This window comes from Peromyscus maniculatus, chromosome 8 (assembly GCF_049852395.1).
Source record: "Peromyscus maniculatus bairdii isolate BWxNUB_F1_BW_parent chromosome 8, HU_Pman_BW_mat_3.1, whole genome shotgun sequence".
Classification (NCBI taxonomy): domain Eukaryota; kingdom Metazoa; phylum Chordata; class Mammalia; order Rodentia; family Cricetidae; genus Peromyscus; species Peromyscus maniculatus.
Genome location: NC_134859.1, coordinates 53,907,628 through 54,029,523, shown reverse-complemented (window position 1 = coordinate 54,029,523; position 121,896 = coordinate 53,907,628). Strand labels below are relative to the sequence as shown.

Genomic DNA, 121,896 nt, shown 5'->3' with positions numbered 1-121,896 from the left:
GAGGCAGGCAGAGGCGAGGTGAGAAGACGGATCCAGAGGTCACTAGGAAGCAAGAAGAGCAGGAGCGAGGCCACAGGCAGAGGAGACGGGGTGGTAACCCAGACAGGAGCTGGGCCAGCGGTGGAGAGCCGAGGCCGCAGGCCTGCACGGGGAGGCCCATCGGCCCCTTCAGACACCCACACCTGCTGCACAGGACACATATGTCAGGCAGGCAGAGGGCCTAGCACAGGAGACTGCTGCCACGTGCTGTGTAGACACCTTCTCAGTCTCTGGATGAGGCACACACACGTACTTGTCAGGCATACAGGAGGACCCACATGCGTTCACAGCCTGGAAGAGAGAGGTCAACAGGAGCCAGAGATGGGGGGTCACTTAGAAAGGATGACACCCTTCGAGTCAAAGGTACGAGAGAGTCTCAGTGACGAATAGAGCACACTTAGAGAGGAGCCCACACACAGAAAGAAGGGATACCAACCCAGACTAGTAACGAGATTGAGAGAGGATGGGCCGGGACAATATGGGCCCATAGCAAGAGAATTCCACTTAAAAAAAAAAGAAAAAAGACAGAAACCAATGTTCAATAAAGTGCTAGTGTGTGTGTGTGTGTGTGTGTGTGTGTGTGTGTGTGTGTGTGTGTGTGTGTCGGGGGTGGGGCAGGGAGTAGACCATCAATCAACACTTTAGCATTGCAAACAAATATTTGTGGACGATTTCTTTGTCACCGATACTTTCTGGGTTGTCGCCTACCTTCTTCTTGGGGTCCTTGTGCACACTGCAAAGCTGAGGGGCAGTAGAGAAATGACCCAGGAGATGTTTTCTCCAGAGGCCAGGTCAAGAGAACGGGAGGAAAGCGGGCAGAGAGAAGAGAGAGAAGGCCCCGGGCTACCTGCCCTGCTTCTTGGCAAGTTCCATTCTCGGCTCTGTCAAATCTCTATAGGCCAAACTTACTTCTGGACTCCTTGTCCGCTGGCCATCTGACCCCTGGTCCAACCTGAAGATAAACACTGGGAGCCGGTTGGAAGTCCCGGGTCAGCCAGCTCGGTGAGAAGGCCTGAGAGCACTCCTACCTCTCTGCTTTTCCGTCCGCTACTTTGCCCAGTGCCTCGGTTTCTTCTACTTTATCGGAAGATCATGGAGGAAGAGATGGACACTGAAACAGGAGAAAAAAGGATTTCACAATCTCCAGACTTGACTCTTTATTCCAAAAATCTGTCCTATTTACCCCCAAATTAATTTCCCAAGTCAGACGATTTTACAAGCAGGCGACTGGAGGGGGAGGGGGAGGGGGAGAAGAGCAGAGATAAAATTGACAACAATTACAAGACCCCGAAAAGGCTGGGCGAAGAGAGAATCAAACATGGACTCCTTTGAAAAAACTCAATCATCGTATCTATTCATGTCTCTCCCCAAAAGTCACTAGGATCTCTGTCACTTTTTTTAAGAAAGAAGAAAAAAAACCCCAGTACTGCTTCTCATTTAAACGACACGTACACAATTAAATGCATTTTGACTTCAATGAGGTATGCAGAGAGTTATATATAAACATATATTTCATCTTTTTCCTTTTCAATGCCTGAAGGGAAAAAAAAAAAACCTTCACATCAAACCACTCCCTTCTGAAGTATTCAGAAAAAAAAAAAAAAGCTTTTCTTTAGAGAAGGGAGGTGGGGGAGGAACAAGACTAGTAAAGAAAAGAAAAATTCAATCTAGTTGGACTAGTATCTAACTAGTTAACCTTTAACAATTTATGCTGATGTCAGACTGAGCATGAGTACTGATTAATGCCCCCCCAAATATTTTTATAAGGGGGGGAGTTAAGTCACAGCAGCCATTTTTGTTTTATGCAGAAATCCTTCTTGCCCCCCAACACACACACACACACACACACACACACACACACACACACACACTCTCTCTCTCTCTCTCTCTCTCTCTCTCTCAATACACAAGGAAAATGTATTAATCTGTGCACTAATCAGTTATGAAAAAAGGGAGAAATTAGTGGGTTTCTGAGTAGAAGCTTGGAGATGGGATGTAGCAGGGAGAAGGGGGGTGTATGAAAAATGAAATATTAAGCCAGCCATTTTGTTTTAAAAGGGGATTTTACCCCCCTCTCTCTTTCTTTATAGAGGGGGTGGCGGTGCTGGAGGGGGGGTTGTTTTAAAAATAATTTCAAGGCGGCCATCTTAGTGCCTGAGCTCTGAGAAAATATTTCTGAGCGCCCCCCTCAGAATTTAAATATATTTAAAGCAACCGAGGGGGGTAGAGAGAAGTCGAAAACTTTTATATACATATATATATAATTTTTTTAAAAAACGATCTCCCTTTCTTGTTCTCTTGGGAGGAAAGAGAGAAGGGGGAAAAAGTCCTTAAATTTTTTCCAAGAACATTTTTGGGGGTGGTGCGGCCCCCCTCCTCAGGCGCCGGCCCCGGGGGTGGGTGTTCTGGAGGGGGGTGGCCCGGGGGCTTGGGGGGCTGGGGGAGGCGGTGAGGAGGAGGAGGAGGAGGAGGACGCCGCCGCCGAGGAGGAGGAGGAGGAGGAGGAGGAGGAGGAGGTGGTGGTGGTAGCGGTGGGGGAGGCGGGCGGGCGGTGGGTGGGGGGGTGGTGGGGGGGCCAGAGCCACAGGATGGCTTCCCCTCTGAGGGACGAGGAGGAGGAGGAGGAGGAGATGGTGGTGTCGGAGGAGGAAGAAGAGGAGGAAGAAGAGGGCGACGAGGAGGAGGAGGAGGTGGAGGCGGCCGACGAGGACGAGGAGGAGGAGGACGAAGAGGGAGTCCTCGGGCGCGGGCCGGGCCACGACCGGGGCCGCGACCGCCACAGCCCCCCCAGCTGCCACCTCTTCCCGCCGCCGCCGCCGCCGCCGCCGCTGCCGCCGCCGCCGCCGCCGCCCCCGCCGCCAGGTAAGCGTCCGCCCCGACTGCGTCCCCGGGCCCGAGCCGAGCCAAGCCGCGGGGCCCGGCGCCTCCGGGGAGGCCGAGCCGAGCCGAGTCCCTCGGCGGGCGCCCGGCCGGTCCCGACGGGGCCCCGCGGGTCCGGGCGGCGGCGGCGGCGGCGGCGGCCTTGGGGCCAGGCCTCCTCCCCTCCCCCGCCGCACCCCTCCCCCGCCGCTACCGCGGTCGCCGCCGCCGCCGCCGCCGCCGCCGCCGCCCGGGCTGGAGAGCGCTGGGCGCGAGCTGCGCGCGCGGACCGGGCCACTTGGTCGCGGCTTTCGGGGGAGGAGATCTTTTTTTTTTTTTTTTTTTTTTCACCCTCGGCGGGGAGGGGGTAGGCAGGAAACGGCCGCGGCGAAGCCAGGGTCGTCGTCGTGTCCCCCCCCCTCTGCCCACCCCCACCCACCCACGCATCCACCCCCCCCCAGGCCGAGCGAGGGACCCGCCGAGCCCCCGGCGACCGGACGGCGGCGTGGGGGGGAGGGGCGCGTGGGGGAGGGGCGGCCGCGTGAGCGCCCCGGGGGCCCGGTCCCCGGTGGGGTCCGCGCGGAGGCGCCGTGGGTGGGTGGGTGGGTGGGGGTTCCGTGTGTGGGGCCGTCGCCGGCCGCCCCGACGCCCTCCAGCGCGGTCGGGACTCGGTGGACCCCCCCCCGACTCCCTCCCACCCCTCCACCCGGCCCCTCCACCTGCCAGGGGGGACTTCGGTGCCCGCCAACTCCGGGGCGCGCGGTGGCACGCGGGGGAGGGGGGCGTGTGCGTGTGGGCAGCGCGGCCGGAGGGCTCGGGGCCGGTGGGGGACCACGCTCCGCGCAGACAGACCACTTCCTGGAGTTCAGGCTGCCTGGGACCTGCCCTCCACTCCCCCCCCCTCCCCAGCTGGCCGGCGAGATCGGAGGTCACTGCAGATTAGGGGGGGGGGACACACGAGACGGGAGAGTGTCTGGGGAGCCCGGTGCCCCCGGCCCCACCCTCGTCCTCTCTGCCCCGGGGCTCTTTTGTGTCAAGTGCAGGGCCTCCACCCCCCCTCCACCCCCGCCCCGGTGACCCCGTCCGTCTGGGGTGGCCGAACTGCCCAGCTGGGACTCCCTCACGTGGCTGCCATTCACTGTCACTCTCCGCATGACACCACCCACACACCCTGACCACGCCGGGGGGCGTGAGCGGCCCACCCCGCTGCTCTGGGCTGGACCGTCGCTCTGCACCCTTCTCCCGGGATGACAGGTCATCTGGCCACTCCTGAGCAGCTGGTCCAGCTGTGCCGGGCGGGGACAGACCCTGAGCCGGCCGCAGGCGTCCACCCCCCACCCCCAGGGGAGCGGTGTCCGTCCTCTTTCGGATAGGTGTCCGTCCGCACCCCCGACTGGGGGGGACGTCCACACCCCCAGGTCTCTGGCTGCAGAGCAGCAGCACACAGGCACCAAAACTTCACAACCTTGCCTGTAAAACTATCCCACTGGCCAGGGAGGGGGGCTCCATGTCGCACATGTCGAGACGGCCTTGGGAGGGGTGGGTGGGTGGGTGAAGTGCTCAGTGCTCTGCTGCCCATTCCCCCCTGCTAGGCTTACCCCGAAAAGGGGGAAAAGTTTAGAAAGTTAGTCCGCCGGGCCCGCGGGGTTCGCTGGGCCGGGCTGGGGGTGATCAAAGATCCCGGGGGTGGGGAGGGAGGGAGGGCTGCAGCCTGCGGCTGGCTGGGGAAAGGAGGCTGGGCAGGTGAGCCGGGGGCCGCCAGCTCTGTCCCCACCTCTGTCCCCACCTCGGGCTCTGGTGTTGATCCCGGGACCTGGGTGCCTGCAGGGGAGGAGAAGGAACCAGCCTGAGGTCGACATGGGTCTTTGTGTGGCGCCCTCCCTCCCCGTCTCTGCTTCCTTGAATCCTTGAGAGGCGTCCAATGCTTTTTAAATTTTTATATTTGAAATCAAATCTCACCTCCTCGGTCTCGCTGGGCAGTCTCACCCCCCCACACACACACACCCCATCCCAGCCCTCCAAGTCAAGTAAGTGACCCAGATACACCCCCTCAGATGACTTGGAGGTAAAACTTTGGAAAAAATATTTTTAGCGTACTCATTATCCGTCTACCTAAGTGTGGGGAAAATGAGTCTCCTCTAAGGAGCTCCGTTCGGGCTGCCCGCCCTCGTCTCTTTCTGGAATATGAATTTGTACGCGTGAGAGGCCTCCCATTGTTTTTCAGTGCGACTGCTTTGAATCTCACCATTTTGTTTTACATTCTTACCCAAGACCAATTTTTATCCCTCCCCCCCGCGCTCCAGTCTCCTTACATTGTTAAACGTTTAAAATAATAGCATTCGCGTTGGTGGTGGGGGAAGGGAGCAGGAAGCTGAAGAAAAACCTCATTTCTTCTCCCTCCCCCTTCTGGCAAGTCTAGAGAAATAATATAACATAATATATAGATGTGATTCCTTGGGGGGTGGGGATGGGGGTGGGGAAACGATTGTGGGTGGTGCGGAAGATTCTGGTAGTTTCTTTGCAAAAGGTCTGAAAATACAAACCCACCTCCTGCATTCAGTACGCATGTGCGGCAGGCCTATTATGGAGGTTCGTTGTTGGGGGAGGGAGGGGAATTTGAGAAAAAAATAAATATAAGTGTGAGAGATTGATGGCGAGATTAGGAGAGGGGCGGGAGGAAGCGCGCTCGCGCCCAGGCCCCGCCCACAGGCCCTCCTGCCAGACTCCGCCCTCGCCCTCCCCACCTTCCCGAGGTCTGAGCCGGGATGTGGGAGAGTCTGGGCTCTCAGCCAGCATTGAGAGGCTGCGGAGACAGAGGTTGGGGCTTAGATTTGCTTTATTACCCTCCCTTGCCGCTCCTCGCCATTCTTCCCCTCTGCTGGCCACCGAAGTCGGCCTAAAACCGAGAACCTCCTGCCGGGCTGGGTGGGAAGTGGAGTTCACAGGCTTCCTCGCCCCACACACCCAGGGTGACCCCCCGCGGGCCACTTCCCCTGATCCTTAGCCAGTTGGCGTAGCCTGGCCTGCCCTTGCCACTTGCCCCGCGGTCTTCGTTTCCATGTTCGCGTTAACCCAAGTCCCTAGAGTTAAGGGGAGCCAGCTGCTGGGCATGACGTCTGACTTCCTATTACAGCCCTGGATCATTTTTCACACACTGCCTCTGGGCAGGCAGTCTCTTTGCATGCCCACACCCCATCTTAGAGTGTTTTTGCTCACAGGGACTTGAGATTGTGGAGGCGGAAGGAAAGGTAGCATCAGATCGGAAACCCAGGCCTGGGGTGTTAATTGTGGCTAATTTTTCCTTGGCTCTTGAGGGAAGGAGGATTGTGTGTCCTAGAGCAAGAGGCTGGGCCAAGTCCTGGCGTTCCCCTCTGGCGGCAGCTGCCTCTGCTTGGACAAGACAGGTCTGGCTGGTTAGTCTAGTGATTGGTGGGGGTGGGGGTAGGTGAACCAGGGCCCCATTTCTGTGTGGCATTCGTGTGTGTGTGTGTGTGTGTGTGTGTGTGTGTGTGTGTGAGAGAGAGAGAGAGAGAGAGAGAGAGAGAGAGAGAGAGAGATAAGGGCTTACTCTGCAAGAAACAACTCTGGTCCCCAACTTCAGCAGACTGGCAGGGGTCAGAGAGAATGGGGTGGTGTCATATCAGGGAAGAACCTGTCCTGAGCCCTCTGACAGAGCCTTCCGGGGAGAGAGCCAGGGACATAGCTGTGCTGAAGCAGGTACAGGCGTGTGCGTGTGTGTGTGCGCGCGTGTGAATTAGAGATTGCACATGTCACCTATGTCTGTGATTATATCTTTATTTGTGTCCCTGTAATGCATATATGCGTGGTGTGTGTGTGTGTGTGTGTGTGTATGAGTCAGCATGTCTGGGAAAAATACAGAGGTGGGTAAGGCCGTGAGATCAAGGGTACAGCCCCTGGGAAAAGATCTGGAGGCAGACCCAGTGCTCTGGGAGAAGTAGGGAATTGTTCAGACTTCCTTTTGCTGAGTTAGGATGTGAAGAGGCGGATAGATAGACACTGATCCTGTGGGCAAGAGGGTAGCATGACCAGCTGAGAATTTCTTTTGCCCCAGTGCTGTATTGGGGTGATTATCCAAGAAAATGTACATAGAGGCCTCCCTCTTGGCAAAAAGGATGTCAGAGCCCCAGGGTGTCAGTGTGAGAACCAGGGTGTCCACCTTTGGCTCTCCCTTCTCAGCATCTGGCCTAGGGAGCTGCCAGCTTGTGTCTCCCTACTCCAAGTGCTGGGGTCAGGCCAGGCCAGCAGCTGGGCATGGCTTCCCCGGTTCCTGGGCAAGCTGCCAGCTGGCAGAGTGAGGGGAAAGCAGGAGGAGCCCTGGCGAGGACTGAAAGGACCTGCCACAGTCTGAGCCGGTGGCCCAGAGTCTGGTCCCTTGGTAGTAGGAGGGGGGAAAGGGAGGGGCTTGGCGGCTCTTCCTCTCTGACCCTTGACCTCCCATTCAGAATCAGAGGATCCCAGAGTACTACAAGCCGTCTGTTTGCATCCGGTGATGGGCCGGGAAATTTAGAGGAATGGATGCTCGCGTTCCTAGAGAGTGCGACTGAGTTGGGAAGAAAGGGGACCGTGAAGAACCTCAGGGAGCGGGGTGCTCCAAGCTTAGGTTTTCTGGTTCTCTTCTCTCCAAAGATAAAGATGATATCCGGCCGCTGCCTTCAGCACTGGGTGTGAAGAAGAGAAAGCGAGGACCCAAAAAGCAGAAGGAAAACAAGCCAGGCAAACCCCGGAAACGCAAGAAGCTCGTGAGTACCAAGGGTCCCTGCTGCCTGAGCAAGGCTCCAGGGCCCTCCTCCCAGAGACTGTCCATCTGCTCTGGCCCTGGTTACCTGAGTCGAGGTGTCCCTGATGCCTGAGCAAGGCTCCAGGGCCCTCCTCCCAGAGACTGTCCATCTGCTCTGGCCCTGGTTACCTGAGTCGAGGTGTCCCTGATGTCAAGAGGCTCCACTCCTGTATCTCATCTGCGTCTCTTGCACCTGGAACCCTAACCCACTTTCTCCGGCTGTCACTCACTGTAACTTGCCCTACAGTCTGAGGGAAGCACTTGGGAGCACACTGGCTTGCTGAGGCTGTAGCTCAGTGGTGGAGAGCTTGCCCCACATGTTTGAGCCCTGGGTTTAATTCCCAATACAGAGGGGAAGAGAAAACCACAGTCTTGGAAGAAGATTGCGTGAATTCAAAGCCTAGAAGTCCTCTGTCTTCCTGGCTGGGTAGTTAGCTCCCTGTGCCTCAATTTCCTCTGTAAAAAAGTGAATAAATATAGATCAACTACTGTTCCATAGGATAGTTGTAAAGATGGAAAGAGATAAAATATGTTTCATGCTAAGAACAGTTCTTGGCACATGGTAAGAATGAATAAGTGTTATTTTTATTTCTCTTCCTCAGGACAGCGAAGAGGAGTTTGGCTCAGAGCGAGATGAGTACCGGGAGAAGTCAGAGAGCGGCGGCAGTGAGTATGGAACTGGACCAGGCCGGAAGCGAAGAAGGAAGCACCGAGAAAAGAAAGAGAAAAAGACGAAGAGGAGGAAAAGGGGAGAAGGAGATGGGGGGCAAAAGGTGAGTAGAGTTAGGAAGTAAGGACGAGGAATCGGGGCGTCAGGTCAGCATGGGGATGGGGGGATGCTGCCAGAGCTGGGGTCTGTAACGCACGGGAACTGGACTGCAGAGGGGAGCAGGGAACCGGTGGAGACTACGTGAGACATTGAAGGGTGTCTGGCAGAGGAGTCGGGGAGCCCCACCTTACCACGCTGTCCCCCACTCAGCAGGTGGAACAGAAGTCCTCGGCTGCCCTGCTTCTGACCTGGGGCTTGGAGGATGTGGAGCACGTGTTCTCCGAGGAGGACTATCATACTCTTACCAACTATAAAGCCTTCAGTCAGTTCATGAGGTACAGGGGCACTGGGAACCCTCTCAGACAAATAGTTAATATTGGGGTGTGGCCTGGGCCTCTCTGGAATCTGTTAAAAATATATGAAAATGCTTCCCAGGGAAATTCATGGCATGTGCACACAAAATTTTGCACATAATTTCAATCTACTCTTGGTTTGGGAATCTGTCAATCCCAGCTAAGACTCCATCTTTCCCTAAAGTTGTGGGGGCAGAGGTCATGAGTCGAGTACTACATTAGAGAACTTTCCAGAACTAGAAGATAGTGAGGACAGGAAGGATTGAGTCCGACAGTTCCATTTTCCTCTCTCTGACTTCTGTAGACCTGGGTGACATCATTGTCCTAGAGTTTTCGTTTCAAGTCTTCACAACTCTAACAACACACCATGCATTTAATAGCATGGGACTTGAGCTGTAGAGGCACAAGCTGAGGTTTGACACAGCAGTTTAGTGCCCTGGCTTCGTCTTGGGCAAGCTACTTAATTTCTTTGGTGCTCAGTTTCCTTATCTGTAAACTGGAAATAATACATACTTTGTAGGGGGCTGTGTGGATTTGGTGGGAAGTTGAATGCATAGCCCAGTACCTTTGGTACCTAGACTCAGGGGATGCTAACTGGCAGCTGTCCTTAGCGATATCTTCTTACACCTCTGCCAAAGACAGTGTGGTCGTCGGCACTGAGGACCACAGGTGTCCTTGTAGGAGCATTGGACCCACACCCTGGAGGAAAATGCAATGTCTGTCTCTTTCAAACCGTCCGAAGGGAACCTTCCTTCAGGTTCCACAGAATTCAGTAAAATGCAGAAAAATCAAAGCAAGAGCACCATTATGAGGATGGTGTGCAACAGGGAATATTTCCCTTTTCACTTCTTTTTGCTTCATTTATTACTTAAATTAATATTTTTCTTAATAGGACACATTTCCCCCACCCGGGGTAGTTAGCATAGACTTAATTGATATGGGGAGATGGCAGTATTCCCAGACCATCTGTGAAAGGTCTGGATTTTCTGCTTCTCTGTTTGCAGGCCCCTGATTGCTAAGAAGAACCCTAAGATCCCAATGTCGAAGATGATGACCATCCTGGGGGCCAAGTGGAGAGAGTTCAGCGCCAATAACCCCTTCAAAGGGTCAGCAGCTGCTGTGGCGGCGGCGGCGGCAGCGGCGGCTGCGGCTGTAGCTGAGCAGGTGTCAGCTGCTGTCTCCCCAGCCACCCCCATAGCGCCATCTGGACCCCCCCCTGCCCTTCCACCACCCCCTGCTCCTGAAATCCAGCCCCCACCCATCAGAAGAGCCAAAACCAAAGAAGGCAAAGGTAGGAACCCTCTTCTTCCAACCCGTTTTCCTGCTTTCCGAACCGCATGGCTTCACGGCTGCAACGCATGCCGCCCCAGCCCTGATCGCTGGGGAGGAAATGCTTCCCATGACGGGGAAGGAGTAAAACCGTAGCCCATGGCGCAGTCCAGAGTTCCCCGTGACCCCTGTTCTTCCAGGATGTGTCATGGCCGATGGATTTTCTCCCCTCCTCCCTCTTCTCTCCTTCAGGTCCAGGCCACAAGAGGCGGAATAAGAGCCCCCGAGTGCCTGACGGACGCAAGAAGCTTCGAGGGAAGAAGATGGCACCACTCAAAATCAAGCTGGGGCTGCTGGGTGCCAAGCGGAAGAAGGCGGGCTCGGTGGGTGGCTCCTCCCTGTCTGCCAAACCCCGGGAGTCGAGGGCTGAGACCTCTAGAGAGTCCGTGGGGAAGTGGGGTGGGGACCCCACAGTCTAGGGATGCAGGGTCGTGGTGGGTAGAATCAAGCACGCCTCACTGATGGCCACGGGCCATGCCATGGGCAGTACGTTTTTCAGAGTGATGAGGGCCCTGAACCGGAAGCTGAGGAGTCAGACCTGGACAGTGGCAGTGTCCATAGTGCCTCGGGCCGGCCTGATGGCCCTGTCCGTGCCAAGAAACTGAAGCGAGGCCGGCCAGGAAGGAAAAAGAAGAAGGGTAAGGCCGTCGCTGTGCGAGCCTCTCTGCCCGCCCTCCTCCTTGCTGTCTCTCTCACTTCAGATTTTGACTTCTCGATTCCACCCTTCTCTGTCTTCCCTGAACCCCTTCCTGTCTCTCTTTTTCTGTCCCCTTTGCCTTGACTGGGGTATATGACAGTCCTGGGCTGTCCTGCAGTGGCCGGGGAGGAGGAGGTTGATGGCTACGAGACGGATCACCAGGATTACTGTGAGGTGTGCCAGCAGGGTGGGGAAATTATTCTGTGCGACACCTGCCCTCGTGCCTACCACCTCGTCTGCCTTGACCCTGAGCTTGACCGGGCTCCCGAGGGCAAATGGAGCTGCCCCCACTGTGTGAGTACCCGGTGCCCTCGGGGTCCACCCATCTCCCTTCCTCTTGCTTTCTGTTATGGTCTTCTGGGCTTCTCAGCAGTAGGTACGCAGGATTCTGGAATCCTCGTGGGGTCCTTTCGTTCAGCCCTTTGTCCCCAGGGTCAGTGTTTTTGGATAATGGGGCTCTCCTGTTTGGTAAGCCCCATGAGACGGCTGTGCACTTCTGGGACTCAGTCTTCTTGGCTTTGCCCCAACTTTCCGGTCTCCCCCCCTCTTCTTCTACCTCTCTCTTTCTGCTCTCGGCCTCCAGGAGAAGGAAGGGGTACAGTGGGAGGCCAAGGAGGAGGAGGAGGAGTATGAGGAGGAGGGGGAGGAAGGCGAGAAGGAGGAAGAGGACGACCACATGGAGTACTGTCGAGTGTGCAAGGACGGCGGGGAGCTGCTGTGCTGTGACGCCTGCATCTCCTCCTACCACATCCACTGTCTGAACCCCCCGCTGCCCGACATCCCCAACGGCGAGTGGCTGTGCCCGCGGTGCACGGTAGGTGCCGCCATGTCCTTCCGGGGCCCGAGCACGCGGTCTTCCCCTCTGCCCCCGGCCTCTGTTGGGCCCTTGTCCTGCCTAACGGGCTCTCCCGGCCTCTTCCTCTCTCTCCTGGGTGTCCGTCCCCAAGTGTCCTGTGCTAAAGGGCCGTGTTCAGAAGATCTTGCACTGGCGATGGGGGGAGCCACCCGTGGCCATGCCAGCACCCCAACAGGCGGACGGGAATCCAGATGTGCCACCCCCTCGTCCTCTTCAAGGCAGATCAGAGCGAGAGTTCTTTGTCAAGTGGGTGGGCCTCTCCTACTGGCACTGCTCCTGGGCCAAGGAGCTTCAGGTAGGAAGGCTTTTCCTGCCCCCGGGGGCCTGCGCTCAGCCACTTGCCCTCTCCTCCCTCTCCTCTCGGTTTCCATCTCCTTTCCCTTCCATTCTTCCTGCTTCAGTTTCTACCTCTGGTTCTTTGATCTCTTTTCATTTCTGTTAGTTTTCACCCCTTTCCTGACCGCCATCTCCTTCCTTATCTTTTTATTCCATATCCATCTCCACTGTCATAATCACCCCTTGTCTTGTCTCTCACGTTTCCTAACTGCTCTCCCAGGCCTGGTCTTCTATCAGGTGTATTTATTTCTGTCCTATCCATTTTATTTGTTTGTTTACTTTGGTTTTTTGAGACAGGGTTTCTCTGTGTAGTTTTGGTGCCTGTCCTGGAACTCACTCTGTAGCCCAGGCTGGCCTCGAACTCACAAAGATCTGCCTGGCTCTGCCTCCCGAGTGCTGGGATTAAAGGTGTGCGCCACCGCCACCGGCATTTTATTTCTTTTTCACTGTTGTTTTTATTATTACTGTTTGATTTAGCCAGCCTTTTCTCTGCTGCTCTTTGTCTCTTTGTATTTGGATGCTATCTCTTCTCCTCTCTTCTCTGCCTCTCTGCTCCATCAGCTGGAAATCTTCCACTTGGTAATGTATCGCAACTACCAACGGAAGAATGACATGGATGAGCCCCCACCCCTGGACTACGGCTCCGGTGAGGACGACGGGAAGAGCGACAAGCGCAAGGTGAAGGACCCTCACTATGCTGAGATGGAGGAGAAGTACTACCGTTTCGGCATCAAGCCAGAGTGGATGACTGTCCACCGCATCATCAACCACAGGTGAGCCCGTGGTCCGCGGAAAGGCCCAGCTGGACTATGACACTGTCTTGCTGTGGCGATGGCCCTGCATAAACCAGATGACAGCGGAAGTTGGGTAACTTTCTGCAGTTCCAGTCCTCTGGCCGTGCTCCTCTAGGGGACCTGAGAAACCAGGAAAGCCCAGTCCAGTGTTCCTCACTTAGTCCTAGTAGCATAGGGATGGGGTGGGACTTGAGAGCAAACTGTGAGGAGAAACAGGTCATCCAGATGAGAGCTTGCAGGGTGCCTCTTACTACCGTCTAGCACTGGTTCATTTGTGCCAAAGCGTGAGCGACAAGATGGGTATTTGTGGTTCACTTGCTGCTCCGCCCAGTGCCTCTGTCCGGGGCCGAGTATCACATCAGACACTCGGAAATCCTGTCTGGGGAAGTGAGTGGTACTGTGGGCTCTCTGGGATGTTCTGTGATGGTTGGCTTTTACATACCATCTCGAGAAGGCTAAGGTAGCAGATGCTGTGTGTGTTGACACCTTATTTACCAGGACTTTGTGCAATGTGTGATGATGCCTACTATTTTTTCCCTCTTGCGTCTCTTCTTGGCCTCCTGCCCGACAGTATGGATAAAAAGGGGAATTACCACTATCTTGTGAAATGGAAGGATTTGCCTTACGACCAGTCGACATGGGAGGAGGATGAGATGAGCATCCCCGAATATGAGGACCACAAACAAAGCTACTGGAGGCATCGGTGAGGGAGCCAGCCATAGCACATGGAGACTAAGCGGAGGACGCCGTTTCCGGCAGGCCCAGCCTAGGGCAGGGGCAGCCTGGGCTCGGCCTGGGATGCCTTCGGTGGTGGTAGTTTACGGACAAGCAGTAAGATCTGGCCGGCCTGAAAAGGTTCCAGCAGCTAAGAGCTCTTGTCGAGGATCTGAGTTCAGCACCCACATCGGCAGGCTCACAACCTTCTGTAATTCCAGATCCAGGGGATCAGACACCTTCTTCTGGCCTCTGAGGGCACCCCCCCCCACACACACACACATGTGCATGCCTATCACACATACATAAATAAAGATAACTAAATCTAAAAGAATAAGAAGAGGAAATGAGATGTGGTCTGAGAAATAGATAAGAGATTGCCTGGAAGAGAAGGATTGACTCTCAGGGAATAACCCCAGGAGTGAGGATAGAAGGCTTGCGAGAGGGTGGCAAGGTGGCTTAGTGGATAAAGGTACTGACCACTAAGCCTGACGACCTGAGTTTCATCCCCTAGTATCCACATGGTGGAATGAGAGAACCAATTTCCACAGGTTGTCCTCGGACCTCTGCATGTAGGCCATGGCATGTGCATACATATGTACACACTCAAACTGCACGTGTAGTTAGATTTTTTCCTTAAAATGCTTTTGAGAAAGAAACCGAGAGAATCTGAGGAAAGGTTTTAGGCAGAGGGAGGCAGGTCTGGAATAGATTTAGAAAAGTGGGGGGCTCCGGAGGACCAGGCCTTGCTCAGACGCCCACTCTTTCCTCAGTGAGCTAATTATGGGGGAGGACCCTGCACAGCCTCGAAAGTATAAGAAGAAGAAGAAGGAGTTACAGGGAGACGGGCCTCCCAGTTCACCCACTAATGACGTAAGTTCTTTCCCCTGTCCCTACAGCCTTGGGACTGAGTCCTGGAGCGGCCAGCGAGCCACTGTTCTCTGCCCTTCAGGCTGGCCCGCAGAGGGGCGAGGGATTTGGCGTCGGAGTTGGAGTGCTTCCAGAAGTAGCAGCCCGGCTCCTTCCCGAGCTAGCCCTCCCTCCCTAGTGGTGCTGCTGGGTTTGATTTAGGGGCTGGAGGTGGGGGTTGGGGTAGAGAGGACTGAAGAGTAGAACTCGACTCAGGCCGTAGCCGAGGATGTTGCCGTTCAGCTCGGAAGCAGTGTTAGGACAGGGCCGAAGGAACCCTGTCCCCTTGAACCTTTCCGTGTCGTCCCCCCACAGCCTACGGTGAAGTACGAGAGCCAGCCTCGGTTTATCACAGCCACAGGAGGCACACTGCACATGTACCAGCTGGAAGGCCTCAACTGGCTGCGCTTCTCGTGGGCCCAAGGCACCGACACAATTCTGGCCGATGAGATGGGCCTGGGCAAGACCATCCAAACCATCGTCTTTCTCTACTCACTGTACAAGGAGGTGTGCGCTGGACTGTGGGCCCCCGAGGGCGTGAGCGCTAGCCTAGATGGGTGGAGGAGAGAAGGCCGGAGCAGGCAGACTCGCGTGTAGTGTTTGAGCCAGGCCTGACGGGATTCCACCCTTGCCTCCCAGGGCCACACCAAAGGTCCCTTCCTGGTGAGCGCTCCGCTCTCCACCATCATCAACTGGGAGCGAGAGTTCCAGATGTGGGCGCCCAAGTTCTATGTGGTCACGTACACGGGTGACAAGGACAGCCGGGCCATTATTCGAGAGAATGAGTTCTCCTTTGAGGATAATGCCATAAAAGGCGGGAAGAAAGCTTTTAAGATGAAGGTGAGTCCCTGTCGTGCGTCCAGATCCTTGGGTCTGTCATGTCTTTGTCCCAACCAGGGATTCCTCTCCTCATCTCTGTGCCTCTGAACTCGCTCCATCGTAGACCCTCCTGGAAGCATGCACGAGGCTGTCAGTACTGGGCATGGGGGGGGAGGGGGGGACAGACGGACTGAGAGCTGTGGTCCGTTGTCGCGGTTCGGCTTCCCGAGGGAAACACAAACTTGGTTCTCGATGAAGGGCGGGGGCTGGGGTGAGGTGGGGGTGTGGTGAGTGGCAGCTGAACGCGCAGTGGCTTTGTTGGCAGAGAGAGGCCCAGGTGAAGTTCCATGTCCTCCTGACGTCCTATGAGCTGATCACCATCGATCAGGCAGCGCTGGGCTCCATCCGCTGGGCCTGTCTCGTGGTGGATGAAGCTCACCGTCTCAAGAACAACCAGTCCAAGGTGGGTGAGATTCCAGACTGAGGCTGTGGACTCCCCTCTGTCTCGATCCTTAACACAAATCCTTTGGGGGAGTTGTAGCCTGGAAGGGGGGTTCCTGTACTGTGTGGAGGAAGGGCCGTGCTGGGAGGGGATTGGGACTAGGGATTTGGGGTCTCTCATCCTGAGGGTGCGGGGTTCAGCATCTGGCGAGGGAAATGTCTGTGAGGTGAGAGAGCCACTTCCCACTGATAACTCTTTCTCCTGCTGTCCTTGTCTCAATTTCTAGTTTTTCAGGGTCCTCAATGGCTACAAGATAGATCATAAGCTGCTGCTGACGGGCACCCCACTGCAGAATAACCTGGAGGAACTCTTCCATCTTCTGAACTTCCTCACTCCAGAGAGGTTTAAGTAAGTGGCGCCCGAAAGCCAGGAAAGGCAGGGTTCTAGTTAAGATCCACCGGACGTAGGAAATGGAGCCTGAGATCGGAGGCAGGGGACTGTCTGTCACCTTGTCTGTCTTCTTACCTCTTTGTGTCTGCTAGCAACCTGGAGGGCTTCCTGGAGGAGTTTGCCGACATATCCAAAGAGGACCAGATTAAAAAACTGCATGATTTACTGGGGCCACACATGCTGCGGAGACTCAAGGCGGATGTCTTTAAGAACATGCCGGCTAAGACGGAGCTCATTGTCCGAGTGGAGCTAAGCCCCATGCAGAAGTGAGACTCAGGACGGGCTGTCTAGACTTGGGAGTGGGTGTGGGTGATAGTAACTTTCCAAGAGTTGGGAGCACGTGCTGTATCAGAAGTGGTTGCTGCTAGGAGTGGTGTCCCCTGCCTTTAATCCCAGCACTTGGGAGGCAGGAGCAGATGGGTCTCTGAGTTTGAGGCCAGCCTGGTCTACAGAGTGAGTTCCAGGAGAACCAGGGCTACACAGAGAAACCTTGTTTCAAAAATTTAAAAAAAAAGAAAAAAGAAGTGGTTTCTTTCTCTTTATCCCTTGTACATCCCTACCCTGGTCTTTAGGAAATACTACAAGTACATCCTAACTCGAAATTTTGAGGCCTTGAACTCGAGAGGCGGTGGGAACCAAGTGTCGCTGCTTAACATCATGATGGATCTTAAGAAGTGCTGTAACCACCCATACCTCTTCCCCGTGGCTGCCATGGTAGGAAGCAGAGGGCGGCGGGGGTGGGGGTGGGTGAGGGTGGGTGGCTGCTCACGTGGCTGGTTCTCTGGGAGGGTCTGTGTTGAGCAGAGGGGCGGAACTAGCTTGCAGGGCCCAGGTTCTGCCCTTGGAAGTGAGAACTGTGGGAGCCGTGTTAAGCTTTTGGTTTTTCTAGTCACGGCAGAAGGAAGGAGTACGCTCCCTGACCCTCTTTTCCCCCCTTTTCAGGAGTCCCCGAAACTCCCCAGTGGGGCTTACGAGGGTGGGGCACTCATTAAGTCATCAGGGAAGCTCATGCTGCTGCAGAAGATGCTGCGGAAGCTGAAGGAGCAAGGACACAGAGTACTCATCTTCTCCCAGGTGACCCAGCCGCCTGCTCGCCTCATACCCGCGTCCTGTGGCCGTCCGCCAACCAGACTTTAATGCCTGTCCTCATTCCTGGGCTGCTCTAGCAGGAAAGACTGAGATCCTCCTGCTCATAAGCATGTCTTGACTCAGGCAGGCAAGGCGACACATGCCAATAATCCCTGACGTTGGGATGCCGAGGCTGAAGCCAGTCTACACAAAGAGAGACCCCGTATTCGAGTGACAGAAAGAGAGGGCACGTGGCTAGAGATGGCTCCGTGGTAGAGCCCTTGCCTAGCCTGCATGAGGCTATGATTGGATCCACAAATAAAACAATAATAAAGAAGTCTGGGGCTAGGTGTGGTGGTGCACGCCTTTAATCCAGCCTGGTCCACATAGCGGGTTCCAGGCCAGCCAGGCCTGCGAGGCCTACACAGTGAGTCCTTGTCCTTAAAAACAAAGCAAAAAGCCTGGCTTGCCTGGCTCGTCCCTTGATCTGATCCTTGTTCTAAGACGAGTGTGGTTGTCAGCCTTGTGAATGAATGCAGGGAGGAAGTACCGACCCTTTAGGATTCTGATGAAAGGTATTCTTCCACTTTGGAGAAAACCACATACCAGTTTTATGAACTTTTCAAAGTATTTATAGGTTTCTCTGAAACCCTTTCATGGGTCTCAGAGAACCTGTCCTTATCAGAAAATTAATCAAGAGTGGGACTGGAACAGTGATGGCTGGGGTGTGAGTCACTGAGGGTCTCAGGGTGGGTGTGTTTCAGTAGGAGGAGGCTTGGGAATTTGTTCCAGTTACGTGTTACTTTGAGGAGCCAGGCCCAAGCTGTGTCGTAGCCTTCTGAACTCTTGCTGTCCCTTGTTTTAGATGACCAAAATGTTAGACCTTCTGGAGGACTTCCTAGACTACGAAGGCTACAAGTACGAACGCATTGATGGCGGCATCACTGGCGCCCTTAGGCAGGAGGCCATTGATCGGTTTAATGGTGAGAATGAAATGCTTTGGTCCCTATGGCTATGGAAGGCCCGAGAAACTTCTGTCATATCCTCAGGATGGGGGATGGTGAGGGGATGTTGGAAACTTGGACTTTGGAGCTAGGATATAGTGATTTTTAGTCAGAGCCTCCAGCAGCTGGTGATGAACTTGACCTCCTAATTCTCACCTCCTAGCTCCTGGTGCCCAACAATTCTGCTTCCTCCTGTCCACCCGAGCTGGAGGCCTGGGCATCAACCTGGCCACTGCTGACACTGTCATCATCTTCGATTCTGATTGGAACCCCCATAATGACATCCAGGTGGGAACCTGCATCCTGAATAATCCCCTGTAACATTCAGCAAGTTGACATGGGTTCATGGAAGAGGTTGTCCTGCTCAGGTGGGGTCTTAGGGGAGAGGAGAAGGCCTTTCCCCAGCAGCCTGCTTTCCTGACCGTGTGCCCGCTTCCTCCTGTCACCCCCCGGCCGACCTCCCTTCTCTTCTGCCCCGGCAGGCCTTCAGCAGAGCCCATCGGATTGGCCAGGCCAACAAAGTAATGATCTACCGCTTTGTGACGCGAGCGTCTGTGGAGGAGCGGATCACGCAGGTGGCCAAGCGGAAGATGATGCTGACACACTTGGTGGTGAGGCCCGGGCTGGGCTCCAAGGCCGGCTCCATGTCCAAGCAGGAGCTGGACGACATCCTCAAGTTCGGCACCGAGGAGCTGTTCAAGGACGAGAATGAGGGTGAGTGAGACGCATCCTCCACTCCCTGAAGGTAGTCCTGTCCTCCCCTGAGGAAAACACACCTGGAACAAAACAAAACAAAGGTGAAGAGAGAAGCACCTCCTTTCTAGTGGTCTTGAGAGAAGGGTTGGCCACCTAAGGAAACCAAACAAAAGACCCTTGGCATGAGCTCCCAGGGAACAGTTGTCCTCTTCAGGGCCCAGTGAGAAGGAGGAAGAGTACAGCATCTCACCATCCTGCCTAAACTGCCGGGGCTTCTGGCCGGAGCCTCAAGTCCTTTCTGTTCCTGTCCCTGCCAGGGGAGAATAAGGAGGAGGACAGCAGTGTGATCCACTATGACAACGAGGCCATCGCTCGACTGCTGGACCGAAACCAGGATGCAACTGAGGATACTGACGTGCAGAACATGAATGAGTATCTCAGCTCCTTCAAGGTGGCCCAGTATGTTGTGCGTGAAGAAGACAAGGTGAGAGGCGTTGGGGCCGGCCACACCCTGTCTCTCCAGGGCCATCTCTGAGCGGCAGTGCCTCTCACTAAATTGTGGAAGTCTGCTCCCTTAGTGTTTTTTTTTTTTTTTTTTTTTTTTTTTTTTTTTTTTTTTAAAGATTTATTTATTATGTAAACAGTGTTCTGCCTGCATATGTCCTTCCAGGCCAGAAGAGGGCACCAGATCTCATTACAGGTGGTTGTGAGCCACCATGTGGTTGCTGGGAATTGAACTCAGGACCTTTGGAAGAACAGTCAGTGCTCTTAACCACTGAGCCATCTCTCCAGCCCCTGCTCCCTTAGTTTTGATTCATTCTCCCACCCTGGCCCCCAGCAAAAAGCAACAGTGGACCTCAGGCAGTCTCTCATTTTGATAGATGAGACTGCACTTTGGAGAGAGACATGGGCACAGAAAGTTCTAGTAGTCACAGAACTACTAGAGTCTGTGGGAGGAAGTGAGGGGAAGTGGAGGAGAGGAAGGAGCCAGCACATTGCAAGGACGAGGTGCTAGGAAACTGTGCAGTGTCCAGAGACCGCACGCAGACCTGGAGACAGGGAGGAAGCATCGGGCAGGATTGGGCCTTCGTGGGGGAGAGGGGGTTTGGGGAGGGGGGCTGCCAGCCTCACTCGGCTGCCTTGCAGATCGAGGAGATCGAGCGAGAGATCATCAAGCAGGAGGAGAACGTGGACCCCGACTACTGGGAGAAGCTGCTGAGGCATCACTATGAGCAACAGCAGGAAGACCTCGCCCGAAACCTCGGCAAGGGGAAGCGGGTTCGAAAGCAAGTTAACTACAATGATGCGGCTCAGGAGGATCAAGGTGAGGACCGCCCCGAGGGGTGGGACGGGAAGAGGTGACGGTGAGAGCTTTGGAGGCCAGGGGACTGGGAAGGGTCAAGGGGAACTTTTCTAAGGCCAGGTGGATTTGCGGGGATTTAACTCTCTAGGGACCACAGAGGGATCTTGTGAACACTCAGTCTTTAGGGTAGCTTTGACAGGAGGCAGAGTGGTACAGGAGGAGGTCCCCAGAGACCAAAGATGGCTAGGAATAGATGACTGTTATTCACGGATCTGACCCAGTGTCCCCAGCAGGACCAAGGCCGGGTGGAGGGGGAGAAATGTCCAAGATGAAGAATCTAAGTGGGAAGGAAGGGCCCCAGTATGGTTACCGCTGACCATTGAACCCTCTGTCCTCACAGATAACCAGTCAGAATACTCAGTGGGGTCAGAGGAGGAGGATGAGGACTTCGATGAGCGTCCTGAAGGTGGCCTCTTGTCTTGACTTCCTGTCTCAGCCTTGCAGTTTTACTTCCTAGCTTCCTTTATGCCCACTATTTTTCCCTTCTTTTTCTGTCACGTTTGGAGCACATAGATAGCCATGTGGTCTCAGATGCTCTCAGGTCAGGAAAGGTAGTGAGGCGTGGTGATGCGCACCGGCAGGTCCAGCTCCTAGGAGGGTCAGACAGGATTGCTTGAGTCTAGGAGTCGGAGGGCTGGTCAACACAGACCTCATCTAAAAGTACGAACACACGTACACTGAGACTAGACAGGAAAGTTACGGTATTTTACTTTCCCATGAGTAAGACTGTCTGTCAGATATTTGCTATTAATCTCCAAATATGACTTCTTTTAGCCTTACTAGGTAGTATTGCTGACAACGTACTTGGAGGAAATTGAGGCACACATGCCACAGGCTAGCCTGAGTTTTCTGTATTATGGGATGGGTGCTAAGGAAGACTGAGGGCTTAGAGGAGGTGACCCTGCTAACCAGTGTCACCCTTACCCTCAGGTCGTCGACAGTCGAAGAGGCAGCTCCGCAATGAAAAGGACAAGCCGCTGCCTCCACTGCTGGCCCGAGTGGGCGGGAACATTGAGGTGAGACTCTGCCCGGGCCCCAGGCGTGATCTCTGAGGAGAAGGTGGTGGCGGGGTCAGGGGGAGACTGAAACTGAGCACTGGGCCACCGGCCGTAGAAAGGACTGCAGACCCCTAACCATTCGTGGCCCCGCCTCTTGGCCCCATCTTCAGGTACTGGGATTCAACACCCGACAACGGAAGGCATTCCTTAATGCTGTGATGCGCTGGGGGATGCCACCTCAGGACGCCTTCACAACACAGTGGCTAGTGCGGGACCTGAGGGGCAAGACCGAGAAAGAGTTCAAGTGAGTGTGGATGGTTTGGGGATGAACTGAAGAGGGGCTAAGAGCTTTGGGGATGACTTTCTTCCTCTTGGCCGCCATATGATGTGACCTTACTCAGCTGATCACCGCCTCCCTACCTTACGACATGTCCAGGCTCGATTTCCTGGGATGTGGGCTCAGCCCACCCCACTTCCCCTCAACAGAGCCTAGAGAAAAGGGGCCAGGCCTCTTCCCTCATGGGAGGGGTGTTTGAGAAGGAGCCTCACCCAGGCTAGTCTGGCCTCACATTTACTTGGCCAGGATAACTTGGCAGGAGGAGCTGGTGAACAGGATGAATAACTGACTGATGGGGCCCAGGAACAAAGTGCCAAGTCCCAGGGGCTGCCGTGGGGGAGCTGAGGGGGAGGTCAATGAAGAGTTAGGTGTGGGGGCTGATGCCAGGGGGAGGCCCGTGGGCCCAGTCTCGGAAGCCGCTGGGGAGTTGAAGTTGAGGAGGTAGTGATCTCTGCACCTCCCTCACTGCCTGACCCACCCCTGAGACCTTGCAATCTTCCTTCTGCCCCATGCATTCCAGGGCCTACGTGTCTTTGTTCATGCGCCATCTGTGTGAGCCGGGGGCAGATGGCTCGGAGACCTTCGCGGATGGGGTCCCCCGGGAGGGCCTGAGTCGCCAGCAGGTGTTGACCCGCATTGGAGTCATGTCTCTGGTCAAGAAGAAGGTACCAGACTTTCCTCACTCCAGCATCTGGCCAGCTGCTTGGTCTCTGTTCTCCCTCTGTCTGAGTTCTAGCTCAGGCTGGTGTGCTACAGAGGAGACCAGGGCTTCCTCCGTGCCCGGTGCCAGGAACTGACCCTTGGCCTGCAAACCTCCTTCCCCAGGTGCAGGAGTTTGAGCATATCAATGGGCGCTGGTCAATGCCAGAGCTAATGCCCGACCCAAGTGCCGACTCCAAGCGCTCTTCCAGGGCCTCCTCCCCGGCCAAGACGTCCCCCGCCACGCCCGAGGCTTCTACCACCAACAGCCCTTGCACCTCTAAACCTGGTAACTGGGGGTCAGGACGGTGGGGGACAAGTGCAGTCAGATGTCAGGGTAGAAAACCTCTGCTCCCCGCAGTTCGTGTGATTCTAATGAGACACCCAAGGCTGGACAACTTTATAGGAAGTAGGCTAATCTGGGCTCATGGTTTTGGAAGTTCGAGGTCAACAGCTGCATCGGGTGGTGACCTTCTTGCTTGCAGAATCCTGAGGTCACACAGGCTGTCCCATGGTGAAATGTAGAGAGCATGCATGTATAGTCTGAAGAGCCGCCAGGATTCAGTTGGGGGGAGGGGCTTTGCCCTGACCTTATCTAATCCTGGTTATCTCCTCCAAACCCCACCTGTCAATGCTGTACTTAGATTCAGTTTCTACCGTTTTGTTACCTCACACTGGACATTAAATGTCAACACATGAACCTTTGGAGAACACTGAAGCGTCAAACCATAGCACTCTGCCTTCCCCACAGCTACTCCCGCCCCAAGCGAGAAAGGAGATGGCGTAAGGACACCTCTCGAGAAGGATGACACGGAGAACCCAGAAGAGAAGCCGGAGAAGAACAGCAAAATGGGGGAAAAGATGGAGACAGAGGTGTGCGGACACCTGGATCTCACTGACGGCCTGGGGTGGAAGGTCTGGAGGGGTCTTGGTACCTAGGAACTTTACTCATTGTGACTCCACTGTCCTCCGCCAGGTTGACTCTCCCAGCCCAGCCCCGTCACTTGGAGAGCGGCTGGAGCCAAGGAAGATTCTGTCAGAGGATGAAGCACCAGGGCTGCCTGGAGAGGTGGAGCCTGAACCTGGGTACCGGGCAGACAGAGATAAGTCTGGTGGGTCATTGTCCTAGTGCTGACGGGGACTGGAATTTGGGGCTCTGTCGTCTGGAGTTGGGAGAGAGTAACATCTTTCCTTCTGTTTCCTGCCTCTTTCCACAGCCTCAGAGCCAACGCCAGGAGAAAGGGGGGAGGAGAAACCGCTGGATGCACAGGAACACAGGGAGAGACCAGAGGGGGAGACAGGGGATTTGGGCAAGAGAGGTAATGGGTGAAAGGGACTGGACACCCGAGTCCCTGAGGGCACCAGGGGAGGTGGAATCTGGGGGAACCAACTGCCCGGGCCTTGGGTGGGTAGCCGTTGGAAGAGCCAGCACGGTTTATGTATTAAGTAGTCTTGACACCTAGTAGGAGGCTGTCCTGAGGTGTGAGCTTTAACTGTTTGCCTAGCAGAGGATGTAAAAGCAGAACGGGAGCTTCGACTTGGGCCTCCTCGAGATGAGCCACGGTCCAATGGGCGCCGTGAGGAGAAGGTGGAGAAGCCAAGGTTCATGTTCAATATTGCCGACGGTGGCTTCACAGGTGCGAGCTGTTGTCTGTTACCTGCCATTCGGGCTTTCTCATTGTGCCCGTGGCTTCCTGCTACATTTAATTCCAAGTACTTCCATGAGATAGTGCATGCTGACTGTGGGCCTTCCCACTCATCCCTAATAGAGTCTTGTAGCTAGAGTTTTCCTGCCTTGCCCACAGTCAGGACAAATCTTTGTCACCCGCCAGTCCCACAGCCGCTCAGACCCAACCAAGTAAACACAGAGACTTACACTGCTTACAAACTGCATGGCCGTGGCAGGCTTCTTGCTAACTGTTCTTATAGCTTAAATTAATCCATTTCCATAAATCTATACCTTGCCATGTAGCTCGTGGCCTACCAGCATCTTCACATGCTGCTTGTCATGGCGGCGGCTGGCAGTGACTCTCCTTCTGTCTTCCTGTTCCAATTCTCCTCTCTGTTAGTCCCGCCTATACTTCCTGCCTGGCCACTGGCCAATCAGTGTTTTATTTATTGACCAATCAGAGTAATTTGACATACAGACCATCCCACAGCAGAGTCTTTTGTCTTAATCCTAATTAAGTGAGCCTGTTCATAACTAACTTTATTTCTTACCACCTAACATAACCCTTCCCCATTTTTTTCAGGTTTATTTTATGTCTGAGTGTTTGCCTGCATGTATGTGTGTGCACCACATGTAGGTAGCACCCTCAGAGAGGGTGCTGGACCCCCTGTACCTGGAGTTGCAGATGGTTGTGAGTTACCATGTGGGTGCTGTGAACTGAACTCGGGTCCTCTGGAAGAGCAACCAGTGCTCCTAACCACTGAGCTCCGTCTGTCACCTGTTCACAGTTCTCAGGGGCCTTTAGTGCTCTGGCGTGACTCAGCTTTCCATCTGTACGTGACTGTTGCGATGGATGCGGGTCACAAACCTCTGATGCTCCCGCTGGTCTCTCTGCAGAGCTACACACCCTTTGGCAAAATGAAGAGAGGGCAGCTATTTCCTCGGGGAAACTCAACGAGATCTGGCACCGACGACATGACTACTGGCTTCTGGCTGGGATTGTCCTGTATCCTTTCTACAGAAGCGTGGCTGAGGAGAGAGGGATTGAGGAGAGGGATTGAGGAGAGAGGGCCCTTGGCCATGTCTCTGTTGCTGCGATAAACATCGTGACCAAAAGCAGCTTGGGGAGGAAAGGGTTATTTCATCTTACAACTTGTAATGCATCTTCCGGAGAAGTCAGGGCAGGAACCTGGAGGCAGGAACCTGGAGGCAGGAACTGAGGCAGGAACTGAGGCAGAGGCCAGGGAGGGGTGCTGCTTACTGGCTTGCTCCTCATGGCTTGCCCAGCCTGCTTTCTCATAGCACGCAGGACCACCTGTCCAGGGGTGGCCCCGCCCACAGTGGGCAGGGTCCTCCCACATCAGTCATTATTAAGTAAATGCCCTATAGATTTGCTTACAGCCCAACCTTATTTAGGCATTTTCTCGATTGAGGTTCCACTTCCCAGATAACTCTAACTTGTGCCGGGTTGAAAAAACAACTAGTCAGGACAGAGGGGAGCTACGGGTCGAAGAAGGGTCCACACTTGGGGCAGGGAGACTTGTGCCACACTCTGGGGAAATCTGGCCGATGTTCACAGTCAAGTCCAGTCAGTTTCCTTGATAGTTCCCTTTCCTCCCCTGGCAGTCATGGCTATGCCCGGTGGCAAGACATCCAGAACGATGCTCAGTTTGCCATTATCAATGAGCCGTTTAAGACGGAAGCCAATAAGGGGAACTTCCTGGAGATGAAAAATAAGTTCCTGGCCCGGAGGTTCAAGGTGGGGATGAAAAAGGAAAGAAGTAGTGTGAAGAAGGTCTTGGGTCAGAGGTTGTCTGGGGGGGGGGGGTGTTAACATCTTGAGAGTTGAGGTAGCACTTGGGGCTAAGGTCCGAGTGTACCCTTGTGATGGAAACTGGTCTGCATCGGCACTGATGTTGGGGTCACACGCTGAGGGCCGAGCGCTGGGACGGAGTAGCTCTCCAGGGCTGGGCCCTGCCCCTCTGCTCACCTCCGTGTCCACCTCTCTCCTGCGCCCTCAGCTCCTGGAGCAGGCGCTGGTGATCGAGGAGCAGCTGCGGCGGGCGGCCTACCTGAACCTGTCCCAGGAGCCGGCGCACCCCGCCATGGCCCTCCACGCCCGCTTTGCCGAGGCCGAGTGCCTAGCCGAGAGCCACCAGCACCTCTCCAAGGAGTCGCTGGCAGGGAACAAGCCGGCCAACGCCGTCCTGCACAAGGGTAAGGGCCGCGGTGGCCCCGCGCGGGGGAGGGCCCACAACGCTGCGTAAGTCTTCACCCCGCACCCTTCAAAATCTCCCCACACCCTTCGCCCCCCTTACCCCTCTACCCTCTGACCTCTAACCCCACCTCCGACCCAGCTGGCACCCTTTTGGGTTTTAGCCTTTATCCCTTGTCCGAGCCCATTCTCCCCACGACCCGCTAGGGTTCACGTCAGTGACCAGTAGGGTACCAGTCCCCTCGTCCAGTGGGGCCTCATCCCTGGGAGTGCGACCACGTGGTTGTACCTGCTGTGATCCTGATAGCTTTAGTTTGTGTGTGCACACCACACATGTCCTTAGCTTTGATCCCACAGACCACTTTCTCAGGACCTCCTTCACCCTATGAAGTGAAAACTCCTGCCTATCCACCCTTGACCATACCCCATAAAACTTAACCTTTGACCCCCAACCTCTTCTCCCACGTCCTTCTCCTTGATAATTATAGGTTGAGTCCCGAACCTTCTAACCACCTGACAGCAGCTGGTGTGGTGACCCCTGCCTTAGGTCCTTCTGTATAATGCTGGCCCCTTCACTTCCCTCCCCGTTATGAACTAAAACCGATTCCTTCAGTCACACTACCCCCGTGCCCCCAATTCCTCCCCACCATCCCCACCCCCTAAGCCGTCCTGTTCCAGTACGGGATGTTCTGACAACCCCCGACCCCATGTCTTCCAATGTCTCCCCCTCCTCTTTTCCATATTCTTTCTTCTTCCTCTTCATTTCCCTCTGTCCTGTGTGGTGTCTGGCCTGACACTTTCCTCCTCTGAATCACTCCTTTCCTGTCTGCTTCCTGTCGTTGTTGTCACCGTGCTTCTTTCATGTCTGTCCTCTCTTTCTGACTGTGCTTGTCCATCTGACTGTGCTTGTCCATCTGACTGTCACTTTTTCTGGCTCCATCTCTCTTTCCATCTTTCTCTTGCCCTTCTTTCTCTGTGGCCCGGGCCCCAGTTCTGAACCAGCTGGAGGAGTTGCTGAGCGACATGAAGGCGGATGTGACCCGCCTGCCAGCCACGCTGTCCCGAATACCCCCCATCGCAGCCCGCCTGCAGATGTCCGAGCGCAGCATCCTCAGCCGGCTGGCCAGCAAGGGCACAGAGCCTCACCCCACACCGGTAACCCCTTCCCCTAACTGTTTCTCTGTCAGTGCCCCTTCTACACACACACACACACACACACACACACACACACACACGCACACACGCACACGCGCACACACACACACACACACACACGCACACACACACGCACGCGCACGCACACGCACACGCTCCATCAGAATCCCACATAGATGGAGAAACAGCCTGCTACAATAGTCTTCACCTTGAGTCTCCCTGCCTGTACCACAGCCTCTAGTGATTCTGGGGCCTGGTCCCTCTCCTCTAGACTGCGGAGGAACTAACCTCAGCTTGCTCTCTGTTCCAGGCCTTTCCCCCGGGTCCTTACGCCACACCACCGGGGTACGGGGCAGCCTTCAGCGCCGCTCCCGTCGGGGCTCTGGCCGCCGCAGGCGCCAATTACAGCCAGATGCCTGCAGGGTCCTTCATCACAGGTGGGTGGTTGTTCCCACTCCGCTTCTCCCCCAGTTTTGCCAAACGTTGTTCCTGCTTGACTCCCTGCCCTGTTTAAACCACCTCTCTTCCTCAAACGTGTCCACTGTTTTAGGGAAGAGTTGTCCTGGGCTTGTTTTATCTGTTCCTCTGTATCCCTTCTTCTGTCCCCATGACAAAACTGTCAGTCAGGAGGCCAGCCTGGGCTGTGTGGTCGTGCACACATTTAATCCCAGCACCGGGGGTGGGGGGAGTGGGGGTGGGGGGTGAGGGGGTGGGTGTGGGGGCAGAAGCAGGTGGATATCTGTGAGTTCGAGTTCCAGGACAGTGAGGGCTATGAAGAGAAATCCTTTCTCAAAAAAACAAGAAACCAAAAGCCTCCACATCATGTGACTTTGTATCCCCCACTGAGCCTCCTCAACCCGATTTCCTCAAGAAGTGAGCGTGAATTCAGAAAGGCTCCAGCATCGGACCTGTCACACTGTGGCATCAGGGGACTCTGAGGAGGGCTTCACCCCAGTCCTACATGTATAAGGAAAATCAGAGTGGGAGGAAATGACGTGGCCGTGGGGGAGGCTTGAATCCGGGCTTGACGTTTGGGATGTAGGGACTGACCTTCCCACACTTGTCTCCCCAAGCAGCCACCAACGGCCCTCCAGTGCTGGTGAAGAAAGAGAAGGAAATGATGGCAGCCTTGGGGTCAGACGGGCTGGATCGGAAGGAGCCCCGAGCAGGGGAGGTGATTTGTATAGACGACTGACTGGATCTCAGGCCTGCCCTTCACCTAGGCCCCGACCCCGGAGCCGACCCACATCTCAGGCCTTGGGGCCTGCTGCCAGCCCTCCCCCTCCCCCTCCCCTCGGGCCACCGCTGGGCTAAGAGCCTTTCTATAACTTCTCCCCTCAAGAAGGACCCCTGTCTCTCTCCACCTCCACACACCTTTCCCACCGAACCTTGAAGACTGTGCTGGTGTGAAGAGGTCTGTGGGAGATGCTTAGCAGGGTCTTCAAGTACCCTTACTCCCCACCACCAAATATACAGCTTCCCACTAAATGATTGTCGGGAGGGGAGAGGTGGAGCCTCCCCGGTCCTTACCTGCAGAATAAGTGGGGGTTAGCCTTGCCTGGCCGCCAAGAGCAACAGAGAGGAGGGTACGTCAGTGCAGAGGGATGAGAAGGACACAGGAGAAGGAAGGGGAGGGGAGGGCGGCTGCATGCCGCTTGCCCTGCCTCCACACGGCAGCAGCTACAAGAGGGGGAGCTGATTGCTCTTCAGTGGCTCACTCACGTCCTGTGTACCAGCATCTTGCTTTAGGAACCGTTCTCCTCCCTAGGGACCAAGGACCACCCCCACAAAGAGTAACGGTTGGGTGATACTCCCTCAAGCCAAAGAGGAGCTCCCCAACCTGTTCTAGGAAACCTAGAGAGGGTGGGAGAGAATACAGAGGGCCGGACATGGGGGCAGACCCCCACTCTGGGGCTCAGGTTTCTGGAGGACTTAGATCCTCCCTCCTCAAGGCCTGGATACAGACTAAATTTGAGTAGGTCAGGCCAGGGGCCTAGTCAGGAGACTACCTTGCCTGTGGGACCAGAGCAACAGAGTGGATAACAGGCTAGGGAGATGTGGGCACATTTCCCCTCCACGGAGGGGCCAGGGAGTGGCAGTTTGCATGGGGAACCCCCACTTCCTCCTTGCTGCCCCTTCCCCAGTCTCTCCGCTCCTACTCCTGGTCTGTCCCCACCCCTCTTCTGTATCAGGTTATCGGTTGTACATATAAATTATACTTTCCTTTCTGTGCGCTGTCGTCTTTACCTGGGGAGGGGGAATTCTTGTATGGAGGTAAGACAGTAAGAAAGATTATTGCTTTGTACTGTTTCATCTTATTAACCCCCACCCCACCCTTTTTTATTTGGCTGTTGAGACAGGGTTTCTCTTGGTATCCCTGGCTGTTCTGGAACTTCCTTTGTAGCCAAGGCCGGCCTTGATCTCTTAAACCATTCAAGAATCAAAGGAGTATCACTACTGGGGGGTGGAGGGCGGGCAGAGTCCCTCTGTGTATTCCTGGCTGTCCTGGAACTTACTTTGTAGACCTGGCTGGCCTGGAACTCAGATCCATCTGCCTCTGCCTCCCAAGTGCTGGGATTAAAGGTGTGAGCCACCACCGCCTCCATTCAGGAATCAAAATAAGACCTTTTCCCAGTACCAGCCACACCATGAGCTCAGTGTACAGGTGGTGAGCAGCAGGGCCCCTGAAGCCACAAATGCTAAGTGGTGAGCAGAGCAGCCTTCCTGAGGAAGAGGTGCCTAACACTGAAAACTGCTTCCCCCAAGAGTCAGTAGAGGTCACTACAGTGCCACAGGTTCAATTCCACTGTGAAGCAGAAAGTTCTTATTTAAATTTTGTTTTAAAGAACTGGGGTCAGTCAGGTGTCCCTTGTGAAGGATTTCAACTGCTGGACAACACTTTGTATTAGTCAGTAACAGCTTTTCACAGGTTGAGTGAGCCAAGATACTTTATTCTTGAGACTTACATTAAAAATAAATTCAGCAAAACATTTTTTGAGTACATATTATACATTAACACTGCAATTGGCACTAGAGACAGTCATTTGGAGTTTACACTCTGGAAATACTCAAAACATAAAATATTGGAAAATAAATGCAACATTCACTTTGACAGCACATATACAGAAATATGACAATAAGGCACATCACAACAGATGCATGCTAGACTCCAAAAGAGGACATTTAGCTGAAATTAAGGACAGGAAAATGACAAAACTTTTTAAACAGGTTTATAGATAAATTATTGTCAATAAAAAGCTCTTGAAGACCTCTGAAAACTGAGGTCTATTGTAAATTCACATTTTTAGCTCAGAAAAGAATGTTTTCTTCCACAATAGAATGCCACTTTAGAACCTTAAAGCAGGGTGTCATCAGTGTTTTAAATGTCCCACCCACAGGTGATGATGACATCCTGGAGTGACTAAGATCTAAACCAGTGCTTCTTAACTTACATCACCTGGGATTCTGAAAACGTAGTCAGGGAATGTGGACTGGGGTCCTGAAATTCTGCACTTCTAGCAAGCTGTGAGACCAACACTGTTGGTCTTGATTTTAAGTCTATAATAGTAAGATATTTACAGGACTTTAAAATAGAACTAATCACATATGATAAGCAATGTCCCATTATGGGACACAAACTTAAAATTATGTGCGCATCTTTTTTTTTCCCTCAGTATTGCTACAGAGTCTGTAAAGATAACAGATAAAGGTTAAATTTTGATTCCTTTATCAAGTGGCTCACCCATCCTTGATAAGCTTTAATTAAGGCCTCATATAAACGCCACTTGGACATTTTTGTACCTGCCTTATCAAGCTGAAGGGAGACTGTGTATGCAAGGCTTCCAATCATAATCAGGGAGGCAACACAGTAATTTCTAGAACAAGGAACCAAGAGTGGGAAGATGGCATGCCAGCACACACACATAACCAGACAGGTGAGATTGACATCGTTAGCTTATCCCCTGTCCTGTCTTTTTTTTAAAGTAAACACTTCCAACCACTGATCACTGCTAAAACAGGATGTGCTGCTTACACCACAGCCTCCCACATTACGGTACACTTTGTTTTTATTATCCCTTGGCCACTGCCATCCTGAACAGTGTGAAGCTGGCAGTCTAGGAGCCTCCGCCGCTCAAAATTGACACCACCTAGGGTACTTTCTGTTCGACTCCATCACGAACGTACCAATTCCAGCATCAGAGAGGGTGGTCTTGACATCAACCCTTTGTATTAGAGCGCGCCCGAAGAAGATGCTGCTCCCACCGGCCTTCTCTGCCATAGCTCCCAGGTTCTTCGGTTACAGCGTGCAATGGGTCATGTGGGCAATGTCCTTGACCTCTGGACAGTAGAGCACTGGGGGAAAGAAGAAGGATTAGTGGCAGCATGAGGATGCAACCTGACCCAGCATTCTTGGGCGCTCGGTGCCCAGCATCCTCCCTAGGCGGCCCCTCACCATTGCTAGGCAACGGACGCCGCAAGCGGCGCGCCGGCGCCAGGACCCTGTCCAAGATTCGGCGAACCGCGCGCCAACCCGCACTTGTAGGTCCCGCCCCCTTCTCGCTCTTGTCTTCCCCGCCGCCGTCGTCGTCCTCTCCGTGGTCTCCGCTTTCCTTGGCCAGGCTCCCCATCGGGTCTCGTTCGCGCTCAGCCCGCGCTTTCTCCTCCAGCCGTGACCACAAGCCGAGGTCCAGCGCGATCTCCGAGACGCCGCCGCGCGGGAGCGGGGAGGGCGCGCGGCAGAACGGGCACGTGACAACGCGGCGCAGGCGCACCACGCGCGCGGCCGTGCGGCTGCCGTCACCCCGCGCCGCCAGCTCGCGCAGGCAGGCGGTGCACAGCGTGTGGCCGCAGCGGGCGCGCGCCGTGCCGGGCAGGCGGCGGGGCGCGCGGGCCCCAAGGTTGAAGGGTCGGTAGCAGATGTTGCAGTCCAGCTCACCCCGCTCGGGAAGAGAAGGCACCCTCATCAGAAGCTGCATGGTGGCCGCTGGGACCCGAGGACGTCGATCCCGCGGCGGCTAGGAGCCGGAACAAGCGGCTCTCCTTGGGCCAGGGCTGGGGCCTGGGGCCGGCGCCGCCGCCTCGGTCCCCTTTTAATAGTGAGGCCCCACCCTCGAGGCGTCACGCACCAGATCGGCCGCTCCCTTCCGTGGCACGCGTTGGGGCGGTGGAGGCGCGAGGCTGGGAATGCACTGAGTGGGGGCGCAAGCGGGATGGATGCCCACACGATGCCAGAGCTGCCCGAGGGAAGGAGAGGGGGGGACATGCACCACCCACTGCCCCCTTGGTGAACTCCTCACCCCCAGCAAAACACCGGCGCCATAATTAAACGTGGAGCAGATCCCCAGGTCCCCTCTTGCACACAGTCACTGGCTCAAGTCTCAAGGGCCCTCTTAGCCTACTTGTCACATGCTCATACTCTTTCTCAACCTCCCACAAACAGGCTACATATGCCTGGTTTACTACTGGTCCTGCCCAACTTTAATTGGGTTTCTGGATGTTTGGATTCATGCTGCCCTCACCTCTCTTTTTTTTATATATGACCTCTTGGGTTCTCGTAAGGCTCCCTAAATTTCACCCTCCATCAAAGGGTTCAATTCCAGCTAACATCTCCACCTAAGAAGGGACTTAGATTCCAGGAGCATGGCCTTAGGAATGCTGGGAATCTTTTCCTTCCAGAGTATCCAGGCTCGGACACCCACACAGTATGATGGTTGAAACGAAGCAGCCCTGCATGACTTCTGACTCAGGGGTCTGACTTCTCGCACAGGTAAACAGGACGTGGTGCTCACAACCCACATTCCCTCATGGTGTGGTGCCCACACCCAAGCAGCCTCCTCATCTTCTCTTGTACTGGTAGCCCAGGTTCTGTTGCAGAGGATAATAAACAAGTCTTGAGACAGCTGGCTAGAGTACCAATCCTGGTTGTGACATCACAGGCAAGTTACTTAATTTCTCTGGGCCTTGATTTCCTCATCTACAAAATGTGGATAATAATAGTAAGGATCGAAAGAGCTTGTGTTTGTAAGGTGTTTTAAATGACGCCCAGGACACAGTAAACACTAGATAAGCAACACCTATTATTATCCTTATCATCCCTGGCTCCAAACGTGCACTGTGTTCCCTTTAACTTCTCGGGTACCCAGTATTTCACATAAAGCATCTCTTGGTTTATCCCAGATGGGTTTCTCTACATGCATAGCATTTCCTGGTCCATCACAGGTAAGGTAGAGCTCGCTTGGTTTTGTAACATTAGAGTTGTTAAAACCTGGAGGGTAATCTTGGTTTTGTTTTCTGAGACTGGGTCTCACTATGTAGCCCTTGGCTGGACTGGAACTCTGTGTGTAGTTCTGGATGGCTTCAAACTCACAAACGATCTGCCTGCCTCTGTCTCCCGAGAGCTGGGATTAAAGGCATTTATTACCGTGCTTACCAAGGTCATCTTTTACCCAGTCTAATTCGGAATTCACTGTGTAGCCTAGACCGGTCTCAGATTCATGGTGGTCCTCCTACCTCAGCCTCCAGAGCCCTGGAATTATAGCTTCTGGAAAGGAATCTTTTTGTGAGATTTACCTGAGGTTTATTTTATCTTTAATTATGTACGTTTGTGGGTCTACATGTATATGCACATGAGTGCAGGAGCCCCCGGAGCCCAGAAGTGGGTGTCAGATCTCCTGAAGCTGGAGGTACAGGTGGATGTGAACTGCCCAGTGTGGGTTCTAGAAATAAAACTGGGTCCTCTGTAAGAGCAGCACAGACTGGTGGCCTCGTGTAACTCAGACTGGCCTGGAACTCTGCAGAGAGCTGAAAATGACCTTCAACTCCTGATCCTTCTTACGTCTGCTCCCCAAGTGCTAGGGTTACAGGTGTGTGCCATCACGCACTGCTTTGGTTTGCCATTATTTTCAAGCAGATGGTAAGAATTTGGGAGCTTGGTTGCTTTCATGGTCACTTGGGAGAACCCATCTTATTCCAGTGACAATGTCATCATTCAAACCTTTTGTAGGACTTTTCTTCGGAAAGGTGAGCCTCGCATTTTAAAATATCTTCGGGAGGCTGGCAAGGCGGCTCAGTGCTTAAGAACACATGCCGCTCTGCCAGAGGACCTGAGTTCAGTTCCCAGCACCCATGTGGGGCAGCTCACAACCATCTGGAACTCTAGCTTCAGATGTGAATCTATTCTAGACTCCACACACCTGCACACACCTGCCACACACACACACACACACACACACACACACACACACACACACACACACACGCATACATATAAAACAAACTTTCAACTCATGGTAAATTTTAATCTGTGTGCTCGTATGGATGTCCATGTTTATGATGTGTGTGGATTCCTGTGTGTAATTCATGCTACGGCACATGTGTGAAGACCAGAGGATGACCGCAGGGGACCTCATGCGCACCCTCTTTGGCTTTTCCTGTTGTTGGTAGTGGGTGTGTGTTTTTGAGGTAGAGTATGTAGCCCTGACTGGCCTGGAACTATGTAGACCAGGCCGGCCTCAAACACACAGAGTGTGTTTGCCTCTGTCTCAGAGTGTTAGGATGAAAAGCATGCACCACCATGCCCAGCCTAACCTTGCTTAAGACAGGATTTCACAGATTTGTATGCCAGGATAGCTGGCCCACAAGCTTCTGGGATTCTGAGGGTTCTCCTGTATCCACCTCCCACCTGCTGTAGGAGAAATTAATTACAGACACTCAGTCATGACGCTCAGTTTATGTGAGGTCTGTGGATTCAAACTGAGGTTCTCACACTTGCATTCAGGCACCTTACCCAGCGAGTCATCTCCCCAACCCAAATCTTAATTATGGAAGGTAGAATAAAACCAGTCTGAAGCGTTTCCCCACCAAGGGTCCCTCTAAGCCGCTCATCATGTCACCTGCTCCACAGCCTTTATCACCAAGAACCCTGACTGGTGACCTCCCTTTCCCAAGCCAGACCTTCTTCCAGCTTTTCACTCCCTTCCTCTGCTAGCTCCACCACCCTGGTGAAACCCCTAAGCTCCCCTTCCCTTCCCTTCCCAGTCCTTTATTGACCCATCTCCAAGCCCAGGTCATTCTGTCCCTTTAATAGCCAACCCACCTACTTATCTCCACCTCTTGCCCACCCTCCTGGTCCAAGCTGTCGTCATCTCTCACCTCCCTATCCAGTTAATTCGCAAGCACTGGTGTTCTACAGGCTTCCCCCACGGTGGTATTTACCGAGAGCTCGCCAAGTCTCAACCCATCCCATCCCATCCCTGCTTCCACTCCTGTAAAATCTCTTAGTGTAGTGAGTGTTGGACGGCTCCCAGATCCTTTGCCTCTGCATCATCAGTCAGGGCCTAGACTAGGCATGGTGGCACACAACTGCAATCCCAGCACTTAGGAGGCTGAGACAGACGGATTGGGAGTTTGAGGACCACCCGGACTACGCAGCGAGACTTGTTTCCAAACAAAAAGAATCTACTTCCCTATCTCAGCAATGGAGGATGGCTTTGTGACCAGCCTTGACCAGTTACTAGCATGAGGCAGAAATCGTGTGTGTGTGTGTGTGTGTGTGTGTGTGTGTGTGTGTATGTGTGTGTTCTGGAGCCTAGGCTTCCACAGCATTGCACTTCTATCTGCTGGAAGGTTGCCCTCAAACCACCACAGAAGGAAGTAGGGTTAGACCTAAGCACTATGGAAGGAAATGGATGCACCCCAGGCAGTGGCTAGTGCTGACTGCCTGACATGCTAGTGAAGCCATCTGGAATATTCCTGCTCAGTTAACCTGCTTAGTGAATACAGCCACATGAATGGGCCCAAGTGAAACAGCAGAGAGACTCCTGGCCAACTCACGGAATCATGAAAAAAAATGGGTAATTTATACATTTCTTTTTAAATTATTTTTAATTCCTCCCCCCAACCCCACCCCACCCCACCCCCGTGTATATGTTCATACAGGTGCCTGCTGAGGCACAAGAGGGTGTCAGATGCCACCCAGGGCTGGAGTTGGGGGTGTGAACCACCTGAAGAGCCACAGGACATGGGTCCTCTGCAAGAGCAGTGTGCACTGTAACTGTTCAGTCATCTCTTCAGCCCTCCTCCCACCTCAATTTCATTTTTTGTTTTTTTTTTAATGAATTTTATTTTATTTTTGTTGTTGTTTTAGGAAATTTTATTTATTTATTTATTTATTTATTTATTTATTTATTTATTTATTTATTTATTTATTATGAACACAGAAGAGGGCGCCAGATCTTATTACAGATGGTTGTGAGCCACCATGTGGTTGCTGGGAATTGAACTCAGGACCTCTGGAAGAGCAGTCAGTGTTCTTAACCTCTGAGCCATCTCTCCAGCCCTCAATTTCATTTTTGTTTTGTTTTGTTTTAAAGACAGGGTTTCTCTGTGTAGCTTTGGAGCATGTCCTGGAACTCACTCTGTAGACCAGGCTGGCCTCGAACTCACAGAGATCCACCTGCCTCTGCCTCCTGAGTGCTGGGATTAAAGGTGTGTGCCACCACCGCCCGGCTCAATTTCATTTTTAAAAAGTTGTTTCAAGTCACTAGATTTTGGGATGATTGGTATATTTACTAACAGATAACAGAAGTAGATACCACCCTGTTATCTTGATGATTAAGATAATACTCTGGGATTAAAGGCTTGCGCCCAGCACTCGGGAGGCAGAGGCAGGCAGATCTTTGTGAGTTCGAGGCCAGCCTGGTCTATAGAGCAAGATCCAGGACAGGCACAAAGCTGCACAGAGAAACCCTGTCTCGAAAAACAAAAACAAAAAACAAACAAACAAAAAAAACCCAAAATCATAATACTCTGAAATGCCCAGAAGACTTTGAGTGCTCTGACTTCAGTGTGCTCACATGTATTCTGCTTGCTCCTTGGACACTCCGGCTTTGGAGACTTGGATTCTATCATGGTGTGATACACCATGTGATACACCATCTTAAACGCCCTCCAAAGCCATGTGTTGAAGGTTCCCAGGTGATGGTACGTTGGAGATGGGGTGGAACTCTTAGAATTTATGTTATACGGGGTGTGTCCTTGAAAGGGACATTGAGAACTCAGTCCCTTCCTCTCTGCTTCCCAGCTGCCATAAAGTGAGCAGTTTATTCCACCATGACGGTCTGCCACAGACTCAAGAGCGAATGGGCCAAGCAACCACGTGCTGAAAACTCATAAGCTGAATAAACCTGCCCTTTTGAATTGTTTACCTCAGGCATTTTGTCTCCACATCAGGAAGCTGTCTGATGTGCAGGTTCCCTTCTCGGCTAGGCCTTTACAGCCATTACTGCCTCACTCTTCTTTTTTGGTTTTTCGAGACAGAGTTTCTGTCTATGTTGTTTTGGTGCCTGTCCTGGCTCTCGTTCATGTAACCAGGCTGGCCTTGAACTCACAGAGGTCCACCTGGCTCTGCCTCTGGAGTGCTGGGATTAAAGGTGTGTGCCACCGCCGCCTCTTGCTTTTACATTCACACCCTCTGCTCTCACATACCGGGACTAGGTGCTGCTAATGCCATAGGCCTCCCTCTGGGCACCAGGCGACAGAAGTATGCACTGGAACAGACACAGGCTGTCGCTCTCAGCAGCAAACGACATGACGGTAGCTCCACATCCCCATGCCACACCACGGAAGGACTCCATACACCGATGACATGACCGCAGCTCCATATCCCCATGCCACACCACGGAAAGACTCCATACACCAAATATTCATTACATTCGTGAATAGGGTGGGTGAGGACCGATGGCAGATGCTTATATACAAAGGATGTGGGACAATCAAGGAAGGTCTTGTTGACAAGGGCCTTCTAAACTGTCTCGAGGGAATCCTAAGAGGAGGCTCTAAAGTGTGTTGAACAGAAGAAGGAAAGTACAGAACAAACATGTGCTGCGCCGGGGGAGGCGGGGTCAGAAGCAGCGTACTGCTCTCCAGGAGAACTATTTAAGGGAATACTATTTTGAATTGATAAATTCTTGTATGTTTGTCACAGCAGAACTAATCCTAGCTTAGTCATACATTTCACTTTGATTCCCCCCCAGTCTTCCAGGATGAGTGGGAGACGAAAGGGCGGATGGAGGTACTCATTAGTTATCCTGACGGCTGCTGATCCAGCCAGGCTGCTCAGTCTCTTTTGGAAATTAGTTTTCCTCTGCACTCCAGCTTTAGGATGGAGGCAGGAGGAGCAGGGGAGAAGGGAGCCTCTGAGGTTATATTTAAGGGTGGCAGAAGTCATCTCCCTTGCTTTGTGATCACTGCAGGATGTGACTTTCCACCCACTTCCTTTCCTCCAAGAAACCAGAGTCCATAAAGGAGGAAGATGGCGGCTTCACCTGAAGAGCCCACTGGGTTCCGGAAAAGCTGCCTTCCCACCCGGCCTTTTCCCGATTTCCCTTGCAAGTTATGGCTCCCCCCCCCCACTCTTTGTCCCCTCACCTTATCATCATCACATCACAAAACCACAACCCCGGTGACCTTTCCCATCCAGCCCCAACAAAGCTGCTTCATTTCTGGGTATCTGAAGGTACAGGACAAGAAGGAAAGGAAGCTTACAAGACAAGAAGTGTGGCAGATAAAAACACTGTGTGTGTGTGTGTGTGTGTGTGTGTGTGTCTGTGTGTGCGTGTGTGTCTGTGTGTGTGTCTCTGTGTGTCTGTGTGTGTGTCTCAATGGTTAAGAGCACAGGCTGCTTTGGCAAAGGACCCAGGTTTGGTTCCTGGCATCTACATGGTGCCTCACAGCCATCTATGACTCAAGTTCCAGGGGATCTGACATCCTGTCTGTCCTCTTCAGGCACAGGCACACATGTGGTGCACAGACACACATGAAAGTAAAATGCTCATACACACAAAACCTTTAAAAAGTAAAAACAAAATGGGGTGAAGTGGGTGGTGGAGAGGTGGGTGTTCTTGCAGAAGACCTGGGTTCGATTCCCAGCACCACAGAGCAGCTTGTAACTGTTTGTTCCTCTAGTCCCTGGGGATCCAACACCATCTTCTGGCCTCTGTGGCTGCCAGGATGCAAGTGGTGAATAATCTGTACATGCAGGCAAAACACCCACATACATAAAACAGGTTAAAGGGTGGGCAGGCCAGCAAGATGGCTAAAGGTTATTACTGCCAACAATAACAACCTGAGCTTGATCCCTAGAAGCCACATCGTGGAGGGAGAGAACCAAAAGTCGTCCTCTTCTGACCTCCACAAGAGCACCGTGGCACGCGTATCCACACGCATACACACATAAAATACAGTTTAAAAAGGCAGAGGCAGGTGGATCTCTGTGAGTCTATCTGAGGCCAACCTGGTCTACAGAGCGAGTTCTAGGACAGCCAAGGCTACCCAGAGAAACCCTGCCTCAAAAAAACCAACAAAAGGAATGTAGAGAAAGGGGATGTGTTATCCAGCTGCATGCTTCATTAGGAAGATAAGAAGGGGTCGAGAAACTAAGAAGGAGCATCACTAGGTTCTAAAGAAGGGCCCGGGACCTGGGCCAGGGGTACCTGGTGCTTAGATTCTCCAAGGGACCCATAGCCAGGGATCGGCAGCATGCCTGAGCCACTCACATGAGTGGAGAGGAAACCTTATGTGAGACAGTGCCCTTAAGGTCCCACCCCCCTCACCCCCCAGCCCAGCAATCTGAGACGTCAAGGGGATCGAGCTAAGATTTTATTTACAGTTAGGTCCCTGGGAAATCTTACAGCAGAGGGGCCATCTTTATTGCTTTAGGTTTATTGCCAGGAAGAAGACTGCAGTCCTCCGATGCTACATACTAAATCCAGTCCAAGCCCAGGGTTGTCCCCAGACCTTTTACAACCCCGTGTTTTTGCCGGTGGCCCAAAGGCCATCACTAAATCCTCCAAAGCACTTTGTTTTCTAAGGGCCACCTTGCCACTTCTGAGATACAGCCACCAAATTTCTTTCTGCCTTTGGCAACATTGTCTTCCCACCTTTATCCCTCTCTGCAAGCACAAAGTGTGACCCTAGCTCTAGACGTAAGTCCTCCACTTCCAGGCAGGAGGCAGGATTGTCATCTACTCTCTGCCAGGACCAGCCTGGCTTCTATTGAACAAATACTACAAAAGCCCCGTTTCCTGTGCTCCAGATTACACGATAACTCGCTAGGTTCTGGCCACTTTGATGACATTTCAAGGCCCATGTGTGAGGTACTCTCAATGTTTCTTTTATCTGCTGGATGTTTCCTGGGTTTCGGCAATAGGGAAAAGAAACGAGCGAGACCAAATGGCTGAGAGAAGATGGCTCATGCCCTAGAACACACAGCAGGGGCGTACAGGGTGGGTGGGAGATCTACTTTCTCTCTCAAGCCCCAAGGCGAAAGGATATGGCTTTGTTCATGCGAATCGCTACTCGAAGCCGGGACTCGTTGGTGGGCGGGGCTACCCTGATTCTGCCGCTGCGTGGGAGCAGGGTTGGGGGTAGGGGGTGGGGGAGATCGGGCGCTAGAGGGCCGCTTGCTGGAAAGTGGTTCCCGGCAGGTGCAATCACTCCGCGTTGGGTCCCCGCGCCCCCAAAGGACTATTTCTTGGAATGCGATTTGTTCCCCAGGAGTGCGTCTATTTCCATCACCGTTTGCGGCGTCAGCTGACTCAGCACCTTGAGAATGGGCAGTGGAGAGGAGGACCGTTTTTGCTGGGACACTGAGGAAGGGCATGATGCAGGCCTCAGTGGGACCCAATGAGAAAGAAAGAGTCTCAGCTGTTTGGCCCCGTCTCCCTGGACGTTTCATTCAGGTTTAGACAGTACGGCCTTGACTCTCGGGGAAGGGGAGAGAAAAGGATTCTGTCTGCCTCTCCAACTCACCTGTAGGGAGCCCAGATGTTCCATCAGCTGCTCTGCACTGGACACCCCCAGTAAGACTGAGCTGACACCCTCACTTCGGAGACACCAGGCTGGGACCAGAGGAGGAAAGGGAAAGCAACTGATGGGGTCGTCGTGGGCACTCGGACTCCGGAAGTGTGTGACGAGGGTCCTCTCCAGGGAGGGACCCGCTAGTCTAGAGATGGGTTTAGGAAGTCTCACCCACCGGAAGGCAGGCCCCTGCAGGCTCTCTCACCTATAGCAAGCTGGGCCACAGTGCAGTCTAGCTGGTGAGCGATGGGGAGAAGGTCCATGACTCGGGCTTGTTGCTTCTTACCGTCCTCACTCTGCCCTTTTTCCTTGAGCCACGGGTACCCCTGGAAGCCAAGGAGAATCAGCAAAAGGCCCCACCCCCCTCCTCGACCACACAGCAACCTAGATAGCCCAATCCTGCCTCCTGGAGCCACCACCAACCACATCTCACCTTGACAGTTGCCTTGCAAGTATCTGGAACTCGCCCATCATACTTGCTAGTAATGAGGCCACACGCCAGGGGAGACCAAGTAACAGAGCCAACACCTAAGAGCAAGAGGGTTTTGGTGTGGGCCAGGGCCTTAGGTCGTCACGGGCGAAACGGGGAAGGTGGGGGTGAGGGTCTGCACACCAATCTTGTGGTAGAGTTCAGGCAACTGCATCTCCACCTTCTCCCTCTGAAAGAAGTGGTTCTCCGCTTGCTCACACACGGGAGGGATCAGATTGAACTGTCTGGCCATGGAATAGGCCTCCTGGGTTGGTGTGGAAAGGAGACAGGGGTCAGAGCAATCCTCCCATCTTCCTGCTTCCCACACAGTGACAATGGGGTGGGGAGTGTCAGAGTCACGTACCATGATCTCTGCAGCACTCCATCTGGATGTCCCCCAGTACAGGGCCAGGCCCTGGTTGATGACATAGGTCATGGCTCTCACAATCTCTAGGTGCACAGGAGAGGAGAAGCCTCGATGTCTGATCCATGGAATCCTAGACTCTAGATCCACCCCACCTAGACTCTGTCCACCCCAACAGGACCCAGGCATGTCTGTGTCTACTCTTCACTGCCTTCCTTGTTTAGGTCCTAGGGTCTGAGCCTCTGCTATGGAGATTGGGGGGCTTTTGAGTGGGGGAGGTTGGCTTCCTGACGCCGATTTGAGAACGTGCCCAGTTTTGAAGGGCTGTCAGGTTTAGGGATGCTCGTTTTACCCTCCATGGGACTGTTAGGGTCTGAACGATTGGCGAAGACTATGTCCACGTATTCCAGCTGAAGGCGGTCCAGGGATCCTTGCAAGCCTGGGAGTGGGAGAGGAAGAGGAAGGTAAATCTCTCACCTTCAGTTTGCTAAGAATCCAGACCATACCCCCTTGTCTCATGGTCAACTTAATCTTCTACTTCAGGACTTCAGAAACAGTCCCAAGTCCTCTGGCTTCCATGCCCATCCGCCTCAGGTGGCCAGCCACCAATTCTCACCTTCAATGATGTGTTTGCGACTCAAGCCTCGCTCAGTTTCTGCCCTGGAGGAAAAGGCTATGTTAAGGATGAGGGATATCTGCAGCTATGAGAGAGTGGGATGACATGAATCCTCACAGGCGGAACGGGGGGGCAGCAACCCCCACATACCACACAGTCTTAGTAAGTCTTCTCCCCAGTTACTTACTGTCCTCCCCAAAAAATCTTAGTGGTGATCACATAGCTTGATCTCCTGGAAAAAACAAAATGAGAGAGCCAACAGGAAAATGATATTTGGTTGATCATGTCTCCAGTAACCCACAAAATCAGTCTCACCTCCAGCCTTTGCTCTTGAGGATGTTGCCTAGGGTTCTTTCAGCCCTGAAATAAAGACAACGTAAGAACACTGATCTCTCCAAGACAGATCAATTCCTCCCCTTCTCCCAGCTTGTCCCCTCTAGTAGGAAGAAAGGGGAGTGGAGAAACAGGAGTCAATTTGGAGTCTCAGGTCCATCCTGGACAAAGGCGAGAGAGGCTTCCGGGGCTAGCAGTGTGTAGTCACACTCTATTCATTCGCCCATGTTGTGTACCAACTATGTACCAAGTCCTAGTGTGGGTGCTGAAGGGGTAGAGTATGGTGAGGTGAGAGAACGGATTCAGGGTGGGCACTGCCTTTTCTGGTTTCAGTCATCTGGGTTGTTCTCTCCTTCATCTGCCTCTGTAAAATATCAGAGGTCCTCCTAAGTCCAGCTCTGATTCTGCCTGTGAGTGCCGATCCATGGTGAGTCCTTCTCACCAGCTCTGGTTCTGCCTGTGAGTGCCGATTCATGGTGAGTCCTTCTCACCAGCTCTGGTTCTGCCTGTAAGTGCCGGTCTATGGTGAGTCCTTCTCACCAGCTCTGGTTCTGCCTGTAAGTGCCGATCCATGGTGAGTCCTTCTGACCAGCTCTGGTTCTGCCTGTGAGTGCCGATCCATGGTGAGTCCTTCTGACCAGCTCTGATTCTGCCTGTGAGTGCCGATCCATGATCCATGGTGAGTCCTTCTCACCAGCTCTGGTTCTGCCTGTGAGTGCCGATCCACAGTGAGTCCTCACCAGCTCTGGTTCTGCCTGTGAGTGCCGATCCATGGTGAGTCCTTCTGACCAGCTCTGGTTCTGCCTGTGAGTGCCGATCCATGGTGAGTCCTTCTCACCAGCTCTGGTTCTGCCTGTGAGTGCCGGTCTATGGTGAGTCCTTCTGACCAGCTTCCAGGGAGTTGCACACACAGTTCTCCTCTCTTCTCCCCACTCCACTTTTGGAAAGAAGATCTCAGTTTGTAGCCCAGGTTGGCCTCAAATTCTCAACCCTCTTCCCTTAGCCTTCCAATGCTGGAATTATTGGTGTGTGCCATCATGCCCAGCCTACACAGTCTGTTAGGACACGAATATGGGCTAACCTGTGACAAGTCTTAAATTACTGAAACACTTTACAGGGTTGGAGCTCTGCTCTGTCCCTTGTTTGTGTAATCACTTAGACTGTATACTTTTTAAGGTTATGTTGACCTCTTCCCTAAACTGTGCGTGCTTTGTGATGGCCTCTCCAGAGGGTCTTGGGAAGACAAGTTCCATGGAGGTGGGAAGCCTCTGAGCTGAGCAGCAAGTATAGTCGTATAAAGCAACTATACTTTTTGTCAGAAGGTAGCACAGAGTGTCATGGATGCTCACAGAAGGCTGTGACCAACTCTGAGCAGTTGGGTAAAAGCTTCTTGGAGGATTTGACATTTGAGCTAATCTTGAAGAAGAATGTTTATCAAATAAAGAGGCAGAGTAGGCCACCCTAGACTCTGGCTGCTCCCAGTGTAAAGTCATGGGCACGTGATGTGGTGTGGTGTGTTTGAAAATACAGCTTTGTAATCTTAAGGATAAATTTGTTGGCTTTATTTTAAATGTGACTGCACAGTATGTATACTGACCTCTAATCCAGAGAGGGAAGTGTTGTGAGAACTACAACTCCCATAGTGCACAGGGGGTCTGTGAGCCCCGAAAAGTTGGGCTTTAGTGTTCCCAGAATTCCCAGGTTCCTTTTTTTTTTTTTTTTAAAGAGGGAAACAAGAATCCCTGACATTCTCTCAGCCTGCCTTCCAAATATAACTTTCCTCTTTTACCCTGGTTCTTACTTTCCCGCCGCATACACTTCTGCGGTGTCGAACAGGTTTACCCCGTGCTCATAGGCGGCTGTCAGCACATCTTCTGCTGTCTAGGGAGGCGAGAAAAAGTTGAAGATGAACGGCTGCCCCTTAGTTACTTCCCTCCCTGCATCCTAACCCATAGCACTTCGGTCCTGGCTCCCCCATTTTCTCTCCTTCGCCTCCAGCCTCCAGCCTCAGATCCCTTCTCCCCGCCCCACCCGCCCCCACCGAGCTTGTCCAAACCCTAACCAGATTGATCCACTTCTTCCTCTTCTTAGCCCCTCCCTCTCCACCTCCACCCTGTTTCTGGGTCCCATCACTTATACCTCATCTGAGATCTGAGAGCCAAATGTGACCCAGGTACCTGCAAGACAGACATCGGACACGTGAGGACCGTGGGGGCCACACTATAAAAGAATGCTCCTTTTCTTTACTTTCTAGTCTAACTCACCAAGGCCAAGGCAGGACACCCGGAGACCAGACTTTCCGAGGTTCCTGCAGGACACAGAAGCAGCAGGGAAGGGTGAAGCCTCCACTGGGGACTTGGATGATCAGTCCCCAGCTCCTGTCCTTCCAAACTGAGACGCCCTCAAGGGTCTCAGTCCAAAGAAACCAGACCCAGCAGGCTGAGGGGATGGACAGTGCTATCCCCAGAGCAGAGGCCCTAGGGATATTGTTGAAAGAACAAGTGAATAGTGATGGATCGTTCCTCCAGAGACGCTGCCTAGCCCTCCATTCCTATCATCTGTGCCTTCCGGTTGGTTGGGGTGAAGTCCTGCCTGTGTCTCAGCCGGCTCTGGGGTGTGTGGCGTAGTGAGTGGGCTTGGAACAATGTGGCTGATCGTGGTGAGTTTGGGAACAGGCCCTCCGTCAGAGAACGCCACACTGAAGGGTGGACAATAGAAAGATATAGACCAACTCCACTTCAGGCACTTGACTGAGCACACAGATGAGCCCCAGCAAAGGCAGATGTGGAGATGGGGAGGATTTGACTGGAAAGTCCGTTTCTCTCATTTGACTTCTGAGGACTGAACTAGACCTCCTCCTCTTCCCGAGGCATAGATCAAACAGCTCTACTTCCTAATCAGGGCTGCTCCAGGGAGAGGAGGGGATACTTCAGGGGACAAAGGCAGGTCACATCAATGACCTTAGCATATTCCCGAGAATCCCCCCCCACCTCCATTTCGAGTTCTGACCGTCTCCGGCCAGCACCCCTAAGGTGAAGTAAAATTCCCATAGTCCTTCCCACCCAACTCTTGTCTTCCAGCTTGGGGATGAAAGGTGTGGTCTGTCCCCTTCCCCTCTCCTGCCCTGGCCTCACCCTGGAAAGGTTGAGGGAGACTGGCTTCGGGGCTGGTGGGGGCAATATCTGGGTCAGGCGCCCCAACCGGCCAGAGTGAGATGCTGTTTCCTTCGCTGTTCTCCCCAGGACGCCAACCCAAGGGCACTCCATTGGAGGGGGAAGCAGCCTGGAGATCAGGCGTTCCCCGCTTTTTTACGGATAAGGAGGGCACCTCAGGGGCACTGTTTAGATACGACAGGACTCTGTCTACCTTGGTAAACTTGGTCTCATAGTTAGGGGAACTAACAGAGACCAAGAGGGAGAGTGCCAGTGACGGAAAGAAGAGAGGGGAATGAATAGGGACCTTTTAAGCTAAGTTTGAAGGGGTCGCGGCGATAACCCAGAAAGCCTCGGGGGTCCCGAAAGGGAAGCGAATGGGTAGGCTGCCTGGCCACCCCATACCTGTATTTCATGCCCGTGCCTCGGCCGGTGCTCTCTCGAAGGGCCCCAGCGGGTGCTGGGGGTCGGGGGACCAGTGCAGCTCGTGACTTGGGTCCACCCCCCGGAGGGTTCCCATGCCCTCCGCCCACTGGCCCCCCATTACCGCCCCCAGGACCCGGCCGGGGTCCACACAGACGGTCCTCACTGCTCCGGCTGCGAAGGTTCTGCTCGGTGCACGCGATAGACACCTGCATGCCGGCTGGCCAGGGCGGGGGAGGGGGCTCCGAGGGAGAGGGAGGAGGGAGCGGGCAAGTCCGAGGGCAGACACCGGTGTGGTAGTAGCGCGATCCCTGGGAGAGCGGGAAGGCTGGGGAGGCTGCAGCTAGAGCCGCCAAACGGGATCGGGCCCGCGGGGGCGGGCTGCTGGAGGTCGCGGGGTTTGCGGCGGGAAAGGAAAACCGTGGGGGGTGCCAGGAGTGGTGGGTATTCAGATGCCGGGGGCTGTGATGCAGGGAGTAGGAGGATCAACGGGTAAGGATAAAGACAAAGTCGAGGACGGTCTTCAAGGGTAGCGACCCAGGGACAAGGGGTGGCGAAAGACGGATGCCACTTCAGCTGGAACCGCTGCGGGACCGCTGTGCTCCGAGCCGCGTCGGCAGCAAGCCCAGCTCATCAACATGCAGCCCCGCCCCTTCATCTGCATGGGCCCGCCTGCCTCCGAGCCGAACACGCTGCTTTATCTGCATAAGCTCCGCCTGCGGAAGACTCCCGGGCTTAAACAGAGTGCCTTGGGCAGAACATCCCGTTTTAGGAACGTGGTTCTACTTTTTGCACTTGAAATATGTCAACTTTCCTCCCGGCCAGTGATGTGCAGTCGAGAGGGGCTTTTTTTTTTTTTTTTGTCCCCCAGAAAACAAGGGTTAGAGACACCGATTGTCACAACTAGAGGTGAGGCAGGATGTATGCACTACATCTAGCAAGTGGTCGCAAAGGTTGCTGCTAAAATACTAAAACTTAATAAGGAATTATCCAACTGATAAGATGTGAGTAATCTGCTGGAAAAACCTCTTTATAGGCTTCAGGGATGTGTGGCTACACTAGTTCCTATCTTTATGAGTCACACTGGGAGGGGCCACAGAAACCCATACTCAGGCAGCAGAAGGTGACAAAGAGTTTATTCTGTGTTCCTCATAGAGTCAAGCAGGGGATAAAACTGTCAAGGGCTCCTTTGGGCTTCGTTCTTATGACTTGGGGCAGTGGGTGGTGGGCCCTCAGGTTGACGCTCTTGGGGGAGACAGGGAGGTGGAGGGGCTCAGGGTGCCACAAGTCACAAGGGTCCAGACAGTCACAGATTCTTCTGAGGGGTGAGGTAGATGTCTCAGCCAGCCCGGGCAGAGAAGAAGGGCAAAGATCGGACATAGGAGTCTAGCCGGGAGCGGAAGAGCTCACTTTGCACGGTCTGTCCCAGTGGGCACAGGGGATTCTTCACGACCAGCTCCACATACAGCTGTGGAGAGGAGGGCGTGTGAGCCAGATCTGGGACACTTCTCATTTTCCAACCTCAAACCTGGTATAACCTCAGGGGTGTGAGAATACACGGAGGGGGCTGGAGAGATGGCTCGGCAGTTAGGAAAGCATACCGCTTTTGCAGAGGACAGTCAGCACCCAGCACCCAAGCTGAATGGCTCCCAACTGCCTGTAATTCCAGCTCCAGAGGATCTGTCACTCTCTCCTGCCCTCCACAGCCACCTGTGCTCACATGCATAATCCCCCTCTACACAATACATATCATTAAAATTAAATCATTAAAAGCACTCCACCTCTCCCTTAGGAATAGTTATTACTGTTGAAGGAGCGGAAGGCTCTGGAGAAAACTGAGTCCAACAGGGATGTCATACAAAAGGATTAGGGCAGAGACCTTGAGGGTCTCCTAGGGCTCTGGGGGAAGGGTTCCCGGCTGACACTGACCGCACTGTAGATGTGGTGTAGCACATCTCGGATAGGTCCCACGCCCAAGTCAGTGTTCATGACAACCTTGATTCCCGTGGGCGTCTCGTAGTAATGGAGTTTGTACCGGCTAGTTTGAAAAGACAGAAAGCCATCCTTCCTGCAGAAATGGGTATTGAAACAGGAGTGGAATCACTCCCAAAGAAATGTCTGTGATCCCCTCAAGATCAACTCCTTCCTATTCATATAAACAGATGGCCTGTAGCAGCCTCATTGAGTAAAAGCACCTACCACCATCTCCACCCCTCCCTCCACTTAGTCGCTGCTGCCTTCACCCGTCCCACTCTCAGATTCTCCCTGCAGCCGCTCCGGTCAGCTTCAGGACTCTTCCTCCAGACCCAACCTTTCTCTCTCTACTATCAGCCTCCCCTCTCAGGGGCCACATGCCACTTCCATTCCAAAACAATATCGACCACTCCCAAGGCTGGCTAGCCCTCCCTTCAACACCCCCTCTAACACGACCGTACATGTCTAGCGGGGACATCTTGCTGACGAAGGAACGAATGGAGAAGAGCATCCCATACATCAGCTTGTACTCCTGCAGGGAGAGGGGGTAGAGTTAGGTCTCGGCTGTGGAAGGAGAGAGAACGGGAGCGGGAAGGAACCGGGATTTGGAGAGGAGGGACTGGGATGGGACTCTGTGCATCTGGGGGTGTGCCGGGACTCTCCGATCACCTCTTCCTTAGGGATCCCCGCTTGCTTCTTGCGGTGCCATTCGCTGTAAAGTAGACACACTCCATTCCGGTCAAACAGGTACAGATTGTGGACAGTCATCTGCAAGAGAAAGAGCCTCGCTCAATGGCATGCACCTGACTCTGTAGAACCGGGTCCTTCAGTGAGGTGGGAACCCCACCTCCGGACTCACCGGAATTGCTGCGAGTGAGGGTGACAAGCTACTTCCGGTTTCCAAGCACAGCTGGGTCGCAAGCCGCACCAGCGGAGCATTGACTCCGCCCGGATAGTCTTCACCGGACTCCACCGCTCTCCCGCAGCCAATCAGGGCTCACCGATGCCGCACGCATGCGCGCCGGGGACTCTGAAGCCGGGGGAGGCGGTGCGGGGAGCGTGGCCTCGCGGGAGGGTGACGTAATTCGTGGGAGGCGGGGCTGGAGGCGGGGGGCGGGAGGCTGCCAACGGTTTTGAGAGCGGAGTCCCGCGCTAGGGACGGGGTGGTCTTTGCTTTTTCCCTGTCCGGGTTGTGGGGTGGGGGGCAGTCAGTCCTCTTCATCTTGGCAAACTGGGGGCCGGCATGCTCAGAGTAGTCAGAACCCGGTGGTCGCGGTAGAGGCTCGCAGGCGGGTCGCGCGGGGTGGGCTGGGGTGGGCTGGGGTGGGTGCATGCTTTCTAGGGCCTTGAGGGAGTCCTTAGGGTGAAGCAGGGAAGAATTCTGGCGGACCTCCTGTGGCTTTCTTACCAGGAAGGATTGGAGGGGGAACCCAAGGGAGTGGACTCGGGGTGGCCCCGGTGACGTCGGGGCGGGAGCGTGGCGTCGTGGCGATGCTGTCTTACCTATTTCTGCACTAACCCCCGTTGAGGGACAGACCTTGGGCCCGCTTTGGTGTGGGGTTTGTTTGCACGTTTCGAGTGTGAAAACAAAAAAGTTATCCCGTTAGCCGGTGCCGAAGCTGATCTGCCGCCTCCAGCACTCCAGTTAGGAAGGAACTTTCGCGGTCCCGTTGCCCTGCAGGTCTTCTGTCCATTACCTCGAAATCCGCTTTACGCGGTGTCCAGAAGGAATGGCTCCCTCTCCATGGCCCCTGGAGCGAGGGGACACTCCTCTAACCAGAAAGCCCTGATATCCGTATTTACTGAGGATCCAGCCTTCTTCCTCCCTCCTTACAAATCTTCCTTGCTCGGTGAACTTATCCACAAGTTCAGCCACGAGTTCCCAGTTTTCTGCGGCGTCCGCTTGTCTCTGCCCTGCACATGGCTACAGGGGCGACCAGCCCCAGTTCACCTCTCCGGTCAGAGGACCTCCTGAGCGACTCCTCGGAGCCTCCTGGGTTGAACCAGGTGTCCTCCGAGGTCACCTCCCAGCTCTATACTTCTTTGCATCTCAGCCGTCAGGCCGAGGCGACAGCCCGAGCCCAGCTGTATTTAGCTTCCGCCTCCTCACCTCCTAATGAGGGCTTAGACAGCTTGGCTCAAGAACTGAGCCGAAGCTTGTCGGTTGGACTGGAGAACAACTTGAAGAAAAAGGTGAGAGAGGCGTGTCTTGGAGACCTTTTGGGTATTAGGGAGCATTAGGCTCGTGGGCTTTCGGGGTTAGCTTTGCTGCAGCTTGAATCTATTATTAGATTTAAATTACCTCTTAAGTACACAGGTTTTCATGCTTTCGTCCCACAGAAGATGTGTGTGAGGGAATGGCATGGAAGAACATACTTTGGGAAATTGTGATGGTTCCTAGGGTTTTGCTTTTGCACGGTCAGACATGCACAGTAGAGTAGGTTGGTTACCGGAAGTAGGGATTAGGTTTTTTTGGACTCAGGTGAGAACTGGGGCAATTTAAGACAAGAGGCGAATTAGGTAAAGGTCCTTTCAGCTCAAAATTTTGATTGTGTGGCACACAAGTCATTAAAAATGCATGTTCTAAGCTGGGTGGTGGTGTGTGCACGCCTTTAATCCCAGCACTCAGGAGGCAGAGCCAGGCAGATCTCTGTGAGTTCAAGGCCAGCCTGGTCTACAGATCGAGTTCCAGGAGAGGCACCAAAACTACATGGAGAAACCCTGTCTCAAAAAGAACCAAAAAAAAAAAAATCAAAATCAAATAAACAACAACAACAACAAAAGCGTGTTCTAGAGAAGGTAGTTGTCCTACTGGAAAAAGGTCCCACTAATCTGCAGACAGGTTAGGTCTTCCATAGTGTGGAATCCAGTAGGTAAGCTGCACAGGCTGCAGACAGGCATTTGCTCCACAGTTGACAGCAGTCCCTCCAGCCTAGGTTTTTTTTTGTTTGTTTGTTTGTTTGTTTTGTTTTTCAAGACAGGGTTTCTCTGTGTAGTTTTGCGCCTTTCCTGGAACTCACTCTGTAGCCCAAGTTGGCTTCAAACTCACAGAGATCTGCCTGGCTCTGCCTCCCCAGTGCTGGGACTAAAGGCATGCGCCACCACCGCCCGGCTCCAGCCTAGTTTTATACCTGCTGTTTCATTCATTCTCCTTTCTGGCTTCTGTAGACATTTGGGTTTGGGGTTCAAGGTTAAGATCTTTTTTGTTGGGCCTAACTGCTTTCCTCAAATATCTAAGGCCGCCGGGCGGTGGTGGCGCACGCCTTTAATCCCTGCACTCGGGAGGCAGAGGCAGGCGGATCTCTGTGAGTTCGAGGCCAGCCTGGGCTACCAAGTGAGTTCCAGGAAAGGCGCAAAGCTACACAAGAGAAACCCTGTCTCGAAAAACCAAAAAAAAAAAAAAAAAAAATATCTAAGGCCTATTTGAAAATTCTACCTTGGCAGTGTGTAGACTATAGATTGTACAGGTTAAACGTGACTTCTGTGGTCTTTGATTTTGTGTGTCTCCCCCCCCCCAGGATGGGTCTCAACATATCTTTGAGATGGAAAGTGTTCGGGGTCAGCTCCAGACCATGCTCCATACCTCACGTGACACTGCCTATCGTAAGTCGGCCCTTCCTTAGAGCTCTAGAGGGAAGCTGAGGTGTAAGGACAGGGGACAGGACGCAAGAGCGTAGACCTCTGAGGCGAGACTTGAGAAGAAAAAGCACCCGTTCTCTGGGAAGAGGTTTGGGGAGTGGAGGCCCACTTTTCTTCAAATGGCCTCTGTTTCTACTTGATCCTTACTTTGGGGTCTCTTGGGCTGCAAGCAGGGGACCCCCTCATTCCAGGAGCAGGCTCGGAGAGGCGGGAAGAGGATTCCTTTGACAGCGAGAGCACAGCGACCTTGCTCAAGTGAGTGCTCCGCCCGCCCGCCCGCTTCTCTTCCCCTCCCTCGTCCCCTGTCACCCCTTACTTACTTCTGAGGGATCTCAGAAGCTTGCCAGGAGTTTTCATCTTTTTCTGTCTCTTCCTTCTGGAACCTGGGCAGTGGCCGTCTAGTACTTGGCTCTCTCTGGCCTTAGCCCCCCTTCCCCTTGAAGAATACGCTTGTTTCTGCTGTTATTAGACCTCATTTTAGGGGCTGTGATACAGAGGGAGGAACGTCAGGAGTCAATCCCCGGCCTCTGTGCTGTCGATGTCCCTTCTTAGCTTTAGCTTTCTGACTTTGGGCAAGTCTCTTGCCCATGCTGGTCTTGGTTTTCTGATGTATAAAATACCACCGTAGGATCAGTGGGCCTCAAAGGTTTTCCCAGTTTTGACGTTCTCTATTTGGTTTGCTCAGCACCCGACCTCTGCAAGACCTGTCTCCATCCAGTTCAGCCCAGGCACTGGAAGACTTGTTTCCTCGCTATACCAGCCTTCGGCCAGGGCCCCCCACCAACCCCCCAGATTTTCAGGGGTTGAGAGATGCACTGGACTCAGAACTTACCCGCCGCAAGGTGAGAGGCAGAGGCTTTCATCTGAAAGTGGCAAGGTTAGGAATTAGGAGCCTTGGGTGGAAAAGTGGGGCTGAGAGTTTTTAAGGCTGAAGGCTGGGTCTGTGCCCTAGGCTGTCTCCAGAAAGGCCCTCAGTGACTGTCTGTCGTGTGTGATGTGTACCACCTTCCCTGCAGAGAATCATCAGATCCCTGATTCTCCCCATCAGCCTATCACTGACACACATCATCTTTGTTTTTCCCCTAAAATCCAAGCTCTTTAAAGCTCAGTGCTGTGTCCTGTTCAGCACTGCCTAAGGTCTAGAATGCGCCTAACACAGAAGAATCATCCCGGGTTTGTTGAATGGACAAGAACTTCATTGGTTTGCACAGAGCTCTAGAGCTCTGGGTGACATGATGATCTTTTCCTCCATGACTGTCAGTCTGGGGGGGACAGAGAGGAACAAGAATGAAGAACGGCGACCTTGGCTGTCACCTTTGGAGCTCTCCTCATCATTTTAAATGCTGGGCCATGAATGAAGGGCTTTCTGCTTTGTGATGAGTGCGCTCTTTAGAGCAGGAGTGACGTCCCACTCTTTACAGTGTAGGCTGCTGCCCTGCTGCATCTCTGACAAATGGTTCATGGGAAGTAGGGACGGGAAGAGCTTGGAGGCTGACAGCCACCTCCTGAGCTAGTAGAAAAAAGCGTTTGGCGGTCTTGGGTCTTAAGGTCCCTGCTCCGGAATTCCTGAGTCTTTCTTCTCAAACGGTTCTGTTTTGGGGACCCAGGCTTCGTGTCTGTAGCCCATTTCTCCCTGAGGAGGCCGAACTGTCTGGTGCTGTGTTCTGAAGAAGCGTGAGCAGCACCTCCAGGCCTCATGTCTCTTTCCAGCATTGTGAGCGCCACATTCAGAGCCTGCAGACTCGAGTGCTGGAGTTGCAGCAGCAGCTGGCCGTGGCTGTGGCTGCTGACCGCAAGAAAGATATCATGATCGAACAACTAGACAAGGTGACGGGGAGCAGGCGTCGGGGGGGGGGGGGGGGCTCCCATGGAGGGCACTGTGGAGGGTAAATGAGAGGGGATAGGATCTCCTTATATAGTCTTCCTTCGAGCTTTTGGTGGCCTTCCCGCCTCAGCCTCCCAGGTGCTGCGATTACAGGCATGAACTGTCAGACCTTGCTTAATCACTGTGTGTGTGCCTGACAGGACGAGGTGGGCAGGTTTTCTGACGTGGGCGAAGCATGTGGCTAATGACTTCTAGAAAAGAGGGCACAAGGCAATTTTGAAATTCCATTTTACTTGCCTTTCTTGAGACCCTGGCTCGAGTGGTGGAGGGCTGGAATCGGCATGAGGCTGAGCGGACAGAGGTGCTGCGCGGACTTCAAGAGGAGCGCCAGGCAGCAGAGCTCACCAGAAGCAAGCAGCAGGAGGTGGGTGACTCGGCGCATAGCTGTCTAGGTGGGAAGAAAGGGCTTTGGTCTTAGGGTTCCCAAAAGACTGGCCTGTGGCTTGTAGCTGCCATTCCTCTACTGTTCCTACATCTGCTGTCCGATTTATATGAGCGGTGGCTTCCCAGGTTTCCCTTCCTCACACCGTCTTCTCTGGTGCCAGAGGTCAGTTAGTAACACTGAGGCTTCAAGTTGACATTGCTTATTATTCCTGAAGTGGAGGCATTTCCCCACGTTCACTGTTCTGTTTTCTCTCACGAAAGACAGTAACCCGCCTGGAACAAAGCCTTTCTGAGGCCATGGAAGCCCTAAATCGTGAGCAGGAGAGCACCAGACTACAGCAGAGGGAAAGAGAGGCATTGGTAAGAAGGCGGGCCGGTGATTGCAGTGGAGTCGTTAATTAATTAATCAATCAATCGTGTCTAGAGACCTGTGGGTTGTCTGGATGATCTGGAAGAGTGTCTAATTTGAGTGATACTAGGGCGGTGCTTCTCAAGGGCATCCTTAGAACTGCTAGTTCTGCTAAAATCTGTTAGTCTACCGAAAGCAGCCTGCTGCCACGTCAGTTTGAGGCTGAAATTATATCCTTGAATTATCCTTAAACTTATCTGAGGAGCTGCGTGTGGTGGCACACGCCTTTAATCTCAGCACTCTGGAGGTAGACAGAGGCAGGTGGATCTCTGTGAGTCTGAGGCCAGCCTGGTCTACACAGAGAATTCCAGGCCAGCCAGGACTACATAATGAGACATAATGAGACTCTATCTCCAAACACACACACACACACACACACACACACACACACACACACACACACACACACACACGTTTTTCCTAGAACCCTTCCTCCACTTGTAAAAGCCAGAGCACCCTGGATAGAGCCTTACACGTCTAGACAAGAGTTCTCCCACTGAACTACACCCTCAGTCTCTTACCCCTAGAGGTTTTGATTCAACAGATACATTGTGGGTTTCAGAAATTGCCTGGGTGATTTTGTTCAGTCAGTGTGGGAACTCCAGTCTAGGTTATATATCCTAAAGCAGTGTAGGATGGAACTCATTCGGGATTCTTAGAGCTGAGGTGATTATTGTGTGGATACCTACGTGAGTTAGGAGCCAGGCTTGGAACTTGCTGCTTTCATGACACATGCTTGTTACATGCATTTGATATTTGTGGTCTTAACTCCATCCGACAGTGCTGGTGGTGGAGCCATGTGACCAGCTCCTGAGGAGGCTGGATTTTTTTTATGATAATGATGATGGTGATAGCTGTTTGTTAAGTACTTGCTAGGTGCCAGACCCTGCTAAGTGCTTTATATATGCTGCTTTTACTTTCAACCTCACAAGGCAAACAAAGTGATTATCTTCCTTTTACAGATAATGATGTGTGTCTAAGACACACAGAATACTGGGCATGGTTGGCATGTCCCTGTAATCACATCTGAGAAGCTAAGGCAAGAGGATCATGAGTTCAAACTCAGCCTGGGCTTAGAGCCAGACTCTGACTCAGAAACCACATAATAAACAAATATGGAAAGTAGGATTCAGGCTGAGATTTGAATCCAGATCTACCTAGCGCTGGGAAAGTTTTATATATTTATTATTTTTATTTAAAAATTATCAGCCAGGCATAGTGACACATAGCTTTAATCCCAGTACTTGCGAGGCAGAGGCAGGTAGATCTCTGTGGGTTCAGGGCCAGTCTAGTCTACATAGTTTCAGGACAGCTAGAGCTATATAATAAGACTTTGTCTTAAAAAAAAATTAAAATTGTATTGAAGATTTGATAAGAAGCAGGGTGTTTCTATCACATGTTCACAGCCTACAGTATGTTACGTCTTCACTTGACCTTGTATTTAAAAGCACCACGAGGTCTTCCAGCTTCCCCTTCCACAGCCTGTGTTAGGGTCCTCAGTCTCTTAGTATGAAGAAGCCTCACAGTGCAGGGCTGTGTAAGTCTCTCAAGTTCGGGAGGCTGCAAGGCAGGAGCAGTGTGCTGGGTGGGTTGTTTCTGGCTTGCAGGCCGGTAACTTCTTGTAGCATCCTCACTTGGCAAGGAGGCAAGGTATATCTGCTTTTAAAATAGAATATCTTTTATTTATTCTTTACTAATCTTGTACATATAAACAATGTGTCTTGATAAATGTACCCCAAATCTTTCCACTCCCCCAGAGGGCCTTCCTGTGTCTCCTTTTCTTTGGGGGTGACCCACTTAGTCCAGTTGGTGCAACCTTTTCAGCTGATGACTGATCTTGTTGGCTTGATCACACACAGATCTCATGCAGTCACCAGAGAGCTGTTCCCGAGTGCAATTGCCTGTCATGTCCGGCGTCTCACACTATCCCTCTGCATGACATTCCTGAGCCTGGGGAGGGGGTTGACACAGACGTGGATGCCCCCATTTAGGGCTCCGCACTCAGGAGTCACTGATTTGCAATACTGTCACCAGTTCTGAGTTTCCAAATTAAGTGCTGCCCATAGCAGAATGAACCCTCTCTGGCCAAGGTTGAGAGCACCACAAACGTACTTGTTTGAACATGAATTTAAAATTTTTATTTTATGTGTATGGTTGTTTTGTCTGCATGTATGTCTGTGTACCATGTGCATGCCTGGTACTCACAGAGGCCAGGAGAAGGCTTCAGAACCCCTGGAATTGGAGTTAAAGACAGTTGTGAGCCACCATGTGGATCCTGGTGATTGAACCTGGATCCTCCGGAAGAGTGGCCAATGCTCTTAGCCACTGAGCCATCTCTCCAACCCCCACCCTCAGGACCTCTACCCGTCAAGCCTTGGGCTTCCGCTGGGTTCACAGTACCAGGCGTGCTTTCCCTCTGTGGAGCAGTGAGGTCTCCGCACTCACACAGTGTCGGTGGTTTGCCGGTCTCTGGAGGGCGTACTCAAGAAGCCTGCTTTCTCCTGCGGCGTTAGGAAGAAGAGAGGCAAGCGCTGACTCTGAGGTTGGAGGTGGAGCAGCAGCAGTGCCGGGCCCTCCAGCAAGAGCGGGAGGAGGCTAGGGCCGGGCAGCTCAGTGAGCACCGCAAGCTGGAGGCCCTTCAAGTTGCTCTAGAAGAAGAAAGGCAGGCCTGGACCCAGCAGGAGCACCAGCTGAAGGAACACCTTCAGGCTCTGCGAGAGGAAAGCCAGGCCCAGCTGGAAAGAGAGAAGGTGGAGTGGCCGTTGGAAGGGCTGGGAAATGGAAACGTACGCTGGGAGCAATTACTGACTAGGATGAGACTCCAGAACCTGGAGGCTACTGGGGAACAGGGATGGAGAAGGATGAATTTATGCGTGGAAGTCGGGAGTTGAGAACCAGTGTGAAGGTCTGGGGGCGACAGCTACATGGCAGGCCAGAGAGTGACATTAGACAGAGAGGGGGACAGGACAAGTGGGAGGAGGCAGAGATGGAGTGAGACTGGAGTCAGTGACCAGGACTTAGGAGGTGAGGCACGCGCTGAGAGTGGATATTCCTTCTTAGGGGACCAGCCAGAGGGAGGCCCAGGCAGCCCGGGAGGCCCAGCAGCAGTTGGGACTGCTGCAGTCTGAGGTGCGGAGGCTGGAAGGGGAGCTGGACACAGTCCGGAGAGAGAGAGACGCGCTGCAGTTGGAGATGAGCTTGGTCCAGGTGAGCGGTGGGAGGTTCTTAGGGGTTTCTGTGCTTGAGGAAGCAGGTCTGAGCACATACAGTGACTTCTTGGGAATTGTGCAAGCCTTGCCCATCTCGGGCATTTGGGACTTAACCACTGGTTAATTTGGTACTATTCTGTCTTAAACTCCCGTTTCCTCACAGAAGGACAGTTTCCCACAATGTGGGCTGGCTTGCTGTTACTTTTAGACTGCACTGGTTTAAATCTGAGATACCCTATACTGTTCTCATGCAGTACATCCCGACCACAGCCTCCCCTTACTTACACTGCTCTTAAAGAGACAGTAGGTACCCACTCACTGCGTGCACTGACTGAGCAGTTGAAAACTTCTGTGAGTCCTGACTCCAATTGGTAATGGTCTGCTTTGTATTGTTATTTATCTTTTTAAAAATACATAGTTTACTGCCGGGCGGTGGTGGCGCACGCCTTTAATCCCAGCACTCGGGAGGCAGAGGCAGGTGGATCTCTGTGAGTTCGAGGCCAGCCTGGGCTACCAAGTGAGTTCCAGGAAAGGCGCAAAGCTACACAGAGAAACCCTGTCTCGAAAAACCAAAAAAAAAAAAAAAAAAAAAAAAAAAAGTTTATTTTTATCTTATGTTCATTGGTGTTTTGCCTGCATGTGCGTCTGTGTGAGGATGTCAGAAGCCCTGGAATTGGAGTTACAGACAGCTGTGAGCTGCTGTGTGGGTGATGGTCCCCTAAACTGCTGAACCATCTCTCTAGCCCCCACTTTGTTGTTTAAAATTTTTATTTATCATTATACACGTGGTATATGTGTATGTGTGTGTATGGGGGGCGGTGAATATGTACCATGACATGTGGGTAGAGGTCAGAGAACAGCTTTTTCCTTCCACATGAGTTTTTGGGATTGAACCCAGGTTATCGGGGCTGTGTGCCTGTATTTCTATCTGCTGGGCCGTCTACGGGCCCAGTTGTCACAGCTCTAGGAACTTCTACTAACACCTCTGCGTTGGGGAATTCCTGGAATAGCCCAGGACTTGGCACAGAATAGTACCAAACATTGTCAGATACAGTTAGATTGAAAAACATTTTTCAGTAATTCCAGCTTCTTGGAAGGCTGAGGCAGAAGGATCTCAAGTTCTAGCCCAGCCTGGGTTGCAGAGTGAATGTGAATTCAAGGATGACCTAGCTAACTTAGGGAAATCCTGTCTCCAGATGTAAAATGTAGACTAGGATATAGCTCAGTGGTAGAGCACCTACTCAGCATGTGTGAGGACCTGGGTTCAATCCCCAGCACTGGTTAAAACAACAGCCAAAAAGCCAGGCGGATCTCTGTGAGTTCGAAGCCAGCCTGGTCTACAGAGCGAGATCCAGGACAGGCACCAAAACTACACAGAGAAAACCTGTCTCAAAAAACCAAACCAAAACAAACCAAACCGAACCAAAAAGCAGGCAGTAAGTGGACTAACTGAGTTTGCTGATCCCTGAAGAGTGGAGAGAACCGTGTTTCAGTCGTGGGGAAACTCGATTTTGAAGAGCCCTGACATGGGAGGACTCTGTTCTGACCATGTGGGCCTTTTTTAATGTGTAAACTGGGTGCTAAGGGTTTCTGAGTTTCTGAGAGCAAATTAAAAATAGAATTGAGTGACCAGTCAGAGGCAGTAAACAAGAGGAGACGAGAGTGACCCCCCCTCCCCCCGGGGCCCTCATAGCTCAGGTGCTGCTGCTGCAGGGAGAGGTGCACTGAGGCGGGGAATCTAGTGTGCACAGAAGCAGCTAGGAAGTTTGGGGTACAGGGGGTTTTGTTTTATTTTTATTTTTTTTTTTTTCTTTCTTTTTTTTTTTTTTTTTTTTTTTCCCGAGGCAGGGTTTCTCTGTGTAGCTTTGCGCCTTTCCTGAAACTCACTCTGTAGCCCAGGCTGGCCTCGAACTCACAGAGATCCGCCTGGCTCTGCCTCCCGAGTGCTGGGATTAAAGGCGTGCGCCACCAACGCCCGGCTATTTTTATTTTTTTAGACAAGGTCTTGATACGTGGAGGTTGGCTGGCCTTATCCTGCTGCCGCAGATCCCAAGTGCCGTTCAGGCATGAGCCACCATACCTGGCCTGGGTATGTGGGCTTAAAGCTTGGAAAAAAGATCAAGTTAAATGAAAGATTTGGGAATTAAGAAATGTAGTAAAACCGTGCCTAGAGGGAAAAGCTTATTATATACACTTAGAATAATCTGGCCGGAATGTCACAGACAGTAGAAAAGAGAAGGAAGTGCGGGACTCAAGGGCAGGTGGAGACGGAGCCATCAGCCCAAACTCAGAATGAGAACAGAGAGGTCCTGCAGAGAAAATCCTCTAGACAGAGCTTTGGCCCGGGGGTCAGGAGTTGCAGTGACCTCATAAAAGACGTAAAGGGAGACATAGCCACTGTGGGATTGGAACTGAGCTCTTTGCAAGTGAAGTAGCCATCAGATGGCCGTGAGTGAGGGGAGCGTGAGGCGAGAAAATGGAAACAGCAGTTGTAGATGACTGACTGACTGACTGACTGAATGCCTCCTGGCTTCAGGTGGAGGTAACACATGTATTAAGCTCTAACATTACCTTGGGTTAATATATTCTATTTTTTCTGTCCAAAGCCATTTTTACTTTTGCGCTCATTTATGATGTGTCTCACAGTTCAATAAAGAAAAGGAACCTGTGTCGCCCTCTGAGACAAATTTCTTGTTCTTCATCCTTAACGTGGATGAAGCGTTGGTGGTTCTGTTTACGTTTCCCACCCTAGAAGACTGAGCTCAAGGAGAACTGAGCGGATGCTCAGTCCCCTCTTCCTTCACTCCCAGGCCCGGTACGAGAGCCAGCGGATCCAGATGGAGTCTGAGCTGGCTGTGCGGCTGGAGCAGCGGGTGACCGAGCGCCTGGCGGAAGCTCAGGAGAGCAGCCTGCGCCAGGCCGCCTCCCTGAGGGACCACCACAGGTACTGGGGACTCACAGGTAGTGTTTCTCTGGCAGCAGCAACTGTCCTAGCTTCCTGCCCGTGTGCTCGGAGCCTTCCCCTCTTCCATGTGAGCCCCATCCGCTAGGATCTTAGCCCCTCCTGGGAGCGATCCATGAAGTGCTTATGGAGAGACAGCGAGATTTGTCCCCCGGAAGGCATAGCCTTTAGCCGACACTGAAGGGCAGGACCGTGCTGTGCTAAGTGCAGTCACAGCTGCTGTGTGTGAGGATTCTCCTTCCTATCCCAGCCTTCTCTCACCCCATCCTTCATCCATGTTTTCTGGAAGGCTTCTTTTTTTGTCTGTTTGGGTTTTTTCTTTTTCTTTTTTGAGACAGGATCTCCCTATGTAGACCAGGCTGGCCTTGAACTCACAGAAATCTGCTTATCTCTGCCTCCTGAGTGCTGGGATTAAAGGCATGTAACACCACACTTGGTGGAAATGCTTCCATTATGTCATTTTCAAGTGAACATGGATTATGGTCCTGTAATCCCATCTTGGGTGGCTGAGGCAGGAGGATTGTAAGTTTGTGATGTCTCTCCACTATCTAGTGAGAGTCTGTCTCAAACAAACCAGACCAAACCAAACTGATCAGCTAATCTGTTGATAAATCCCCACTTTGGTCTTTGCATCTGGGGAAGCCATTCTGTGGCCTCAGCTTGGTTGTTATCTGTCCCTGTGTTGTGGCTAGGCCAGGTGACCGCAGCTGTCTGTCTCCCTCACCTGAACCCACAAGAATAAGGGTCCCTAAAGGTGAAGTGTCGAGTGGGAAGACCAGGGGTGAGACATGAAGAAGACGAGAGCGATAGCTGGGACCAGCAGGTCTTGCCTAAGCTGATGACTTAGCCAAGCAAGTTTAAGAAGTATAGCATCGCTGCGTGGTGGGGGCGCACGCCTTTAGTCCCAGCACTCGGGAGGCAGAGGCAGAGGCAGGCGGATCTCTGAGTTTGAGGCCAGCCTGGGCTACAGAGCAAGTTCCAGGACAGCTAGGGCTACACAGAGAAACCCTGTCTCACAAAAAAAAAAAAAAGAAGAAGTAAAGTATCTTATATACTATTTGTGGGGATAGGGGGTGTGGCCAAGGCCAGCACTGAGTTAAGTCAGACAATATTGGCAAAGAGAACACAGGATCCCTCAGACACAGCTGCCTAGGGACTGATAACCACAGCTCAGGGGGAAAGTCGGGTCCCCAGAAACCACAACCTTAACTCTGAAGAGACACTGGCCCCAGCCCTAGACTGGTCTGGCCAAGTCCACTTCGAGACAAGGACACAGAACTAAAGCTCCCTTTGTCCTCTTCCTGGGCCTCTTGAGGAAGTCTTGGGTTGGTCTGGCTTCCCACATCTCCCCTTACCTCCACACAGTCTGCCTTTCTCTCATTGACCACACCTTTTTGTTGAAAAATGACTTTATTTTTAATTGCATGTAGACACACGTGTCTGTGTTGAGGTGTGTGCCGGTGAGTACAGACGCCTGTGGAGGCCAGGCGGGGAGCTGGATCCATGGAGCTAGAGTTACAAGCAGTTGTTAGCTGCCCATGTGGGTGCTAGGAACCGAACTTAGGTCCTCTGCCAGAGCAGCACACGGCACACCCTTAAACACTGAGCCACCCCTCCAGCCCCCCGGTGGTATCTCCTGTCTATAGTCTGTCTGTCTCACCGGGGTCTTCTAGGAAGCAGCTGCAGGAACTCAGTGGGCAGCACCAACAGGAGCTGGCCACCCAGCTGGCTCAGTTCAAGGTGGAGATGGCCGACCGGGAGGAGCGGCAGCAGCAGGTGCTTCAGGACTACGAGCTCAGGTACTGGCCTGGGTTCCTTGTTCAGTGGGAGGAGCCCAGACTGGGGATGGCAAAGAGCGGACTCTCCGAAGATCGGGCCTCCTCCAGTGTACCTCAGTCCTTCATAACTTCTCAGCCTCTGTTCCCCTAAAATCCCTCAGTCGCCTCTTCAGTGTGTGTGTGTATGGGGGTGTACGGATTTGTTCCTTTGGGTGATGCGTGGCCAGAGGTCAACGTTGGATGTCTGTCTCCTTCACCTTATTTTTTGAGACACTGAACTTGGAGCTCACCAGTTTGGCTGGACTGTCTAGCTCTGAGCCCTGGGGTCTCTAGGATCACCCAGCACTGGATCCCCTATGTGCTGCCACACCCGGCCTTTGTGGGGGTCCTAACTCTGGGCCTCTGGCTTCTGCAGCAGCCAGGTTACCACCTGAGCCGTCTCCCAGCTCCTCTCTTTTCTTCAGACTGGCAAGGGAGCAAGCTCGAGTGCGGGACCTGAAGAGCGGCACCCAGCAGCTGGAGGAGCAGCGGGTGGAGCTGGTAGAAAGGCTCCAGGCCATGCTGCAGGCCCACTGGGATGAGGTCAACCAGCTGCTCAGTACCACGCTCCTGCCTCCCAACCTCCAGGTAGGCATTGCCCCAGAGAACAGCTGTTCTGCCGAAATAAACTGTTTTCCATGGCCATAGCTCACCATAGTGGCCCCTGCCCATTGGACATAGCTCTGTGATTCCAGCACTCTAAGACATGAATGAATGAATGAATGAATGAATGAATGAATGAATATGTGATACCAGTTTGGTGGAATAATGGCTGAATTAATTATGGCAGTAAGTTGTTGCTAGGGCTGGGGAGATAACTGTCAGTAAGGCGCTTGCTTTACAAGCTTGAGGATCTGATTTCATCCCCTAAAACCCGCGTTAAAAAGAAAATAGCTGGGCACGATTGCTTGTGGAGGCAGAAGGTCAGACACTCGAAGTTATTCTCAGCTTTAAAGTGAATTTGGGATAAGCCTGGGCTACCTGAGGTCCTGTCTCAAAGGAAAAGCAAAATAAAACAAATAAAAAAAACCAGCAACAACAACCAAAGTGACAACTTGAGAACTACACTGAAGTGTGACCGCTGGGACGGACACACACACACACACACACACACACACACACACACACACACACACACACACACACACACGTTGTTGCTGAGTCCCGCCCTTGACTAAAGCAGGGGCCCTTCCTCCTCCTCCTAGTCTTCTTCTGTTGGCATCTCCTCCTTTTGTTTACGGTGTGATTATTGGCTGGAATGTCACATGTGATATTGGCTAGTTAGTAACTTGTATGTGGTCAAAGCAAACAAAAAAGTCTAAGCTGCTGAAATAAAAAAGGGTACAGTGAAAAGTAACATCCATCCTGTCCCAGGACCCAGCTCTCTATGTCCAGGTCCCTTCCTTCCCCAGAGGCAGCCGTGAGCTGGGGTCTTGAACATCTCTCCTCCTGCCTCAGCCCCCTCCACCAGATGCCACCCTCTGCCTACGCTGTATAACCTTGTATGTAACCAAGTGCATAGTCCTGGCTACAGAAACGGTTTTCTATATTTCATATCTGTGGTGTTACAATACATATTAAAATGCTTGTAATTGTATAAGTTATCTATAAAATTTCTGGAAATAGAGTTGTAATATGAGAAATAATGGGTTTTAACTCTGATGGAAATTCGATGCCACCCAGTCTCCTTGAAGGGAATCCGGGGAGCTTGTAATCACATTCAAATGCCTGTACGAAGACGTGTGTTCGAGCCCCCGGGCTGTGAGCTTGCTTTCTTTCTCTCTGCTGGCCAGGATCCTCCTGCTGCACCCTCTAGCCCTGGGCCTCTGGAGCCAGAGAAGGGGGAGAGGAGGGTCTGGGCCATGCCTCCCGTGGCCGTGGCCCTGAAGCCTGTGTCCCAGCAGAGCCGAGGAGAAGTGAGGGATGATCTGCCTGGAGCTCCTGCTGTCCTCTGTGGCACCTCCCCGGATCTTAGCCTCCTGCTGGGACCCCCTTTCCAGAACCAGAACTCCTTCCAGCCCCTGGAGCCCAAACCCGACGTGCCTCCACCCTCAGGTAACCGAGGCCAGAGCCACTGGTGTTCTCCTTACGTGCATGAATGGCTTCCTTTCCCAGCTTCTGCTGATGTCTTCCATCATGAAACTCATTCAGTAAAGGGAAGAGGACATCATAGACGTACATGGACTTACTGAGAACTGGAGTCCAAAGGGGTGACGTCAGGGACAGTGGCGGTGTTACCTCTCTCTAGGAATGCCCTTCTGACTGCCTCACTCTACACCCTTGCTTCTCTCTGTAAAAGACTACCATTCCCTCTGCTCCCTCACACTAGTGGTTCTAGTTCCTTATAACCTTGGCTTATTTGTGGCCTTGACAAGTCATGATGCTGACTCTAGCCTAGGCTCTTGACACTGAGTAGTTCCGCAGGTCCAGTTTGAAGACTCCAAGTGATGGATGGTACTTACCTGTTGATGGTTGACTTTCTGTGTAGTTCAGACATCTCGATCCAGTGGGAATTGAGAGTGGAGACTGTGCTGAGGTTTGTAGCTTAGTTGTCAACAGAGTGCTTGCTGAGCATGTGTGGAGCCCTGGGTTCAATCCTCAGCACCACATAAATGACCTGGTGGCATATACCTGCACTCACTGGGTGGAGACAAAAAGGTCAGAAGTTCAAGGCCATCCTCAGCTGTATAGTAAGGTGGTTTAGGATTATTTTTATTATTTTATGTGTATGAGTGTTGCCTACATGTATATATATGCACCACTTGCATGTCTAGTGCCTGTGGAGACCAGAAGAGGGCATCAGATTCCCTGGACCTGGAGTTACAGATGGTTGTTAGCCAGCATGCCAGTGCTGGGAACTGAACCTGGTCCTATTTAAGAGCAGCAAATGCTGTTAACCACTGAAGCATCTATAAATACAGAGTGAATCTGCAGCCAGCCTGGGATGAATGAAACCCTATCAAAAAAGGGGAAAGAAACAAAAGAGTAGATCCAGGAGCAGTGGCTCAAGCCTGTAGTCCCAGCACTTGGAAGGTGGAGGCAGGAGGTAAAGGGTTCAAGGCCCTGGCTGGAGCTGTAACTCAGTGGCAGCTGGCTGGCCTCTCATCCGAGGTGCTAGGTTCAGTCCCCAGGACACACAGGAAAGAGCTGGCCTGGCCGGAGTAAGCTCGCCGTATGAGCACTGGGGCCTGAGTCGGACCTTAGCACCCACGAGAAAGCCAGGGTGGTGACATCACTGATAACCTCAGCCTTTGACGGGGGCCTGGGATGGCTCTTCTCGGGTGCCAGCTTGACTGTACCTGGAATGAACTACAGTCCAGGAATGGAGGGCACACCTGTGAGAGAGTTTCTGCTTGGTTTGAAGTGGGTGAATCCACTTCTGGTCCGGGCCTTTGAGGCAGGAAGAGAATGAGACACTGGGCCTGGCTTGAGCATCTGAGACCTCAGAGCCCACCCCAGTGACACACTTCCTCCAACAAGGCCACACTTCCTAATAGTGCCACTCCCCATGGGCCTATGGGCCCCATTGTCATTCAAACCATTGCAGGGTTGGGGACCACCGTGGCTGGTAGCTCCAGGTTCAGTGGGAGACTCTGTCCAAAGGGGGTAAAGCAGTCCTTCTCTGCATTTGCACACAGAAACGGTATTTTTTTCTTTCTACTTACCCACTTGCATCTGTGTATGTATAGGCACGTGCATACCATGGTATTTATGTGGAGTTATGGGAGTTGATCTGTTCTTTATATCACGTGGGTTCCAGGAATCAAACTCAGGTCACCAGGCTTGGCAGCAAGCAAAGTGCCTTGACTGGCTGAGCCTTCTTGCCAGCCCACCAAAGAAACGAGGTGGGCTTTGCCTGGGAGTCACTGTCATATCCACGCATGACCTTGAACTCTGATTCTCCAATGCTGAGACTACAGGAGTGTGCTGCCACACCCAGTCTGTGGTGCTGGGGTGAAGGCCAGTGCTTCCTGTTTGCCCGGCAAGTGATCTCTGTTGGCTACCTCCCCAGTCCCTGTAATGAATGTGTCTTTAAGGAGTCGATGGTAAACCTGTGTAGAGAGTGAGTGCTTCTGTCTGCAGTTCTGTCTTAAAATTCAGCTGTGTGGTCTCCCAGACAACTCCCTTCCTCCCCTCTCCAGCTTTTTAAACTCTGGTGTCATCTCCTAGCTGTGGTGTCCTTCCTACATTTATTTCTTTGTTTTAAAGATTTTAAAAAAATATGTATATGGGTGTTTTGCCTGCCTATATGTCTGTGGGCCACATGTATGCCGTACATGTGGAGCCCAGAAGAGGGTGTTGGATCCCCTGAAACTGGAATTACAGACAGTTGGGAGCTGCCATGTGGGTGCTAAGAATTGAACTCAGGACCTCTGGAAGAACAGCCAGTGCTCTTAACCACTGAGCCATCTCTCCAGCCCCTCTCTTCTGTTTACTAGTAGTACCTTTCCTTTGGAAGCTTGTGGTAGGTTCATTTATGGAGAGACTTCTTCCATATACAACACACATGTGTGCAAGGTACCTGTCTCCTTTTACAGATGGACACTTCTCTGCACTGGAGGCCTTCACTGCTGACCATAGGCCGGAACGACCATTTCCTGAGGAAGACCCTGGGTCTGATGGTGACGGCCCCCTAAAACCAGGGCTGCCACCTGCTTCTCAGCTCGAGGGCCTTAAGAATTTTTTGCAGCAGGTAAGAGAGATTCTACTAAGAACTCCATGTTTCTTACCTACTGACTCATTTGCTCTCAATTCGGATCTGATCCCAACTCTTGTTCCTCCTGCCTCAGCCTCCCAAGTGCAGGGATCACAGGCTTGCCACTGTGCCCGGCCGGCTTCATTGCCTTTGTGTGTAGGTATGTGTGCCTGTGTGGTAGGTATGTGTGCCTGTGTGTGTAGGTATGTGTGCCTTTGTGTGTAGGTATGTGTGCCTGCACATGTACACGATCGCGCGTACACATGCTCATGAAGTGTGTGAGACAGAAGTCGGTGTCTTGTTTTATTCTATAGATCCCACCCCTATTTTTTTGAGACAGTGTCTCTGACTGAATCTAGAGTTGACTGATTGGCTGGAGTGACTGGCCAGCAAGCCCCCGGGACTCACCTGTCTCCCTCGGATTCCTCCTAAGTGCTGAGTGCAAAATGGCTCCACCCCACACCACACCTGGTTTTTTTTTTTTAAAGATGACTTCAACATGGCATGGTGGTTTAATCCCAGTACTTGGGAGACAGAGGCAGGTGGATCTCTGTGAGTTCAAGGCCAGCCTGGTCTACAAAGTGAGTTCCAGGACAGCCAGGACTGTTACACAGAGAAACCCTGTCTCAGAAAAACTAGGGGGAAAAAATGACAAGGCCTTACTCTAACCCTGGCTGGTCTGTGACTCACTCTGTAGACCAGGCCAGCCTCAAGCTCACAGAGCTCTGCCTGCCTCCCAGTGCTGGGGTGGAAGGCGTGCGCCCCCTTCCTAGTTGTACCTGGCTTTTATGCGGATGTTGGGAACTGAACTCAGGTCCGCCCCGTGCCGGCTCAACATGCCCTCCATCACTGGCTGTCTCCCAGCCCCTTCACCGCCTTCTCAGGAGCAGCTGGTTCTCCCAGCTGGTAGTTTCTGTCCCTCTTAGTCCGTAATTCTCCGGGACTGAGGCCATTGACCCTGCGAGTCGCCTCTGTCCCCTCAGACCCCAGGTTTCTTTCCACAGTTCTCTAGGGGAACATCCTGTCTTATTTCCCCAGCTGCTGGAGACCTCGGCACCTCAGAGCAATGAGAACCCCTCTGTTGACCTGTTGCCCCCTAAGTCTGGTGAGTCCCAACTCTGAAGAGGATGGGGCCAGGCCTAGAAGAGGTGGGAATCGGCAGTCTGGGATGAAGTAGGGGCTTGGAGGGAGGACTGACTCTGTCCCTGTCTGCTAAAGACACCTGTCTTCACATGTAAACAGATGTGCATTAGAAACAAGGTCACAGTAGTTTCCTGTAGAGAGGTTCGATATACATTTCTTTGGGCTTGGATTCTGTTTCTTGTGTTGTTGTTGTTGTTGTTTGTATGTTTTCTGTAGCAGGATCTCAGTCTGGAGCCAGACTGGCCTCAACCTTGCTGTGTACGTCAGGTTGAACTCAGCAGGTGGCCTTTCTTGGTCTCCCAAATACTGGGTCTCTTATATTTTTTTGGTTGTGAGCCTAGCCTCTAATGGCTGAGTCTACCAGGTTGAACTCAATCCCCAGGGGAGTCTTTGCCCTGGAGGAGATGGGAATGGGTGGTTGGCTGAGGGGGGGCGGGGGGGGGGGGGTGAGGACAAGGGAATCCGTGGCTGATAGTAAAATTAAATTAAATTATAAAAGAAAAAAATTAAAGCCAAATACTGGGTCTCCAGGAGTGAGTCACAGTGCCTGACTTGAATTTGGATTCCATTTCTAAATTAATTTATATTTTACCTGGTAGTGTTAGAAACAGTTCATTCTGGTACTTTGCAATATATTAATAACAGCTAAATTAATATAGTTAAACTTAAAAGTACTCATTTAAATGTCCAGACAGTTATGCTATAGTACATTGTGATCACTTTCTTACTGTTTTATTACATAGTACCCAGGACATAGGACATTTTTTTTTTTGATATATATTTTTTATTTTACAATATCATTCAGTTCTACATATCAGCCATGGGTTCCCCTATTCTCCCCCCTCCCACGCCCTCCCCTTACCCCCAGCCCACCCTCCATTCCCACTTCCTCCAGGACAAGTCCTCCCCCGAGGACTGTGATCAACTTGGTAGATTCAATAGGACATTTTTATTGAGGGAAAGGATTGTCATTTTTCTTTCTGAGACAGGATCTCTCGTAGTCAGAGGTGACCTGATCACCCTGCCTTTACTTCCCGGGTACTGAGAGTACAGGTGTGTGTCACCATGCCCAGTTTTATTTGTGCTGGAGATTGAACCCAGGGCCTCTGAGCTGCTCTCTGTGAGCCCAGCTGTGCCCAGCTGTGCCCAGCCTTGTTATCCCATGCTCATTCTCAGATCTCTCTCCTGCTGCTAGGTTCCCGGGCTGTCTCATCTTGGGAGGAAGTTCCTCAGGTGCCACGTCTCCCACCTCCTGTCCACAAAACCAAAGTTCCCTTGGCCATGGCGTCTAGTCTTTTCAGGGTCCACGAGCTTCCCTCATCCCATTTACAAGGCAGTGGTCTCAGCACCGGCTCCCCGGAGAGAGGTAAGCAGGCCAGGGATTGCCAGGGAAAGAAGGAAATTCTCGGGACTCTTTTCTTCAGACCATTCCTAGGGAAATGGGATGAACGCTGGGAGAGGAGCCCTCGGGTAATGGTGTCAGCTTGTCTCAGGTACAGATAGGCTCGGCTCCCCGAGGCAGCTGATGGAGGTGTCTGAGCTGCTACGTCTGTACCAGGCTCGGGGTTGGGGCGCTCTGCCTGCCGAGGACCTGCTGCTGTACCTGAAGAGGCTGGAACATGGCGGGTATGAACCTGGGAGGGGAGAGGAGGAACCAAGGGAGGAATTTGGATTAGGAGCTGGTCAGGCCCAGTATATCCACTGAGTGTGGGCTTTTGTCCTTTTTGGGGTGGGGGGACGCCCGGAGGGATGAGGGATGAAATGTAGAGTCACAAATTTCCCATCTCTTGGCAGGAATGTCTGCTGATTTTTCTCCTTAAACTCTTATCCATGTATCTGTACCTCCATTTTCTTTCCTCTCCCCCCAGAAGCTCAAAACTCAGAGTCCCAGGAGTTTTGCTTATTTAGTGAAGGCCTTCTAAACCTTTTTCCACCTGTGGCCCTTTTTACCTGGGAACATTTTAAAAAACAGGAAATTTGCTTATTTGTTTATTTATTGTTTGTTTATTTATTATATATTTTTGAGGCAGTGTCTTACTATGCTGCCCTGGCTAGCCTGGAACTCACTGTGTAGGTAAGGCTGGCATCAAACTCCGAGACCTACCTGCCTCTGCCTTCCTTCCAAGTGCTGGGATTAAAGGGACATGTGTGAACATGCTTGCCTTGATTTTTTTTTTTTGTAATGAAACTTAAAGTCATCAACTCAAACAGTTTCAAACCAGACACGTGACTACAACCCAGACATGCTAATTTGATACATGATGAAGAATGACAGGGTTGGAGGGACCTCTCCTGTGGGAAAGTGTTGCAACTCAGTGAAGAGCCGAGTGTGACCCCCGAACTCACAGAAAAACCAGGCATGGTAGCACACACTTGAAATACCCTGGGGCTCACTGGTCTGCAGCCAGCTAGGCCAAATCATTGAGCCTCAGGCCAATGAAAGACCCTCCCTCAAAAACTAAATTAGCCAGGTGTAGTGGCGCATGCCTTTAATCCCAGCACTTGGGATGTTGAGGCAGGTGGATCTCTGTGAGTTTGAGGCCAGCCACACTGTGAGACCCTGTTTTAAAAAGACAAAAAGATTAAGGTGGACAGCTCCCGAGGAGCAACCCTGGAGGCTGGCTGTCTGCTACCTCCACAGACATGCTCACACGTGCGTGTGCACCTGGATACACACGTACCCAAACGCAGTCCTTGTTTCTATAGTTAAACTGCTGTTCCTATGAGAGCAGAAAACTTCCCATGGACAGTAAGCACACTGCGACTCACAATGGGCAGCAGTTAGAGCCGAGGTGTTTCAGGCAGTGGTCGCGTGTGTGTGTGTGTGTGTGTGTGTGTGTGTGTGTGTGTGTGTGTGTGTGTGTGTGGTGATGGAAGGCGCAGTGTAAAACTTGTGTGCTCTGTGTTCCGAACCAAGGCTGCAGTGAAGTCCCACAGTGCAACACCACCCAGAAACACCTTAGACTCACTTGGGCTTGATTTTGAGTTAATATTTGGTTGTGCCTTGTTCAGAAACCTTCTCTGGTTTCCAGTTTTTCACCTCCATGGTTAGCTGTACCACAGTTTGAGAAAGTCGGGTCCTGAGTGACTCGTTAGCTTACACTGAGCCTCCTCCCAGAGTCTCCAGTTCCATTCCGTTCTCAGTTCTCTGTGTAAGTGGATATTGAGTCCGGGCCTCCTGTTCACAGGATAAGTGTTCTCCCATCTGAGCCTCTCCCCAGACTCACACTCAGGAGAGGAAATTGGCGAGCATTTCAGTTTGTGTACAGATCTGTGTGGAATTGGGGAATTACCCCCGACATCTTTACTCATACCCTTGATCTGTGTGGCAGGACTGACGGCCAAGGGGAGCTTGTCCCCAGAAGAAACACAGACTCCCGCTTGGGTGAGATCCCCCGGAAAGAGGTGAGGGAAAGTCAGCAGGGACCAGGGGGAAGCAGGGCTCTTGTCTACTGGTCCCCTCAGCACTCCATACTCCCTGGCTGGCCCCGATACCCCACCTGGCACCCCACTTGCCAGCACACCCTTCCTTCCCCTGTGCTCACTGGTTGGGGCCACTTCACACCAGGCCCTTTCTCTGTGGGGTGGGGAATATGATGATGACTTTTCTTCATTCCCCTCAATTCTCAGATCCCCTCCCAGGCCATCCCTCGACGCCTTGCTTCAGCCCCTAAGACTGAAAAGCCTGCACGGAAGAAAAGTGGGCACCCCGGCCCGAGCAGCGTGAGGAGTAGGGGAGGCATCTGGAGATGAGCCCCGCCCTTTCCCCCTGCCTTGTTCTGCTCCCTCGTCCCCGTTCATTGTAACAACCGCCCTCTACTCTCTATCTGAATCAGAGGAAGTGGGAAATGGAGGATTTGTAGGAAGCTACTGTGTAAAGAAACCTTTACGAATACTGCTTGAGTATTTTTAAAAAGTATATTATTTCTTTGAGGCTGGTGTGTGACTGGAAGTATGAGTGGGCTGAGGCTCAGTGTGTGCGTGCAATAGTTAACTGATCAGTAGCAGAATTATGAGTGACTCTTCTTTTTTATACATTTTGTATTTTCTAAAATAAGTATGTATTACTTTAGTGATCAAAAACTTCCAAACTTTTAATAAAAGAGTAAATTATTGTTGAAATGTTTGAGAAAAACTTTTGATGCTGGGGAGAAAGTTCTGTCTTTTAAAATGTTTTAGATTTTTTTATGTGAGATTTTATTTTTTTTTCCATTTTTGAGACCAGGTTTTTCTCTGTGCGGCCCAGGCTACCGGCAAATTTATAGGTCCCCTGCTACATACATGTTGGGTTACAAGCATTTGCCAACATGCCTGGCATTTCTGCTTTCTAAGATCATATGATTCTTTTGGGTGGCACTGGGGATTCAGATCGACAGGTCCTGTCCAGCCAATAGACATGTTTGGGCTATAAACTGTGTAGCTCTGAAACATGTAAATAAGCTGGGCAGTTGTGGTGTATATCTAATCCCAGCACTCAGGAGGCACAGGCCAGGAGGATCTCTGAGTTTGAGGCCAGCCTGGTCTACATTATGAGTTCCAGGACAGCCAGGGCTATACAAAGAAGCCCTGTCTTGAAAGAACCTAATTAATTAATTAATTAACATGTAAATAAATCCTGGCAAGAAAATAACAGCTGTTTCTAAAACCTTCCATCCTCATGTTCACCAAAATGAACAAAGAGAAGCAGTATTAGGGGCTGGTCATGGTGTCCTGTGCCTGTAATCGAACACTTGGGAGGTTTTGGCGAGAGGATTGTCACAAGTTTGAATCCAACCTGGGCTACAGAATGAGACTCATCTCAAAAACTAACAGAATGGAACTCCTTAGTTGAGGCCCCAGCTTTCAGGTGGAACCCACAGAGAGTGGAAGGCATATATAAATAATTTGAGTGAGTCTGAAGGAGTGTCTTAGGTCTGCAGACAGCATCCTGCCCGGAACAGCGCACGGTGGTGATGAAGGACTGACCAGCCACTCGGGAGGGTGCTTGAGGAACAGTGTGCTGGCTTCTGAGGAGGCCGGGCCCCTCTGACCGAGTTATGTGATGCAATCCAGCATAGACATGGCAGCAGATAGTGTCACACAGTGAGCAGCAATACATCGGCTCCGTTCCCGCCGCTGGGGCTTCCTCAAGGGCAGGGGATGGAAGCAGATGGAAGCCAGTCCTGTGGTCCTGCTCATCACCACCTGGGATGCTAGGTCTTCAGCCTGACTCAGGACTCCCTGTGTGCACAGCGCGGAAGTAAAAGCACGTGGCTCGGGGATGGCACCAGGCTCGGGGATGGCACCAGGCTCGGGGATGGCACCAGGCTCGGGGGCTTCCTTAGCCCTGCCCTTAGGAATGCTGGCATTTTTATTTCAAGGCCATAGTTAGTCTGACCAAACTGATCTGTGGCACACTGTCATCGTCCATAAGAGTTAGTTTCACACTTTTTTAAAATATTGGCAAAATGAACGTCCAGTTTGTATCTCATTATCTCCGGTCCAGCCTGCCTCCATCCGCCAACGTGCCCTACATTTTCCTTGACACGCAGGCTGGAGACAATGTCCCTAAAAGAGCCCTCAGTGAGAAAAGGGCAGAGTGCTGACTTAGCCACTTTGGGAGGTCATCCTAGCCGGACAGCTTTGATTTTGAAGTCTTCTGAGTCACTGAGGAAGGTGGGAGGAATCAAGGCCGACTCCCACCCAACACCTCCATGGCTATCTTGGGAAAATTCTGAGAAGGGAACAGGAAAGAAAAGAAAAGAAAGAAACAAAGCAAGAAAGAAAAGTCCTGAAGGAGTTCAAGAAAACCTCCATGCTCAGGCACCTGGTGTGGATGGGTGTTGACAATGGGATTTTCATCTCCCGAGAACATTCAGAGGCATGTGCGGGAGAGGCTTAGGGGACTGAGGCAGTGGGTTCCACAAGGGCGGAAGCTGAACTGTGGAACCCACTGCCTCACTAATCCCTCGGTGACACTAATCCCTCGGTGATGGTCCAGAACAGTGGCGGTGCCTGGCTTCACATGTTCACTTATGACTTCCAGCTGGAAAGTGAGAGGAAGATTTGTAGGGGTCCAGTGTCTTAAGACATGGCTGGAAATATGATGCACCCATTTTTGCTATGATTTCTTTGGCAAGGTGGTCACCATTGGCTACATCAGTTAGCCTAACAGGGCTGCATGTGTAACAGCCTACATTATTGCTGTGTGAACAATAATGGAGGAAGGAGAAAATGGATTTTAATGGACAGTCAGCAGTCTGCCTTACAGAAGACTGGGCCCATAAAGAAATTGAAAACTAGCCCATGGGAGGCAGAGGGTAGGCAGAGTTAGAGGCCAGCCTAGTCAACAGAGTGAGTTCCAGATCAGCCAGAGCTACATGGTGAGACCCTGTCTTAAAAAAAAAAATCAAAATAAAAATAATTTTAAAAGGGAGTTGGAAACTCTTCACCGGGAAGATGACCCATGCCAGTAATGAGTGGCGACCAACTGTGAGGTGATGAGGAAAGCGCATTAGCCGCGCAGCTCAGGCCAATCCAAGTGCGGAACTGAACTAGTCTCTTTCAAAATTAATGTTGGAAAGAACTTCTCCGAGCAGGCTTCTTCTCGAGAAGAGAAAGGTGGTATTTAAAGGTAGCAGTCATACAAGCAAAGGAATGGACTCGGGGCTGGAGAAGGGACTCAGTGTCTGGGGCACTTGCTGCTCTTGCGGAAGAACCAGATTTGGTTCTGAGAAGCTCACAACCAGCTCTAAGTCCAAGAGATCCGACGCCTCTTCTAACATCTTCCAACCTCTGCATGCACATGTCGCCTATGCACACACTCAGGCACACACACACACATACACACTCAGGCACACGCACACACACACACACACACACACACACACACACACACACACACACGCAGCTGGGCATAGTAGCCCATCTCTTTAACTCTAGCATTTGGGAGGCACAGGCAAGCAGATCTCTAAGTTCAAGGTCAGCTCTAGGACAGCCCAGTGCTACTTAGAGGAATCCTGTCTTAAAAAATAAATAAACCACACACACACACACACACACACACACAAGCGTGTGTGCACACGCGCGCGCAAGGGAATGGACTTGACTGAAAACCATGAATGTTCCTTAGAATAAAAAATTTTTTTGAGATCTCCCATGTTTACAGAGGTTTTTTTTTAATTTTTTTTTCCAAGACAGGGTTTCTCTGTGAAACAGTCCTGGCTATCCTGGAATTCATTCTGTTGACCAGGCTGGTCTCGAACTCACAAGAAATCCACCTGCCTCTGCCTCCCAAGTGCTGGGATCAAAGGCATGCATCACCACCACTCGGCCATAGCCAGGGCTCTTAACGGCTGAGCCATCTCTCCAGCCCCACATCAATCTTTTAAAAAGTAATGAAGCATCCTCTTGGAGTGAGGCTACTCTTCCTTACTCCTCGGTTAACACGAGTCAATCCTAGTGGTACAGGATCAGGATAAGGAAACCATATTTACAGATTAAGCAATCATATTCATGACATACTAGTTTAAATGAGTATCAAATGATATACTTAAAATATATGATATGCTTTCACTAAATGACACCAAATTCATACATATATTTCAAATGTTAGTACTATGTTAAGTAGCATGTTAAGATTTATAGTAAATCGTTCAATTTTTAAATTCCAGTATAAGGGGCTTAGGTTAACAAGAGATTTTTTTTTTTTCCATCACAGGCAATTTATTTTGTTCTATTCATTCACAGTTAATACAGAAAATACTTGGAAACATTTCCATATAATGTTTGACACAGAAATCATCAAATAGAAGTATACAATGTTGACAGGAGGCAGTACATTTATAATTTATAACCCCAAATGTATTTATAAGTTAGAAATGGAAAGATCTACAAATGAAATTATGAAGGTTCACCAAAGTCATTTAATCTGTCAGTTTCTCATTCATTTTTATGTCTTAATAATATTCTATTGTATGAATAAGCCACATTTTATTTCTCTCCAGTATTTGATAGCTATTTGAGTTGTTTTAACTTTTTTACTATTAACAACACTCTGCTGTAAACCTTCATGTACATGTTTCATAGGTGCACATTTTCAGTAGTTTGAGGATATATTCCTAAGGGTAGAATTGTTGAGTAACAGAGTAACAATGTTTTGCATTTTGACCAACCACCAAACTGTTTTGCCAAAGTGGCACACCATTTTACAATCTCACCAAATCCTTGTTTTTAAGGCTCTGATTTTTATACAAAAGCATTCAATCATTCTGTCAGACCAAACCAGGAAAAGTAAGCTATAGTTCAGAGCTGTTCTATTCCATTTACTATGCAAAGCCATTCTTGGCGTTTGCAACTCTCAGCCCTTTTGAGTATTCTTGCAGTGTTCACCTTTTCCTCCACCACTTTTTTTCTTCTTCTTTTTTTCTGGTTTATTTCTATCTATTACAAATGTATAAAAAATCCTCCATCAACGCAGCTGATAGCAGCAGAACCTTGAGAAATATACCTTTGGTTTGCCTCAGAAAAGGAACACATATTGTACTGTAAAGTTTATAAAATTGGCGCAAAACATTGTGATAATGTTACAATACCAGTTTTAAGAGTTCAGTGACTAATGGGGAGCTGATGGGATACATGCAGAACTGTGAAAGCGATCTCACTTAGCCAGCTGTACACGTAGACTGTAAATCTACATTCAGATCATTTCTGATCTAAGACTATCATCTCAGTTTATCTGTTGAGGTCAACCAGGAAACCCTAGAATATACCTTGATTTTTGCAAAAAACAAAATAGGGGGAGGGGTTTTTTCAGCATTTCAGTCCACGAGTAACAGTATCCTAACAGGCAAAGTGTTCTCTCACTGTCAACATAGAATGAACTGCTGCTGGAGGTCAACTTGGGCTTTAATTTGCATTAGCGCTTACATGCATAGTAGTCCAAGTTGTTGACCTCATGACTTTAAAAAGTAACTCTAAAAAAGTAAAATGGCCCTTCTTGGAAGACTAAAGAAAGACATCCAGCCATAGTTGTAAAAAGTCTCATCAAAACAATATACCCTTTTATGAATTACGCCCCAATTTAAAAAAAAAAAAAAAGTAGCCCCAAATAAGAAGCAGCTCTGAAAAAGAAAATATAACTTAAGATATTTGAAAAAAACAAGGTGAATACAGGTTCAAAAATAATTAAGATACATTTTCTTAAGGCTACCTAGAATTAGGCTTTAAAGAATTCTACCATTTCAAGTTTACCACTAGTTACTAGATACCTATTTACAAACAAGATGTTCACCTTTTTTGTTCCTTTATCAAGAGAAAAATCTACCTTCAGATTATGAGGGTGGTGATGGGGAGGGACTAGAAAACAAGATTCAAACAATCCCATGTAAATATCACATTTTTCAAATGGAAGAACTCCAAACTGCACTAGAAGATCCAATCACTAAGACACTTTCCATTGAAATGATTTAAGTACAACTACATGGCACCAAGGTTTAGGCCTAATATAGGCCTGACAACCAAGTCCTTGTTTTCTGGAAGAAAGGCCTCAAAAGTCCCACTCAATTCCACATAACAATACTTCAAAGATCAATTAAGTTTTCCTTTCCTTAATATTTTTGTTTTTGACTTCTAATCTCAAAGACTAGATTAAAACTTAGCTCATTTCCCAGAAGGCATTGCTTCCCTTTGCTCTATGAAAGAGTCCACCAAGACCTCTTCCTCAAAACCATCTAGCCCCCAGCCTCCAGCCTGTGCTTTCTCAACATCCTGAAAAAGTAATGTAGGTAAAATATGCTCATGAACATTAAAACTAGTTGTTAGAAAGACGTAACTAGCTTTATAATTTAAGTTTTAGAACATAAATACTTGCAGCTTAATCTGCACTGACAATGATTGTCGAAGCCTAGAATTCAACATTTACAAATTCTCATTCACACACACAAGCCACACTATTATCACACAACTTATGTCTTGAGAGAATCTTCTGCTTTTTAAATCTTTGGCCTCCCAGTCAATCCTAAGTTCAACCAACTTTTCCGAGTTCTGGTAGTTACCTGAACCACTGAGGCATTGCCACAAGACTTCTTCTCTTTTGAAACATCCTTTTTCTCTAGATATTAGGATAGCTACGCCAGCTTGTTTCTTCTGTGGTGTATGTTGGTGTGGGATTATCTATTGCTTGATTTTTCATGGATGTGTTTAGCTTCTTTAGGTTGAATTTTCCCTTCTAGTGCTTTCTGTAGGGCTGGGTTTGTAGACAGGTATTGATTAAATCTGGTTTTATCCTGGAATATTTGTTTATTCCGCCTATGGTGATTAAGAGTTTTGCTGGGTATAATAGTCTGGGTTGGCATCCGTGGTCTCTTAGTGTCTGCATGAGATTTGTCCATGATCTTCTCGCTTTCATAGTCTCTATTGAGTAGTCTGGTGTTATTCTGATGGGTTTACCTTTATATGTTACTTGGTCTTTTTCCTTTGCGGCTCTTAATATTTTTTCTTTGTTCTGTGTGTTTGGTGTTTTGATTATTATGTGGCGAGGGGACTTTTTTTTTGGATCCAGCCTATTTGGTGTTCTGTAAGCTTCTTGTATCTTCATAAACAAGAGATTTTTAAAGTAGGGGCTGGAGAGATGGTTCGGCAGTCAAGAGCAGTGGCTGCTCTTCCAGAGGACCAGGGTTCAATTCCCAGCACCCACATGGTGGTTCACAACTGCCCATAACTTAAGTTCCAGGGGATCCCATGCCCTCTTCTGGCCTCCACAGGCACCAGGCAAGCACACAGTACACAGACATACATGCAGACAAAAACAAAAGCCATACATAAAATAACAAAAACAGCCGGGCGGTGGTGGTGCACGCCTTTAATCCCAGCACTTGGGAGGCAGAGGCAGGCGGATCTCTGAGTTCAAGGCCAGCCTGGTCTACCAAGTGAGTTCCAGGAAAGGCGCAAACCTACACAGAGAAATCCTGTCTCAAAAAACCAAAATTAACAACAACAACAACAACAATAATAATAATAATAAACATTAAAAAATATTTTTAAAGAGATATCAGCAGGCAGTTTTTGAAAACAGCAAACCCAATGAGCCAGTCCACACTGGGAGAGCTGCTCAGCTCATGGGAAGGGTGGGCACTACAAATAAAATCAAGTTTAGCTATTCTTCTGTCCCATCAGACAGGCAACATTTAAAGGTCTGAATGCATCATCACTGAGATATAGGACAACAGGAGCTATTCTTCGGGTTGGAGAACCAGGAGGGACAAATGGAGTGTTTAGGGAAACATTTTGGCAGGGCCTGATGTGATGATGCACACCCTCTGACGCATCGAAGCCATCCCTGGGGACATGCCCTAGAAAACTGCTCGGCACCAGGAGACAAGTCGGTGGATGTCACAGCCGGACAATGGGACATCCTTCCACCGTGGCAGTTCACATCAGGAAATACACATCGTTCAGATGGGTGAGCTACAGTTACAGGCATCTGTCTGCGTGAGGTTCATAAACATGGTGCTGAGTGATTCAGATTCAGATCGCAGGTGGGAATGGGCAACACACACTGCTTACATAACGTTAAAATCAGTGCAGGGCAGCCCAGTCCAGCATGTGTTTTTAGAGGCAGAGCCGGTCTAGAAGGAACCCACACAGGGGCTCGCCGGGCTCAGGGTGGTGGAGGTGAGGCGTGTGTCTGTCTGCCAGAACAGACTGACAAGGGAGCCAGAACATGGGCAGGATGCAGCAGGCTGCTGTATGAGGGAGCATATGGTGGAAACTGCTACCTTTTGGGGGGATGGCCAAATAATGAGAGCCAAGTTTGTGGGGAAGAGAAAATGAGCCAATTCTGCTGCCTCAGTAGGTGAGATGCAGCGTGGATTCACTATGCAGAGCCAAGCATGGAGGCACACATGAATGCAAACCTTGTAACTCTGTCTGCAGCACGTTTCCTAGCAACACCTTTCCTTCCCCAGGACTGCTATAATGAATGACCACAGACTGGGTGGCTGTAAGTGGCAGACATTTATTCTCTTACTATTCTGGAGGCTGATGTCTGAAATCAAGGTGAGGGCAGGACCATGCCTCTGAAGCCTGTAAGGAGGGTCTCCTCTGTCTTCTTGGCTTCTGTCCCTGGCTGCCAATGGCCCCTGAAGTTCCTCGGCATGCAGACATGTCATTTCAGTCTATCTCATTGTCACAACATTCTCCCCATATCCCTGTGCCCTCCTTGGTCTTTTTATAAGGACATTATATTTACTGGATTTAGGATCCACCTTAACTCATTACAACTTCATTCTTCCAAACAATTTCTAAATACAGTAAACCCATTTATAAGTAGTTTGGCTTTCTATAGTTTGGGTTGTCCACAGTCAGGTGCAGTTGGCTTCCTATAGTTTGGGGTATCCACTGCAGTCTGACAATATGAAATGGAGGATTCCAATATTTATATTCCACTAAATAGTGTGAGTACTCTGTTTACAAATGGACCTCAGCTTGTCATCAGGATAACCTCGAAGTCGTGAACTCAAATGATCCTCCTCTTTCATCTGGGACTACAAATTTATGCCAATGTGCCCAGCTTCAAGCAACCCATGCAGTCATGCGATGCAAGGAATTCTCATGCAGTCATGCAATGCAAGGAATTCTCGTGCAGTGATGTGATGCAAGGAATTCTCATGCAGTGATGTGATGCAAGGAATTCTCATGCAGTGATGTGATGCAAGGAATTCTCATGCAGTGATGTGATGAAAGGAATTTCATCACCATGAGACGGACAAATACAGTGGGATGGCAGAGAGAGAGAGAGAGAGAGAGAGAGAGAGAGAGAGAGAGAGAGAGAGAGAGAGAGAGAGAATTACTGCTGTATCTAATATTATTAGATATTCTTGTTCAACATGTTTTTGAGCAACATAAATTGTATTGAAGAGGGTCTGGGGAGATGGCTCAGTGGTAACAGAACCTAACGATGTGAATTTGATTCCAGGGACTGCTGGCCCCTTTAAGTTGTCCCGACCTCACCATGTGGTGTGACATGTGCACACCCACCACATACACATACAAATAAGTAAAATAGAATTTCGTTCTTTTTAAAAGGACCAAGTGTAGCATGTGACCCTGACTAGGGCATTTTCTTGTGGAGAATGCCCGTGGGATAACCTGGGAAGGCTGAGTAACCTCTGAGGGTTAGATTGCAGGGAGGGACCAGCGTTAGCCTCCTGACTCTGATGGGTGTGTAACTTCAGTTGTACTTGGACAGCTGGAGATGGCTGTCTCTATCTCTACATGTGTTTTATCTCTCTGTGTAAATACAGATGTTTGAAACAGCATTTTATGTAGCCCAGGCTGGCCCTAAGCCCTCTGTGTAGATGAAACTGGCTTTGAACTCCTGATCTTGCCTCCAACTCCCAAGTGGTGGAATTATGGGCATGTACAATCAATCATGGTGATCTTTTTTTTTCCAGCAGTACTGGGAATGCTACCACGAAGCTATATCCCCAAACCCTGAAACTGTTTTTTTTTTTAATTCTAAGGATTTTATTCTAAGTGTGTGTGTGTGTGTGTGTGTGTGTGTGTGTGTGTGTGTAGGGGGAGGGGCGGTAATGTTCACTTGTGTGCTGTGCCTGAAGAGGCCAGAAGATTCCTGAGTCTCCTGAAGCTGCAGTTACAGGCTTTTCTTGTGATACACCTGACATGGGTGCTGGGAACTGAACTCGAGTCCTCTGCAGGAGAAGCCAGTGCTCTTGACCCCCGAGCCATCGCTCCAGCCTCTGAAGGTGACTTTTAAAAAGCCAATATTTTGAGCCGGGGGTGTAGCTGAGCGGCAGAACACTTGCCCTGGATGTGGAAGGCCCTGGGTTCAGTTCCCAGTATCAAAAGAAAACAAAAACAGAAAAACAAACAAAACATTCTTGGCCATGTTTAATGGCTCATGCCTTCAGACCAGTGCTTGGGAGTCTAGGGCAGGAGGATCACGAGTTTGAGGCCAGTCTGAATAGCATAGTGAGATTCTGTCCCCAAATGCCAAAACTAAAATGAGTCTTCTTTGGAGAAGAAAACGAGCGGAGGAAAGAACAAACTTAAGTCTGTGTAAGGAAACAACACCCACCAAAATCAGGGCCGTGGGAGCTTCCAGCTGAGGAAGAGGGCATGTGATGAGGGCAGCCCACAGGAGCCTCAGGGTGCAGTGTGCAGCCACATTCCACTCTTGTGACTGTGCCTTATAATTTACATGTGTACCATATACCTATTTATTCTCATGTATCAAACATTTCACAGTAAGGATGAAAAGCACATGTACTATTATTGTAGTTATGATAGAAAATCAAACTATGTATGTACATATAACTATGTATATAGACCTTGCATGCATATATATCTATAAAACATATAAAAGACTAACAATGCATGCTAGACAGACATATGCATGAGCTGAAATCTATTAAGTTGTTAACACGGGAGACAGGAAGCAAGGCAAGAACACCCGCCTGCTGTTCTTCCAAATACTGGAAATAGGTTCCTGATATCCCAGCTCACAACCTGTAACTTCGACTCCAAGGGATCTGCTGCCCTCTTCTGGCCTCCATGGGCACCTGCACTCACATGGCATATACACAAATAAAATAAATTTGAAAAAGAGAAGCCTGCCAGTGGCGACTTACACTTTAATCCCAGCACTTGGGAGGCAGAGGCAGGTGGATTTCTGTGAGTTTGAGGCCAGCCTGGTCTACAGAGTGAGTTCCAGGATAGCCAGGGCTACACAGTGAAACCCTGTCTCGAAAAATCAGAGAGAGAGAGAGAGAGAGAGAGAGAGAGAGAGAGAGAGAGTGAGAAGAAAGGGAGGAGACAAGGGTGCACCTGCTCTTCAGAATGTTGTGCCTTTAAGTGACAAGAACCACTGAGGGGAGAGGTCAGCAGGGCTCACACAGCAGTGGGAAGACGTGAGCTCTGGACAGACAAGAGGATCAGAAGGGGCCCGCAGTGCTCTATAAGTCTTGTCTGTTTCAAAAGCAAAAAACACACCCAGACCTTACAGGAACATCTAGAATGTTTGACTAAATACCTGGGTGCTGTGAGCCAGCCATATTTGTATAAAATTAACTATCACTACTGGCCAGCGCAGCGTGACAGAGGAGGGCTGACTTTGGAGATGTCTCTCCTTTGTGGTGCTCAACCACTGAGCCACACTCCCAACCCTTTAGTGTACCCTTTCCAAGCACATATAATTTATGTACTGACACACTTCTTTTGCCAGGATTTGAGCTGTTTTGAGACAGGGTCTCGTCATGTAACCTTGGCTGGCCTGGAACTCATGCATTGTGTAAACCAGGCTGACTTCAAATTCACAGATCTGCCTTCCAGAGTGCTGAGATTAAAGGTGTATGATGCCACACCCAGCTTTGAACTTTTGCACATCAACAAGTCTACCAGCATTTCAAGACAATGCTCAGAGCTCATACTGCGGTATCAGTCTCTCTGTGTGTTTGAATACTTTATCACCTTTTACTTTGTTTTATATTTTTATTTTCATTTTATGTGTATGAGTGTTTTGCCTGCATGCGCGTGCGCCGAAAGTGCATCTGATGATTGCCAGAAGAAGGCGTCAGGTCTCCTGGAACTGGACTGACAGACAGTTGTGAGCCACCACACGGGTGCTGGGAATGGATATGGGGTCCTCTGGGAGAGCAGCGAGCTCTCTTAACCACCTTTACAGTCCTTATTTTTATTTTTTAATTTTTTTTATTTTTTTATTTTTTTCCATCACAGGCAATTTTTTTGTTCTATTCATTCACAGTTAATACAGAAAATACTTGGAAACATTTCCATATAATGTTTGACACAGAAATCATGAAATAGAAGTATACAATGTTGACAGGAGGCAGTACATTTGTAATTTATAACTCCAAATGTATTTATAAATTAGAAATGGAAAGATCTACAAATGAAATTATGAAGGTTCACCAAAGCCATTTAATCGGTCAGTTTCTCATTCATTTTTATGTCTTAATAATATTCTATTGTATGAATAAGCCACATTTTATTTCTCTCCAGTATTTGATAGCTATTTGAGTTGTTTTAACTTTTTTACTATTAGCAACACACTGCTGTAAACCTTCATGTACATGTTTCATAGGTGCACATTTTCAGTAGTTTGAGGATATATTCCTAAGGGTAGAATTGTTGAGTAACAGAGTAACAATGTTTTGCATTTTGACCAACCACCAAACTGTTTTGCCAAAGTGGCACACCATTTTACAATCTCATCAAATCCTTGTTTTTAAGGCTCTGATTTTTATACAAAAGCATTCAATCATTCTGTCAGACCAAACCAGGAAAAGTAAGCTATAGTTCAGAGCTGTTCTATTCCATTTACTATGCAAAGCCATTCTTGGCGTTTGCAACTCTCAGCCCTTTTGAGTATTCTTGCAGTGTTCACCTTTTCCTCCACCACTTTTTTTCTTCTTCTTTTTTTCTGGTTTATTTCTATCTATTACAAATGTATAAAAAATCCTCCATCAACGCTGCTGATAGCAGCAGAACCTTGAGAAATATACCTTTGGTTTGCCTCGGAAAAGGAACACATATTGCACTGTAAAGTTTATAAAATTGGCGCAAAACATTGTGATAATGTTACAATACCAGTTTTAAGAGTTCAGTGACTAATGGGGAGCCGATGGGATACATGCAGAACTGTGAAAGCGATCTCACTTAGCCAGCTGTACACGTAGACTGTAAATCTACATTCAGATCATTTCTGAACTAAGACTATCATCTCAGTTTATCTGTTGAGGTCAACCAGGAAACCCTAGAATATACCTTGATTTTTGCAAAAAACAAAATAGGGGGAGGGGTTTCTTCAGCATTTCAGTCCACGAGTAACAGTATCCTAACAGGCAAAGTGTTCTCTCACTGTCAACATAGAATGAACTGCTGCTGGAGGTCAACTTGGGCTTTAATTTGCATTAGCACTTACAAGCATAGTAGTCCAAGTTGTTGACCTCATGACTTTTAAAAGTAACTCTAAAAAAGTAAAATGGCAAGTGAGCTCCAGGAAAGGCGCAAAGCTACACAGAGAAACCCTGTCTCGAAAAAAAACCAAAAAAAAAAAAAAAAAAAAAAAAGTAAAATGGCCCTTCTTGGAAGACTAAAGAAAGACATCCAGCCACAGTTGTAAAAAGTCTCATCAAGGCCGGGCGGTGGTGGCGCACGCCTTTAATCCCAGCACTCGGGAGGCAGAGGCAGGCGGATCTTTGTGAGTTCGAGGCCAGCCTGGGCTACCAAGTGAGTTCCAGGAAAGGCGCAAAGCTACACAGAGAAACCCTGTCTCGAAAAACCAAAAAAAAAAAAAAAAAAAAAAAAGTCTCATCAAATTACACCTCAATTAAAAAAAAAAAAAGTAGCCCCAAATAAGAAGCAGCTCTGAAAAAGAAAATATAACTTAAGATATTTGAAAAAAACAAGGTGAATACAGGTTCAAAAGTAATTAAGATACATTTTCTTGAGGCTATCTAGAATTAGGCTTTAAAGAATTCTACCATTTCAAGTTTACCACTAGTTACTAGATACCTATTTACAAACAAGATGTTCACCTTTTTTGTTCCTTTATCAAGAGAAAAATCTACCTTCAGACTATGAGGGTGGTGATGGGGAGGGACTAGAAAACAAGATTCAAACAATCCCATGTAAATATCACATTTTTCAAATGGAAGAACTCCAAACTGCACTAGAAGTTCCAATCACTAAGACACTTTCCATTGAAATGATTTAAGTACAACCACATGGCACCAAGGTTTAGGCTTAATACAGGCCTGACAACCAAGTCCTTGTTTTCTGGAAGAAAGGCCTCAAAAGTCCCACTCAATTCCTCATAACAATACTTCAAAGATTAATTAGGTTTTCCTTTCCTTAATATTTTTGTTTTTGACTTCTAATCTTAAAGACTAGATTAAAACTTAGCTCATTTCCCAGAAGGCATTGCTTCCCTTTGCTCTATGAAAGAGTCCACCAAGACCTCTTCCTCAAAACCATCTAGCCCCCAGCCTCCAGCCTGTGCTTGTGATGCATCTTTCTCAACATCCTGAAAAGGTAATGTAGGTAAAATATGCTCATAAACATTAAAACTAGTTGTTAGAAAGACGTAACTAGCTTTATAATTTAAGTTTTAAAGCATAAATACTTGCAGCTTAATCTGCACTGACAATGATTGTCGAAGCCTAGAATTCAACATTTACAAATTCTCATTCACACACACAAGCCACACTATTATCACACAACTTGTGTCTTGAGAGAATCTTCTGCTTTTTAAATCTTTGGCCTCCCAGTCAATCCCAAGTTCTACCAACTTTTCCGAGTTCTGGTAGTTACCTGGACCACTGAGGCATTGCCACAAGACTTCTTCTCTTTTGAAACATCCTTTTTCTCTAGATATTAGGATAGCTACACCAGCTTGTTTCTTCTGTGGTGTATGTTGGTGTGGGATTATCTATTGCTTGATTTTTCATGGATGTGTTTAGCTTCTTTGGGTTGAATTTTCCCTTCTAGTGCTTTCTGTAGGGCTGGGTTTGTAGACAGGTATTGATTAAATCTGGTTTTATCCTGGAATATTTTGTTTATTCCGCCTATGGTGATTAAGAGTTTTGCTGGGTATAATAGTCTGGGTTGGCATCCGTGGTCTCTTAGTGTCTGCATGAGATTTGTCCATGATCTTCTAGCTTTCATAATCTCTATTGAGTAGTCTGGTGTTATTCTAATGGGTTTACCTTTATATGTTACTTGGTCTTTTTCCTTTGCGGCTCTTAATATTTTTTCTTTGTTCTGTGTGTTTAGTGTTTTGATTATTATGTGGCGAGGGGACTTTTTTTTTTTGATCCAGCCTATTCGGTGTTCTGTAAGCTTCTTGTATCTTCGTATGTATTTCTTTCTTTAGGTTAGGAAAGTTTTCTTCTATGATTTTGTTGAATATCTTTTCTGTGCCTTTGAGTTGGTATTCTTCTCCTTCTTCTATCCCTATTATTCTTAGGTTTGGTCTTTTCATGGTGTCCCAAATTTCCTGGATGTTTTGTGTTATGACTTTTTTGTCTTTAGTGTTTTCTTTGACTGACGAATCTATTTTCTCTATCGTGTCTTCAGTGTCAGAGATTCTCTGTTCCATCTCTTGCAATCGGTTGGTTATGCTTGTTTCTGTAGTTCCTGTTCGTTTTGTCAGGATTTCTATTTCCAGCATTCCCTCAGCGTGTGTTTTCTTTATTGTCTCAAATTCGTTTTTCAGATCTTGGAATGTTTCTTTCATCTGTTTAATTGCTTTTTCTTGGCTTGATTTGATTTCTTCCCATTTTTTGTTCGTTTTTTCTTCCATTTCTTTAAGAGAGTTTTTTTTTTTTTTTTTTTTTTTTTTTTTTTTTTTTTTTTGGTTTTTCGAGACAGGGTTTCTCTGTGTAGCTTTGCGCCTTTCCTGGAACTCACTTGGTAGCCCAGGCTGGCCTCGAACTCACAGAGATCCGCCTGGCTCTGCCTCCCGAGTGCTGGGATTAAAGGCGTGCGCCACCACCGCCCGGCTCTTTAAGAGAGTTTTTTATTTCCTCTTTAATGGAGTTTTTCATTTCCTCTTTAAGGGAAGTTTTTATTTCCTCTTTAAGAGAGTTTTTCATTTCCTCTTTAAGGAAAGTTTTTATTTCCTCTTTAAGGTAGTTTTTCATTTCCTCTTTAAGGAAAGTTTTTGTTTCCTCATTGAGGGAATGTTTTATTTCTTCTTTAAGGGCCTCTATCATCTTCTTAAAGTCATTTTTAGGGTTGATCTCTTCTATTTCTTCTGTCATGGTATGTTTAGGTCTTGCAGGTGTAGAATCACTAGGTTCTGAAGTTGCCATATAGGTCTTTATGTTTTTGCCTGTATTTTTGCACTGGCGTCTACTCATCTTTTCCTCTGTGCGGTGCAGGTGGTGTCTGTGTCTGAGAGTGCCTCTCTTGTTCTAATTTTTAGTCTTGGTTTAGTAGGGGTTCTTGGTTAAATTGGTGCTATTGGGCTGTTTCTTCAGGGACAGCTGATTTCAGTCGGTGAATTATATACTTATGATTCTGGTGATCTGGTTTGGTGACTGGGTAGCGCCTTCTTCTGTGTTCCCAGGTCACGTTTTGTTCATTTGTCAACTCCTCAGCTGATCTTGTTTCTTCAGACTTTAAACTGTAGGCATCTGAATCCTCTCCCAGATGGGTTTCAGCTGAGCAGGGTAGTCTCACCAACACCTCCAAGTTGTTGGGTTTCACAGGATCAGCAGCTGGGCCCTGGGTTGTCCCCAGACGGAGTGCCCAGACTCGCCCTGGATCCGACCCACGGAGATAGCCTCTTCCCCAGGTGTTGGGGCCAGGGGCGTCCCTGTTCCAAGCTGTGTCCGCCCCTCTCCGTCCCCGGGCCTGTCCACCCCTGTGGCCTGCCGCCACAGGCCCACCTGCGTCCACCTGTCTCCACCGCTGGGCCTGTATGTCCCCCGTCAGCTGCCGCTGGGTCTGTCTGCCTCTGCGGGCCGCCAACGGGCCTGTATGTCTCTGCCGGCTGCCACCGCGGGCCTACCTACCTCTGCCTGTCACTGCTGCCGGGCCCATCCACCTCTGCGGGCCGCCACCGGGCCTGTATGTCTCTGCCGGTTGCTAGGCCTGTATGTCCCTGTCGGCCGCTGCCACCGGGCCCTTCCACCTCCGCGAGTCGCCGACCTGCGTCCGCCTGTCTTCGCCGCGTGGCCTGTCTACTTCTGTGGGCCGCCGCCGCCGCCGCCGCCGGGCCTGAATGTCTCTGTCGGCCGCCGCCACCGGTCCGTCCACCTCCTTCTGCTTATCTCCACCGCAGGGCCTGTCCACCTTTGTGGGTCGCCGCTGGGCCTGAATGTCTCCACCAGCTGCCGCCGGGCCTAAATGTCCCTGTCGGCCGCTGCTGCCGGACCCGTCTACCTCCGCGGGCCGCCTTATTTTTATTTTTTTAAATGTATTTATTTGTAAGTGTATCCTGCCTGTATGTGTGTACCACGTGCATGTAGTGCTTGCAGAGCCCAGAAGAGGGCGGTAGATCCCTGGAACTGGAGTGACAGACAGTTGTGAGCTGCCGTGTGGGTGCTGGGACTCAAACCTGAGTCCTCTGGGAGAGCAGCCAGTGTTCTCGATCATTCATCTTTATTTATTTGTTTGTTTTTTTCTGAGACAGGGTTTCTCTGTGTAGCCCTGGCTGTCCTGGAACTTGCTCTATAGACCAGGCTGGCCTCGAACTCACAGAGATCCACCTGCCTTTGCCTCTCGAGTGCTAGGATTAAAGGTGTGCGCCACCAGCACTCAGCCATCTTTTATGTTTTTTTAAAAAGTGGTTGAGATCAGAAGAGCTCACATGCCAATAAATGATGCAGTTATGGAAATCAGTGAGGCAAAGGGACAGCACAGCCACCTGAGACGACTTCCGCTGGAGTGAAGCTTGATGCTGTGTACAGACATTTGAGCTCATCATTTTCTTTCTCTTCTTCTAAAAAGGAGGTGGAAGTCACACCATATGTACATATATGTGGTGTGTGTGTTGAGGACAGAGTGCTAGTATAACCATGTCCCCAGGAGCTGAGCGACATGGTGGCCTTGGCAACATCCATGAGAGGTCAGGAACCTCTTCCCATGGTTTTCTCTTAGAAGGGAAGCCTCTCAGGAGTGCTTCTCTCTTATTAAATGCCTCATCACAATTCATCCCAAACCAGACCACCTTTACCACATCAGGAACCAGGGGTCTGACAGCCAACCACACCTCCACTCAAATGGCTTCTGGAATGGTCACCATGGGAAATCCTGAAGCACACCCGACTTCCTGTGTGGTCAACAGGGAAGAAGTCACATGAATGAAGGTCACAGCCAGGACCACCCTCCGTGTCTAGACAGTTGAAAGTTATAAATCAATGCGGCAAACTGTTTTGTTGAAGTTCCACCTCCCCAGGCTGGGTGTGTGTGGTGACCTGTACTCCCAGAACTGGGGAGGTAGAAACAGGAGGTCATCCTCAGTTTCATAGTGAGTTTAAGGCTGCCATAGGCTCCATGAGACCCATCTCATAAACCAGGAATTCTATCATTTCTCCTTGCTGTATTTATTGTCACAATAAAGCAAAAAATAAATAAATAAAATCACAATAACCTAGCTGCAGAATATCAAAGAAAACAGAATTAGCTATTCATCTTTCCTGTGTCCTCCATGGTTAGGCTGACGTGAGTGGGTACGTTCTATAATAAAGACGTGTAATTCATAAGTTGCCATGTTTTCACTCCTGGAAACTTCTGCCCTTCATATGTGTTGTTACCAACAATTGCGTTGTCACTTGCCGCACAAAGGCTGGAGGTCCAGCAAGTGGCGGAACTCCAGCCCCGCACCAAGGGAAAATTAACGTCCATTTGTTTTGAGACAGGCTCGATTGCTGCCCAGACTGACTTCAAACTTGCTGTGTAGCTGAGAGTGGCCTTGAACTCCTGACCCTCCTGCCTTCGCCTCACATGGACTAGAATTACAAGCATGTGCCACAAGGCCTGGCTACAGTCCTTGTTTCTATTTTTTATGTTTTTTTTTTATTATTACTTAAAACAAATTTTAAATTTAAATAGATTTTGATTCTGTTGTTCCCCTCCCTGAAATCCTTCCAGATCCTCTCCCCCTCTCTGCCCACCCAACTTTGTTCTTTCTCAAAAAAACAAACAAAACCCAATACAACAACAAAACCAAGAAAATAAAATAAAACCACACCCAAAAACAAACAAACAAACCCAACATCAAGCTACAGCCATAAAAGCACACACACAAAATTGTGGGGTCCATTACATGTTGGTCAACTACTGAACATGAGGCCTGTCCTGGAGTGGTTGATATTAGCCACAGTCACTCTAATGGAGAAAACTGATTTTCCCTCTCCCAGGAGGTATAAATGACAGTTGTTAACCTTTACACTAGAGCCTGGGTTTTCATTCATTCAAAAAAAAAAAAATAACCAAATAAAATACAAGATAAAACAAAATCATCACATTGAAGTTGGACAAGATGAACCAAGAGAAGGAGACGAACCCAAGAAACAGAAACAGAGACCCACTCACTCACACACTTAGGAATCTGATAAAAACATTAAACTGGAAGCCATAACATTTATGCAGAGGACCTGGTGCAGACCTGTGCAGGCCCTCCCTATGCATGCTGCCTCAGTCTCTAGTTCGTGTGAGCTTTGCTCATGTTGATTTGGAAGGCCTTGTTTCCTGGGTGCCCTCCATCCTCTCTGGCTCTTACACTCTTTCTGCCTCCTAAGGACGTCTGCAGGGTTCCCTGAGCTCTGAGGGGAGGGATTTGATGGAGACACCCCATTTGATGCTGAGTGTTCCAAGGTCTCTCACTCTCTGTGTGACTCTCTTTTTGGGTCTCTGTATTCGTTCCCATCTGCTGCAAGAGGAAGCTTCCCTGATGACGGCTAAACAGGGCACTGATCATATTTGTCTTTCTGGGCTGGGTTACCTCACTCAGGATGGGTTTTGTTCTAGTTCCATCCATTTGCTTGCAAATTTCATGTCATTTTTTTTTTTAAATGGTTGGGTAGTACTCCGTGGTGGAAATGTACCACATTTTCTTTATCCATTCTTCTGTTGAAGGACATCTGGTTGTTTCCAGTTTTTGGCTAATCTGAACAGAGCAGCAAGGAATATGGTTGAACAAGTGTCTCTGTGGTAAGGCATCCTTTGGGTATATGCCCTAGAGTGGTGTAGCTGGATGTTGAGGTCGATCAATTCTCATCTTCCTGAGGAGCCTCCACACTGATTTCCGCAGTGGCTGCATGAGTTTGCGATACCACCAGCAGTGAAGGAGGGTTCCTCCTACTTCACATCCCTGCCGGCATGAGCTGTCTCTTGCTTTGTTGAGCTTAGTCATTCAAACAGGGGTAAGATGAAATCTCAAAGTAGTTTGGATTTGCATTTCCCCTATGGCTAAGGATGTTGAACATTTATTTGTCTCTCTGCCATTCACGTTTCCTCTATGGAGAATTCTCTGTTTAGATCTGTACCCCAGTTTTTCATAAAATTTATTTATTTTCTTGATGCCTAGTTTCTTGAGTTTGTTATATATTTTGGATATTAGCCCTCAACCATATGTGTAGTTGGTGAAAATCTTTTCCTATTCTGTAGGCTGCTGCTTTGTCTGAATCATGGCGGCCTTTGCCACACAGACACTTCTCCGTTTCATGAGGCTTATTTATTATTTGTTGATCTTAGTGACTGCACTAATGGAATTCTGTTCAGAAAGTCTTTTCCTATGCCAATGAGTTCAAGGCTATTCCCCACTTTCTGTTCTATCAGGTTCAGTATATCTGGTTTTATGATGATGTCTTTGATCCACTTGGACTTGAGTTTTTCTGCAAGGTGACAAAATGGATCTATTTGCTTGCTTTTTTTCCCTTTTTTTCTATTAAGAAAAAATTTTCATTCATTTTACACACCAATCAAAGATCCCCCTCTCCCTTCCCCCTTGCTTCCCCCCCTCCCCCCACTCCCGCCCACAGGACGGCAAGGCCTTGCTTGCTTTTTTCTACATGCAGCCATCAAGTGTGACCAGCACCATTTGCTGAATTTGCTGTCTTGTTCCAGTGTGGATCTCTGGCCTCTTTATAAAAATCAGGGGTCCATTGGTGTGTAGATTATGTCTGGGTCTTCAATTTAATTCACTTGATCAATATATTAGTCTTTATGCCAATAACAAGCTGTTTTTTTTTTTTTATTACTATAGCTCTATAGTACAACTTGAAATTGGGGGTGGTGAGACCTCCAAAAGTTCTTTTATTATTTAGGATTGTTTTACCTATTTTGGGTTTTTTTTTTTTTTTTTTTGTTGTTGTTGTTTTTTTTTTTTTTGTGTGTGTGTGTGTGTGTGTGTGTTCAATATGAAGCTGAAAATTGTCCTTTCAACACTGTGAAAAGTTGTGTTGGAATTTTGATGTGATTGAATCTGTAGCTAGCCTTTGTCAGGATGGCCGTTTTTACTATATTAATCCTACCGATCCATGAACATGGGAGATCTTTTTATCTTCTGAAAAAAGAAGACTTCAATTTCTTTCTTCAGGGACTTGAAGTTTTTATCACACAAGTCTTTCACTTGCCTGGTTAGAGATACCCCAAGATATTTTATATGATTTGTGGCTGCTGTGAAAGATTTTTCTGATTTCTTTTTCAGACCATTTGTCATTTGTATATAGGAGGGCTATTGATTTTTATGAGTTAATTTTGTATCCAGCCACTTCACAAAAGGTGTTTATCAGCTGTAGGAGTCTCCTGGTTGAATTTTTTGGGTCATTTAGGTACACTACCATATCATCTGCAGATAGAGATACTTGGACTTCTTCCATCCCAGTGTGTATCCCTTTGATCTCCTTGCTTTCTCTTTGCTCTAGCTAAGACTTCAGGTAGTATACTGAATAGGCATGGAGAGAGTGGACAACCTTGTCTTGTTCCTGATCTTAGTGGAATTGCTTTGAGTTTCTCTCCATTTAAGCCGATGTTGGCTGTGGAACAGCTGTAAACGGCCTTTATTGTGTTAAGGTACGTCCCTTGTGTCACCAATCCCTCCAGGACTTTTATCATGAAGGGTGCTGCTGGATTTTGTCAGAACCTTTTCTGCATCTAATGAGATGATCATGTGTTTTTTGACTTTCACTTTGTTTTTATGGCAGATTACATGTATTGATTTACATATGTTGAGCCATTCCTGTATCTCTGGGGTGGAGCCTACTTGATCAAGATGGATGATCCTTTTGATGTGTTCTTGGATTCAGTTTGCAAGTATTTTATTGAGTATTTTTGCATCTATGTCCATAAGGGAAATTGGTTTGTAATGATCTTTCTTTGTCGGGTCTTTATGTTGTTTGGGTATCAGAGTGACTGTGGCCTCATAAAATGAATTGGGCAACATCCCTTTTGTTTCTATTTTGTGGAATAATTTTAGGAATACTGGTGTTAACTCTTCTTTGAAGGTCTGGTAGAATTCTGTGCTAAAACCATCTGACCCTGGGTTTTTTTTTTTCGGTTGGGAGACTTTTAATGACTGCATCTATTTTATTAGAGGTTATAGGTCTGTTTAAATTGATCATCTAATCTTGATTTAACTTTGGTAAGTGGTATGCATAGAGAATATTATCCTTTTAAATTTTTCTAATTAGGTGGCATTCAGGTTTTTTTTTTTTTTTGTTTTGTTTTGTTTTGTTTTGTTTTGTTTTTTCGAGACAGGGTTTCTCTGTGTAGCTTTGCGCCTTTCCTGGAACTCACTTTGGAGACCAGGCTGGCCTCGAACTCACAGAGATCCGCCTGGCTCTGCCTCCCGAGTGCTGGGATTAAAGGCGTGCGCCACCACCGCCCGGCAGGTGGCATTCAGGTTTTTAAAGTATGTCCTTACGGTTCTCTGGATGTCCTTGGTGTCTCCTATTACGTCCCCTTTTCATTTTTTATTTTGTTTGTTTGGATGTTCTCTCTGCCTTTTAGTTAACTTGGAAAAAGGTTTGTAAATTCTATTGCTTTTTCTCAAAGAACCAACTCTCGGTTTCATTGGTTCTTTGTCTCTTTTTGCTTGTTTCTATTTTATTGATTTCAGTCTGATAACTTCTTGCTGTCTACTCTTTGTAGGTGTGATTTCTTCTTTTATTCTGGAGCTTTCAGGTGTGCTGTTAGTGGCTGCTATGAGATCTCGCCATTTTTAATGTAGGCACTTAGTGTGTGAACTTGGCTCTTAGCACGGTTTCCATTGGGTTCTGTACATTTGGGGATGTTGTGGATCAGCTTCAGTCAGTTCTAGGAAATCTAATTTCTTTCTTTTTTTAAAGATTTACTTATTTATTATGTATACAGTATTATGTATGTCTGCAGGCCAGAAGAGGGCACCAGATCTCATTGTAGATGGTTTTAAGCCGCCATGTGGTTGCTGGGAATTGAACTCAGGACCTCTGGAAGAGCATCCAGTGTTCTTAACCTCTGAGCCACCCAGCCCCTAATTTCTTTCTTAATTTCTGTCTTGATCTATTTTTCATTTAGTAGAGAGTTGTTCAGTTTCCACGAGTTTGTAGGCTTTCTGTTGTTTCTGCTGTTGTTGCTATCCAGCATTAATCCGTGGTGATCAGATAGGATGCAGGGGGCTATTTCCATTTTCTTGTGTTTGTTGAGACCTTCTTTGTGTCCAAGTATGTGGTCAGTTTGGGAGAAAGTTCCATGAGGTGCTGAGAAGAAGGTGTAGTATTTTATGTTGGGGTGAAATGTTCTAGAAATCTGTTAGGTCCATTTGGTTTATGACATCAGTTAGCTCCAGCATTTCTCTGTTTAGTTTTTGTCTGGATGGCTTGTCCACTGGGGAGAGGCAGGTATTGACGTCTCCCACTAACAGTGTGTGAGGGTCAATATGTGGTTTAAGCTGTGGAAGCGTTCTTTTACAAACTTGGGTGCCCTTGTGTTTGGGACATAGATGTTGAGAACTGCAATGTCCTCTTGGTGGATCCTTTGGTGAGTATGTGCTGTCCTTCCTTATCTCTTATGATTAGTTTCTGTTTGAAGTCTATTTTGTCAGATATTAAAATGGCTTCTTAGGTCCATTTTCTTGGAACATCTTTTTCCAACCTTTTACCCTGAGGTAATATCTATTCTTGATGTTGAGGTATGTTTCTTGGATGCAGCAGAAGGATGGATCCTGTTTTCACATCCATTCTGTTAGTTTGTGTCTTTTTATTGGGGAATTGAAATTGTTGATATTGAGAGATATCAATGACTAATGATTGTTGATTCCTGTTATTTTGTTGTTGGTGGTGGTGATGGTAGTGGTGGTGATTGTGATGGTGTGTGTGTGTGTGTGTGTGTGTGTGTGTGTGTGCACATGCTTCCCTTTTTTTTTTTTTTTTGTTTCGAGACAGTGTTTCTCTGTGTAGTTTTTGTGCCTGTTCTGGATCTCACAGGTTGGCCTTGAACTCACAGAGATCCACCTGGCTCTGCCTCCTGAGTGCTGGGATTAAAGGCGTGTGCCGCCACATCCTGGCCACCTTTTTTTTTTTTTTTTTTTTTTTTAATTCCCTTCTTTTGACTTTGCTGTTCTGGGATTATTTATTACCTGTGTTTTCTTGGACGTAGTTAACCTCTTTAGATTGGAGTTTACTTTCTAGTACCTTCTGTAGGGTTGGATTTGTAGATATTGCTTTTTTTTTTTTTTTTTTTTTTAATCATGGAATGTCTTGTTTTATCCCTCTGTGGTGACTGAAAGTTTTGCTGGGTGTATTAGTCTGGGTGTATTAGTCTGGGTGTATTAGTCTGAACTGACACCTCTGGTCTCATAGGTCTGTAGCACATCTGTCTAGGCCTTCTGCCTTCTAGGTTCTCCATTGAGAAGTAAGGTGTAATTTTAATACAACTGCCTTTACATGGTACTTGGTCTTTTCCCCTTGCAGCTTTTGATAGTTTTTCTTTGCTCTGTGCATTCAGTGTTTTGATTATTATGTACCAAGGCGATTTCCTTTTCTGGTCCAGTCTATTTGGCATTCTGTATGCTTCTTTTTTTATTTGTTTGTTTGTTTATTATACAGTGTTCTAGCTGCATGCACATCAGAAGAGGGCACCAGATCTCATTACAGGTGGTTGTGAGCCACCATGTGATTGCTGGGAATTGAACTCAGGACCTCTGGAAGAACAGCCAGTGTTTTTAACCACTGAGCCATCTCTCCAGCCCCATGTTTCTTGTACTTTGATAGGCACCTCCTTCTTTAGGTTAGGGGGATTTTCTTCTGTGCCTCTGACCTGAGTTTCTTCTCCTTCCTCTATTCCTAATATTCTTAGATTTTTGTCTTTTCATAGCCCCAGATTTCCTGATGTTTTGCACAGGAATATATATATATATATATATATATATATATATATATAACATTTTCTTTGAGTGAGGTATCTGTTTCTATTGTGTCTTCAGTGCCTGGGATTCTTTTTTCATTTCTTGTATTTAGTTTGCCTCTGTGTGGTCCCTGTTTGAGTTCCTAAATTTTCCACTTCCAGATTTCCCCCAATTTGGGTTTTCTTTATTGATTCTATTTCCATTTTAGGTCTTGGACGGTTTTATTCATTTCCTTCTACTATTTATATTTTCATAGATTCCTTTCTTTCTTTCTTTCTTTCTTTCTTTCTTTCTTTCTTTCTTTCTTTCTTTCTTTCTTTCTTTTAAGACAGGGTTTCTTTGAGTAGCCCTAGCTCTCCTGGCACATGATCTGTAGACCAGGCTGATCTTGAACTCAGAGATCCACCTGCCTCTGTCTCCCAAGTGCTGGGATTAAAAGGCATGCACCACCACCACCAGGCTCAAAGTATCACTTATGAGCTGGATCAGTGGTTAGAGCACTTTCAGAGGCCCAGAGTTCAATTCCCAGCATTCATGTCAGGCGGTCCACAACTGCCTGTAACTCTAGCTCCAAAGAACCTGATGCCCTCCTCTGGCCTCAGTGGATACCCATACATACATGTGCACATACTGATACACAGACATATACATGAATAAATTTTTTTTAAATCACATATGATAAAAGCTAAAAGTGTAAGTGAAAATAAAATAAAAATTTTTAAAAATCAATCACTTTAAAAAAACTTCAAAAAGTTTTAATTTATTAAATTATATACTCGCAGCAATATTTGTAGCTCTAGCTTTTGTTGTGGACAGTTGCCAGCGGAGAAGCCAGCACAGTATCCCATGTGGGTCGTATCCAGACCTGTGTATGCAATAAAGATACTGTGGACCATTGCTGCTGCAGAATGGACCCGTGCCACACAGCTTGGTCTGTGAGACACTGTCTGCTGGATAGCCACAGCTGCGCTGTCCCATAGACATTTCAAAACCCAGTGAGTCCCAAACTCACCTCACAAGTTGTCTTTCTTAAAAGGCTTTGCTTATTTGTTTGTATGTTTTTATTTTTCAGTCTCTGCAAAGATCCTCCCCTTTTGGGATTCTGACCAAAGAGACAGACACCAAGGCTTCTTCAGGAATACAGCTTTAACGCGCATGCGTGGACTCTGATGAACTATTGTTCAAGCCGGGGGGGAAAAAGCCTCAAGTACAGTGAAACAGAGCTTTTCATACGGTTTTTGTTTCGTTGTCTCCCATGTGTGACGACTTAGACTTACTGGCTATTGGTGGGATGATACTGAAGAAGGGAGGGCCGCTTGGCTGGGGTGGTAAGGTCTGGGGGAAGCATTTTGGCCGAGAATAAACCACACGGTGGCTCCCTGCCTTTCCTTCCAGGTCTCGGGGGGGTTATTAAGGAGTGGGTCGCAGGAGAGATATGCTCGTTTGTGTCTATTCAAGGACCTTGCTCAGCCGCATGGCGATTTGTTTTTCTTTTTCTCGGCTCCCAGGGGTCCCTACCACACTCTGTTACTTTCCTGTCCGGTTTGTCTCCGCAGTCCTTCCTTCCGTCCTGTTAAGAACAAAATACCCGAGGGAAGTGATGGAAGGGGGAAATGGCATATTGGGCTCATGACGTCAGAACTTCAGTGCGCTGTGGCAGGGGGCGGGAAGGGCGGGGGGGGGGGGGCGGGAAGGGGGGCGAGCAGCTCCGGTGGATGCTCAGGCGCCTCCCTGACTACACACCGTGCCGGAGAGTGCAAACTGTAACAAGTGCCAGGGTACCAGCTTCCAAGGCCTGCTTCCAGGGAGCCTCCCATCAGCCCGGCTCCGCCTCCTGAAATCTCCACAGCTGCTGCTGCAAGCTGGAAGCCAGCCTTCTAAACATAAGCCCGTGGGGGCCCATAACAGTCCCCAGAGTCTGTCAGTTGTCCTCTGGAGCCTCTTCTGGGCTGCCTAGGCTGTCTGCCCCAGCTCTCTCCGTGCACTCTGCTTGATAGGACTTTCTCAACCTTCACAGAGCCCTCTCCCTACTCATCACGGTCCAGTCACCTGAGTTTATCCCTGCTGGAGCCCCGCATTTCTCATCCCACAGGGGTCTCAGGGCCTGTGACACTCCAGGGAACCGCCAAGTCCTCCCGACATTCCAGACCACTGCCGGTGGTGAGGCGGGGCTCCCTAGACCTTTGGGACTCTTGTAGGCTGGACTACCAGCACCTCTGGCAGCCCCGACCTCCCAGATCTGAGCACATCACCCAGCTGTTTCTGCTCTGGGATCGTTTTCCATCTTGAATTTCACCCAGACCATCTGCAAACTTTTCTGGGATTTCTGATTCTGTCCCTGACCTTGTGTGTTGACTGAAAGACAAGTGTATTCAGGGAATGGTACAGTTTCCTCCCTTCACCTGTTCTCTTCTGTCTGGGGACCCAAAGGTCCTTCTCTCACATCTTACTGGCCAGACTGTTGTCCACAGGGCGTCGACTTTGGAAGTTTAAAAGCCATTGAACTGTCTCATGCCATTCTTTTTTAGGTAGTCAGATGGGTCACCTGTTCCCTGGAGAGAAGTGTGACTCAGGCCTGCAGTCCCAGCCCATGGGAAGCAGAGGCAGAAGGATCAGAAGTTCAAGGTCACCCTTAGCTACAGAGTGAGTCTGAGGCAGCTTGGGTTGCCTGAGATACCATCTAAAAAATTGAACAAGAACCCAAGCTAGCATGAGTGAAGAGAGAGAGAGGTCTAACCAGGAAAACTGGGGGCGGGGGGGGGGGGGTGAGTTGATAAAACTTCAGAATATTATCTTCCTCTGTAAGTAAAGGGTAGTACAAATTGTCACACAGTGACGATAATCATTTTGAACTGGAGACACTTGAGAAGCAGTGGTTACAGAGAGACTCAGTGCAGCCCACCTGTTCTAACAGCAGATACTTCTGGGCATTAAACAGCCATACACCCCTCTTTAAGGTGGGTTCACATTCATGAAGGAGGAGAGAGTGATCTACCAGAAATCCCCCTCCAGACTACTGACCCCCAAGTAAACAAACCCACTACAAACTCCTGTCTGTTCTCTAAGAGTCTAATTGTTATCAACAAAGAAATTCATTTGTTCTTCCCATAGATGCTGCCTGTTAAATTCAGTTTTATTTATTTGTATTTTATGTATACCTGTGTTTTTCCTGAATGTATGTGTGTATATATACTTATATATATATATATATGATGAGCACATCATATATACATATATATGTGTATATATATACGATATATACGATATATATACACGTATACATATATATGATATACACACATATATATGTATATATACACCATCTGCATGCAGCACCCAAGGAGGTCAGAAAAGGGTGTCAGATCCCCTGGAATTGGAGTTAAGACAGTTGTGAGCTGCCTTGTGGGTGCTGGGAACCAAATCCAGGTTCTCTGCAAGAGCAACCAGTGCTCTTACAGGTTGAACATTCTTTTTTTTTTTTTTTTTTAAACATAAAAACAGGTTATAATTCAAAAGTCCAGAGCCGGGCGGTGGTGGCGCACGCCTTTAATCCCAGCACTCGGGAGGCAGAGCCAGGCGGATCTCTGTGAGTTCGAGGCCAGCCTGGGCTACCGAGTGAGTTCCAGGAAAGGCGCAAAGCTACACAGAGAAACCCTGTCTCGAAAACTCAAAAAAAAAAAAAAAAAAAAAAAGTCCAGGGTTATTTGAAACTGGAAAATATTTTCTCTGTAGAAAATAGTAAAAATGATAACATTTCCCAATAAGACCTTTTAAGCCAAATAATAGCTGAATTATACCTATGAATACTGATTAGATTCTGGGATACAGAAGAAACTTATCTTCATCGGTTCAGAGAGTTATTCTTTTTAGATTATGGATTAGCCTACAGGCTGAGCATTCTTAAACCAGGTCTGTAAGTCCCCAGCGGCAGTGAGTGAGAGGATCCACTTTCCATTCAGTTCCCAGGTACATAAGAGAAGAGCTTTGCCTATTCTCCGCCCTGGGTCAGCTTTGTTCACAAGCCCCCAGAAAAGCGTGTAAGAGTCTTGAAGGAAACGATTTCCTTGCAGACACAGGCACTAGTTTGACTCTTCTCGATGTTTCAGAACCCTGCTCCTACGGGGATATTCTAATCCTAACCCAGGGAGGTCAGGCAATTTCTATTAACCATCCTAATTGAGGGTGTTGGCTTGAGCCCAAGAAAGCGCATCCCTAGGAACCCTGGGCGTTCAGAGACTACAAGGCCAGCTCCAGGCAGCTCTCACTTCTGATGCTTAGGAAAAACAGGAGTGCAAAACCTTTGCACGAATGCCCTGTGTTCCCAGGGCCAACAACACAACAGCATTACATCTCCTTTTCCATATCTGGTTTTCCTATTCTCACACACTTTCATTTCCCACACATTTAGACTGATACTTATACATACAGTTGTAACCTAAACCTTAGCTTACTGTTTATTAAATATAAATTCACATTATAAGCATTTATTTTGAGCCATTAAATATTCATTTATGAATTTGCTCACTTGTTAGTTTTAGAGATACTGGGGCTCACACCCAGGGCTCTGCCCCTGAGTCATATCCTCACAATGTAGCCTAGACTGCAGTAGAGATGAGATATATCACAAGAGTTTATCATCGAAACAGCTGATGCCAATAAAGTCTCTAACCAGGCCCTTTTTGTGCAATAAGATTTTCCTTTAATAGTTTACAAGAATGGCCGGGCGTTGGTGGCGCACGCCTTTAATCCCAGCACTCGGGAGGCAGAGCCAGGCGGATCTCTGTGAGTTCGAGGCCAGCCTGGGCTACCAAGTGAGCTCCAGGAAAGGCGCAAAGCTACACGGAGAAACCCTGTCTCGAAAAACCAAAAAAAAAAAAAAATAGTTTACAAGAATGTTTCATTGTTACATTGAACATCTCTGGATGGAACTAGTTCAGCTAGAATTATTTCTTCAACATGATTTCCTGGAGGTGGAATTGCCTGATAAAAGGATGTATACACTTAAAGTTTTAATTGTATTAAGAACAAGTTCCATGAAGTGCATGAATCTTTTAAAATTTTTTCCTTCTTATTTTTGAGTGTGTGGTATGTGTTGATGTGTGGGCATGGACCTACGTACATGGGTGTGGCGGATGTTGGGTGCCCTCCTCTATTGCTCTCCACCTCATTGTTTTGAGGCAGGGTCTCTCACTGAACCTGGAGCTCAGTGAGCTAGATTGTCTGGATATGAGCTCTAGAAGTTCTGTCCGTCCCTGCCTATCCCCTAGATGCTCTACTTCCACCTGGTGCCGGGCACCAGGTCCTCATGGATGTAGAGACAGCAAACTCCCCACTGGAAGAGCCGGCTCCTCGGGCCCCATAGATTTTTATTTTATTATTTAGTTATTTATTGTTAAAATTATTTATTTATTTGTATTTTATGGACGTTGGTATTTTGCTTGCGTGTATGTATGCCTGTGTGAGGGTATCAGGGCCCCTGGAACTGGAGTTACGGACAGTTGTGAGCCGTCACCATGTGGTTACTGGGAACTGAACCCGGGTCCTCTGGAAGAGCAGCCAGCGCTCTTAACCTCTGAGCCATCTCTCCAGCCCCCAAATGTTTTTATTTTAAAAAAATATTTTATTTTATTCAGAGGCTGGAGAGTGGGGAAGGGCAGAAGTCCATGACGCCTGATGTCCTCTGCAGGGCGGGTCTTCCCGGACTTGTCACTAAAGGCTTCTGAGTTATTATTATTTATTTAATTGTATAAGTGTCTTGTCTGCATGCATGTCTGTGCACCACATGCATTCAGTGTCCAGAGAGGACATCAGACCCCCTGGGACAGGAGTTACAGATGGTCGTGAGCCACCATCACCATGTATGTGCTGGGAACCAAACCTGGGTCCTCTGAAAGACATCTCTCTGGCCCCCAGAGCTTTTTAATTTTAATTATGTGTATTCATTGTGTCTGTGTGGATATGAAAACATGAGTGCAGGTGCCCAGTGAGAGTGTCGAATTTCCTGGGGCTAGAGTTATAAGCCGTATGAGCTGCCCAGTGTGGGCGTTGGAACCCAAACCCGGCCTCCGAAGGAACAGTGCACACTATAAACTGCTGAGCCATCTCCCCAGTCCTTATCATTACTATTCTTGCCCGTGGTTTTATTTGCTTATTTTTATTTATTTTTTAATAAAATATATTTTGGTTATGTTTTTCCCCTCTTCCAACTCCTCCCAGGTCCTCCCCTCCTCCCTACCCATCCAACTTTCTGTTCTTTCTCTCTTTCAAAGCACACACACACACACACACACACACACACACATACACACACACACACACACGCAATCGAAACAAACAAAAAACCAATAGGACAAAATAATTGCCAAAATGAAACAAAAATCGCTCCCCCCATAACAAGTCATGGAGTTTGTTTGTGTCGGCCACCTGCTCCTGAGCTGAGCACGAGCTTGCCGTGCGTGTGGTTGATCTGCCCAGTGGCGCTCCATTTGAGTTTCCCTTTGCCAGCAGCTATCAGTTGCAAAAAGCTTCTTGGTTAGGGGTGAGACCCCATGTCTCCTTCCCCCTCTCAGTGCTGGGACCCCATCCGGCTTCAGTCCTTGTTTTTAGCTTCTTGTTTTAGTTTTTTAAATGCTGGTGATTGAACCTAGAGCCTTGCACACGCTAGACAAATGTACCAGTGTCGGGTGCTGTGCTGTGCCGGTGACGGGCGCTGTGCCAGTGACGGGTGCTGTGCTGTACCAGTGACGGGTGCTGTGCTGTGCTGGTGACGGGTGCTGTGCTGTGCCGGTGACGGGCGCTGTGCCAGTGACGGGTGCTGTGCTGTACCGGTGACGGGTGCTGTGCCAGTGACGGGTGCTGTGCTGTGCCAGTGACGGGTGCTGTGCTGTACCAGTGATGGGTGCTGTGCTGTGCTGGTGACGGGCGCTGTGCTGTGCTGGTGACGGGCGCTGTACCAGTGATGGGTGCTGTGCTGTGCCAGTGACGGGTGCTGTGCCAGTGACGGGTGCTGTGCTGTGCCAGTGACGGGTGCTGTGCCAGTGACGGGTGCTGTGCCGGTGACGGGTGCTGTGCCAGTGACGGGTGCTGTGCTGTGCCAGTGACGGGTGCTGTGCCAGTGACGGGTGCTGTGCTGTGCCAGTGACGGGTGCTGTGCCAGTGACGGGTGCTGTGCCGGTGACGGGTGCTGTGCCAGTGACGGGTGCTGTGCCGGTGACGGGTGCTGTGCCAGTGACGGGTGCTGTGCTGTGCCGGTGACGGGTGCTGTGTTGTGCCCGTGACGGGTGCTGTACCAGTGAGACGGGTGCTGTGCTGTGCCGGTGACGGGCGCTGTGCTGTACCAGTGACGGGTGCTGTGCTGTGCCTGTGACGGGCGCTGTGCTGTGCCAGTGAGCTGCTATGCACTCAGCACAAGTGCACAAATCCTAACCATTTTAAAGATTTATTTATTTAATGTGCACTGGTGTTTTGCCTGTGTGTATTCTGTATGAGAGTGTCGGATCGCCCTGTGGGTGCTGGGAATTGAACCAATGCTCTTAACCACTGAGCCATCTCTGGAGCCCCTCACAAATCCTAATCTTTTTTTTTTTTTTTGTTTGTTTGTTTGTTTGTTTGTTTGTTTTTGTTTTTTCGAGACAGGGTTTCTCTGTGTAGCTTTGGAGACTGTCCTGGATCTCGCTCTATCTGGCCTCGAACTCACAAAGATCTGCCTGGCTCTGCCTCCCGAGTGCTGGGATTAAATGCGTGCACCGACCTAACAAATCCTAATCTTTTTTTTTTTTTTTTTTTTTGCTTTTTCGAGACAGGGTTTCTCTGTGCAGATTTGCGCCTTTCCTGGAACTCACTTTGGAGACCAGGCTGGCCTTGAACTCACAGAGATCCGCCTGCCTCTGCCTCCCGAGTGCTGGGACTAAAGGCGTGTGCCACCACCACCCGGCACAAATCCTAATCTTGATGAAGGTTTACATACGTGAATGCCCAAGTAGCTGCTGTCTAAACTAAACACATTACTTCCATCTCTAGCACCTAGAAAACTCACTAGTGCCCCCTGTCCGCTAAGGTTTATATACTCCAGATAATCACTGCTACCATCATCCATAATTTCTTTCTAATTAAATCAAATTTTGTGCGTGCGTGCATGCATGTGTGTGTGTGTGCACATTCGCGTTTGAAAGCTCACTGTACTCGCACGTGGAGGTCAGAGGACAGCTTTCAGGAGGATTTTCTCCTTGCTCTGTGGCTTCTGAGCATTGAACTCACCCAAGCACTCCACCCACCAGCAAATACGTTTGCCCGTTAGGAAACTTCACACAAGTCGTCAGTACGTACGTAGTCTCATGTCTGGTTTCTTTGTCACAGCACAGTGTCTGTGACATTCATTCATATTGTTCTGCACACTAATAATCCACCCTTCCTGTTTACAGTCTGCTGGTTTTTGTTTTTATTTTTTGAGGCAGGGTTTTTCTGTGTAGCTTTGGAGGCTTTCCTGGAACTCACTCTGTAGACCAGGCTAGCCTCAAACTCACAAAGATTCTCCTGGCTCTGCCTCCCAAGTGCTGGGATTAAAGGCGTGCGCCGCCGCCACCCGGCTACAGTCTGCCGTTGATGCACCAAAATGACCTGATCTCCTTTACCAGGCATTTGAGTTATTTCTAGTTTGAAATAACCTCAATAAAGCTGCAATAAGAAATGTTAGATTCTTGTGTAAGTTTTTTGCTGAGTGTGTGCACTTGCTTTCTATTTCTGTAGGGTGAACAGATGGAAACAAAATTGCTGGGGACTCTAGGTTAGCTTTAGTAACTGTCAAACTTTCCAAAGTGGGTGACCTAACTCCTACCTCTTCCAGTCATGTATGCAGTACCAGTTGTTCCCTATCCTAATTCACAGTCCTAATCCACAGTCCTAACTCACAGTCCTAATCCACAGTCCTGATTCACAGTCCTGATCCACAGTCCTAATTCACAGTCCTAATTCACAGTCCTGATTCACAGTCCTAATTCACAGTCCTAATTCACAGTCCTGATTCACAGTCCTAATCCACAGTCCTGATTCACAGTCCTAATTCACAGTCCTGATCCACAGTCCTGATTCACAGTCCTGATCCACAGTCCTGATTCACAGTCCTGATTCACAGTCCTAATCCACAGTCCTGATTCACAGTCCTAATTCACAGTCCTGATCCACAGTCCTGATTCACAGTCCTGATCCACAGTCCTGATTCACAGTCCTAATTCACAGTCCTGATCCACAGTCCTAATTCACAGTCCTGATTCATAGTCCTAATCAACAGTCCTGATTCACAGTCCTAATCCACAGTCCTGATTCATAGTCCTAATTCACAGTCCTAATCAACAGTCCTGATTCACAGTCCTAATCCACAGTCCTGATTCACAGTCCTAATCCACAGTCCTGATTCACAGTCCTAATCCACAGTCCTGATTCACAGTCCTGATTCACATGACTTCATTTCAGCTACTCTGGTAGATAAGTAGTGTTATTAAATTTTGTTTTGTTTCAAGACAGGGTTTCTCTGTGTAGATCTGGCTGTCCTGGAACTTGCTCTGTAGACCAGGCTGGCCTCAAACTCACAGAGATCTGCCTGCCTCTGCCTCCTGAGTGCTGGGATTAAAGGCATGAGCCACCACCACCTGGCAATTAATTTTTTTTTTTTTTTTTTGCTGTTGTAGGGACGAGCCTTCAGCAGCTCAGGGACTGAGGTGTAGCCACAGAGTCGGTGAACTAATCATTCAACTTGACTTTTTTGTCTGAGGGAGTAAAACTTAATTCTCTGGGGCCAGTGAAAAAAGGGAAACACACACACACACACACACACACACACACACACACACACACATGCTCACACACATACACACACCTCCAACCCATCAGCATCTCACCTAGGCTGCTGATGACTGGCAAGCCTTCAGCAGGTCAGAGACACTGAAGAGGAGATGCAGAGCAGGTGAGCTGACAGACAGACAAACAGACACACAAGGGCTTTTCTGAGGGCCGAAGCTTAGTTCTTCACTTTATTCTTCTTGCTGTTGATTGTTCTACTCCGTTCTTTATCTGTTCTGTTCTTCTCCCCTGATGCTTCCCTTCTGTCTATTCTCAATGTTTTCCTTCTAACTATTTTTTCCCTTACAGTTTACGCACCCCAGCAAAATCTTTCAAGCAGTATAAAAATCACAATGTGCTTACAATCTATTTTTTAAGTGAATGATTACAATGAATACAAGTAAAAAACTAAGCATGTTTTCATATCCCTAACATGATTAAACATTTTACATAGTACAGGTGAAAAACAAGTTGTCCCAAGAACCCACATACATACATACATTCGTATGTATTCATATGTATTCATATATGTCACAGATTAACAGAGTGGAAGCAAGCAAGGTACTTTCTCAGACAGTTCTTTTGCTGGCAGGCTGCGTTTTGCAGTTACAAAGAAAGGACCAATCATTTTATTATTTACCTCAAAATGTAATCTTATAAGAAATCTTAAAAGAACCACAGATCTAAACTTTTATATATGAAAAACAGTCAGTCTTCTCTACTTTAAATCCTCAGGGTGTATACCCATTTGTTAACAGTGTTTTATTAAATCATATCAGGAAGCCGAGGGCAAAAATGGGTACAAGGAATCAATCATCACCCTTGATCACCAACCCATCCTAGCAAGAAAGGTACATCAGCCAGCAGTAGCCAGGCTGCCATAGTTACTGCCCCTGACCTCAATGAGTCCCTTGTTCAGCTATTAAATTTCTAAATTTAAATTGTTCTTCAAGATTTTTTTTTTTTTTTTTTTTTTTTTTTAGCTGAGGACCGAACCCAGGCCCTTGCGCTTGCTGGTAGGCAAGCGCTCTACCACTGAGCTAAATAAATCCCCAACCCCTCTCCAAGATTTTCTACATCAAAGTCATTAACAAAAATAACTTCGCCTAGGCTGAGGGGCCCCCAACTGGATCAGGCCCTCTGAATAGGTGAGACAGTTGAATGGCTTAATCTGTTTGGGAGGCATCTAGGCAATGGTACCAGGTCCTGGGCTCATTGCATGAGTTAGCTGTTTGAAACCTGGGACTTATGCAGGGACACTTGGCTCAATCTGGGAGGAGGGGACTGGACCTGCCTGGACTGAGTCTATCAGGTCGATCCCAGTCCTCGGGGGAGACCTTGATCTGGAGGAGGTGGGAATGGGGGGTGAGCTGGGGGGAAGGGGAGGGGGGGCAGGAAGGGAGAGAACAAGGGAATCTGTGGCTATTATGTAGAACTGAATAGTATTGTAAAATAAACACACACACACACAAAAAAAAAATAACTTCGCCTAACCTTAGTAACAAGTCTACATGTCTAAATTCTTTCAAAGGGTGGTGGTTGAATCATTATTCTGCTCCATCAGCAATGCCTGGAAAAAGTCAGTCATCATTGTTGTAAGCACCGGTGACAGTGCCCAGTGAGGGCCTAGAACCCCTGAGAGTTTTCATACAACCCTCAGATTACGAGGGATGTGAAGACCATGACAGCAACAATCAGAGCTGTGCTCAATGACAGCATGAGGTCCTCAGGACACGTGGTCCTCAGAGCTTTGCCAACTGCCCCGCCGCCGCCGCTGCCGCCGCTGCCACCGCCTACTGGTCCCCTTGCATGGCCCCCAGCAAATTTTTAATTATAAAAATAATGTATTTTGCCAGGTGGTGGTGGCGCACGCCTTTAATCCCAGCACTCGGGAGGCAGAGCCAGGCGGATCTCTGTGAGTTCGAGGCCAGCCTGGGCTACCAAGTGAATTCCAGGAAAGGCGCAAAGCTACACAGAGAAACCCTGTCTCGAAAAACCAAAAAAAAAAAAAAAATGTATTTTTTGTGGACATAGAGATTTAAAAGCACAAGAAAGATGAAATTAAGGACTGGAGAGATGACTCAGTGGTTAAAAGCACTTACTGCTTTTGTAGAGGACCTGGGTTCAATTCCCAGCACCCATATGGTGGTTCACAGCCACGTATAACTCCAGTTCCGGGAGATACAATGTCCTCTTCTGGTCTCTATGGGAACCAGTGGATATTCACATATAAAATAAAATAAATAAATCTAAAATAAATTAAAAAAGGAAATAGGAAACTAAAAACTATTCTTACTTTATGACCTCCCAACTTGACTGGTTGTGACCCTCAACCACTAATGGCCGAGTCCCGTCTCCAGCCCCCAGCTTTATTGGATCTGTGGTATGGATGGACAATTTTAAAGTTGTACTGATTTATACTCCCACCATTGTTGCTGGAGAGCTTCTCTCCAGGTTCCACCAATCCCCGCAGTCCCACAATCCACGTATAAAATAATCACTCAGATGCTTATATTACTTATAAACTGTATGGCTGTGGCAGGCTTCTTGCTAACTGTTCTTATATCTTAAATTAACCCATTTCTATAAATCTATACCTTGCCACATGGCTGGTGGCTTACCAGCGTCTTCACATGCTGCTTGTCCTGGCGGTGGCTGCAGTGTCTCTCCCCCTTCTTCCTGTTTCCCCAATTCTCCTCTCTCCTTGTCCCGCCTACACTTCCTGCCTGGTCACTGGCCATCAGTGTTTTATTTATATAGAACGATATCCACAGCACACCATACAAGAAAAAAAAAATTTCCTGAAGATTATTTTGAAAGTTCTTTTTACTATTCATATTACCTTTTTATAAGTTGTTTCATTTCCTTTTATAAATCAGTTTTTTCTTTTTTGAGAAAGTGTTTCCTGGAGCCCAGGGTGGCTTTGAATTTGTAGCCAAGGATGACCCCGAACTCCTGATCCTCCAGCCTCTCCCTCCTGAGTGCTGGGTTTGCAGCTGTGACCACGGTGCTTGGCTTATGCGGTGCTGAGGGTTGAACTCAGGGCTTTGTGCACAGTGGGCAAACAGTCTACCCACGGAGCCACGTCCCCAGCACACATCAGGAAGTGGATTTTGATCGCCAATCACATTTAACAAAATTAATATTTACAAATAAGTATAGCTGGCTGTGGTAGTACAAGTCTGTAACCCTGGCACTTGGGAGGCAGAGGCAGGAGGATTACTTTAAGTTCAAGGCCAGCCTGGTGTATATAGTAAGCTTGGGTTAACCGGGACTATATATAGCCAGCCCTGTCTCAAAAAAAGCCAAAACAGACAAAGATGTGTGTGTAGTCATCTAATGAATGGATAGATATGCAAAAGATTTATATAAAAGTTTGGCAATCACAAATCAAAACGACTCTGAGATACCACCTTACACCTGTCAGAATGGCTATGATCAAAAACACCAATGACAGTCAATGTTGGAGAGGATGTGGAGCAAAGGGAACACTTCTCCACTGTTGGTGGGAATGTAAACTTGTACAACCACTGTGGAAATCACTATGGTGGTTTCTCAGAAAATTAGGAATCGAACTACCTCAAGACCCAGCCATCCCACTCTTGGGCATATACCCAAGGAATGCTGATTCATACCATAAAGACACATGCTCATCTATGTTCATAGCAGCACTATTTGTAATAGCCAGAACCTGGAAACAATCTAGATGCCCGTCAACAGAAGAATGGATGAAAAAACGTGGTACATATACACAATGGAGTACTACTCAGCAGAGAAAAACAATGAAAGCATGAAATTTGCAGGCAAATGGATGGAACTAGAAAAAATCATCCTGAGTGAGGTAACCCAAACAGTCATGGTATGTACTCACTCATAAGTGGATTCTAGATATAAAATAAAGAACAATCAGACCACAACCCATAGAACCATGGAGGCTATATATATAGCATGGAGGTCCCTAGGATGACTGTGGCTTATAATAAATTTTGGTTTTACTCAATTATTGAAAAAAATAGCCAAACAAATGGAAAAACATGAACTATGAACCAAAGGCTGAGGGGCCCCCAGCTGGATCAGGCCCTCTGAATAGGTGAGACAGTTGATTGGCTTGATCTGTTTGGGAGGCATCTAGGCAGTGGGACCAAGTCCTGGGCTCATTGCATGAGTTGGCTGTTTGAAACCTGGAGCTTATGCAGGGACACTTGGCTCAGTCTGGGAGGAGGGGACTGGACCTGCCTGGACTGAGTCTACCAGGTTGATCACAGTCCTCGGGGGAGGCTTTGCCCTGGAGGAGGTGGGAATGGGGGGTGGGCTGGGGGTAAGGGGAGGGGGTGGGAGGAGGGAGAACAGGGGAACCCGTGGCTGATATGTAGAACTGAATGGTATTGTAAAATAAAATAAAAGGGAAAAAAAAAAGTTTAGCAATCACAATACGATGTGACTCTTTTCTCCCTTTTGTTAGTTCTTTGAGACTTTCATATAGTGTATTTTGGTCATATTCACGCTTCTGCCATTCTTTTCCCCATTTACTCCTCTTCCCTACCCACCCAACTTTGTGTCCTCCTCTTTTTTCTTTTTAACCCATCAAGTACAGCTGGTGCTGCCCATATGCCTTGGATGCGTGGCTTCCACTGGATCGTGGTCAACCCACCAGGGGCCTTGCCCTTAAGGAAAACTGACTCCGCCTCCCCCAGCAGCCAATAGCCCCTTAGCTAGGCGTGGGCTTTGTGCCTCCCTCCCCCTCCACGCTGGATTTTGTCTGGCTTGAGTTCACATGCACAGCTACCCTGCTGTGGGGAAAACACCATTCCTTTATATCCATCCACACCGCTCACTCTTACACTCACCCACTCCTGCTTCCACAACAATCCCCATGCCTTGGGAGGAGGGCTGTGTGGTAGAGATGTCCCCTTTAGGGACAGGCATTCTGTAACCTCTTCTTCTCCGCATCGTGACCAGTTCCGGGTCTCTGTGTTAATTTCCATCTACTGCATGAAGCTTCCCTGATGAGGGGTGAGCAATGCACTAACCTCCAGGTAGAACGACAAGTTATCAGGATTCAGTTTAATACCATGCTCATTTTTCAAGTAATAGCAGCAGGTTCTCCCTTAGGGCCTAGGGACTGTCTAGCCACAGGTTTGGGGCCCTGGTATCAATACCAGATATGAGGAACGGAATATAAATCAAGTCAGAAAGTGGTTGATGACTCCCACGAGATTTGTGACACTGTTAAACCAGTTGGCATGTCTTGCCAGGCCAGTCGTTGTTGTGGCCTGAAGGGCTCCCTGCTGGGTAATTCTGGTGATTACTCTTCTCTTCGGGTAGTGTGTGTAGAATCTTCCAGCACTGTGGAAGCCAACTAAAAGGGATAAAGTTTCCAGGTGAGTACCAGCTTGGCTCGTCTGTGTTCTATGACGCAGGTACACGGTGTCTTCAGCAATAAGGTTTTACTGTCAAGAAACCAAAGCATTGGCACTAGCTTGTAATCCTTGGGCCCTTCCTAGCCAACAACTCCACAAGAATAGCCCGCTCCTGGCCTCTGTCTTTTCCCCTGTCTAGTAGGGGCATTGCCACCCTGTTATACGGGAACTCCCTTTAACCTCCTTTATTTATGTGTGTGCATCGATTTTAGGACCTTTCTACAGCAGTAGGTTTCCAGTAGCTTTTCAAAAGGCCTGTAGTGTTAGTTACCCCTCCCCGTTCCCTCCTCCCCTGCCCTCCCACCCCATTTAACCCTTCCTGTTCCATCAGTCCCCTTTAACCCTTTATACCGCGGCATCCTAGCTCACCTCCCTTTAATATAACCTTAGAAGGAACATACTTTCTACTATTTCTAGTTTTTTCACTCCTAAAAGCTCAAGTGTTAGCATCACCAGTAATACTCCTGGAAAATATTGTAGAAACACACACGGTAATTTCTATAAACCCCCAAAGGGGATTCTTCATTGACATGCTCCCTAGAAGCAATAAAAGATTGCCTCTTTAACATGACAAAAAGCCTATTTAAAACCAAAAGTCAAAATTACACTTAATGGGGAAACATGAATTATTCCTCTTTAAAACAGGGGCAAGACAAGGACAGTCACCCCCTCTTTAACTTGGGTCTAAAAACTCTAACAAAGCTTCTGGGGTGGGGAGGGAGAGAGATAATCAAAGAGAAGGAAGAAAGAAAGCTATCACGCTTTGCAAACGAAGTGAAAATCACCTCACAATTACTAGAGACAGACGGTGCCTGCGAGATCCAGGTACGGCACAAATGAACGCAGGACCACAGCAGCACATCTCTCTCTGGTCGTCATCTCCCTTCCGTTTAGGCTTTAGGAAGCTGCCGTGATTTTATCGCTAAGTCTGATACATATCTTTTTTTTAAAACGTGTTTTTACCCACACACACGTAGGTGCACCACATGTGTGCCTGGTGCCTCCGAAGGGGGTCTTGGGTCCACTGGTAGTGGAATTACAGAAGGTTGTGAGCCGCCATGTGGGTGCGGAGAATTGACCACAGGATCTCTGCAAGAACAACACGTGCTCTTAACCACTAAGGCATCTCCCCGGCCCCGTACATTCTTTTGTTTTTGTTTTTTAGAAGATTCCATACATTGTATTTGTTCAATCGGGTATTACTGTCATGTTTCGGAGGGTAAATGAGGTATTAGCAATAGTTTGCAGTTCTTGGGGGCCTGTGGAATCCCATTGGCCAACAACTCAAGAAGGGGTGAACATTCCTGGTAATGGCGTCTAACTGGGGTATTGTTCCCCCACTTCCTCTGCGCCCCATGTATTTCTTAACATAGAACACAGCATTGAACTTATTTAGGGCTGTTTTTGTTTTCAATCACTTATAAACACCAATTATTTATAGTCACTAACTACAGAGATGACAGAGATGTGTCACGTGGGCACAGCATTAAAGTCCTGTCTAAGATGGGTAGGAGCGTATTTTCTGGTCTGCATGGTGTCAGGCTACTTCCATTTCCTACTGTTCTTTTCCTTTTCTTTTTTCTTTCTTTCCTTTTTTTTTTTTTTTTTTTTTGTGTCTCTTCCTCCCTCCTCTCCATCTTCCCCGCTTCTTTCTTTGACAGAATCTCCTCAGGAAACTCAGGCTGACCTCAGATCTGTGATGTGTGTGTGTGAATGTCTCCAGTATTAGAGATCCAGGCATGTGCCATAACACCCAGCTTCTTCGTTTTGTGTTATGATGTCCTAAGCCAGGTAACTCCTGGGAGGTGTATTAAGAAGCGCCCTATTCCTGGCACAAGGCATTAGACCAGCCATCATGCAGGCCAGCATCTCTAGCTAGCCATACCTCCTGGTTTCTGGTGACCAGCCTGCTACAGACATTGCTTTATTACAAACTGCCCAAAACATAATGGCCTCAACAAAATGACATCATCGCTGTTTATGATTCTGTGGTGAGTGGGCCTATACGGAAGTGTCTCTCTGGGAATTTACAGACAATGGATCTGAAGCCTCAGCTATGCTGAATGTTGGATCAGTTTTGGGGACTGAGCCCCCAGCCTGTGGAATCTGATGCTATCTACAGGCAAAACAACTGAGTTAGAAGACACCCAACTGGTCCTTTGGAGAACTGACTTATCGGAAAAGGAAACCAGCGTCCCACACACTTCCTGGTGCTCAAGGTGTCTGAAGAGCTGCTCCTTCCCATCTGAGGCTGTCACCATGTTTGGAGAGAGTTGCCTTCATTCAGGCTGTGGAGCCGAGCTCTAACTGGGGGTGTAGGGACCCCTTTGCTCCTAGTGTTACAGCCCTGGGCTCCGATGTCGGTGGCTCGGCCCCCAGCAGTCAGTGCTGAAGCTCCAGCTTGGTTAGGGCACCTGGCCCTCGGCCCTGCTCTTCCAGCTCTGGGCAGCTTCTTAGCTGCTGTCAGGACCCATGAATGTTCCCGGGGCGAGGCTCGCCGCTGGCCCTCAGTAGTCCCTCCTCTTCAGTCTCGGCCCTTTACGGCTTTCTATCTTCTGAAGTCTCTACTCACCGCCATCACTTCGCCCACAGCTCCTTCAGAGCATCAGGATCTCGAGTCTGTGCTCACAGCTGTTCACGACTCTTGTCCCCTCTATGGGCGGCTTGTGCGTCTGGGACCAGCAGCCCCTGGAATCGTCTGTTCTTCACGCAACGAGTCTGGCCTGCTCTACCTGTGATAAAAAGACAAAAGGTGGCTAGATAAAGCTCTACCTGTAATTAAAAAAAAATAGGCAGTTTATAGGAGGAGGGCTCCCAGAATGCTAGAGGAGCACCCTTCACTCAGCCAGCCTCTGCCCTCGCTGTCGTGGGGACATCTTCCTCACTCAGTTGAGGATGTCATCACGAAGGTCGGAGCACCCGTGGCAGGGATATCTGAAGATGTAGTGGACCTCGTCCTCTGAGGGTCGGCGTCTGAAGTCGTCACGGCCTAGGCCGAGGCTCCCAGACACCTGAGGCTTAGGGTGGTGGTCAAGACAGCTGTGTTAGTCCCCCTCAACGGAAGGAAGTTTCTCTGGGCTACCAGCAAGTGGCTGATGTCTTCTAGCAGAGTCATGGGCCGGATTCAAATCTTCTTCAGGTAGCTACAAGGGTTTAAAACTGACTGCCCTGGTAACGGCTGGATAAATAACTGAGGCGACTTGATTGACAGCTCCCGCAGCCTCCGTGGAAATGGCTGCGGGCCCTTCAGCAGCAGCGGTGATATTGCTCACAGTGTCAGGGGACTCAGGAACTGTGGAGACGACAGCTGTGAGCCCTGATCCAGCCTTCATCTCTGCAGGTCGGGGACAGGTGCTTGGTTTGGCCTTGGTAACCAACTGTTGCTTCAGCTAGGCATTGGGAAAGGTCCGACAGCTGTCAATCAAGTCTCCCACTTACCCCATCAGAGAGATCCCATCTTTTGAAAGGGAAAGTGTGTAAGGGGTGCTTGTGAAGACTTGACACACGGGTTTACATACTTTTTCTTCAGCAATTTTTTTTCCCTGATTATTTGTGACCTTCGGCCAACTAGCCTTAGGGAGGGGCATGGGCTCTTGGTCTGTGTCCTCACTCACCACTGATGCTGAAAACGCTCACGCCCCTTTCTTCTAGCTGTTTGGAATATGTAATGCGTTGTTATTGTCTAAGCCACCCTACCATGTAAGCACGCCAGAGCGCCTCACTGCCCTCTAACTGGAACTCAGTGCCCCAGGATCTGCCGGCCGCCTCGCCCCTCACCGGTGTTTTGTAACTGAGTCATATCGGGAACACTGACGACGAGGAAGAGAACTTTAAGGTGCTGACTTCCTAGAAGCCAGCAGACTTGGTACTCATTTCCAAACTCGCTTTTGAACGAGGCTGGTCTTCCCTTCCGCTCTGGTTTGCTTCTTTTCTTAGAATTGTATTTGAACAAGAAGACAAAGCAAATTTAAAAACAGGCATTTCCTCTGTCCTCTGCTCACTTAGGCCTGCCCCCCCCCACCTCTGCCTCCCCCCAAACGTCAGCAGGATCATTTAAAGTAAAAGGTTTTTGACAACTGGAATAGACACTGTGAGAGTCTGGGGCCTCAGCCTAGCGAGCCCCAGGCAAACAAGGACAGAAAGAATGGCACCCAGAGTCCATCTCTGACTCAATTAGGGAGAATCAATCTTGTCACTGAGTTTCCAAGGAAATTCAATTACAGGTCAAGTGTGGGAAGCTGGCTAACTGGGGCTTAAGCAGCGGACATGGCAGGCGGTCGATAGCTGCCTGGGGATGAGTTTGACTTCAAAGCCCCCGAATCTGCCGTGAGAAAAGGCAGATGTGGTCGCAGGAAGCCAAGGCTGGCTGACCACCCAGAGCCAAAGCCAAGGGTCCAGACCGGGAACTGTGAAGGCCCCCACTGCCCTTAGTAGCTTAGTTACCGGTTATGATGGGTGACTGACTCACAGGGGCTCGTGGGAAAGACCACCAGGGCCCGGGAGGGACCTCCAGCACCAGTGTGTGCAGTCTGTATGGGCAGAAACCATACTAGACACACACAGCGCGCTGGAGGAGAAGTCTTCACTCTTCTAAGGGAAAGGGTCGGGAGATGTTTTTCTCTGTGAGATGTTTTTCTCTGTGAGGTTCGGAGTCGTTCGCCCCCTAGTGGTCGCACAGATGTTGGCAAGGCATGTTTGTAAGTTGAAAAAAAAAAAATCCAGAAACTATAAATAAAAGGACTAAATCTATTACATTAAGAACGAGTTTTTGACAGAGTGTGGTGGCGCACGCCTTTAATCACAGCATTCAGGAGACAGAGGCAGGTGGATCTCTGTGAGTTTGAAGCCAGCCTGGGCTACATAGAGAGACCCTGTCAATAATAATAATAGAGGCTAGTGAGATGGCTCAGTAAGGACATGCCTGATGACCTGAGATGGATCCCGGGGACCCACCCCGAGGAAGAAGAGCAGGAAGACTTGAAAGTCCCCCCCTACACACACACACACACACGGGAGTGCCCAGGGGGATAAATAAATAAGTAAATAATAAAAAGCTCATTAAACACCTGATCAGAAGTGAAATACAAACCCAAAGAGAAATGTAAGATGAAATTGGCGTAAGCCATTTTACCTCCTTTATAGACTGTGAGGACCCCCAAACCCAGAGCTGGACAGCGTACCCTGATGGTGAGTTTGGAGAAGCCAACAGCCTCGCATTCCACCCCCACCCCCAGCCCCCGACAGCACAAGGACACACTGTAAGGCTGTGCGTGTCCATGCAGAAATGACAGAGAACATTCACCGAGACCGTCACCACCGCAGTGTGGAAGTAACCCAAATGCCCGATGCTGGGAGACCGCTTATGTGTGAGTCACATGATGGGCTAAATATAATACAAAGTGGGGAGGGAGGAGGAAGAGTTCTAGGTGCTGATCTGAGTTCCTGGGCTGCCATCACTAACTGAAGCAGGGCCAGGAGAGGGTGCATGGTGCCTCTTTGAAAGAAGGAAGGAAATGGAACATACGTTTGGGGGAAATGTCACCTTTCCTGGAAGGGGGGAGAGAGGGCAAGGGAGGAATTGTTTTTCCACTCTGTCTTTTTATACCACTGTGGTTCCTAAAGATATACATCTGTTTATTTATTTTTAAATTTTCCCGAGACAGAGAGATGGTCTGCAGAGCAGAATGGAGTCGAACTTGTCCTATGGGAAAGGAAAACATTAAGGAAGTGCCAAGGCAGAGGGCATTTCCGGAAACCCCTCCACCCGGGCTGGAAGCACGGAACTCGGCAGTATCTGGGAAGTGACCTTCGCGCAATCGGCTAACTGCATTTGTTTGTTTGGTGAGTGGTTAGGGTAGGCCCTCGGCATCTCACGTGCTAAGCAGTGCCCTGCCCCTGACACACACCAGCCCACAGTCCTGTATTTAAATTTTTAAAAATTTTGTATGTGTTCTTTGTATGTGTATCTGTGCACCACACATGTGCTTGGTGCCCAGGGAGACCGGAAGATGACATCAGATCCCCTGGGACTACGGTTACAGATGGTTGTGAGTCTCCATGTGGTGTCCGTAGCAGAACCCTGGTCCTCTGGAAGAACAGCCATCGTAACCATTCAGCCATCTTTCCAGTCCAGCGCTGTGGTTATTGGAATCATTTCTTTTTCACACAGTTCCAGAGAGTAAGACAGGAAAGGAGAATCCACGAATCCACTTACCTGAGGACTCACGGTATACAGTGTGAAAACAACCCCTGAAACCAGAGTCGGGCTTCCTCACGAGGGGAAAGCTGACCTCTTTCTGGATGGGGTAACGGGCAATCAGAGCCGCGGCTTCGCTAGACAGCTGACCACCCCAAGGCTACAAGGAAACTGACTCTGAACTGGATCTGGCTCCATTTCAGTCCTTCAGTACTGGTATGGACAGAGGATAGCCTTTATTAGATGGCTGTACACCAAGGTCATGGGACACAGGATCAGCTCTCAGTCTAGTCAGACGGAGAAGATTCATGGAGCCAGAGGGGACAGACAGTTCATCTACTCAGGTGGAAGGCAAGAGAAACAGACTGGCTACATGATGGAGGAGTCCACAGTTTACACAATTTTAACTACTTTTTGAGGATACATTGTTTGTTTCAAAAGCCCACCCTCACCAGGCATGATAGTGCAAGTCTTTAATCCCAGCTCTAGGGAGACAGAGGCAGGTGGATCTCTGTGAGTTCCAGGACAGCCAGAGCTATGTAGATATTATCTCAACAACACCTCCCCTCCCCGGGGGAAACAAAACAAAACAAAACCCATGCTCATTGACCTCCTTCTGCCTGCTGACCTACCTCCTAAAATTCCTCTACAGCCTTTCAAAACATCACCCCCACGGAGTAAACAATGCTCCAGAGGGTGAGCCTGAAGAGGCTTTCAGATCCAAACTCTACAGACTTTAAAAATTAACTCGGTAGTTAAGCAAGTGACATTAATTCACCCAAACATGGGGTGTGGAAAGATAAAAGATGAAGCGGCTGATAAACCACCACCTAGTCACCTGTCCTGGCTCTGTGCAATAGCTGTATATTTTGGGGTGTATATGGAAATGCAAAGCAAAAAGAAGACAACTAAATGTACACTCTCTTGATTTTATATTTATATATATCACATAAATAATAAAGTGGCCAAAGAGTGTTGGGGTGACTCTTACTGGGCCAAGGCTGTACTTGGGCCAGTCTGAGTTTCAGCTGCCAATCAAGTATGTCCAAATCCAGATCTCAAAGGAAACTAGGCCGATTCGTAAGAGTGGGAAAAGAGAAAGTGTGCAGAGTGTGTGTACCAAAGACTTATTATTTGGTTATTGGGAAACAGGTCAGATATAGGAGGACACTGGCCTTTAGTCCCAGAACTCCGTAGGCTGATGCAGGAGGAGCACAAATTTGAGGCTAGCCTAGACTACATAATGAGTTCTGGACCAGCTTTGGCTATATATAAAAACTGTTTCAACAACGACCCCCCCACCATGGCATGTATTGATGGGATCATAAAGTTTTAGTTACTTATTTGTGTGTGTGCAATGTGTACCATGGTGTGTGTGTGTGTGTGTGTGTGTGTGTGTGTCTGTGTGTGTGTGTGTGTGTGTGTGTGTGTGTCTGTGTGTGTGTGTGTGTGTGTGTGTGTCTGTGTGTGTGTGTGTGTGTGTGTGTGTGTGTGTCTGTGTGTGTGTGTGTGTGTGTGCACTGTAGGCTAGAGGACAAGCATGGGGGTTGGCTCTTTGCTTCCATTGACCACTTGGGTTCCAGGGATCTACCTCAGGTCATCAGGCTTGATGGCAGCAAGGACGTTTACTGCTGAGCTATAGTCATAGTCCCATAATGCCCCTAACGAAGCGCACTTGGGGTTGGGAGGACCAAAGGGAATCCTTGTCAGTCTGCTAACTTCATGGCGCCCCACACATAACATGTTTAACACGTTTGTTTTTTAAAGAATTTCCCCCCCCCCACCAGGTACATTAACAATTATAAAAATGTTGAAAGGCAGCAGAAAAACATACTGAAAAACTCCGTCTGAGACATGATCCCGCATTCCAATAATGACCAGGATTTTTAAATGAACCTCGACGTCCCTCTGGCTTGGGGTCCAAGGCCGTCTGCACAAGAATGACTGAAGCGGTCAAGGGATGGAGAGACATTTCCTCACATAGAAACATGTGTGCGGTGTTCCAGAACTTGCTGCCGAGTCCCAGTGGGCTGGGGTCAGTCAGCTCAGAGGGTGTGGGACCACGACAGGACTAAGGTGAACGCTTAGCCGGAGAGTAATGTTTGGATAGACTTTCTATGAGCCACCTTTGCCTCCCTTGCAGATGAGTTCTGGGAATGGATGTCCTGACTGGAAGGTGCCCCCGCCTTGAATGCATGTCTTCCAGTACCGATAAATCAGGTAACACAGCAGCAAACCCAACAAAGCCCGTCCAGTTGGTAAGCTGGGAGAGTACGGAACACTTGATGAGAAGGGAGTAGCCCTTTAATTACTGCTGTGTTCGGGTGTTCTGGGGTAGACAGTCTCTGTTTAGCGTCTCTGTGTAGAGGGCCGACTTCAGCTATGGCCAAAGCTCCTTCCACAATAGCCACTGGGATTTTGGAACAGTAACTCTACATTTTCAAGACAAAGATGGAAAAAACCTTGGACATATGTAGAGAGAAGAGATGGTTCACAGAAAAAAGGACACATGAGGATCACCAACTATTCTACTAAGGACTCAGAGTTAGGGACAATAATTGTATCATCATCATCATCATCATCATCATCATCACTATTATTATTTGGGGGAGGGGTCAGGCATGGTGGTGCATGCCTTTAATCCTAGCACTTGAAAGGCAGAGGCAGGTGGAAATTCTGTGAGTTCAGGCCAGCCTGTTCTACATATTGAGTCCAGAATGACCAGAGCTGCCTGTCTTAAATAATAATAATAGTAATAATAATAACTTTAAAAATAAAAGTTAATGTATTTGGGTGATTTGCCTAGATATCTGTCTGTCCACCACATGTATCCCTGGTGCCTGTTTGAGGCCAAATGAAGATGTCAGGTCCCCTGGAACTGGAGTTACAGA

At 49.4% G+C, this 121,896-nt stretch overlaps 5 protein-coding genes, 1 long non-coding RNA gene and 1 other non-coding gene across 30 annotated transcripts; 4 read left to right on the top strand and 3 right to left on the bottom strand.

The window, feature by feature from the left end:
- The first annotated feature begins 2,609 nt into the window (after positions 1-2,609).
- On the top strand, positions 2,610-29,596 carry Chd3 (chromodomain helicase DNA binding protein 3). Of its 21 annotated transcripts, none has more exons than XM_076542667.1 (40): positions 2,610-2,901; positions 7,546-7,658; positions 8,299-8,469; positions 8,679-8,800; positions 9,823-10,109; positions 10,340-10,470; positions 10,635-10,785; positions 10,945-11,138; positions 11,428-11,658; positions 11,792-11,995; positions 12,598-12,809; positions 13,402-13,533; positions 14,318-14,417; positions 14,769-14,960; positions 15,093-15,293; positions 15,598-15,735; positions 16,001-16,122; positions 16,257-16,430; positions 16,737-16,878; positions 17,107-17,238; positions 18,098-18,215; positions 18,400-18,524; positions 18,719-18,950; positions 19,250-19,416; positions 20,079-20,256; positions 20,636-20,701; positions 21,226-21,311; positions 21,464-21,597; positions 22,151-22,295; positions 22,456-22,618; positions 23,081-23,202; positions 23,306-23,441; positions 23,547-23,648; positions 23,835-23,966; positions 24,896-25,004; positions 25,625-25,757; positions 26,020-26,261; positions 27,205-27,368; positions 27,679-27,805; positions 28,442-29,596. In XM_076542667.1, the coding sequence occupies exons 1-40, from the start codon at positions 2,628-2,630 to the stop codon at positions 28,680-28,682; spliced, it is 6,345 nt and encodes a 2,114-aa protein (XP_076398782.1). In that variant the 5' UTR covers positions 2,610-2,627; the 3' UTR covers positions 28,683-29,596. The 21 variants fall into 21 exon arrangements, with proteins under 21 accessions (XP_076398782.1, XP_076398792.1, XP_076398791.1 ...); XM_076542677.1 differs by having other exon boundaries at positions 8,676-8,800; positions 10,963-11,138; positions 23,838-23,966; positions 26,020-26,215; positions 28,445-29,596; XM_076542676.1 differs by having other exon boundaries at positions 8,676-8,800; positions 10,963-11,138; positions 23,838-23,966; positions 26,020-26,215.
- LOC121831930 (small Cajal body-specific RNA 21) lies at positions 21,728-21,866 on the top strand. Its single transcript, XR_006075525.1, has one exon.
- Positions 29,597-30,298: 702 nt separating the features above from the next.
- On the bottom strand, positions 30,299-32,427 carry Rnf227 (ring finger protein 227). Its single transcript, XM_042282264.2, has 2 exons — positions 31,822-32,427; positions 30,299-31,721 (listed from the first exon to the last, which is right to left on the bottom strand). The coding sequence occupies exons 1-2, from the start codon at positions 32,342-32,344 to the stop codon at positions 31,666-31,668; spliced, it is 579 nt and encodes a 192-aa protein (XP_042138198.2). The 5' UTR covers positions 32,345-32,427; the 3' UTR covers positions 30,299-31,665.
- Positions 32,428-40,006: 7,579 nt separating this feature from the next.
- On the bottom strand, positions 40,007-47,213 carry Kcnab3 (potassium voltage-gated channel subfamily A regulatory beta subunit 3). Its single transcript, XM_006973458.4, has 14 exons — positions 46,565-47,213; positions 45,272-45,315; positions 45,147-45,184; positions 44,809-44,888; positions 42,990-43,034; positions 42,862-42,906; positions 42,675-42,718; positions 42,411-42,497; positions 42,059-42,144; positions 41,839-41,959; positions 41,659-41,753; positions 41,431-41,551; positions 41,178-41,266; positions 40,007-40,970 (listed from the first exon to the last, which is right to left on the bottom strand). Exons 1-14 carry the CDS (start codon positions 46,795-46,797, stop codon positions 40,893-40,895), a joined length of 1,206 nt encoding a protein of 401 aa, XP_006973520.1. The 5' UTR covers positions 46,798-47,213; the 3' UTR covers positions 40,007-40,892.
- Positions 47,214-47,701: 488 nt separating this feature from the next.
- On the bottom strand, positions 47,702-49,545 carry Trappc1 (trafficking protein particle complex subunit 1). 2 transcript variants are annotated; one of them, XM_006973459.4, is made up of 5 exons: positions 49,416-49,545; positions 49,226-49,324; positions 49,018-49,088; positions 48,512-48,650; positions 47,702-48,050 (listed from the first exon to the last, which is right to left on the bottom strand). In XM_006973459.4, exons 2-5 carry the CDS (start codon positions 49,322-49,324, stop codon positions 47,922-47,924), a joined length of 438 nt encoding a protein of 145 aa, XP_006973521.1. In that variant the 5' UTR covers positions 49,416-49,545; the 3' UTR covers positions 47,702-47,921. The 2 variants fall into 2 exon arrangements, with proteins under 2 accessions (XP_006973521.1, XP_076398778.1); XM_076542663.1 differs by lacking the exons at positions 49,018-49,088; positions 49,416-49,545 and having other exon boundaries at positions 49,226-49,409.
- A 58-nt stretch (positions 49,546-49,603) lies between these two features.
- On the top strand, positions 49,604-72,822 carry Cntrob (centrobin, centriole duplication and spindle assembly protein). Of its 3 annotated transcripts, none has more exons than XM_006973462.4 (19): positions 49,604-50,749; positions 52,075-52,159; positions 52,369-52,450; positions 52,881-53,037; positions 53,906-54,022; positions 54,328-54,444; positions 54,726-54,824; positions 57,387-57,623; positions 57,934-58,080; positions 60,893-61,026; positions 62,718-62,843; positions 63,287-63,449; positions 64,655-64,916; positions 67,400-67,554; positions 68,596-68,662; positions 69,896-70,066; positions 70,194-70,326; positions 72,033-72,105; positions 72,331-72,822. In XM_006973462.4, exons 1-19 carry the CDS (start codon positions 50,477-50,479, stop codon positions 72,451-72,453), a joined length of 2,721 nt encoding a protein of 906 aa, XP_006973524.1. In that variant the 5' UTR covers positions 49,604-50,476; the 3' UTR covers positions 72,454-72,822. The 3 variants fall into 3 exon arrangements, with proteins under 3 accessions (XP_006973524.1, XP_006973523.1, XP_015847825.1); XM_006973461.4 differs by having other exon boundaries at positions 49,626-50,749; positions 52,387-52,450; XM_015992339.3 differs by having other exon boundaries at positions 49,659-50,749; positions 52,366-52,450.
- A 42,018-nt stretch (positions 72,823-114,840) lies between these two features.
- Positions 114,841-119,978, top strand: LOC121831330 (uncharacterized). The gene is made up of 5 exons (XR_013041702.1): positions 114,841-115,948; positions 117,952-117,996; positions 118,092-118,175; positions 118,473-118,650; positions 118,979-119,978. It is a non-coding gene; the product is annotated as an uncharacterized LOC121831330 (long non-coding RNA).
- Positions 119,979-121,896: the final 1,918 nt, after the last annotated feature.

Bases quoted from the DNA above. Each gene is read 5' to 3' on its own strand.
- Cntrob (XM_015992339.3), top strand. From the start codon at position 50,477: ATGGCTACAGGGGCGACCAGCCCCAGTTCACCTCTCCGGTCAGAGGAC. The intron at 58,081-60,892 runs GTGAGCGGTGGG...CTTCACTCCCAG, and splicing joins TGGAGATGAGCTTGGTCCAG to GCCCGGTACGAGAGCCAGCG. The intron at 64,917-67,399 runs GTAACCGAGGCC...CTCCTTTTACAG, and splicing joins CGACGTGCCTCCACCCTCAG to ATGGACACTTCTCTGCACTG.
- Trappc1 (XM_006973459.4), bottom strand. From the start codon at position 49,324: ATGACTGTCCACAATCTGTACCTGTTTGACCGGAATGGAGTGTGTCTA. The intron at 48,651-49,017 runs GTACGGTCGTGT...CCATTTCTGCAG, and splicing joins AAGATGTCCCCGCTAGACAT to GAAGGATGGCTTTCTGTCTT. The intron at 48,051-48,511 runs GTCAGTGTCAGC...TCCTCTCCACAG, and splicing joins TACACCACATCTACAGTGCG to CTGTATGTGGAGCTGGTCGT.
- Rnf227 (XM_042282264.2), bottom strand. From the start codon at position 32,344: ATGCAGCTTCTGATGAGGGTGCCTTCTCTTCCCGAGCGGGGTGAGCTG. The intron at 31,722-31,821 runs GTGAGGGGCCGC...TCTTTCCCCCAG, and splicing joins GCGTCCGTTGCCTAGCAATG to TGCTCTACTGTCCAGAGGTC.
- Kcnab3 (XM_006973458.4), bottom strand. From the start codon at position 46,797: ATGCAGGTGTCTATCGCGTGCACCGAGCAGAACCTTCGCAGCCGGAGC. The intron at 45,185-45,271 runs GTGAGTTAGACT...TCTGTCTTGCAG, and splicing joins GGTGTCCTGCCTTGGCCTTG to GTACCTGGGTCACATTTGGC. The intron at 42,498-42,674 runs GTGAGAATTGGT...TCCCACTCCCAG, and splicing joins TCGCAAACACATCATTGAAG to GCTTGCAAGGATCCCTGGAC.
- Chd3 (XM_076542664.1), top strand. From the start codon at position 2,628: ATGGCTTCCCCTCTGAGGGACGAGGAGGAGGAGGAGGAGGAGATGGTG. The intron at 13,534-14,317 runs GTGAGGGAGCCA...CTCTTTCCTCAG, and splicing joins CAAAGCTACTGGAGGCATCG to TGAGCTAATTATGGGGGAGG. The intron at 16,431-16,736 runs GTGAGACTCAGG...CCTGGTCTTTAG, and splicing joins GAGCTAAGCCCCATGCAGAA to GAAATACTACAAGTACATCC.